The sequence below is a fragment of the Tachypleus tridentatus genome, chromosome 1, assembly GCF_004210375.1.
Source record: "Tachypleus tridentatus isolate NWPU-2018 chromosome 1, ASM421037v1, whole genome shotgun sequence".
NCBI lineage: Eukaryota > Metazoa > Arthropoda > Merostomata > Xiphosura > Limulidae > Tachypleus > Tachypleus tridentatus.
Genome location: NC_134825.1, coordinates 42,512,268 through 42,656,446, shown reverse-complemented (window position 1 = coordinate 42,656,446; position 144,179 = coordinate 42,512,268). Strand labels below are relative to the sequence as shown.

Genomic DNA, 144,179 nt, shown 5'->3' with positions numbered 1-144,179 from the left:
GAGACCACGTCATAATAGTTTGCTTGTAATTTCACAGCTACTCGAGCACTAACTACACTAACTGTCCCTATTTTAGAAATGGTAGAAAAGAGGGAAGGTAGCTAGTTATCATCCACTGCCAGCTCTTTTGAGCTACCATTTACTAACTTATAATGAAATTGACCGTAACATTATAATGCCCCCATGGCGGAAAGAACGAGTACGTTCAGGTACGGTATTCGAACATGTGACTTTCATGTTGCGTTAAGAGATGGAAAACGTATAAAAGGGTATTCATATGATAAAACCATATTCTTCTATTGCTCGTCGGTCCAATCTTTTTGTGTTTTTGACATAACTGTATTCTAGTTTTTGCATTTTATTTGTTATTAGAGGTTTCTGAATGGCATACCTACAAGGCAAACCCATCTTATAGAGTTGTGTCCCAGTTGTTTTGATAAAGACTGGTTGTTGTAGGCTATTATGAAGTTCGGTGCACACTTTTGATGTTGTAGTATTTTGTCGTTGTTTCAGTGATCGATTTATTGCTCATTTGACACGATCTATCAGCTTAGTGTTTCAGCCATTATTGTGTTGATATAATGTCTTAATTTTCGCATCCATGACAACATCTTTTTTAACTCTGTTCGCCTGGAAACACTTCTAACATTATATTCATGTCATTGAAAATCCAGCTAGATATTCATCTACAGCCACATCGTTTTGAAACTTTGACTGATCGTTTTACCTTGCCATTTTCTAGAACGATTATCTAAAGAAACATTAATATATTATTCTTTAAAAAGAAAAGTTCAGGTGTGTAAAATAATTTTAATACACAGTTAAATTACTACACGGCTATATTTTACCCTCACATTGAGTTGAAGTTAAAGGTTATTTCAATGATTATGTCCAAACCCCTGTATATTTATATGATATGTGAATATAGAATAGGCGAAATACGATATTTGTGGTGATAGTTTATTACAGTAATAGCATGTGCAAGCAATACTGTAAACACCATACAAGGGACAAGTAAACAACCATCTTCGTCAACGACCAATAAAGTCATATGTTTCCAAAAACAATTATGAGTAACATATAACTTGATCGAATTTACATGTTTTGGCTCATCCAACAGCATCTTTAAGTTACTAAGATAGTTTTTGCTCTGACACAGTATTACGGAGTTTGATTTTGACGAGCTTCAACAGAGAACGAGTGCTGACAAGAACAAGATGTGGTAGCAGGGTTAGAAACAAAGATCATTCAAGTTTGGATAGATCTCTGTGACTTTATCTTTTACCACGTGCAAGAAAAGCTGGTTAACGTCTTTAGATCAAGAAGCAGGATGGCTTCCGCAACTGAACTAACAAATAGCTTGTATTGAGAAACCAGAACCTCACATTTGACGTTACCTACATAAAACAACCTAGGTCCATATTACCTTTCTTTGATTAACTTGTGTTTAAGGTTACTGATGAGGAGTGGAATTCTCATACGACGCACGTTGATTAATGTGAAGATTGAACTGGACCTCCCTTGAACTTAGACTTCGAAATTAAACAATTTCAGAATATTGAATTTATCTTTTATATCTGCTATGGTGCAGCTATATAATGTGAAGAACTGAATAGTAGCCAATGATACTTTTACTTCACTTCACCTATCCAGTGTATAGGTTTTCCTCGTAGTGAGTACAAAGCACATTCACATCTACAATATGTTTGAGACATCAAGGGTGGCAAAGTTAATTCATAGAGCACTCAACATCAAATCCACTGCTTGTTTTGAAATAGAAAATGTGAGTTAACTCTGCTGATTAATTTGAATTCAGTTTCCAAACGTGGTTTCAACGTATAAATTATTTACAATATATTGTATCATTTAATATGGGAACAAGTTGATTAAACTGAACAGAATTCAAAATGCACGGGACCCGGCATGGCCAGGTGCTTAAGACACTCGACTTGTAATCTGAAGGTCGCGGGTTCGAATCCCCGTCGCACCAAACATGCTCGCCATTTCAGCCGTGGGAGCATTATAATGTGACGATCAATCCCACTATTCGCTGGTAAAAGAGTAGCGCAAGAGTTGGCGGTGAGTGGTGATGACTAGCTGGCTTCCCTCTAGCCTTGCACTGCTAAATTAGAGATGGCTAGCGCTGCTAGCTCTCTCAAAGATTTGCGCGAAACTCAAAAACAAACACAAGCAGTTTCATGGTAACTATTGTGAAGAATATTGTCCAGTTTTATATTTAGTTTGACCAAGGTATTGCACTTAGTGATTTCACGGTACAAACTGCTATCGATTACAGCTGCTGTTGAATTTTTGCTGTCTTCAGTAAGTGATAAGAGTTTTGGACAACTATACTAAATTTCATTGTAATTTTGTTTTTCGTTCACTTGTTTAAAATAATTAAATTTAGACGGTGTGCAAAGCAGGGCGCAGATTAAACACAGTAGACTAGCCATGAATCATTTTAGATGGTCAAATGGAAGAACATACTTTTCAAGAGGTTTTAAAAGTGGGTGAACTTTCCCACTCCTTTCGTATCAGAGAACAGTACTATCATACTAAGCTTCAATTACTTCTCCATTTTCACTGGATTATCTAACAACAAAATAAAACTTCCATTGTTTGTTCCAGGCAGAGAGATAAAACACTATTTTGCCTTTTTAATGCAACAATACTTTCAGCACTGATGAAAGTGAAGTGTAATCAGAGTATTCAGGGAAATGTTAGCTTTGGCTTTTTCTTGATTTTCAGCTAGTTTTGAATTATTCTTGAAACTAGAAATTACATCAATGAAAATTGGGCATGCGTGCATCCCTAATAGTTATATAGCTATTATAATGCTCATTGTTCTATATCTACTGTCCGAAAGGACTATATATTAACATAGTTGAATACACACACACACGCACATATGTTCAAGCAAATCAGATAGATTTTCACCTTATATAGTATTTATGTTGTTGTTTTTTAACCTCAGCTCTTCAAGTAGTCTGTTGATTTTGAGGCTGCTTTAAAAGGCTCAAACCTTAACCTTAACATTAAACTAACGATGTCTGATTTTTAATAACTCACGTATAAATATTTGTTATTGTCAAAGAGGACTTGTTAAGCTATATGGCCAGTAAGAAAGATTCTGGGATGGGTAGTTTCATATTGTGACTATTCGGGTAGAGCAAGAGCTGACATTGGGTGTTATTGACTGCCTGCTTTTCTCTGGCGTATTAGTTTCAAAGTAGACACGACTAGCAGGATAGCCCTTACCTAGCTTTGCGCGGATATCTAAGACATACATGTTAATGGGGTTTAAGAAATGGTTTTCAGTTTCTGGTACTTTCAGACGTATATTATCGCTTTTCTGGTACTTTTAAACGTATACTTTTAGTTTTTTAGTGTGTGGTGAAAAACGTCACTTCAAAACAGTTTATTGAAAGCTTGTATCCTAATGCTCTGTAGTGTTACAAGTAAAAATAAGTTACTTGTTGACCACATCCCAATTCATGTTATAATATTCTTTTAAATTTTTGTTCAACGTTACATGTTGCCTTTACAGTTTAATCTGCTTAGCAATACACACACACAACACTTTAATACTGTCTGTTATACATTTTTTTCCAAGTGCAATCGGTCAAGATGTAGAGATGAACTAATTTCCTCACAAAGTAGCAGTAGTTAATCAGATAAAATAAATTAAGTCAATGAAGATAGAAAGATTGACTCTCACGGTTTGCCGCTCTATCGGTAATCTATTCAATCGTCTCTTTCGATGTATTTATGTGACCGAGATAGGAAATAAAGTTTGTTAACGTCGTATAAATTCAGAAAAATAAAAGGGTTAGCACGGTAGAACAAAAGACAGCACTGCTCTTTGTTTAGAAACAAATAAGAATTTAGTAGCATTAACCCTGAATAATAACTATTAAACTACAACTCCAATCTGATCAACTTGTCAAGGTTTCAGGCGAGGTTAACTTGGCCATTTTTCTGCATTATTCTTATGGATATTTCAAGCTGTCAGTTATATAGACTGTAGACAATTTATTTCTTTAAAAAAATCAATACACTAAGATATGCACGTACTTCCTAATGAAAGTAAAGCAGCTTAAAATTCTATTTCTATTTATTTATTGGGATAATCTGAGATTAATTTTGACGGAGGACAGCTCCTCTTTCTTTATCGTGGATAATACTGATTCGAAGAAAGAGAACCTGTTTTCTTCCCTTTTTTACCATTTCTACTATCTTTAAGTTACAATGCTGTGTTTTTATCAATCTATCTAAAATCATTCACTGCATATATACTTTCACCTTATTTTTTATTAATCTTTTGTTAGTTATACATATTTGTCAGTGGCTATTTAACTATATTTGGAACAGTAAAACATATTCAACATTAGAAAAAAATATTTAACATATTTTGTAACTGAACAAAGAACAAATACTTAAGTAGGATTATTAATTATTGGAAAGTATACCAATGATAGTTAAATATTAAATATTGAAAAATGTTGTAATTTATCTTCAATGTTGCTTTATTACATTTTCCAAAATTAAACACGCACACACATAAAAATCATTACAAAAAACTGTTTTATTTTACTTGCTGCTAACTCAACTATTTACAGAAGAAATAAAAATACATAAATTGTGTGACTGTTAGATATTACCAATAAAACACATCATCTTTTGCATGTGTTTTCTTTATCTATCCTATTTGAGTAACGTGAACTTCACGTGTACTTAGACTCATGAAAATGAAATAAACTTGTGGCATTTTTAAAGGGTAAAGCAACGCTATCTCTAAGAAGTGATTTAACTCTGTTAGAATACCGCAAGTATTATGTTACTTAAAGAGAATCAGCAGGTATTACTGAAAAGAATTGTAACTCCTTATTTTCACATATAACACACTTGAATTACAGATATCAGTCTGTTTTGGTGCTAAGAATATACTACATCTAAAATGTCACTGTATTAATTAATATTACCTGTTAGTAAGTAACTGAATGAATCCAATAAACTTTAGACTGACTGCCCTTCCTTTATTAAAAAAAATCACATATTGGAAACGAGAAAAAAATAGATAATGTTAGGTAGCAACGCCGTGGCGTTAGTTTAATACGTTACCCTGACAGCAAGTATAAGTCTTGTATTGTGATGTTATTTGGCAGAGTTATATCGCGGTCGCAGAATGGAGAAATAAAACTGCAGAGGAAGAATAAAAACTAAAAAACGTAATTAGTGAAAAAAAGGGAGGATGAAAAATCTTTAAAGATATAGTTCTAACTGGCTCAGGAAAGAAGCAAAAATAGCTTATAGCTAAAACAACAACACTGTAAAGAATGGGTTTCCAAGACAAAGTATTTTGATATTAATGAAGATGTTTCTTTTTAGCTAGTTGTGTTAAGCCCACTACAGGTATCGAAACCCGGTTTTTAGCATTTTAGAATTACTATTAAACTGCCGGGGAGCAATATGCGTGAATAACAATTAGAAACATATAAAAATAAAATGAGAGCAGTATAGTTTGAAACTTAAAAATTAAAATACTAAAATGAGAAATTTCTTAAGATAAATTAGTGAAAAGCTCTAAACTAGTTACAAGCAAAGAAGTTAATACTTCAGTTTTCTTTAAAGATTGTATTATTAATTAGTTTTAATGTGTAGAATATTTTGAATATTATTATCATTCTCTTATTATTCATGTTTAAACATATAAAATTTATTTGGTGTTGTTTGTTTGCTAAGCTGTCCGAGCTTCGTGAAACATTGTCGGCATAATTTCCCAAAATGCATTTCAAAGTGAGGGCAAGCAAGTGGTCACTCACTGAATCGCTAAAAAGCATATGTTTTAGTTTTCTTGTGCTTTTATTTCTGATAGTTGGTAATTTTTGTCACAGATGGTTTGTTATTTGTGATCTATATAAGTTAGCTTACATTTAATGTGAAATAATTATCTATTAATTGATAATATTGTTTCAAATGGGAGATTAGTCTGATTTGGAATCCCGGTGTTAAAGACTTTACGACATGCATTTTACTAAACAAAGTGAATAAAACGAATGCTATAAACTTTAATGGCAAACTACTTTTATTCAGGTGTTTGAATGTGCCCCTTCCTTCAATTTATATACATACAGGGTGTTGAAAATGAGTATACAAAAAACAAAGCTGAATAACTTTATTGTTATTTGTGGTAACGACAAAAATTGAATAAAAAAGAGAAATTGTAGGCATTTAAGTTTTAGTTTTAATAGTTAATGGATTTTTACATGTTTTTCATCATTCGCTATAATGAATCTAATTCTGCGTTCAAATTCTGAAAACACATTTTCAAACATAACAAGATGGATGGATATGTTAGCATCACGTATGTTATGTTCTAGTTCTTCCAGGTCCTTTGGTTTGTTGTGTTAAACTTTTGTTTTCAAAAGCTCCAGAGTTGCAAATCTAAAGGTTTTAAATCCGGCGAAAGAGGGAAACATTTGATAAGTCTTCCCCTTCCAATCTGATGCCCTGGTAAAGATTGGTGCTCCATCTATTGGAAGACAGTTCTTGCAACAAGACAGGAGTTTCGTGATGACAAGAAACCCACTTGAAGTAAAAATGTATTTTCAAGATAGCTGGCATAGGTATTAGAACTTTAGAATAACCAGAAGATGACCTATAGAATATCGAAACGTTGTTATGTACTTTATTTTTATTAAAGTTCTAATACCCATTCCAGCTATTTTGAGCTTACAAGACAGGAGTTTCTATGAGTTGTGAATAAAAACTTTTGTGGCAGGTATAGATATGAATTTTCAGTAACAGTTAATTCATCAAAGAAAGAAGAATAAAACTAATATAAATGAAAAAAACAAAGTTACAAATAAGCCTACTACTTATATTCATATTCAATTTTTGTTGTTGTCTGAAACAACAGTAAAGTTATTCAACTTTATTTTTCGTATATTCATTTTTGGAAACCCTGTGTAATATCAATGAATCAAATAAATAAATAGATAAGACATAATTACATATTTTGTCACCATTTATACATACATTACAATACAAATTGTTCTATAAACTAGATGCACCTTCGCAATGTCTCCGAAAGTTTCAAGAGGAAATAGAATCAAACTGAAGAGTAACAAATATTTTTATTTCATACTTTTGAAGCTCATATACAATGCTACGCCGTAAACTAATTTGTCTCGTAATTCATGGCATACACATTTTTTTTTACTGACATGACGACAGTATAAGTTTAAATATTAAGTGTCCATTATGTGACGATGTGACGTCATTTTGGTGTTTACTGACTGACTGACAGACAAGACACTATTATACAGTGGTGCAAGTGGTTAAGACAGATGACCATTTTACGTGGCCTCCAGCCTCTTTTCGAGGAAATAAGTGCATATTTTAAATAAAAGTATTGTTTTTAATTATTTCTCAGTAATTTTATTTTGCTCTATTTTGGTTCCTAATTATATTTTTATGATTATATATTCATTCGTTACTGAATACTAACATTTCTGTGATATGTACCCTAGTTTGTTATGAAATTTAGGTTAGAAATTTCAGGGATAGTTTTGAACAGCTCTATTAGATTCTTTTTCGACTTCTTCTCCTTAGTGACTTATCATTTTGTTAACTTATATTGATCGCTTTTCCACTGTGTTGTTATATTATTATACAGGCTGGAGACAGTAATAGCTCAATGCTGATCTATAGTTTATGAATTAATAATATGCGGTATTCCTGGCAACAGAAACCTAAACTAGTACAAGACACAGGCCCTTTGTGATGTTTTTTGCTTGTTGTTTCGTTCTCACTTATGCCCCAAGCTCGTGTTTCTATATTTCATTACACTGACACTTTGGAGAAAGAGCTGTGCATATAAATATCAAATTAAATAGAAGATTACAGTTTGCGGAGTAAATGTTTTGTCTCTATTTTTAGTCGTAGAAATAATGCGTTATTTTTTGTGTAAAAACTCTCGACCCTTTCGAGATAGGTTTTTATATACATTTTTTTTTCTTTTCAGTTTCTGATAGCAAAAAACTAAGCTTTCCAAAATATTTGTTCACAAGAATGGCTCTTTGTATGTCACGATCGAACCCGAATATCGACACTGATACTTCTCGATTAGCGGCACCATTTATGTCTTGAACGTATTTTTTTAACTATCGTTTCCATTTTTTTTCAGACGGTCAGGAGTGGTTTAATTGTTAGCGACTATGAATCCGATAGTTTATGCGTCACGGCCTGTTGCTATAATAAACGTTCTTTGCGCTTTGAGGCTACAGGTGTATTCATAGAACATTAAACATATCTCATTAATCAATAATACAAGACTAGTTCCAAGAGTCTGTTGTGATTGCTGTTGTTTGGTTATCTTCCAGCGTTTTTAAAACTTTAGGCATTTGTGTACCGCATTTACGATATTTGCCATATCTCTCTTCCACCTGTACTGGCCCGGCATGTTAAGGCGTTCGACTCGTAATCTGACGGTCACTGGTTTGAATTCCCGTTGCACCAAACATGCTCGCCCTTTCAGCCGTGGGGGCGTTATAAAGTGACGGTCAATCTCACTATTCGTTGGTAAAAGAGTAACCCAAGAGTTGGCGGTGGGTGGTAATGACTAGTTGCCTTCCCTCCAGTCTTACACTGCTAAATTAGAGATGGCTAGCGCATATAGCCCTCGAGTAGCTTTGCGCGAAATTAAAAAAAAACAAAACAAACCACCTGTACTGTTATTTAGGTTTAACTTGAGATTTGTCTTTAAATAGACTTATTTTTTTATTTAAAAATATTTTACAAGGAAATCTCATAACACTAGAAAAAACAGCGGAAAACCAGTATCACTTACTAAAATAGGTATTTCAAAACATTATTTTTCTAATCTCAAAATAACATTCTTAAAACAAAGTGAAAAGAACTTCAGATTGTATGGCGGCTAATTGGTGAACGGACCAGATGAGGCGCACGCGCTCTTAATAGTAGTCAATGTTTAATTGTCGGGATATAATGTAATAACTGTATTAAAATTTATTTTTCTAATACACATTAAAATAAATATATAGCTGTTAAAACAAAACTTGTCGGCGTACCATCTAAAATCATCTCGTGTATCACCAGTTTGTTTGTTTGTTTTGAAATTTCGCACAAAGCTACTCGAGGGCTATCTGTGCTAGCCGTCCCTAATTTAGCAGTGTAAGACTAGAGGGAAGGCAGCTAGTCATCACCACCCACCGCCAACTCTTGGGCTACTCTTTTACCAACGAAAAGTGGGATTGACCGTTACTTTATAACGCCCCCACGGCTGAAAGGGCGAGCATGTTTGGCGCGATTCGGGCGCGAACCCGCGACCCTCAGATTACGAAGCGCACGCCTTAACGCGCTAGGCCATGCCAGGCCTATGTATCACCAGAGATACAAGTACCACACTTTGTGAAACACCGCGCTAGTCCATCACTTCATTATTTGTGCGGTCAATAAACGGTATTATTAGTAATTATGCTATATTCGGCTTATATGAATTCCGAACTCAGGTTGTAAATAATTTTGCGTCTGTATTTATTGACTAGAGTCAATGTTTAAAGAGTTACATGGTTATTATTTGACAAAATCTCCTCTCGTACATGTTTGCATCATTTTATTACTAGAAATAGAATTTAAGTACTCAGCAGTATTTAGTCTGAAAGGTATTTTTAGTTTTGTTACATGAATGAAAACAAAACATATTATTTGATAAGATTATCTATTAATTGTTTTGTTTAATTCTGGTAGAAAAAGAAGAAAAGCCGAACACACGGGTTTTGTCTCTCCAGGAATCGTAATACTAAAGTAAAAATTCTGCAACTAAAGACAGTAACTCAATTGTTAATATATTTATCACGAAACTGCACAATGGGGTATTTAGGTTTTGTTCCCCAAGAAGGATTAAATACTGGATCTTAGAGTTATAAATGCTCATATTAACATCAAGAAGATGCCACAATAGAGGGGAGGGGTTGATACCATCAAAGATGACAAGATCATAGATAAAAACAATTTCCACCAGAGGTGCCACACACACGTGTGCGTGTTTCTAGGAATGGGAGGGAGGTTTATTCATCTATGATGACAAGATCATAATATAAAGCTATACCAGCAGAGGTCATGCTAGCTATTAGGAACGAGTTGCAAGGCCGCCATGACAAGTGGCCATAATGGTTACTCTAACACTTTAACATTCCAAGAATGCTGCCACAGTGGGAAGAAGGTTGACATATCAACAAAGATGACAATTTCATAGTTTAACGTTTTGCCCCCAGAGGGCAGGACGTTAGGGAAGTGAAACCAGCCGCCATGATAGGCGATCATGACATCATATTTCAACAAAGTATCACTACAGAGTGCAACTAACTTATGGATGGCTGAAATTATGGCTCGATACTTGACAGGTGGTAATAATGAATGATTACATAATAGAACCATAAAAATTGAGAATGTATTTCTAGACTGCCATGACAGGTGGCCAGGAGACATATAATGTTTGTCTCGCTTTATTTGCTTCTTGAAATTGAATTTCTTAGTTGCATTTTGAAATCAACAATTAAAGTAGTATAATGTTTAAATTTAAAGAAATTGTTTGTTTTGAATTTCGCTCAAAGCTACTTGAGAGCTATCTACGCTAGCCGCCCCTAATTTAGCAGTGTAAGACTAAAGGGAAAGCAGCTAGTCGTCACCACCCATCGCTAACTCTTGGGCTACTCTGTTACCAACGAATAGTGGGATTGACCGTAACATAAAACACTCCCACGGCTGAAAGGACGATCATGATTGGCACAACCGGCATTCAAACCCACGACCCTCAAATTACGAGTCGAACGCCTTAACCAACCTGACCATGTCGGGCCTTTTAAAGAAATATAAGCCTTTTCTGGATAAAGGGCTGGATGTGGCCGAAAAGATAGATACCCTTCAGGATGCAGATCTCGAGACACAAGTTTCAAACTTTTGCGTCTTTATGATCGCTGAATACTCTCTGCACTTTCACCTGTGATATGACATTCGTTCTTGTTGTTCAGTTCAAAACTTACCAAAGTCCTCATAATGGTGGGTGTTTTACTCACTGATCGCTTTTTCTTTATTTATTAATTGTAAATTAAGTTTGTTAAGGATAACAATGCGAATACATAATTTCTGGTCAATAATAGTGCCAAGGCTCGTATTTTTATTCATTTATTTATTCACAATAACCGTTCACCAATATCATTCTAATATGCCTTGTGTATTAGAAAAATGATATGGACCTGAAAAAAAGTTGTTGTCTTTTCTGCAGTCTGCTTCAGACCGAAAAAAATAAATGATATATTTAGGCAGCTCTTTAAATTTTATACCTTACATTTCAGTTTTAACACACTGAAAGCAAGGAAAATCTTAAATTTCGTAAGAATGTTAAACACACCAGAATCTTACTATTGCGATTCAAAACATTTCTCTTGAAAAAACAACAAACAACCTGATACGAAGTTTTAATTCAAAAATAATGAAAGGACGACAAAGTTGTCCCCAGAACTGGTATCAAGTTTGTGAACTATCATTTGAAGTTTTGATATTTATCAGGTTCTAAGAAACAAGTATCAAGTATAATGATCACAACTATCGTGCTCCCGAGATAGCAACTGAAAATCATTATATTTCTAAACGATACATCCTTCTGTTACTCCTCACAATTTGTGCCAGATGACTGGAAGTAATTTTTCTAGGATATATAAGCAATCACCTTACAAAAAACAACGCAAAACAGTTCTTTAGTTTGTTTTCTTTCTCACACAGATAAGATGATCGTAGCAACAAGAATATCAATCTTGGTATAAAAAGAAATCAAAATATCTGAAAGAAAACAATTATATAGAAAACGATACTTTTGTGTATCCTGTTAAAACAGGATTACCGAAACGTTCAGCAGCGTTCCTTAACTCATAGGAGAGTTGCCATCTTTTCCTGAGTAAAGTGATATCAAAGGAAAATATCTTAAACTTTAAATATCGTATTCAACGTTTATAAATAATTGTAGAGAGTAGAACTTATGGGTATAAGAGTTCTTGAAGTTTTTAGTTAGGATACTTCAGTTTTCTAACAGCGTTAAGAAAGTTAGTTGCAACATATAAGTATGCTTGAAATCATAAACAACTTTACTACTGACTCGGAAAAGGGAGTGGCAATACATAATCACGATATATGATGTTTTATGTGCACTATACACATGTTACATATACAGTGTATACCGTGTGTTTGTGTTTTTCTTATAGCAAAGCCACATTGGGCTATCTGCTGAGCCCACCGACGGGAATCGAACCCCTGATTTTAGCGTTGTAAATCCATAGGCTTGCCGCTGTTCTAGCGGGGGCAGAGTGTATACCGTGATGACGAGAAAACCCACTTGTAGAGAAAAATGTATACGTAAAAACGGCTGGTATGTGTTGAGAAAATTTTTTATATAGAGAAGCGAACATCTTCAGGTTCACAGAGATGACCGAAGAAGGTCGAAACATTGTTCGCTCCTCTACATAAAAAATTTTCTCAACCCATACCAGCCGTTTTTACATATATAGAGTGTATATCGAAATTAAGCATTAAAAGATACTGATAATATTAAAATTGTTTAACTTATATTATTCTCGTTGTTTTTAACGCAAAGCTACACAATGGGCTATCCACGCTCTGCCCATTTTGAGGAATTGAAATCTTGATTTTAACATCGGAAGTCCGTCAACATTTACGAAATGTGAACAAAAGATCGCTACAAAAACGTTATAGTAGCTCACTGGGTTTTTATTTCTTTTGTCAGACTTTTCTTCTGTCAGACGTTCTGCTGTTCTTGATATTTGTTTTAATGCAATAGCTCTCCACGGAGAGGGATCGAATCCTGGATAGTTGCATAGTAAGTGTGAAGACATACCGGTAACACAAATTTACATTTTTAGCAAATATTGTATCGCTTGTTCAAGGTTAGTGATCGTTCATTTGCTTAGTTTTATCGTAATACTTTCAAAAGTATATAGATTTCACTTAGCGTCAGACTTAGTCAACGTAATTTTTCGTTGTCATTTTCATGTATAAAAAAACAGTGGCTGTAGAGCTACCAACGAACGTTAAAGCTTCGTATTATCACAGTCATGCTGAAATTTTACTGTTTTCAAAAATTAGAACCATGTAGAGCAATTTTTTGCACATATTTTCAAAACAAATTGTAAATGTGAAAGTTCGTAGTAACGACTTTACATTTTAGTAGAGGCCCTGCATGGCCAAGCGTGTTAAGGCGTTCGATTCGTAATCTGAGGGTCGCGGTTTCGAATCCCGGTCGTATCAATCTTGCTCGCCCTTTCAGCCGTGGGGGTGTTTTATGTTACGGTCGATCCCACTGTTCGTTGGTAAAAGAGTAAACCAAGAGTTGGCGGTGGGTGGTGATGACTAGCTGCCCTCCCTCTAGTCTTACACTGCTAAATTAGGGACGGCTAGCGCAGATAGCCCTCGAGTAGCTTTGCGCGAAATTCAAAACAAACAAACATTTTAGTTGTTTACGTTCTTTATCCAATCAAATGCGACATTTCTTTGAATACCTAGACACACACTTCACCTACCAACAAGTTCGACGGTGTATTTATATCAAATTAATTTTCTGACATAAGATATTTTAAATTATGCTAACTGCAGGTTCCCACAAGTATAAAAGATATTTTGAAGAAATTATTGAAGAAAAGAAATATTCTTTTATATTTTTCTCTTTGTATGATTGTTACACAGAGTTGGTTTGGTTTGTTTTGAATTTCGCGCAAAGCTACACTGGGGCTATTTGTGCTAGCCGTCCCTAATTTAGCAGTGTAAGACTAGAGGGAAAGCAGCTAGCCATCACCACGAACTCTTGGGCTACTCTCTTACCAATCAATAGTGGGATTGACCGCACATTATAACGCCCCCACGGCTGAAAGGGCGAACATGTTTGGAATGAAGGGAATTCGAACCCTCGACTCGGATTACGAGTCGAGTGCCATAACCACCTGGCCATGCCGGACCAAAACAGTTAGGACTTTTAGGTCTGTTTTTTGATAAATATGTGATACATAAAGCTGTGTACTAATAATGAAAGTTATATATGTATTCAGGAGAATTGTGGAATTCGTGTATGTGAAAGGTCTTTAAAGACTTATCATTATGACGCAAACCGAAACGTTCTTTTCCGATACCCCTGTGAGTGATCCATGAAATAACACGAAATCTTTTGGAATAATGGCATTTTACGTCGAATCGCAACCTCCAAAATTTGCCTCTACACAGAACAGTACGTAAGAACTTTAACGTATAAAATTATATTACGAGTCGAGTGCCTTAACCACCTGGCTATGCAGTGCCATTTTACACAGAGTCAACAGCATCAGAAAGGAGAGAAAGAAACATTATTGTTATCTTTCATTATCGAACACCGACTTTAGTCTTTGCTGTTTTCTTTTTTTTACATTTCAAACATACAATATCTAGCTTACAATAAGTTATGAAACATATTTTATCTCTTTCCAGGAATAAATCCATAACTTCGTAATCATTAATAAAAGCTAAATTACAAAGACGTAAACGTTTATTTTTCTTGCTGACCACTGGCGGGGTTTCTCAATAAAACAAATGTAAGGTTAAATTATAACTCGAAATTGATAGAGACTGACATATCCAAACCAGTATTAATGACCAGTTTCCAGTTTCATCTTTTTTTTTTTTTTGATCTCGTTAAGTTAATCTAAATAATATTAAAAACTGATAAAATACTAAAGTAAAGTCACAATTCTTTGATAAATTGTTTAGGCAGAGTATTCATAATGAAACTTTGTAGAATGGACGGCAACTGCTTGTTATGGAGACACAAGTGTGGTGGACGACGAAGACGAAAGGCGGAAGACTTTTGAAACGTCGTCCTCTACACTTGTGTCTCCACAACAGGCAGTTGCCGTCCATTTTTTCAAAGTTTTATAAAGTCAGTATTGTTCGCGAGCTTTGTTGTTTCCTGAATTATAAAATATAGGTATTTTCCCTCTGATTTTTCGATAAACTTTTAAGTTCTGTCTACAATGAAATTTCAAAAATTATGTAGATGTATATATACAGAGCTCAAAGTACGTGCATCTTAAAAATAACTCAAAAGCGTAGTTTTCACAGTTTGATTGTACAGACATCCACAGGTATTGTGTCCAGTAAATTTTCAGTAAATCTTCGTATGAAATATCATGGATAACCATTTCATTATCCAACTGTTGAAACATGCGACGGTTCAACGAAAGACATAATTGCAAACATTAAATTGTTGAGATCATATCCTGTTGGTTTCATTTCCAGGTGGGATTTTTTTTGATTATGTTATGTATTTTTGCCTGGGGATTTAGATCTGTAACTAGAAACCACATTTTACTTTCCACAGCTGAGGTTCGTTGCTACCAGTACCTTTCTAGATGGTTCTGGTGTCCCAACTTGACCTGATCTGTGTTTTGCAATGAATATCACAGTTTCAGGAATTCTAAATTTTCAATCTGAAAACCCTTTTATGATCTGAGTGTATGAATATTTTGTTTCGGACAAAGTTGTTATGTACTTTTCTCAAAAGTAATTTCAGACGTCAGACCATTTATATAACGCCAAACAATGTCAGAAAGCACATTTCTATGTTATATTGACTGTATTTGTATAATTAAAATAACTTAAATCTATACGATTTGCATTCCTTTAGGTTTTTTGTGATAGCAACATATTTTTTTATCAGTTCATTCAATTGGCAAAATGTGTTAGGCACAATACTCCAAATACGAAAAACATTGTAATTGTATGATTTCGTATTTTTTAAAACTAGTTGGCTTCAAAAAAAGTTAATGTTGGATTTATTTTACTAAACAACTGTTTTTTTTAAAGCAAACCACTACTTAAAATATATAAAGTTTATGGTTTGAATCCCATTTCTACCAACATATCCTGAAAACTCAATTGGAAGCACATATTAAATTCGAGGTATTAATACTAAAATAATCCAATAAAATATCAGTGTAAAGTAGTATTAAATTCTGGTATATAAAATAAAGCTTTAATTTGCGTTCATATAGATGTATTCCTAATTTGAAAGTATTGAGAACAAAAGGTTAAAGTTATTATAAGCAGATATATGCAATCACAATAAATTATCTAACACACATTTCTTACTTGGTTGTATCACACGTCAACAAGTTTATGTTCTTCATGACGGGATCAGAACCTAAATTCACTTGACACACACAGATATCAAAGCTAAATACGATCTCTCCATTTCAGTCTATTTTAGACGTAACAACGAGAGACAAAAACTTCTCTAGATCTTTCTGTAAATTGTCTTTTTATATTTATAGTCATTCAACTTGTCTGTCAACCGTGTTTAATTCATTAACTTAAATACTGTATATTCCATATAATATGGCCCGGCATGGCCAAGCGTGTTAAGGCGTGCAACTCGTAATCTGAGGGTCGCGGGTTCGCATCTCGGTCGCGCCAAACATGCTTGCCCTTTCAGCCGTGGGGGCGTTATAATGTGACTGTCAATTCCACTATTCGTTGGTAAAAGAGTAGCCTAAGAGTTGGCGGTGGGTGGTGATGACTAACTGCTTTCCCTCTAGTCTTACACTGCTAAATTAGGGACGGCTAGCACAGATAGCCCTCGAGTAGCTTTGTGCGAAATTCAAAAACAAACAAACAAATTCCATATAATTTAATTTAAATGAATATCTCACATCAGAATTGCAAACAATAAGTTAATATGAAATGATGAAGATTCTTATCAAATGCAAATTATTTATCGGGATTTAGATCAGTTTTGGGATCCGGAAAAAGTCAGGTTTGATGCTCCACCTATTCCACCCATCTCCACTTGTATTTTAGTAACAGTGTTAGATACTAAACATTATATAACTGAGTACGTTGTTGTCAGTGTCATGATTACAATACTCCTATTAGGGCCATGTCCGTTTATGTTCAACGTTTACCATTTGCTTCACATGGTATGTTATGAGTTTCACATATCATAAACAGTCCTACATAATCCAGTGCTTACTCATTTTGTAATACATCTGGTATGTATTGACATAAGTACCCTTTTTAGTACATAACATGCACACTACACAAATGATGTTAAGTAAGTCTAGTAGTAGATGGCTGATTGTTATGTTTACAGTACATATTTAATGTTAAGACTCATTTTTATCATATATGATACAGCGATCAAGTGAACATAAAAAATAATTTGTACGTAAGTTTTTTTCCAGAAGTAAGTGAATGATCTGTTTAGAAGTGTGTCATAGAGTGGTTGTATATTTGTGTAGTTATGTAAGACATGTGAGCTTGTTGTTTGTGAGACTTTATACGTACTGGTGAGAACTACATTTTGTAATGTTTATAGTTTAGTTTTGGTTTGTTCTTTGTGCTACGTTAATCCATGTCGAGTGGACATATTCGACTATCGGCCATTAATTCTGTTTGTAGATTTTTATTATGTTTTCGAGTGATGTACCTGTATTCTTTCCAGATAGACCTCAAACCTGATTCTCTCGTTTCAAACTTTAGTTTGTATTATTGTTTATGTGTGTTATCCATGTTGATTTTGTATCATAGGTGAACTCTAGAAATTTGGCTGATGTAGTAGTTTGGAAGAGAGTTCCATGTAGATGGATTTGGAATTATGTTTAAGATGTTTATTTATTTTTGTAGCCACTACATTTTTGTTTTTTGCAAAATTATCTGATCAAAAACATCTCAGATGTAAAAAAATGATGTGGCAAAAAAAAAAGAAGTGAGCATGTGACGTAAAGAAATGAAATCAAAACTGGTGGTAAAATTGGTAACTATTCTTATAGCATTGATAATTATTTTACAGCAAATATTCATTTATTAGTTAGTTAGGTCACGTTTTGTTTTTAGTTGTTGTTCAGCGTGGGACATGATGATGCGTAAAAGAAAACATTAGGCTTAGCTCACTAATATTCGGGTAGGGTATATTTGCTGAAGCGATGTGATAGTTTGGATTATCGCAGTACAAGCCTCATATAGTGGAAAGTTGCTAAACTATCCCCCCTATTAATAATATACAATGTGTCATGAAGGTTGTTTGGGCCGTCAGACCAACTGCCTTGTGTCTTGGCTTTATTTCTTTATTCTGTTTTAATATTTAATACAGATTACAAGTTTGTGGTTGCCATGGGTGGCGCGTGGAAACTATTCCAAATTTCTACATTATTCGCAAATTGTAAAACAAAAGAGGAACTTCAAACAATCAATGGCACGTGAGACAACCTCATCAGGAGTAGAAACTCTGAGTAGGTGAGAATGTCGGGTTAAACCTTATTTGGTTTGTACTGAATTTCGCTCAAAGCTACTCAAGGGCTATTTGCACCAGCTGTCTCTCATGTACAGTGTTAGACTAGAGAAGAGGCGGCTAGTCAGCATCACCAAGCACCAACTCCTTTACCAATGAATAGCAGGATTGATTGAAACATGTTCAGTGAGGGGATGAGAATCCGCTATCCTCAACTTGGTAGTCAAGCGCTTTAATCATGAGACCATGCGAGGTCGTAAACTTTGATTTAAAATATATTATTCAACTTGGATGCAAGTTTCCTAAATTTTAGTTTTTAAGGTTTTTTTAGGTGTTTAAGGTTGAAACTAAAATTTAAAGTTATAGAAATGCACATGGGAATTCTTAATTTACATTCTGCTGTCGTATAAATGTGTGTGTGTGGAAAACGTGTGAAATAAAAAAAACAACAACAACAAAACTTTTAAACACTAGTGTAGTAACATTTGCCTGCAAACACTTTTGAAGCTTCAAGTGTACAACTATTTCTGGAAAAGACGTCAAAATTGTTGACGTATAATGTCATGTCATGCCCTAAGGAATTCATGATAATTACTTTTGTTTGAAGCGTAAAGAGCGCTAATTGTTTTGCATTATAATTAAAGTCAAGAGAGGAATCGAAGCTTTTGTTTAATGTAGATAAGGAAGGAAATATAAAATTAAAGGTAAGACATGACTGTTTGAATAAATCATGTTGATTATCTGATTCTGTTGTCAGACCGCATTGTGAAACGTTTTGATTGACAATTCACTCCATAAGATGGGCGGAAAACTATTCGAAGGTACTAAAAACATTCCTTTTATACTGATGTAGAATATCAAAATAACAATCAACTGTGGAGTTGAATATCAGATTCTCATTTATGTTAGTTTTTAGAATGGGACGATACAACATAGCGGTTAAATCTCAGAGTTTATGGTTTGCAGCTCGTTGCTGTACAAATAAGTGATTCGGTTAGACAGGAGTAGCATAGCAGATTCTTTTGTCATTCCAATATAGGTTACGTATACACAGATAACCCTTTTTGTAATTGTGCATAAAAGTTTTAAAATAAACAAAATAATGTTAATATGTAATTAGTTAGTTAGTTATCACCATTAGATTCCACCTAGGAACATAGGGCCGCAATCGCTTGCGGATTTTTCAACAAGTATTAAGGTGAGTAGGTTGTTAGCCCACTGCACCGAGCCGTCCCTAATGTAGCAGTGTAAGACTAGAGGGAAGGCAGCTAGTCATCACCACCCACCGCCAACTCTTGGGCTACTCTTTTACCAACGAATAGTGGGATTCACCGTCACATTATAACGCCCCCACGGCTGGGAGGGCGAGCATGTTTGGCGCGACGCGGGCGCGAACCCGCGAATTACGAGTCGCACGCCTTACGCGCTTGGCCATGCCAGGTCTAATATATAATTACCACGTAAAAATACTAGTCTTAAATAGTTAGTTTATGTTATTTGACAATGCTAATGTTATAACAAGTGTTAAGCAAAACGCCTTTCTTTCTATATACGGCCCGACATGGCTAGGTGGGTTAAGACTCGTAATCTGACGATCACGGGTTCGAATCCCTGTCGCACCAAACATGCTCGCTTTTCAGCCGTGGGGTCGTTATAATATGACGTTCAATCCCACTATTCGTTAGTAAAAGAGTAGCCCAAGAGTTGGCGGTGGGTGGTGATGACTAGCTGCCTTCCCTCTAGTCTTACACTGCAAAATTAGGGACGGATAGCGCAGATAGCCCTCGCGTAGTTTTGCGCAATAATTAAAAACAAACAAACAATCCCTTCTGTATTTACGTTTTTAACGTATTTCTTGAAAATATTTTTTTTATAAATTTACTACTCATGCATTTTATAAGAAGAAATTATTTTAAAAAACCCAAAATTCAGAAGGTTACATAGTATGTATCAGTGTATATCTGACAATCATGCTCTGTAAGCTAAGATAAAGACGGTTATTTAAAAGTGACGATTGTATAAATGGGAAAGAGAATTTTTAAACACTAAAATCCAAACGATTCGGTTGCAGCATCCAACTTAACAAAGTTTTAACTGTAGCCAACTTGATTCAATGTTGCGAAAATCCAGTGTATAGTTTTACTATAGTGTGATCCTTTTCTTAAATAAGTTCGTCATATACTTTTATGAACGATAAATGAGTTACGATATGATTATTATATTAAATGAATCATTATCTACTTACACGTTACAGTGATACTGAAAATTAGATCTTTTTCAGACATGCAAGGTTTGTGGGTGAGTCTTTACCCTTCAACTTCCTATATTAAAAATAACCGACTGAAACATGTTGACTATGACATTTCAGATTATCAACCTAACGATAAGTAATTTAAGAGGGAAAATGTACCTAACAGATATGTATTAGGGTTAGGATTATTTTGTACTTCTTCTCGTAGTCTGAGGTATGTAACTAGTGCCATAATGTCACGTAATTATTAATATGAATTTGTTCGGCCAGACTATTCGGTCATATAAATAATGCCAGGAAACAATTTGGTATTTACCTCTGATATTTACTAGATTAATGAAAGGATGGTCAAATATAATAATAGGAGAATATGCAATTGTACTCATTGGGTGAACTGTTAAACATATCTTTCTATTGGTAATTGAGACTAATTAATAGTTTAGTTTGGAATTTCGCACAAAGCTACTCGAGGGCTATTTGTGCTAGCCGTCCCTAATTTAGCAGTGTAAGACTAGAGGGAGGGCAGCTAGTCATCACCACCCACCGTCAACTCTTGGGCTACTCTTTTACCAACGAATAGTGGGATTGGATGTCACATTATACACCCCCACGGCTGGGAGGGCGAGCATGTTTAGCGCGACGTGGGCGCGAACCCGCGACCCTCGGATTACGAGTCGCACGCTTTACGCGCTTGGCCATGCCAGGCCCAATCGTGAGACACTCAGTTCCATTACTGTTCGCTGAGTCACAAAAAAATCTGTTTATATTATTTAAATTTAAACAAACGACGAGGTATACAAACATCTGCTTATATCAAAGAATACGTCAATACGTAATACAGACAGTTCTTGCCCAAAATATTTTAAATAAAATTAATAAAACGAGACACCAACGTGTTGTATTTGCACAATTATTTATTTGTAAACTTTAAAAATGTAAGTGAAAAAACATTACAAATCTACAAGTTTTGGTGGAAACAATTCCATCATATTCAGGAGAATAAACCACGGTGTCTACATAAAGTTACTTATGTCATTTAACTTGGAGTAAACGTTCTCATCTGAGCACATAAACATCCGCTCGTATTATTTAAAATGAGGTGAACCTTATAATTTCTTTTTGGGCACATTGTGGTAATATATTAAAAGTAAAAACACAGTGAAAGGTAAAATATTTATTACAGGTTACAGAAGAATAGGTTTGATAACAGTAACTGTTTTGTCCAGTAATAGAACAACATTAGACATCAGTAATGTTAAAGTGAAGATTATTTGTAACAGTGCGCTGTCGATTTTTCTAAACATTTAACAAACTGTGTAAATCCTTCCAGTACGCTCTACAAATTTTGAAAGAGAACAAAACGTTTCTGATTTATATTAAGCCTATTAATCTTTTATAGCGCTGGTCTCGCCTATGAACAATTAATGGTATACATAGCATAAGATATATTGATTTACATATATATGTGCAAGTGTATGTGGAGAGTTTTCACGGAGCTTGTCACATTGTTAACGTTCATGAAGGTTTTTTTTTTTTTCAAAAAATGTTCTCTCTCAATCAGTGTACACGAATATTTTTCAGGTAGATGTTTTCTTATGTACTGTATTTAATTCAAACATGGAACGTATTTTCATATACGATACTTTATTTTACGTTTTACATTTAAACAGCAAAGTTAAATAAAAGAAAATCACAAAATTATTTATTTTACTTTTTAATGCTAGCTTCAATTTTCAAACTACATTAAAACATCTTTGTTAAGATGTGAAACTCTTTAGTTGGTTGTTTGAATAAGTATGCCACTTTTAATTCAAGACATCAGATGTACGTATCTATTACTTATTTATTTCGTTTTCTATATGTATGAGTGCACGTGTATCTAAGTTGATTTTCTTTACTTTGAAGTACTCTATATTTCCTTCTTCTCATATTAAACGTGAACTAGGAGTAAAAATGTAACCATACCAAGTGTGCTAATGTAGTATGATGTGAATGTCAATTACCTTTATTCAGTGTGAAGGGAAACATCTCAGCTTCAAAAACACCATCACGTTTTTGTCTTTTTTCACTAGTTTATTTTTGATTTAAAAAAATAATAATATGCTCATTTTTGTGGTTCAGCTGTGATGAAAATAGTGAATGTAAAGAATATATGTTTAATATTGTTACAGGAATATTTTATGAGCCATACCGCCTGATCATAACTTTAGAAAATTCAGTGTTTTTTAATTGGATTTCGGCTAAAACTACTCAATGGCTCGTTGCGCCACCCAACATCAACACGTGATATACGCTTGTCAGACCGATGTTTGGGATTTGATTGGTATTCATAACGTATTCACGGTCCCAAAAATCGAAGTGCATATTTTTGGTTTTAGTAACGAGACGCAAAAGACGTAATCTCAACGTCACAATTCCCGACGCTCCTATTTAAAGTAAATCTCTTAAATTGCTGGAACATCTTTTTAGTAACAGTTAAACTGTGAATCATTCAATTCATATATATATATATATATAATTATTTTACGTTGTAATAAAACGGAAATTGATAGTGATTCGTCATTTCTAAATTCAAATAAATTCTAACTTATATTGTGATTTTATGCACACACAACAAAATACATTACAAACATTTTGCAATAGGTTCGATCACATCGTATTATGCAATGTAGAACAAAATGTTTAATGTAAATATTTTATATGTTTTAAATTACAAAAATATCTAAATTCGAATTTATTAATATTTGTTACACAGATACTTTAATATTTTAACGTAACTACAGAAATATTTAAAGCAACAAAAGACGTGGTGTCGTTAGGGCAACGGTCGCTACAATATTAAGAATACAGTTAATAGAAAATAAAGTAAATAGTTATTACAAGAAATGGTTTCCTCGGAGTATTTCTGTAGCCTAATGTTAACTACCTCTTTATATACAAACAGGTTTTTTTCGTTCGAAATGATGCCACATGCAGTTTAAGCAGATTGCCGATAGGGGAAACTACAGTAAAAGCTGAGCGAGTGTATACCGTCTAAACCAAGTAGTACGAGACGTCGTTTGCTCATACAGCAAACAACAGAATAGTTAATTGAATACGATTGTTTTGACTTTTATAGGATGAAGAAAAGAAACCCTGTCCAGGAAAGAATAGCCAATGAGTTAACTTGAAAGTATATTACAATTTCTACTTGGCATTAAATTCGCTTAGGAATAAACTGACCTGTGGGAAGTACCAAACGCTTCTCCGACACAGGATACGAAAGCGACTTCTTCCAGTTTTTTTCCGATTCTGGCTATTTTGCGTGACACATAACATCGTGTGTGTGGTCAAAAAGGAAAAGGCATATCAAGCAGATTCGTAGGTTTTAGTTATTAGTTCATATCTACTTGCCAATCAACGTGCGAATAGAACTCCAGTTAGTAACATCTTAAAATCATAACAGTTTGTATCTGTTCCAAAAAAGATAAAATATTCTGGTCATTGTTTCTAATTACCGTTTAAAATATGATAAGATATGATCCAGTTAGTTCCTAGGCTGCTGGCTTTTTAACTTTGCACTAGTTTAAGAAAGTTTGACAGGTTCAACAGACCACTTCATACAGTTCATAGTTTGTTTAATGTAACGCGATAGTTTTAAATTACATCTTCTATTTTAAAGCAAAGTCATTATATTAGGTGTAATATTTTACGTTTGTTTAACATAACTAACGCATTCATCACCTGCTGTCTGGTATTTGAGAATGTTAAGTTTAAAGTAAGTGACACATATGTTATACCAGGTGTGGTGTTTATAGATCGTTTAACATAATTGATGCATTCATCACCTGCTGTCTGGTATTTGAGAATGTTAAGTTTAAAGTAAGTGACACATATGTTATACCAGGTGTGATGTTTTAAAGATTGTTTAACGTAATTGACGCATTAGTTACCTGCTGTCTGGTGTTTGAGAGTGTTAAGTTTAAACTAAGTGACACATATGTTACACAAGGCGTGGTGTTTATAGACCGTTTAACATAACTGACACATTCATCACCTGCTGTCTGGTGTTTGAGACTGTTAAGTTTAAAATAACAGACCTGATGTTTTATGGTATATGGTTTTCAAACATAGGTGACACATTCATTGTATCAGGTTTGTAGTTTTGTGGTTGCTTGCCTTCAAATTAAGGTATTTTATTATTGTTTAGCATAAAGTGACACCTTCGTCATATTATATCTGACGTTTTCTATTTCATTTGGCTGTTAACATAAAGTGACATATTACCTTTCGTAGATCTGGCGTTTCATAGTTATTTAAGAGTCACACTATGATACGTTCAGTGTGTCCGGTATTTTATTGTCTTTAAGTACACATTGATACACGCACTACGTTGTGTCTTACGATGTTTTAATATAAGGTAAAACTTTCACGTTACTACTATTTTTTCCTTTTGTTATCATAACACAGTAATCTTATGTGTTTTACAGTGACTTAACACCTGTTTAATTTTCCAGAAATACTCCTTATAGAGACAGTTTCTTAGAGGGACAGGACACATAATTCTGATTGCGTCAGTATGACGTTCTTGTGATATAGGAACCAAACCATGTCTTTATAATATCAAACTATCGTTCAGGTAGCTTTTCAGCATAAATTACAATATAACGTTGATTTTTAATGTGGAAATAAGCAAACATGACTGCAGACACTGAAACACTGAACACTAGTGTTTTCCATATCATCGGCAACTACACGGCCAGTCTAACGACCTTGGAGCCATTGGTAACCACTGACGTGGAAACTTTTATCATTCAAAGACTTGGACCAAAACGCTTACCTCTAAATTGGTTGATTCCACTAACGAGTGTCTACTGGGTGATATTCTTAACAGGAATAATAGGAAATTTGTGCACATGCCTGGTGATTGCACGAAATCAGTACATGCAAACGGCAACTAACTGTTACCTGTTCAACTTAGCAGTGGCAGATATGTTGACCTTAATTTTCGGTAAGTTTAAGTTTTTCCCACACGAGGTATTATTTTGAAAACAACAATAGAAACGAATGTTTAGTGTATGTTACCAACTTTTAATAGATCACAAATAAAGCATTTATTATTAAATCAATTAAAAGAAAAATACTGAGCATCATGAATTCTATAATGAGAAATGTTAAATCAGAAACTTTTGTTTATATTAAATAAATTAGTTTTAAAACCATCATTAGATATACTCACTATTTAATGTTTGTAGGACGACTGGTGTGTATAAGACATTTTGATACTTGATATGAACGACCATATAAAACCAAAATGTAGTTTTTCTTTAATTTTATTGTCAACGGTTCGCTTTACAGCTTCTACAGGAGCATTATACTAATATCACAAACCGTAACTGACAGTATAAAAGCTTTAAACGCAAGCTGAGTACCTTTAAAGCAAAACGTTGAATCTCCAGTTAAATAAAAACTACATTTCGGTTTTATAAGGTCGTTCATTTCAAGTATAAAATTATCTTTCGAACTAAACAGCATTATATTATATAACTTTTCATTTGTATAATCAACATTTCTTAATGGTTTTTCCTATAGACCAAGTTGTTCAAAGATGTAAGAGATATGTAAGGCTATCTCATGACTATAGCTTCCACCTACCTCTGGTAAACATTTAATTGGTATTTATAATCTTAGAAAAATACATCAGTTTCATCTGTATTTGCTTAATGAATGGATATTAACCTCCAGTTATTCCACGTAAATTTACTATGTTGTTTTTTTTTATTACCGTGTAATAATTCATCACACTTTCTTGGTAGTCCCTATTTCTTAGTCTTTGTAAATATGTTATACCACTATACTAAATAAAGCTTTTGACATATTTGACATGTTTGGAGTAATATTTTTGACAGAGGAGTCTGCATTTTCATGCTTTGTAAAAAAATATCTTCAAAATATGTATTGTTGTTTCGTTTACTCTTACAATAAGAGATATCTCCAACTCTCAGTGACACAGCAGCATGTCTGTGTACTTATAACGCTAGAAACCGGATTTCGATACCCGTGAAAGGCAGAATACAGATAGCTAATTATGTAGCTTAACTACAAACAAACAAATACAACAAGAAATATAAAAAAATGGCAGCTTGGGAAGAGGATTGACCTACTTTTAAGAATAACTTAGAGATACATATTACAGGTGACAAAACTCTCAATAAAGATCTTACCAATAATGGAGTTGAAACATCTGATCAATACAGGGCCAGTGTAGCTGAACGCTTCAGAATACAACTGTTGTCATTTGTAACTGGTTCAGTGACAGGCGTGATGTGTAAGACTATTATCTTTATCTGAACATAAGAACGTCTAAAAGCACTACGTGCTTTAACAAAGATAAAAGATGTGATAAATACCCAGCTTTGTTTCTTTATAACTGTTATAAGTTCTATATATATCTATTGCGTGATTATTTTAATGTTAAACATCTTGTGACTTAGATAACGGTTTTTAAAAGTTCGTCATTACATAAAGCTATTGCTTTTTAGGTCGAAGTTTGAGGCTCAGACATGGAGATCTTTGAATATACTAGAAATCAAACAGGATTATGAAAACCTGATAACTAAGCGCTTTGGGAAGATGATAACTCTCTTCTTCAAAATCTTCCTGACATTAAGGTCTTTCGTAAAAAATTGGTTTATTATTAAGCGTGCTTACAATATCGACTTAAGCAGTTAATCCATTATAAAGACCGTAATGGTGGCAGAACTACAGTTGTATCTAACTGAACTTAGTGAGGACTAACGTGCTTTTATAATTTATACGTTCGAACTCCAAAACATGTATATATTGTGAACAGTGGTGTTTGTTCACACATTCGTCTGTCTCCTATTTGAAAAGCTGTGCACGCAGACAAAGCTCAACATTCACTTTTGAAATGACGGGAGAACAGACATGAGTAATGTTGATGGCAATTTTGTTTTGCAAGCTGGATATTCTACATTTAATTCTTAGGAATAAATAACACTATCGTTTACATTTCATAATGTGATGTAACGTAAAGAATACAAATGTAGATTTACAGTATTTTATTGTTAACTGTCTGAAATACTCAACAATTACTTTTTGTAGTGGTCAGTATAAGTAGCTCAGAGTTTTGACTCTGAGTGAAACTAAGATGTAACATAATTAACCCTTTTAAAGTCAATAAAATTATTTAAATTGAGAGATTAACATAATTTTTTCCTGTCATTGGAGACGGGTACTTTTGCTTGTGCTGTTGTATTATGATTATTTTTAATTTACAGTAAACGCGTCGCTGTGAACACAACCAATTTAAAATCGCAGTGGAATGCATTATATCTGATACATCTTTCTTTACTTATGTGGTGTGATGTTACGGAAAACTAATCACTTTGGAGAAGTGTATGTTACAAATTTTTCTGATGCAAAATAGTTTTTACGCTCAAATTATAGATATGTGTTTTGATCGATGATTTATAATTTCCAAGATGGAATATCTCATGCATTCAATAATACTGGAAGCAAAGAAATATGGATCAGTTAGGGTTTCCAGAACCGCTCAGAAAGAATTCTTCAGCCATGGTAAGTGAAATGCGTTGTGTTGTGACAAATGAGAATCCACGAAAACAAAGGTATGTTATAAATGCTGTTCATGTGCCTTGCCAATAGAACACAACATAATAAAAAAAGTATCTCATTTAGAAATGAGACCAAACAGGTATAAGTTCACCAATATAAAGCTTACAATACTATATCACATTGAACCATTTCATAAATCAAGCAGCTAGAGATGGACTAGAGTATTTATGCTGTTCAGTACTAATTGTCAGGGTTTTAAATATGTGTGGGTTGGGATTATTTTACAGTAGGTGTCTTGACTTGTTCGCGATAAATTCAAACAATAAACGTACAAGAAACAATCTCCTTGTTTTAAAATAATATTTTCAAAACAAGTTACAGACATCTACCGTGAAAGAATCCGAGCCCAGTCATATTTGACGAGCCAACCAAGATTATACAGTGGTAAACAGTGGAAGAAGAAGATTTGAACGATAGCAGAACGAAGTTGGTCTATATACGCAGAACGGTAGTGTTGGCAAAAACTTTGTAGAGATTACAGTCATGCTATATAACCATGTTAACAGATTTTGATAAGTGCATTGACAGAGGTGAGTGTCTTGGGTTAAAATATAGTGAACTACAAGAGCTTCTTGAACAACAACAAAACCTAGAGAGAGAAGAGAAATAACAACAACACAAACTGAGGTCACTAAAAGCACCAAACAGAAAGAAGAAGTCTTCAAGAACGACATTTGGGTCAATTATAGGCAACCCAAGCTACCCACATCTAATGAACAAAAAGAGGATTGGATTATTTCTTAGAGAGATACGAAAGATTTGCCCAAAGTAAAAACTGAGACAAAGACTACTAAGCAGTCACTTCTCACAGAGAAGACCTACATATATATGCAGGCATAACATCAAAAAATGTCATGAGTTATGACAAGTTCAAAGTTACTTTGTTGAAATGCTATGAACTTCTGAAGAAGGTTTTAGTCAGAAATTTAGATTAGTCAAACCTGTCTCTGAAGAAACTGTTTTCAGTTTGTGGCACGTTTATGGTAGTACTTCCCTAGATGGACTAACATGAGCAAGTGTGATAACAGTTTCACGGGACTGGTAAATCAACTAATACGTTAACAGTTCATGATAACGTGCTCGATTGATATGTCACTGTTCTTAAAGAAGATAACACCAAGATAAGTGAAGGAGATGATCAAGTTCGCAGAACAGTATATGGAGGCCCATAGAGGAAGTATAATGGGAATTTCAAGCATATCCAGTTAAAATCGAAACCAGTGGTGGTTGGCTAAGAGCAAGAGTCTACCATTGATGTAAAGCGGTTAACAACCTAATGGGAGAAGAGATGCTATATTTGTTATAAAATGGGGCACATTGCAAAGGTGTGCAAGTCTTTTACCGACAAAAAAACAACAGAAATCTCAACATTATCAGTTGGAGTTGTTTACAAAGATAGTACTGGTAAAAAACAAGAAAGTTTCACCAAGGATGTTACTGCCAGAAGAAACCAAATCAAGAAAACACATCAGATTCATCACAAGAAGGCAGTGCCATTCCCATGATTAAGTAATGTGTGACAAATGCTCAGCTGAAATTACCAGATGGATCAACAGTGCCAGTAATGATTGGAGTGTGTTTCAAATATTGAAAGGTTCCAACACATCGCGATATACCAATAAGTGAAGGTTATATTGGAACAAAAAGTAAAGGTTCTACGAAACACTAGAAGCAGTAGTACAACAGTGAAATCTATTCTCTCATCTGTTAACCAGATCACAAGCAAAGCGCACTCGTGTTTGCTAACTGATGGCATAGAGAGAAAGAAGACTGATGTAGCATCTGCAGTCATTATTAGAGCTCAAGGAAAAAAGATAAAGCGAGTCATCCCGTCCTTACTAGTACCAAAGAATTAAATCCCAAATGTAAGTTTATCGGAATAAAATAAAGTTAAGAAGAAAGACTCTTCTTTGCAGAAACTTTGGGACAGTACCGGAGAGAAGATCGAGCACAAGAGAATTAAGAAGAAAGAGACTTACAAAACAGAGGAGTATTAAACTGGACCCGTCAAAGTAGTTCTACTGCTGAAGCTAAACAAATCAATGGCAATAAGAAGTACTTACATAAGAAGATGGTCAAAGATCGACATATCAAGGTCCAGTTGAAAATCTTAGTTCTGCTACTAACACCCATCAACAAATTTACCCAGCATTGGAAAGGACCTTTTGCAGCTTAGGAAGCAGTCAGTAGAATGCACTATAATATGAAAATGGATGGGGCAACCAAGGTCTACCATGCCAATATGTCGAAGTGGTTCTTCAAGAGGCAAAAAGACTTTAAGAATGCAGCTACTGAGGTACAGATGGACATGGCAGGTGTAGCTGTCATAGATACATAATCTGAAGATAGTGATTTAGTTATAGAAGATAAAGACCTACTATGCCTAAGACCACTGGGTAGAGATGAGACATACAAGGATGTGAACATAAGTGAAAGACTGACTAACAACAAGAAGAAAGAGGTGCAAGATATACTGTGACAATAGACTAGGAAAAACAGACCTTGGGAAACACGAGATCAAGACGAAGATAAAATATCTTTGAAGGTGAAGCCATGTTAGAAAACTCCAAATGTTGGTGCGGACTACATAAAGAGACTTAGTGTATTAACTGAGAACAGCATACAGTATAAAAAACCAAGAGGGCTTATTGTGGATATACAAGACTGGTTAGCTTACAAGTTATTATTTATTTTATTTGGCGATTTAATATATAATGAATATTAATTTTTCATAGCAAGATTGTTAAAAGCAATTATTTTAAAGGCAACAGTTTTGACAAGTTTGGCAACGTAACTCTATAAGATGCGTATGAGGTGTGTGTCTTTTAATTACTGTAGTTCTGTCAACGTCATCTTTTCTAAAAAAACATCGCTTTTTTGTTATGTGAGTATTGCTACATCATAACGTTTCTAGATTGTAGAAAGCTCGATGTCTCAGTTGAGCAAAGTATAGATATAGGTGATAAAGCAGCTCAATCAGAGAAAAGATAGAAAACATGAAGTTATCCGGCGTCTGTGTGGTTAACTTTAATAAGGGATTTATATACTGTGTTTCACAGTTTAACAGAGATAAGAGAAATAATTTGTCTAATCAAAGGGTGTTCTAAAGTAATTGAGCCCGCATGAGTGGACTTTAAGAAAAAGGAGACAAGTACTTAGAGTTCAAGATAACGCTGAGTAACTCACGAAATAACGTAAGTGAATTATTTACTGATACTATTGTGATAAAAGTATAGAAAAATAATTCATCTTGTCAACTGGATTTAAGGGTACTTGAAACAGCTTCCCTGAATCTTTTAAAAGACTATAGACTTGTTTAGAGTTTTAGATAAAACTGTGATTTTCTATAGTGTAAAGAATGTTTGCACTTACGTTTGACTTGTTTTGAATATATATTATTTCAAAACAAGTGGATTGCGTGCTGTCCGTTTATTGTTCAAATTTATCATCGACAAGTCACAGACACCTACGCAGAAGATTCCTGGTCCACTTACATACTTAAAACTATAACACCTGTCAAGTCGCCTACTGATTTCAGTGTGATCAGACTATAGAAATGGAAGTAAAATAGTCGTTCTCATACAATAGAAGGATTGTGTTGAAACATGCTGGGAGAAATGGTATGCTTTTAATATAACAACCTTACGATACATTATTTTGCAATGGAAACTGCACTACAACGCTATTGTCAAAAACACGGTCGCCAAATAGAGCATGACTGTACATGGCGACACAGTGAAGTTCCAAAATCCGTACTTTTGTTGTTCAATTTTACTATTTGTACTTTCTTGTCTAACCGCAAAAAATGTCTACTAAATCATGTTCTCCAACAAATGCTAACTGACTCAGTTAATTTGAAATATTAAGTGAAACAGTGAGTTTAGTTAAATAATGCTATTCTTATGGAGCAGCTTTGTAGGAAGCAATCAGCTAGTTTTATATGAAATGCTTTAATACACACAATCTGAATGTCACGGGTTCGAATCCCCTTTACACTAAACATGCCCGCTCTTTCAATCTTGAAGGCGTTATAAACTGACGGTCAATCCCACTATTCAATGGTAAAAGAGTAGCCCAAGAGTTGGTGATGGGAGGTGATGATTAGCTACCTTCCAGCGAGTCTTACACTTAAATTAGGAACGTCTAGCGCAGATAGTCCTCATGTTGCTTTGCTCAAAATTCAACACAAACAAACAAGCTTTAATATGTACGATTCCGCAAATACCTGATGGTAAACAGAAAATTACTGTTATAAGCATATTACTACAATGATTTTGACGTTGTTTATAAAACATTAGTTCGTCACGACTAGTTTCATATGTATGGTACGAGCTCAATCAAAGGAGAAAAATCAGTCTTGGCACACGTTTCAACAACAATAGTTATGGAGATAGAGAGACACAATCTTTACGTTTATTATCATGCTAACCAATGGAAGATTCATTCAAATTTTTCGTTACTTAGGGTAAACATAGTTAAACATTTTTAAATAATATAAAAGGAAAATCACCTTTTGTTACCCACGCAAAACAGCTAGTTTCTACATTAATATAATACACAATATAAGTATAATTTTAGTTCAGTCAGTATTCTATGGAGGCTTTCCTATAGGTGGATAAAATTCTATTATTTTTATGCGAGACAGAAAGAATCCACTACTTTATTTTGTATCTGGGTGGATCAGTTTCATTCTGTTTATTTTCGGATAAACGTGCAATATTTCGCAAAAATTATGTACGCTAGACAACTCTGATTTTGAATTGAAAGAACAAAAGTAAGACAGCTAGACGATATGGATTTGACTGTCTTTCGCATAACGTACGCACAACTCCGAAATGCACAGTGAACGTGATACGAACATTGCCCCTCAGATCTGTGTTCCAGAACGCTACCCAATAGACCACGCCCAATTTCTGTGCACACTAGATGTATAAATATCCTCTATAAATTAATGTTATATATTTAGGCACAGCCTTTAATTTTCATTACTTGTATTTTCCGAAGTTACATCTGGTTTTATTTAACTTTTGGCCTGGCTTCAAAATTAGATATTTCTCTGCGTGTATGTGTTTTCTTATAGCAAAGCCACATCGGATTATCTGCTGTGTCAACCGAGAGAAATCGAACTCCTTATTTTAGCGTCGTAACTCTGAAGACTTACAGTTATTCCAGCGAAGACGGATAATTTTGTACCATATTTTCCATTTTGTTTAATACCTATATACAGCCAAAACATCGGATACTTGACAAGTGGTACAAGAAATATTAACCTAATGTTCTATTAAAAATATTACATAACATAAAAATATAACATTTAAATGTGTAACAATAAAAATATAAATTTAACTAAAAATAAAAATTAAACTGGAAAATACAAAGCTTCAAATCTAAAAGACAATTTTGTAAGGTTGCAACACGATCAAAATGAAGAGAATGTTAGTGGTTTTTTTGTGTGAGCTTGAAAAACACGCATAAAAACGAGACTCTCATTGACAGAGAAAATGTTAAAGGTGAAGTATTATTAATCTCATAATTAAAGTTAATACTCTAAAGGCTGATAGTGCTTAGTTTGGTAATTCATTAAGTGGCACAGCGGCATGTCTGCGAACTCACATCTCTAGAAATCGGGTTTTCATGCCCTTGAGTGGATAGAGTAGAGATAGCCCATTGTGTAACTTCGTGTTTTAATTCAAAATAAACTCGTAAACCCTTTTGCTTTCAAACGACACTCTCTCTGATTAGATACATAAACATATCACGTCATTGATAGAATGGTTAAGCTGCTTGAAACAATAGAAACATTTCCAGCATCAAATTACGTTTTACGGCTGGTCAAACGTTTCTAAGGGTCCTGTAGGTCTTTTCAATACACTGATGTATATTTTTAACTACTATAAATATATGGTATCAGTGGCGAAACTAAGACTTTACTGGAGGGTGTCTAAGAAAAATTTACGAACATGTATAAATGATGCATTGCTTAAATTTTGTGAACATAATGTATATAAAGCTTAACTATTCCATCTGAATTTATAACTAAAGCAACAATGAATTATTTATTTAAAATACATAAACAAATTAAACATATTTAAACATTGTGATTATTTTCATTTTAAGATTAAAATATTTTTATGCTTCAAAAATTTTTCAAATTTCGTATGTCAAATCTCTAAAACTTCCATATAATTGCAAAACGCCTTAAAGAAAGCACTTTTTATTTTATGTTATTTTTATGTCGAGCTTCTGTACGGGTTCGGTAAATTTAACTAACTTCGTAACAACTATAATAAATTAATATAAACTATGTTTATTTTTCGTTCTAGAATGAATAAATATTACAGCACCATAGCATAACTCTTTAGTTTGAAAATTTCAAATTTTATAACATTATATATTTATATATATATCTATTAATTTTACAACCTTCACTTTTAAGTTGTGTGTAACTAAGATTATGTTATGAAAGAGCGCATGTGCACTCATCTTACGGTATCCAAGAGTATCAAAGCAGCCTTTACAAAATCTGTTTTAGTGGATTAGTATTAATTTGTAAAATACAGTCACGTTTCAGTGTTAATATGTTACGTATGTATATACATTATTACTGTTTAAAATAAGCTCTTAAATTTTAGTTATAGAAAAGAGGATAAAGTCGTTCATAGAACAGTAAAAAAATACTTATAGAAAATAATTATATCTTTTAGTTACGAACTGTGAACTCGTTTGCTGTACGTAGGTTGCTAAGCCTTATCAAATATCGCACTTGAAGGATGTGAAATGAAATCATCTCTTTAGGTTTTATGTATATGTTTTGGCATAATCAAAAATTGTAAATCACTGTATACTGTATCAGAACAATATAATTTCATTATAATTTATCAAATTTAACTTGCCCTTAAAAACACTAGAAATTGGGTTTCGATACCTGTGGTGGGCATAATATAGATTGCTCATTGTGTTACTTGATGCTTAACTTCAAAACAGACAAGCAAACGATAAAATATGAAAGTTCGAGCTCACTAAAATCTTACCTTTTGTTTGAAACATTCCATAGAAAGAAAAGGTTTTATGCGTTAATACTTTGCAAAGACTCAGAGAACTATGTGGGAGACATTTTGAGCTGTCAGTTGGTTATTCACACGCCTTGCTTTATAGATATTAATTAGCCAGCTCGCGAATTTTAAATATTTATGTAATCAATTATTAAGTAATCATTATATAACACATTTTCAAAAATCTAACATAATTTTTAAAACAATATAAAAAGGGGGTCAACCCCCTAAACTTGCCACTGAGATTTGAATGGGATAATTAAGCTGCATGGAAAATTTATGTTGTTATGAAACTTGTTTGTTTTGGATAAAGTATTAGTAATCTGTTAGTTTGCTTTATTATGTGGATGGGGACCATACTTTATTGTAATGTAATTAACTTAATATAGACTCGTTTATCTTTTGAGATTACTGTTGTTCCACGACGATGAGACAAGAATATCTTGAGTTTGTTTTGGATAATCACGCAAAGTTACACTAGTCATGGAATCAAGAAGTGTAAAAACCAACTGTCGTCATTTGTTTTAGCAATTTCTTAAATCAAATTTAAATACCATCTGTAACCTGTAATTATTTTGTTTCGAGCAATATGCTTGTTATAGAGCATCGAAAATGAATGAAGTTGTAGCAGCAAATATTGAGGTTAAGCGCTGTATATTATATAGCAGACAAATTCACTTGACTCTCCACTACCGGTCTGGCTTGTTTCTTTGTTTTGAATTTAGCGCAAAGCTACACGAGGGCTATCTGTGTTATCCGTACCTAGTTTAGCAGCGTAATACTAAAGAGAAGGTAGCTTGTCACATCACCCACTGCCAACTCTTTGGCTATCCTTTTACCAACGAATAGTGGGATTGACCTTCACATTATATCGCCTTCACTGCTGAAAGGGCGAGCATGTTTGGTGTGACGGGGATTCGAACACGCGACCCTCGGATTACTTGTCGAGTGCCTTAACCACCTGGCCATGCCGGGCTTCCACTACCGGAGAAGGTTTGAACTTAGTTGAAACAATGTAAGTTTAACAGGAATCACATATTTCAAAGTGAAATATTGGAACATAAACTTTATCTCAACGTTTTAAAATTATAATAAAGTTTCTTCATAAACAACATTTGTGGTTTGCTTTTCATCTACAAATAAACAAAGATTTTGCGGTGATTCTCCCTTGAACACCCTACATCTCATTGACCATGAGAAAAACATGTTTGTTTGAGAAACAATCCAGCAATTTACTTTGAACTTGAAACCCTTTAGAATATTTAACATTGTCTGAAACGTCAACCTGTAAAATTACTTGAGATTGTCTCAGTAAGCTGTTAGTAATTAACCAACAGGTTTTACAAAATAGAGATGTGCTTAAGATATTCTCCATGGTTCATAGTCTTTACATACAAATTTTGGTTGGAAGAGGTCCAATAGACTCGGAGGAGTTAGTGTGCAAACAAACACACATTCCGTCTTCATATATAGAGATAAACTAGTGCTTCGAGTACGAAGTGTATTTAAATTTATTTGACAATTTCTAAGGTCCTGTTGAATTTGTTTAAAAATACAATGGCATGATATTACATTATTTATGAGCTATAGAAAGGTAAGGAAATAACTTAATGTGTTTTTTTGGATGTTTTTACTGTTATTGAAGCAATTATCCTTAATGTTAATATTATGAACATCAGAGCTTTACATTCGTTTAAAACAATGCGTGCTTAATGTCATTCTCTTATGTACTTGTTTAAACATAAAAGTACCACTGTAGAATGAGCAAATAGCCCCTCGCTGGTACAGCGGTAAGACTACGGATTTACAACGCTAAAATCAGGAGCTAGATTCCCCTTGGTGGACTCAGCAGATAGCACGACGTGGTTTGCTACAAGAAAACACACACACGAGCAAACACAAATATTTCCTTTCTATATTAGCGAGGATACATACACTAAGTGACACATATTGTTCTTTTAATAACACAGATACCGTTATAGTCAGCGTGACGTGTTTTGCTCCATCACTCGTCTATCGCTATTAGAATTGCATCTTCAAGGACCTGCCGGCCTGTGCAAATGCATGTGCTGCAACCCTAGTCGTGCCATTTATTGCTACTGCACAGAACTCATTAAAAGTATATACTATAGCTTTAGAAAACAACTTTTAACGGAATTCCTTGTTTTAATAAGAAATTCAATCAAGAGAACTTTGAAATTAACATGACATTTTCAAGTGAATTTTAATTAAAGTTGACTTACTATCAAATCTAAGTTCAAACCTCAATAAATAACTAAACGTACAAGAGAGGTGACGTCAAAAAACATAAACTTCAATAATAGGCTCAAGTGTATCCCACAATTTTCTGCCAATAAAGAGGTTTTAATTATTTTTAAACGCTCTTGGAGTCTCATTACTTTCCTACAGTCCATGTCAACACCTTTGGTTATGTTCCACTGTAGTTCTTGAAAATAGCCATGCACCATTCTTTTCATTTCAAAACATAATGTCGTACAGTTGTTATGTCTGAAGCACACTACTTATTTGCTTTCAATAATCCAACTACTGTTCGAATACAATGGTTTATCAATGCCCGTTTCAACAGGCAAATTTCAAAGAAATCCACAGATACTGTAGTATCTTTTCATAAACAATACCATGGATATTCCTTTTATTATGGTTGCCAGAAGGTATAACTGGAAAGCTTTAGTTTGATGAACCGATATGTCCTATTGGCCTCATTTGCAGACAGAGACCTTTCTTTATTTGGTTGTGCACTATTGGTTGTTAGGAAACACTACATTTTTTTCCACCACTAAAACTTGTAGATTTTTGGGGTGATACTGGCACCCCAAATTGATCCATGTTTGTTTGTTTTCTGATACAATTTAATACAAGAAATATTCCCATGTTGGAAGCTCTAAAATTGTATGTCTGAAATATAAACACATATTTATGATTTCTGTGTATGAATATTTTGTATCTAAAAATGCTGTTATGAACCCTTTTAAAAGAGGATCAATATTTGGTGACATAACACTACCTAGGAAACGCCAAACAATGCAGCTCAATGTTTTAACCAACTATCAAATATGTTAACTAATTTAAAGAAATAAGATATTAATTGCTGTTTCAAAATAAATGCTAAAAATCTTTTCCGTTTCTCCATAAACCTCAACTTTAATGTAAATACTTCAGTTTACAGCGCGCAAACACAAGAATCGTCAGGCGTTAGTGTTATATGTACACTCTTGAGCATATATTTAACGCTCTTGAATGTTGGAGTACACATATGGTGTTGAAACTAAATATATATGTAGTTTTCATTTATTTTACGTATCTGTATGAATAGGCAAATGTACGTGTATGCCTATTAGTATACAAACGTACGTATTCTTACTAACGTATAAATATATGGTTTAGCAGTTTACAGCACTATATATTGGAATACAAATTTAATTTCTCACATATCGCCTTATTAACGTTATATGTTTCTGTAAGTAAACGAAACTTCATAAGTAATCAGTGAAAAACTGTCCAATTTTAGAGAACAGATTTGTTTTTTTCGTGTGTTAATTCTTGGCAGTAGTGCTTACGTTTTCACGACGTGAAAAGATTTGATAACGACCCGAGGTGCCTAATCAATTTTTCCAAAAATAGCTTGTTTCTTAGTCTAACTCGTGAAGCATTGACACTCGTACAGGCAAATATGGATCTGAACTACACTGTTTTGCTTTTAACTTCGCATGTCCACGATTTCTATGGGCATGACAAATTAAGTAAACCTGTTTATAGTATACTTAATGGTATCAGCAGAAAACTTTGTTCAACAACATGTATTGAAAATATTTCCGATCGTATTAAGCTAGGTAAACTATTTTATAATAGGTTATAAAACTTTGTCATTTGGCAAACATTTTGTCTAATTTCAGGTTAGACCTCGTGTGGCGGAGCAATAATGTCACTGGTACTTACAATAGTGTTGCTACAAGGTAAAACAATATGCACATTTAGTCTGGTCTGTATTCATGCCGAATTTATAATGGCGGAACAGTTAGGCCCCTCGTACGTAACTCGGAACACAGGTTAAATGAACTTGTATAAACCTTCAATGTTCAGACATAACCGTTTCTAACTTAGAACTGTTAAGAAGACGAAAGGTAATTAGTAAGAATAACCAATTGTCTCCACTGCTACTCTTAACTGAATAGCAGCATTAACTGTTCCTTTTATAACGCGCTCATAGATGAAAGTGCGAAACGTGTTCAGTGAAATATCACCTTGGACTTGTAACGTGCAGCCCGAAATACTAATCATTAATCCACGACCGGCCAACAAAGTAAAAACATCCGGATGCCAGCACTAGTTTGTCACAACAACGTAAAAACGTACCGTATGTTACAGTCATTCTCATATCAACATAAGAACACGCTACGTATTACCACCAGAGTTTCTAGTACAGCATCAAGATATGTTTTAGGACTTACATGAGAATGGGCAAACATAATTAAATGTTCCTAAAATTATATCTATTCTAATAAATCCGATCGTTTCATTGACTATAATGATTTTCAGGCTAACAGAGTTTCGGGTTTAGATTCTGCTAGGGCTCAAATTTTGATTCTTACAAATAAAATATAAATCTGCTGAACCTTGCTAATTAATTTTCGTGTTAAACAATATATTTTCCGAGAAGTAGCCTCTGTAAAACCATAGACTGGTCGGAAATTCTGTTTAAACACAACTTTAATTTGAAAGAAATGCGGCAAATGTATTTGTAGTATATGGAACGTAATGTTTGTTTTTGTTTTTTCTTACCTAAGCTTACTTATTTTGTATCCTTGTCCTTGGAACAGAAACGTGCAGAGTACTTGAAAAGGGTAGGATCTCATTGCCACAAAGAGCACTTTTCAAAAACCATAAAGCATGATTTTTTTGGGAGAGGGGGTGTTCGGAGAGACTGTGGTCTACCTATGGTACACATAGGGTATAAAGCTATGAAAGCGAACTTATTTTCTTTCATAAACGTTTTTAAAATCTAAAACTAAGCAATGATTCTTCTGTATTAACATTCAATAACATATCACAATTCAAATTCTTAAAGTATACTTTTAATGCTTGGTGAATTTTACGAAGAAGTATACAGATTTTTGTGTTTTCGGTAGCTTAAAACACAAACCCATAAACCTCCCTTCTACAGTCTTCTTGGTTTAATTAAACAGACGGTCCATAATGGCCAGGTGGGTTAAGGCGTTCGACTCGTAATCCGAGGGTCGCGGGTTCGAATCACCGTCGCACCAAACCTGCTCGCCCTTTTAGCCGTGGGGTTATTATAATGTAACAGTAAATCCCACTATTCGTTGATAAAAGAGTAACCTAAGAGTTGGCGGTGGGTGGTGATGACTAACTGCCTTTCCTTTAGCCTTACACTGCAAAATTAGGGACGCCTAGCGCAGATAGCCGTCGTGTAGCATTGCGCGAAATTCTAAAAACAAACAAACAATTAAACAGACACCAGAATGCTTCCCTTCACTTCGTATAAACGCCTTGTATACATTTAACTGCGCACTGTGTAGGCTGTGGAGAAAATCACCACATATCACAGTGTACCAAACAAAACCCTAAACCTAAATGCTGTAATTGTGGGGAAGAACACACGGCAAACTATAAAGGATGCCAAAAATACAAATCAGTTAAGGCACACTTATACGAATTTAAAAATCCAAACATGAACAATTCACAAACATCCAAGAACAATCAAAACCAACTATACTCAAACACCAGAAAACACAACAAACTTATATGCTGCAGTACTCAAGAAAAAATCATTCATGCAGGAGAAACCATCAACAAGTAATGAAGATTTACCTAAAACAACTGAAGACACACACAAAACCACATCTGTGAATATTGATAACACAGTAACCAATGTCATTACTTCCACCTTCTCTGAAATATTGACAGAATACACAAATCCAAATAATGAAAACAGTCTAACAGACATAATCATTAAAATAATTATGAAAAACATCAAAAAAATACCTACCACAAATGTTAACATACATCATGAACTCTGTTAAACATGGATAAATTCACAGTACTACACATCAATATCCAGGGTGCTATTGCTTCCAGCACCCCTGTAGTACAGCGGTAAGTCTCCGGATTTGCAACGTTAAAATCAGGGGATTCGATTCCCCTCGGTGGGCTCAACAGATAGCCTTATGTGGCTTTGCTGTAAGAAAACACACACAAACACACGCTATTGTTTCCAACATCTCTCCCCGTTCAACTTATACATCTGATCTTTAAGATTAAATCAAATTTAAAATAGTACTAAAATAAAACAGGCCACCTACGTTCTAGACATAATAAAAAAAATGAAAGAAAAAATACAAATGGACATTGTCCTGAAAAGGACCAGATTTAAAGTTATGCTATTACTTCAGCCATTTTGTATTTACTCAAATGTATTAATCAGTCCATTCCAACTAAGTAATGGAAGGAGGAAGAGGTCTAGTGTACCTGACCCTCCTGGATATACAAATATATACACCCAAACACCTGGAGATAGATAGACAGACACCAGATTGTTAAGTAATCTTATGGCGTCATGTTAACTAATGGATATTGATTTTTCCTTCGCATTCAAGATAAACAGTTTAAATAAGACAAGAATCGTTAGAAGCTAATAAAGTTTTTTCCTGGCTTTAGATTTCTGTGACAGTTGTTAGAGTGCGTTCAAAACAAAGGAAGCCCAACTATCACAGTTAACACATTTGTAAAAACACGTGGTGGACGAAGAGAGTTAATTAATTTGCTTACATTTATAAAATTAAAATACTGTGTACGAGGTAATGAAAGTATAGAATATCTTGTGCAGATTATAATTAATAAAATAATGAATAATTACACAAAGGTATTAGTTTCAAGGAACTTGAAAAGAATGTCACTTTTTGTTAGCGAATATTATAAAATTATAATAAAGTGTACTTGTCTTGTTTGATCACGCCTCATACAGGTTATCTGTTGTTGTGTTTGAAGGAAAGCGTTAGACAATGTCACATATGCCCACGTTATATCAAGGGTTCACACTCATATTTAGAGTCAATGGTAATGAAAAATAAATCTGTTTTAAGGAAAAAAAATGAAAGTAAAAATCATTACCATTTATATTGTTCGCCTGTGGTAGTTAACTTGTATTTACTGTTTGTAAATAATAATAAGTTAATTAAATAACTTTGTGTTGTGTCGTTGAAAGGAACTGTATAAAACATCATCTTCTCATTGTTTCTCGACAGACAAAATTAAACATTTAAGTAGGTCATCTCGTTTGAGAAGAAGGAGAGCTTGTCTATTTTCGTTTTGGATGACATAAACCTGTTAACATCAACTCTTATTATACATGTTATTAATGTTTAGTATATCCGGCTAGCCTCTCCGTTTATAATGTTCTTCTTTCATAAACTTTTGTAAAGTATTCATAATCGCAATTTTTGTTCTTTTAAGAGATATTTGACTTTCTTGAAACACACTTTTAGAAACGTATATTTAACATTTCTTTGTTATTTATTGAACTATTGTTGAAGGTTGTTTTTCTTTAGGTGTATTTAAAATGTCTACGCTACGTAGGCTTTGTGTGTATATTAACAGTGGATTGATAAATAATCAAATTAGTTCTTTAATAAATATTATTTCGCAGTAAACAAGTGTTTAAATACAATGAAAATATATAACTTTTAAGCACATGATAAAATATATGAGGTGTGATAGTACTCATTAAAATTGACTGATCAGTATTTATTCTATTTAATTTGCTGTTGTTGGTAACTTGTGTTTATGTATTTATATGTGTATTGTGAATATATTATATGCAATGTCTTACATTCAACAGTTAAGAACAATGTTTATTCATTCTGCACATAAATTTAAGGCTGCGTGAAAACCTGATTTAACTCAAACCTGCTTCGAATTTTGGTCACAATCAATTTATTATCCCACTGTACTTTGAAATAATTTTAGTCTTTTCCCTTCACTGGCAGGTCCTCCTGAAGAAAGGTTGTTTTTGTTTATTACTAAGCATCAAGCTGCATAAAGGGTTACCTGTGCACTGCCCACCACGGATATAGAAAACTGGTTTCTAGCAGACATACAACTGTGTTACTGAGGAGAGGGGGGAGCTACTAAAGAAAGGAATATGATCATCATAAGAATCCTTTCACTCTATTGGTGCAAAAATTAACCAGGGAAAAAGGGTAATTACCATTAATTATTTTACCTCCCAGTAAAGACGAAGGTAGTTTTATTTAATACTTTTATTTCTATGGGATAATTCTCTTTAATCCTTTAACGTTATTGGTGCAGGGTTTAATAGGGATAAAGAAGACAGGCCATTAATTGTTAATCATTTTAAATTTCTGGTTAAACTTGGGGAAAGGGAGTTACAATTATTTACTGTAGGAGTAATAATTTATCTTGATTACTGGAGTAGAAAAAACAATAAATGATATTACCAACTTGTTACCATTTTATGTATGATGTAAAAAAAATCATAATAAATTTATTTCTGTACAAAACTACTGGGCTGTACATCAGAGTCGTGGATTTTTCACAAGCAACTCAGGTTTCTCCAATAATATAAAGCATAAAGATGCATAATACTGTAAACTTAATATGTATTACTGTATTTCTATTAAGAACAATGGTAATACTTAGAGAAGTGTAAGTAGATCTTACAGATTTAATTTCTTTCTTCATAGTTATGCACGTAATTTGGGGAAAGATACTAATTTAAAATTGATAAACTCATCGTATGACATTCGATAAATTATGTTGTTATTTATAATTATATAGAATAATGGCAGTAGGATAGGGTTACCGTAAAGACAGCGATATAAAAGAAACATGACATTTACCCAAATTTTACAAACTTGTATAACATGCTGAAAGCATTGAACAAATATCTATGTCATTCTTATATCAACAACATCAAGGAGCGAGTTGTTAGGAGATATAATAGGTATTACATCAGGAAACTCATTGGTATGTTCATGTTGCTAGATGGTATTATAGGATTACATCAGCAACACTAGGAGCTCGTTGCTATGGGCACAATGCTAAGTGATATCCTATGAAAAGTCGTCACACCAGATGGCGCGTTTCTAACATTTTTTCATAGAATTTCATTCAATTTACATTTTTTGCTTTTATAATTAATTATCATGATAACTTTCTAGAGTGCTTTAGAGAAAGACGACTTTATCAGAATAATGTTTGAGAATCCTACCTTTGAAAATATGAAGGGTAAATGAAAGATGTAAAATAGCTGTGATAAAAATGAAACGTTCTTCACAAACATGCACCTTCCCTTTAATGACAGCTTTGTCTTGTACAGGTAACGGTGCCAATCGGGAAGTTTCATACATTTGTTTTTCTTTCGTGAGGTAGGTTACTTGTTTTCAGTATTCTCGCTCTCAGTTGTTAGTTTTAGTTCAGTTCTATTGGAAATGGAGACACCTTTTTAACATCACAGGGATGTTTTTGGTTACTTTTCTGAATAAAAGTTGGAGTGCTCAACCATTTAGATCACAACTTTCATTCTCAACTAGGAGGACATGTACAAGTGTAATTCGAAAGGTAAGATGTTTCTTATCAAAATATGTTTTGGAAATGACAGAAATGTTTAAAATGATTAAATAAGTCAGTTTGTAAGTCCAAACTTATTGGAAGTGTTAACTGAAGATAAAATTCTTGAAAACTGTGGTTAAAGGAATTTATAATAAATGCTAATAAAAGAAAGAATGAAAGCTATTACATAGAAATAAATTGGCATATTAATACTAACACCTATGATTTTAAAACCATTTTAGCTCAAACTTACTTCGTGAACTACCATGTAAAAAGAAAATGATAGCTAATAATATCACTTACGAAATGCAAGTTGTGTATCGCCATATATGTATTACAAAGAGCGATGGTACGATTCAGTTTGCAAAGTGTAGAATCGTTCACACTATGACAAAACGATTTATTTAAAATCTATTATTAGCTATAGTACTAGTTGTAACGAAACTTACCATTGGAAATGCGGTCATGATGAGAGAGGTATTCGAGAGTGGAAAAATAGAGATTTCTATTCTGTTTATGCAACAAGGCAGGGACTTGTGAACATATGCGAAAAAGTACTAGACAATTCAGATATTTTATAATTTCATACATTTTCACTTTGTATTATTTGAAAATATCCAATGTTATTGAATTGTCCACATGTAAAAAAATTCCCTCAGATAAATTTGTAGAGCACTGCCTAAATTGTAAGATGATAGACAATACCTTTATTTCTTTGTGTCTAAACCATTACATTTTTAAGAAGTTAAACCTTTGTATGGATCTTGGTGAGTTATATTTTTAAAGTTATATTCAAACGACAAATTGTGAGTTCTAGATTAAAAACCGAAATTAGTAACTTAAAAGCAGAAAATAATCCTAGAGTATCATTAAAAATTGAGAATTTCATGAAAGTACATTTAGTTTTTTGTATCATTATGTAAAGTGAAGATTAGAGATAAATCTAATTTTGTTGGTGATGCCTGACACTGTTTTTATGTGAATTTATAGAAATACTTTTATAAACTGATTTTATGTAAGGTATAGTTACATCTTTTTTGTACCTTTCGTCGTGAGATCTCAAAATCTTGAAGTATATCACATACTGAAAAAAAATGGTCACCTTAATATTCATGTTACTTATTTTTAGAATAACAGAATGATGTAGTTATGTAAAGTGCATGAATAGATAAATTTGTTTTACTGACTATTAACTTCAGTGACCAACAAAATCTGTTCTTTATTGTCAAACCAAATAAAACAAACAGAACCAGAAACTACATCTAACTGCATCAATGATAACGTTAAACATTTTTAAATTCAAGATATGTATTGAACGTGTATCCCCTGCAATATAAAAGCTTAGAGAGTAAAATTTCTGTGCTTGTGACATCTATGATTCCAGTCAAGCTGCTACTACATTCACAAAATTGGATCATGATAAAGGTATCTGGCTATACCTGAGGTTGCTTTGACTTAAGTACACAAAAACATTATATTTGATGTGTTTCATGATTTTAAGAATTTAAATCAAATTGATCTTGTGGAAAATGATGATTTCTTCAAGATGTCTTTTATCATAAGAAAAATAAGTTTATGTCACAGTTATTTTATAGATTTCGCTTGTTCTTCAAACCTTCATAGGTAGGATACACGCATTTTATTCTAATAAAGTTGTTTTTCTCTACAATGTTCCAGAACGATACATTGATAATAATCTTCTTGGCCCAATAGTAAGACGATATTTTTTTTATTTGTAATTAGACTGTAAAATTGATATTCACTTTTAATCGCGGCCGACTACAGGACATTAATGTTGATTATTGCGCACATCCTAACGTCTAACTTTCACCTCGGTAGGTTAAAGTACTAAAATACTTCATTAAAAGAATCTGGTTTTTTGTGTGCGATGTTTATTAAGTCTACCAAATTTTGTGGAGATACACTTAATATATTAACATTTATAAGTATGTAAACTGTAACGAGTACAAATGGTTATGAAGTTTGTCTGTATCTTATGACAATTCAATTTTATTACAGAGAATCTTTAAAGTAAAAAAAAAATTAACTTTACTTCTTGCTAGCTCTGTTCGGGAATTTACCGACTAAATGGGAATTAGCATAAAAAGAGATCATAATACCCAGTAATAGAAAGCGATCTTTTATATCAACTAATCGGGTATTAGCATGAGCTGTTCTGTGCCTCAGTACGGATGTACAGAAGTCATTGGAAGAAGTTTAAGAAGTAAACGTGGTTTACGTCTATTTTCTAGTATTTAAAGTCAGATTGTTCTGTGTTTTGCAGAATTTTAGGTAAGTTTAATTTCAATAGATTTAAAAGTTTAGTAAGGCTGAGATTTTGATTTCTTCACACCTTTTTTTCTGAAGTCCCTCGATGGTATAACTCTAAGTCTTCAGATTTACAATGCTAAAATCAGGGGCTCAATTCCCTTCGGTTGACATAATAGGTAGCGCTTTTCAAAGGAAAAAAAAACACTTTTCCTATGATTTATATTTTGCTAAACTTGAATTAATTTTAGTAGTACATTTTGCATCTTGGTTTTGTTTTATTTCAAATTTGGGGTTATTTTGATATTATAGCTGTGGTTCAACTTACATGGGAGAAGGCACACATTGGACTGTTGAGAGAGAACTCACAAATATTTCATTATCGTCAGTCCAACACGTTTACCACAGACCCACTTGCTCTCATTCTGTCTTACGATAGTATCTGGGGTTGTTATATGGTTTCATATTAATAAAACATATTACTCTTCATATTCCGTGCCAACCCATGGCACAGTGATGTGTCTGTGGACTCGCACTGCTAGAAAATGGGTTTCTATACCAGTGGTGGGCAGAGCACAGATATTCCATCTTGAAGCTTTGTGCTTAATTCCAAACAATCAATCATATTCCGTGATTCTAATTTTCCTTCTCGACGACTTCGGTTAGGGGTCAGAGGGATACACTGAGTAATCATGTATTCTACGAATCCAACTGACTGCTCAGCGGGAAAGATGTATAACAGGGACTACAACACACTCATGTACCTGAATCAGTGTTATTACTCATAAGGCTTTAAACAGTTAGTCTCTGTATAATAATCCGTATTTAACTCAACTTAATAAATGTGGTGTTTGTGTCTTTGCAGTTACACACTTAAATATATAGTAAGTAAAAGAACTAAAGCGCCTTTATGTTGACTACATGAAAGACCTAAAATTTATCAACCTTTATATAAGTCCCCAAACTCGCTATTGTAATTTATCTAGTCTTTTGTTAAAAATACTTTTATAACATTCGCTTTAAATCTTTTTAAAGAAAATTTGACTAGCAACGTAAACTCTTGATAACCTAATAATTATCCATATTTCGAATTCTGTAAGTAAATCTACCGACGAACATAAATGTATAAGCTATCTTTTCCATTGAATTAGTTAAGTTGGAATTCACTGCTGCAGTAACCGCACGTAACAATTAAGTACCTGAAATCTCATTAGATAGGCTTGTGTGAAAGCCATTAGCCAGCTGAATATTCAATTGTAACAGTCTTTTAATTATTAATGAAGAATTGTGCAACGTTGATTCTCCTTATTTCGGGTTTAAATCGTCACCTATTCTTCATATAAAGTTTTAGATGTGTGAAAGTCCCAACTTTGAAAGCTTAATAAAGTTTGTTTGTTTTGAATTTCGCGTAAAGCTACTCAAGGGCTATCTGCGCTAGCCGTCCCTAATTTAGCAGTGTAAGACCAGAGGGAAAGCAGCTAGTCATCAATACTCACTGCCAACTCTTGGGTTATTCTTTTACCAATGAATAGTGGGATTGACCGTCACATTATAACGCTCCCGCGGCTGAAAGGGCGAGCATGTTTGGTGCGACGGGAATTCGAACACGCGATCCTCAGATGACGAGTCGAACGCCTTAACCCACCTGGCCATGCTGGGCCTTAATAAAGTTATTTGAAATAACAGTCTTGATTTATACTTACTTTAGCTTGTGCGTTTACTATTTACTATATATCAAACCGTAATAAAGTTTAATAAATATTTTCATAGTAAATAATTTATATATTAATAATAATGTTAATTATATTGACACACCTAATTATTCAAGGTTTTTTCACTGCTCAGTTTATTCATCAAATGTAACAGATGCTCAGTAGTAATTGTAAAGCTTGAATTACTGAATGTTATGTCGCTATTACAACACTATGCAAAGCACAAATTGTCCATTGTGAAACTAGGCGTTTAACAACAAATCTCCCGTGGAAAACAGTTCTCTTTACTTGAGGCTAGATATAAAATCATTTCACGAAACTTTCAATTTTAACATTTAAGCAAAAAAGTTTCGAAGTTGTAAGCTTTCTATCAACACACACACAAACTTATATATATATATAAGTGCATTAAAAACAAGGTTTTACTGCTCGTGTTTTGAGCACCAAGTGACTAAAAACTCGTGGAGTTTTAAAGTTTTAAAATATCGTTAAGTTTTAGGTGATTATAATTACGAAGTTTAATAAGAGGAAGCAGTGAATAATTTAAACATACTGTCTTACTTTAGATAATACTAGATACAAAATCTGTAGCACATCTTACGTTATATATTCATAATTATTTCAATTACACAAGCTACATTAAATTATAATAGTGTTAAGTACTATTGGCGTCGCGACTATTTTACGGTTGGAGGATGCGAACTAGAGATTTTACAGCATGACAACAAAAGAATAATTCAATGAAAGAGACAGTGAAAAAAATGTTTAGTCGCAACTCGCACGTTTCTACATAACAGAAGATTGTGGCATAAAAACAATGAAAACATAATCGCAAAGTTATACCTCTACAGATGCTTGCAAACCGAAACAGATATTCAGGTCTCACGAATATCTGCTGAATTATGTTTATAACTTTTTCTAAAGACGTTATTCCACAAAATATGCAACAATCAATAGCGAAACTTGTGTTTAATGACAAGTCATGAAACCTCGTGGTAAAAATCATATAGATGTTCTAGGTGGTTGTACACATGTTCTTAGCTTGCAAAAACCTAATAGTTAAGTCTGATGGCCGAAGTTAACCGAATAACTAATTGAATGCGTGTGTATGTGCGCACATGGGGTGGGGCTTCACACCCACTACCAAGAAATCACGAGGCACGATGTTCGCCAGTTGTTGTCGCTTTAAAATTCAATAATTTCATGTCATTTTATGGACAAGTTTGAAAAGGATTATTTTCCTTATTCCAGTCGGTTTCTCATTAAAATGATACTAAATATGTCAGAAGTGTAAGCGCTAGCTCTTGTTCTTTATTTGAAGTTCTGAAATAGTTCATGGTTCTCTTAGCTTACATAACATAATCGACAATATTATACAGACAACTTGTTATCATATTGGATTTACTTTCTATTATAATCTTCTGTGTAGACCAACCATACTGGTCCGGCATGGCCAAGCGTGTTAAGGCGTGCGACTCGTAATCTGAGGGTCGCGGGTTCGCATTCCTGTCGCGCCAAAAATGCTCGCCCTTTCAGCCGTGGTGGCGTTATAATGTGACGGTCAATCTCACTATTCGTTGATAAAAGAGTAGCCCAAGAGTTGGCGGTGGGTGGTAATGACTAGCTGCCTTCCCTCTAGTCTTACACTGCTAAATTAGGGACGGCTAGCACAGATAGCCCTCGAGTAGCTTTGTGCGAAATTCAAAAACAAACAAACAAACAAACGATACGTGTTGCAAGTCTTAAAACATTAGTAGTCTTGTTTTCATTATGCTTACAGTAAATTGAATCACAAATGTTTGCTAGAATTCATTTATTTTTTTTTACTCTAGTTTATTCATTGGGTAGCCGTGCAGTAGGGTCTGAATGGTCACTTGCTGTAGAGAATCAAAAAACCGATACTTAACTTAGGAAAAGACATTATGGCTTGTAAGGTCTTATCGCCACATTTTATTTGATCCTGTAATAGTCACTAGTGTAATGTTGTTTAGTTTGCTGTATGAAAATCGCAAAAACGTTGAAAAGAATATTAATTTTAGTGGCAGCAAGTAAAACCACGTTTTTTCAAATTCATCTCATTGTTGCCAAATGTTTCACAAATGGACAACTCAAACACACATGCTAACACAGTACATGTGCTTCATACAAACCCATTATACACTTCATTAATAAACTAACGAGTGGTTGAAAGCCATCGAAGTTTTGCTAAACAAATTGGTGAACCATAACTTTAGATGAAGTTTGTTTTATAATTCGTTGACATATTCTTTTAAATTATTTCTCCTCACTTATTAATGTATATTGTGATAAATATAACACAAGTAAGCGTTTGATGTGTATCATTACGACTGTTGCCATCATCCCGCGTTGACTTTTTGTTCTAAATAAGTTTCTAAGACTTTTGGAAAGATAGTATTTTGACTTAAAGATTGTATTTAACAGAGAAATACACCATGTTTCGCACGAGTAAGAACAAATATTAAAAGTTTTTTGTACAACATACAATCACATGTGAACCACGAAAATGCCCAGTTTGTATTTAAACTCTTGCTTAGTTTTTCAAATAGTAGAAATAACATTTGTGAAGAATTTTTGGATACGTTGGTGTAATTCAATTTTACTTACAATCTGATTAGCGTAAAACATGTCTTTTATGAAGCAATTCCTTCCCATTCCCAACATATAGAACATAGACGTAGCGTCCGGAGAATATGGTGGGGGGGACATCTGATAGGTCCTCCCTATCCAATTCTTTAACTGAGAAATGTGTCATTTCGTGTAGAAAATTTCCTGTCGTCTTAAAACAACCTCTTGACAATCGCCTTACATGTAGGTTAATCTAATTAACAACATCATCTGAATTCCCTGTATAAGAGATTCGAACTTCACAATTTATAATACACATTTCCTTTTTTACCTCGTTTGTTTGTTTTTGAAATTCGCTCAAAGCTACATAAGGGCTGTCTGCGTTGGCCGTTCTTAATTTAGCAGTGTAAAACTATAGTCAAGGTAGCTAATCATCACCAACCACCGCCAACCATTAAGCTACTCTTTTACCAACGAATAGTGGGTTTGTCCTTCACATTATAATGCCCCCACGGCTGAAAGGGCGAGCGTGTTTGGTGTAACGGGGATTCGAACCTGCGACTCTCGGATTACGAGTCGAGTGTCTTAACCACTTGGTTGTGATGTTGTTTTTTTTCCCTCGTAGTCGTTATTTTTACTCAAAATGAAATTCCCCATTTATCGGACACCTAATGCTTATATATTTCTCTTATTATTTCGGTATCACTTTTATTTCTTTTACGAAAAAAAACCCCACATACATTCTACATAACGGATGAAATAGTTTTAATAGTTTTCTTTGTTTCTGTTTAAACGAACATTTCTAACAAGACAAGTAATTAGACCTTGACAGTTTTGAAGATTCACATACATACTGGAAAACTTTACTTATGTGTTAATTAAAAGTTTTCTCATCAACAAATATTTTACTGGTTTCTATCAAGTGGTCTCAAAAAATAGCATATTTTAATAGGTAAACTCAAATATTTGTTATCATCTGTATAAATCTTAATATAATTTATAATAATTAAATGTTGATATGAATAAAACGCTAAAGTACCCTGTTCGTGTTTTGTAGTAGATTTCTTATGAATCAACAGCCAGCGATAGACTTTCTACGTCATCATAGACATTATTTTCTTTTGTTTTATGTTAACTGATCTTCTATATACGAACTGATGTTAATGTAACCATCTATAAATATTATACTAGATGGAGTTTCTGACATTACATCTTTTATTCACCTGCACTTTTATCCTAATAATGTAATTGTCGTTCCTTTCATTGGTCGTGTTTCAAAGATATGCTTCTATCATAAGCTTACAGTTGTTTCTATAATTCTTCTCAACACAATAAATCAAAGCAATAGATTTTAGTTAAAGCTCGAACGTTTTATGTACTATGTCAATGGTCAAGAGTGTGCGTGATCTGTCTTACAAAATGTGTAAATATAATAATAATAAAAAGAAACATTCGAAATTTCGAAAACAAAGTGTACTCGGTACACATCAACATTTGGGTTTGTATTCCTAACTACTTATACTTTGTAAACTATCGTATAATCCTTTCTGTCATTCTTTTACATCTTAAAAGTGATTAGTGATATTTTATAACTATGCTATAAATCAGTGTTCCAAACTTGGTAGTTCTAAACTCGCGTCGGTAATATAATAACTAAGAGGCCATATGAATTGTTTGTTTGTTTTTAATTTCGCGGAGACCTACACGAGAGCTATCTGCGCTTGCCGTCCCTAATTTAGCAGTTTAAGATTAGAGGGAAGGCAGCTGGTCATCACCGCCCACCGTTAACTCTTGGGCTACTCTTTTTCTAACGAATAGTAGGATTGACCATCACATTATGAAGCCCTCACGGCTGAAAGAGCGAGCATGTTTGGTGCAAAGTGGGATTCGAACACATGACCCTCAGATTACGAGTCGAATGCCTTAACCCACCTGGCCATACTGGGCCTAGGAAAACCCACTGGCAATTGGATTAAGAAAATAGAACGCTTACATTGTAAAAGTGTATTTAAAAGTAATTTTATAGATAATTTTCTCTGCACGTAAAGAAATATTTCGAAATCTTATCACATGCATTTAGTTTAAAGTGGTTCCTAGAAAACAAATATATTCCTTGTATAAAATTGTGATGCGTGGCCTCTTTGAGATAACATTACGTCCGTGATGTTTAAGGTTTTCATAATCGAAGTTACACGTTACTTCGCAACTATCTACTGTGTGATTTAGAACAGTATAGAGAGAAACTAGAAGACAGTGTAGATGCTCGTGCTTGATAACATTCCTCAAACCTATTTTAAACAAACTTTGGTCGAAAGTTTTTACATTGGACATTTTAAGAGAAGTTGAAAAGTTGTATAACTCACTGATAGCACTGAAATAAAAGGAAAAGTGGGTGTATACGTATTCAACATTTCCAGGAATAATATTTCCTAGTGGTTCAACGACATTTTTGAAGGCTTAAAACACTAAAATTCATTGTTTTACCTTATTCTAACGGATATGTCGTGGAATCGAGACATGTATATTTTACTTTTGTCATTTTGTGAAATAGACATTGTTCTTAATGATGTCGTGTACTGTTTCCTAGGTAACGGTGAACGGCTTTTGTCACTGATATTTGTTTTGTGGATGCTCATCTATTACAATACTTGCTTATCACAGCTGGGGAACGACTTGATGTAAGTCTCTTCAATGGTAATTCTTTTACCTCATGTCGATCCATAATTCTTTGTTTTCAAATGTCAATTAATTCATGGAATATGTCATCTTGAAAACTTTAAATTTCCGCTCTCAACAAATATTTATAATCTAATGGTATGAATATTTTTCATTGAACAGACTCTCGGTGGCTAAAGCAGTAAGCCTGAGGGCTTATGATGATAAAAGTTGAGTTTCCATGTATGAGGTGGGCAGAGCTCAGATAGCTGTTTGTGCAGCTTCGTGCTGAACAACAAATAAACCAAGTAAGCATTGGAATGATCTGTTGCATACCCTTCCCAAAAGCAATAAATCTTCTGCGACATCACACTAACCATGAAGCCAAACATACGGATTTTAAGTGTGGTTATATTGGTTCAAATAAAATAGAGCTAGAAAGAGAAATACGCAGAAGTTGGTCCCGTTTGCTATAGCATGTTAACCTATCCTTATTTCTCAAATATTTTTGTATACTGATATAAATGTGCAAGACGATTGTCAGCTAGAGATTTATCTTTTTTATTTGGAATTTTTTATGTCATTTCTTCCAAATGTCCTAATTAACCTTTAGGTTTTTCAGCTGAATAAGTTGCATTCACTAACAGTTTTCCTCAGACATATTTTTTAATATCTTAGATGAAAGTAATACAAATCTTTTTAGAACATTTTCCTGAAATTCTCGTCGTTCTATTCCGGAAGAACAAAAATTCAACAAGTTATCATTGTTTGTACTTAAGTTAATTACACTTCGCCAGAGAATAGTTGTTAACCTTATAACAGAACTAGTTGTCAGGACCTGCAAGCTCAGCCAAGCTACTAACATTTTTCAAAAACCGTGATCACGAATACTTCTAAATTGTTAACGAAATGACTTGCACAAAGCACAAACTACCAAATTCGAAGTAATCGTTTCCATGACCATAAATCTTCTATCAATGTGAAAAATACCTTTTTTTTTCCCTAACATTTCGACCAAATTGACCGTTCTATCGGTGGCATAATTTTTGAGGTAAAGTAGATAACAATAGATGCCAAAAAATCCTCCTACATAGGCCATTTATAATACTTCTTATTTGTGGGGAAACTGTTTTTTGAATTTCCCTCAAGGCTACACGAGGGCTATCTGCGCTAGCCGTCTCTAATTTAGCAATGCAAGACTGGAGGGAAGGCAGCAGATCATCACCTCCCACAACCAACTCTTGAGCTGCTCTTTTACCAACGAATAGTGAGATTGATTGTCACATTATAAAGCACCCACGACTGAAAGGGCAAATATATTTGGTGCGACGGAGGGTTCGAACTCGTGACCCTCATATTACGAGTCGAGTGCCTTAACCACTTGGCCATCCCGGGAAATAATCTCAATCCTGAAATATCGTATATATATATTTATATTTATATTTCATAGTTTTTATTGATATTAAAGGTTAATAGGCTTGTTTTGTTATCATTAATTCATTTACTTACATTTTTACATGTGTGATGTCTGTTTTTGTAACTTTTTATTTAATTTAATAGTTATTTTTCTAACATTTTACTGATAATATACTTTAGTATTTGCTTTGTTTTATTTCATCCTAATTAGCAAAATTTGTATTTCTTACTGATATTTTTCTTAACTCTATACATGGTCGGTATTCGTTTTCTGATTATTACTTTAATATATTCGTTTCTCTCCCCCACCGCAACATTATTAATTATTTTGTGCTACGCACTCTCCCCTTGATTTTGTACACAGCTCCCATTAGTGGGTCGGTAGTAAGTTTTAGGGCTTATGACACTGAACATTGATGGTCGACACGTGTTGTGGACATAGCGCAGAAAGCTTATTCTGTAGTTTAGCGTTTAGAAGCAAACAAGTGACATACTGAAATCCACTGTCATACTTGCAATATATTAAGACAAACTTCAACTCATCCATGCTGTCATTTCATTAACTTTCACGCTTTACATGGACATGGCATGGACTGGTGATTAGGGCGCTTGACTCGCAATTAATGGTACGCGCGTTCAAGTCTCCGTCACCAAATATGCTTATCCTTTCAGCTGTGGAGGCGTTATAATGCACAGCCAGTCCAAACGTTGGCGGTGGGTAACGTTACCTAGTTGCCTTCCTTTCAGTCTACAGCTGCTACATTTGGTATGGCTAGTACAGATAGCCCTCGAGCAGCTTTGCACGAAATTTAAACCAAACCACACCACACACGTTTTGAGTAAGTTTATCCCAAATAAAGAGGGATGTTTACCTTCCAAGACCCTTGGGTTATCGGGTTTCTTGTATTGCGAATCTTTTAAGTAGGTTAAACAAGGTTTGGTTTACTTAGTAGTTTGGTGTTTCAATTCTGAACGGCACTTCATGCGACACATGGCTAAACTGTCAGATCAGAAACCATAATGTTGAGACATAGACTCCCCTGTTTTAGAGCTGTTGATCACAGGCAAAGCAAACAGTCAGCAGCACCCGCTGTATTTACAGCCACTCATAACTGAATGGTGGAAACGACTGCCGTAATTATTGCATTATAACAGTTGGAAATTATTCAGTGACATGTTTGGGCTCAAACTTTGGACCTTTAAGAATTATTGACTACCACTAATTGGTTTACAAGTCAAATGATATTTTTTAAATAAAAACTCATTCAGCAAAATGTGAAATTCTTGACATTTTTATCGTTTTGATTATTTGTTGAAGTGTTTACAGTATGTAAAATTTGTTCATGTATTGTCTTATAACTTTTTCTATCCAAGTTTTGCAGTTGACGAGATACAGATATCGTTGATATCGCATACCAATAAATAGTAACTTGTTGTTGTCTTGAATTAAACACAAAGCTACACAATGGACTATCTGTGCTCTGCCCACCACAAGTATCAAAACCCGGTTTTTAGTGTTGTAAGTCCGCAGACATACCGCTGAGCCACTGGGGGGCAAATAGTAACTTGATCGAATGTGCTTTCATAGTCTATGAAAACGCATAACTTTTATGCGTTTTTAAAGTTTTCAGTCAGTTTCATACACGTATTAAATTTAGGTGTATGTCGTTAGTGGATAAAACAAACATTCTGATCACCACAATGTCCCAGATCTAACGTTAATGTAATGAGCACCCAAGCCTACTAAACCAGATGAATATGTCATTCAGTTACGTATATGCCAACTTCCTAAAGCAAAGAGTGCTGTGGTCCTAAGTCTCATACTTGCTACCAAACGTACTTGCCACTAGTCCTGCAATGTTTGAATCAACTTTTGTCTGTTCTGTAGTCTAGAGTAACTTCTAGAGACATTTTACTTAGCTCATCCCACAAATATTCAATGAAGTTGAGGTCAGGTGAGTATGTTGGCTATGGCATTACGTTAACTTATTCTGCCTGGAGATAGTCCGTGGCGACACTTGCAGAATGCGGATGAACATCTTCCCGCTGCTAAACAGTGTCGTTATAGTGGTCTCTGACAAAGAAAATCACACATAGCCTTAAGACGCTGGTGACATTGCGTTGTACATTCAAGTTGCCCATAACTACCAGAAGTGTTTTGCGGTTGCCTGAAATTCCTCCCCATACCATGACACTAGAGCTACCCCAGCGATTGGTCTTTCTTTTGCAACAGTCGGCATATCGTACATCTTGTCCGGAAGCTCCGTCAGACTGAACGTGATTTGCCAGGACTACTTGACCACAGTATAAGTAGTTTGACTGTACGTTGCCACCTATGTCACGAGGGGCTTGACGCACCTAGACCTGTCACTGACACAGGCCTATCTTCGGTACATCTCGCAGTCAGGCTGTAGTGGTTCAGTCAGCATGAAGGATATGGACTCAGAGAGACTGTAACATCGTTTTCTTCACAGATGAGTGACGTTTTTATACTGACGGGGTTTCCGGACGAGGTGTACGTTATGCCGACTGTTGCAAAAGAAAGACCAATCGCTGCAAACAGTTGAACTTTATAAGGATAGTCATCAACTGACCATGTCAAACTGTGTCGATGATCCACCCTTATAAAGGTCAACTGTTTGCAACTTCTTGCTGGCTCGCACCCCTCGAACATGTTGACAACATTGTATTCTGAAGAAACTATGTCAAACCGTACTCAGAATGCGTAATATACAGTGCCTGTTTGTCTCCCTCACTCCGCATGGAAACGCCACAGAAAAGAGCTGATTGAGATATGGTGATCAGAACTCAATGAAGCACGTCACAAATGTAATGGTGTGGCCATTTCACATTGGATGGACTTCAAGAGTTCACATGGGGAATGGAGAATTCATATTTTCAACCTTGAAGAAAATTATTTAAAACAAAGCATTATGCATTTCCATTGACTGTCAGTGTAACAAATCACTTCTTGTAGTTCACCGATGCAATAACTAAATAGTATAAAACAACAATAAAATAGATAATACTGTAACTGCCTTGTTTTTTGCTCTCTGATGACTTAGCAGTAAGTTTTGGACTTATAACAATAAAATTCTAGTTTCGATATTCGCTACAGACAGAGCGCAATTAGTCCATTTATTAGCTTTGTACTTAATAACAAACAAACAGTTTTTGCTTTTATTTGAAAGTTTCTTTGTGGTATATATTATATATAAGTTAAATTTATATTGTTTCTATATTTAAAAAATCAAATATTTTATTGAAATGAATATTTGTATTTGTTTTTAAGTCCTCTATAGATGGTTTCTGCGATATCCATTTGTTATTGTCATCCTTTGTTGTTAGGGTTGGTAATGTATATATGACAAAAACGTTTATTCATGATACTGTACATAAAATACTCGACATCATGATCACCATTTTCCATATGTTGTAGCAATGTTTATCTCCTGACAACAATAGGTAGGTGAATCAACTATGATTTTAAACAATATAATTTTTGTTTCATTAACAAGGTGTAGTTTGAATATGATATATTTCTCCTTTCATTAGAATAGCGTAGGCACGTCAAGAAAAAAATGTTTTAATAAAAGTGTGTAAATATATTGTAACAAAGTTCGGTTTTCGACTAAAGCAATTTTCGGAAAATTATAATAAAAATAATAACAATTATTACATTTTACGCTGCGAAAGATGGCGTTTTTAACAATTGAGACAAAAATATTTTCATAAAGCGAGAACGAAGTCGAAACTATTTTTACTTAGTTTTGTTTATTGTTAAGATCAAAGCTACACAATGGGTTATTTGTGCTTTACCCACTACGGTATCGAAACCCGTTATTTAGTGTCATATCACCAGAAATTTCCCGCTGAGCATTGTCAATTACTCAGTGAAGACAATAAAATATGAACTTTTTATGAGAAGAACATTTATGAATAACTAAACTGATGTTATTTCAAACAGTTCCAGGATAGTTGGATTTGCATTTTCTTAGTCTGAAGGACTTTTTTGTTAGACGGAGAAATATTTAATGTACTGTTCCGCGGGAAGCTTCACTTTACGTTTCCGAAGCTATACTGTTTCAGTTCATTTGTAGATCGAGGAACTGTATAGTTTTGTTCAGTCCTTTTATGTTTTTTTTTTTTCTGTATAACTCTTTTAAACTTATGCAATTTTTAGTACACAACTTTTCTCCTATAGAAAGCATTACTTCAAACGTTAAAAAAACCGTTTCTTTCGAACTGTAAATATATTTCAAAGGAATACTCGCTTACACATTTTATTAAATCACATCAAAATGTTTATACGTATATAAATTTATAAAATCATTAGACACAAGAAAAACCAGACGTCATAACTGGTGTATGGTTCCGTTTAAAAAAAAAAAGATAATCCATCATTTTAGAAAATTTAGAATTTTTTGAAAGAGTGAAAGCTGAAATTGTCAACCACGATTCTGAACTGATAGACAAAGGAGGCGGTTCTTAAATGTGGACCACATGATTTTTGTTTTATCTCAGTAGACTATATAAGGTTCTTTATTCTGTGTTGCCGCTGAAGAGAGATAGCTACTAAATTACACCCATCACGCATTCGTGTGTTATGAATGTCTGAGCAGGTAATGGGATTTGCTCATCGTTCTTATAGCACATCCACAATCCAAAGGTGTGAAACCCGTTTTGTGGGCTACAGGACGCAAACAGTGAATCCTAGAAATTCCAAACTATACAGGTTAGCAAGTTATCCATATAAAACCAAAATATTTTCAAAAAGAAAGAAATGCAGAATTTAAAGTAAATGTGTATATAGCCAGCTTTATATTTGAGTCGGAGTTATTTATACTGTAACATTTCGTCACAAGATACTTTGGTCTTGTGTATATATACTTTACAACTAAGGAATTACACTTTGCGTTCAGTAGAACCATTCACGATCAAGTTGATGGTGTTAGTATGTGATCAAATCATGTACCTGTTATGGCTACTTTAGTTTTGATGATGTTAGTATGTGATAAAAAACATGGATCTGTCATGGCTACTTTGGTTTTAATGGTGTTAGTATGGAATCTAATCACGTACTTGTTATGGCTACTTTAGTTTTGATGATGTTAGTATGTGATAAAAAACATGGATCTGTCATGGCTACTTTAGTTTTAATGGTGTTAGTATGGAATCTAATCACGTACTTGTTATGGCTACTTTAGTTTTGAGTTTAACGAATTACGATGGTGAAAATAGTGTTCCATAAGATTTAAAAACTTGTAACGAATTTACTGTTGTACATTTTAGTGCCTGCATTTGTTTTTATATATAGTTTTCTTTTTTTTGCATGTGACGTATATTCTTGAGTGTGTGTTGTGCAAGTCCCACCTGTTCTCGAAATTTGTAGAACGTTTTTGTGCGTAAGGATCAACAATGTACTAGGTATGTATATAATACTAGTGTTTGATAGCATTGTCGCAAACGAATTTTGGTGAAGGTTCTAGATTCTAGCTTAAATGATATATAAAAAGCGACGCACCGAATGATAAGAGATTAATATTGTTGGTCATGTTGCTACATTTAATGTTCTATAGGCCTAGAAATCTATAATTGTGATTGACGCCTATTAGTAGGAAACTACAAAATTGGACCAGGAACGTTTATAGATTTTAAACATTATAAACTGTCTCCAACTTCAGTGAATTGCTTCGGACGTTATTATTTCTACGAGAACTTTAAATATCTCCCTCGGTAAGAAGTAAGTGTGAGGCCAACCAAGCTAGCTAGCTTACGTGAGGTGCGACAATATCAACTCAGAATTAATTTGCTTGTCCTGGACCTGGATTGTCGATAAAATATTCAGTTCTAGACCGGATATGAGACTCAGTATTGTCTGAAATTTTGTAAAACTGCTGTACATAAACCAACATTTGTAATAAATATTAGTAATAAATGTTATTATAAAATGTATTGTTTTTTGTTTGTATATTAAGATATCTTCATGTTAAAAATAGAAAATTGTGTGTATCAGTCTTGTGTGCAACTATCGTAAATTTAATACATATTAGCATATAATTAATTTCTAAATTCAAATTTAAATTTCCGGTTATGCGAAATAGTAATACGTAACGTGCGTAACATAATAAATCGGAGACTCGTCCGAAATAACCCGACATGGCCAGGTGGATTCAGGCGTTCGACTCGTAATCTGAGGTTCGCGGTTTGAATCCCCGTCGCACCAAACATGCTTGCCTTTTCAGCCGTGGGGGCGGTGGGTGATGATGACTAACTGCCTTACACTACTAAATTAGGGACGGCTAGCACAGATAGCCCTCAAGTAGTTTTGCGCAAAATTAAAAAAAAACAAAAAACAAACAAACGTCCGAAATAAATGATAATACGTAACAAACTTTACTACAGAATGTATATATTAATGATACGTTTACTTTCTTGTGAGATATTTCAACAGCAAACATCAAGATAAAATATTTAATGATGAATCTGAATAAGAAATCAGGTTCCATTATTCGTATTCTCTTGTTCATAATCGATAAGGCACTATTGAAGTAGGTGCGCACTATAAACTGACCTTTTCAGGATTTTGTGCTTATTTGAAGTGTTTTATAATAAAGGCAGTTAAGGTAAATTTAATGTTTAGTTAAAATAGTTATTAACCATGCTTACAAGATCATTCGTAGTATGAAATAAACTACATCGAGAAATTTTTGAAAAGCAACGAGTTTTGTAGTATCATCTAAATATGCTGTCCACCCCTACAGTCTAAAGTTTGAAAAAGTTTGATGTACCACTTAAAACAAAAAATTATAACATACTGAAACTTAGCTAAAGATTACTTTATTCAATGTTACTTTCACTTAAATTAAACAATAAAATCCGGTATTCAATTTCCTGCAGCGGACAGATTGAGGATAATTTGTTGTATGACTTCGCATTAAGAAAGCAACAACAGTAGCAAAGATATGATTAATAAAATATTAGAACTTCTTTGTTATCTACAGATTTGTATGCCCTTTTCGTGCGGAGGAATATGTAGGTTCTATGTAAGACAGTATATTCCTGGTAAAATCCATAACTGACTAATAATTGGAAGACAGGTTTTGAAGTTTAATTTCTCTTTCACTAATGGGAATTTTGTGAGAGCGAATTCAGCTGATTACAAAAATGATAGAGCTTGATAATTGTTAACCTGAGGCTTAGTTTAAATCAAAAGAATTCAGCAATGTCGTTCTTCTTAAAAGCGCACGTTGATATTTTTATATTTGTTTTGTATTTCATGTGACTTTTTTGAAGTGCGATAGTAATGTGATTAAGTGTAGATGTCAAATGCCTGATTGTCTTAGAAATCATGTGAATATTGCTCAATTATGAAGACTGCAACGGTATGAATCAGTAAGGTTGTGATGATTCGATATTAATTTTTTTTAATACGATCATCAACTCAAGTAAGTGGAAGTAATAATTATGAGTTAATTAATATCCTACGTTTCAGCCGTTGATCTTTGATAAGGATTATATGCAGAGGAAGACATCTATATAAAAAAGTAAGTGAAGTGTATTGGATATCCAATGAAGAACGAGTTTTGCGCATGCGTAATGGGCCTGTAGACCAAGGGCAGTGATATTTTGAGGTTATACGCCAAAGTTTACAAAATTGGCAGTGTCGATGCTGTACAATTCCATATCTTAAAAAAAAAAAAATGAAACGGTCTACAAATTCAACTTGGAACCAAGAAGAACGGCATATTGTTAGTTTGATGGAAAATGTTGTCTTAATTTAACTTACAATTTATTATATAAGTATTAGAAGTGAGTTTCAGGCTAGTGATGATCGTCACGAAGATAATCAATGTGATAATTAATAATGGAACACTGAACTGAAAAAATCTGCTGTTATTTTATAACGACAGGCGTGTATTTAACGTGTTTTTTTAAGGGCTGATATTGAACAACTTTTTTATCACATGCTTTAATTCAAGTATTTTTAGCAAACAAGTGTCATGTCAAATCGAGTTCCAGATGTTACTTGTCAGTTTCAGTACGAGACCCGAGTTGCCAATAATTTAGCCATAGAGCTCTGCAACGTCAATCTGACATCCGTGTAGAGACAATCAAAGAAAAAAGTGCGTTGAGAACATAATTCTGTTTGTTTGTTTGTTTTGGAATTTCGCACAAAGCTACTCGAGGGCTATCTGTGCTAGCCGTCCCTAATTTAGCAGTATAAGACTAGAGGGAAGGCAGCTAGTCATCACCACTCACCGCCAACTCTTGGGCTATTCTTTTACCAACGAAAAGTGGGATTGACCGTCACATTATAACGCCCCCACGGCTGGGAGGGCGAGCATGTTTTGGCGCGACTCGGGCGCGAACCCGCGACCCTCAGGTTACGAAGTGCACGCCTTAACGCGCTAGGCCATGCCAGGCGAACATAATTCTACAAGGATTCTGGAGAAACTACTTTTCAAAATAATATTGCAGTTGCGACTGTGAAACACTGCTTTTCCCAAAATTTGCAAGTGGACCGTGTCTACTTTAGTCCAACACGGACTGTATATATTGGCAAAAGTCCTCGTCCTAAAGCATGACAAAATATTAATCTTAAACGTAGCTACAGCCATAGAAAGCACGACTTGCAACATCTCATAATATTCAAGAAATTCAGAATCAACAAATAGACAAGAAATAACGGTACTAATGGTGAAACAGAAATATATTATAAAAGTTTCAAACTCTAGTTCAGAAAGGTCTCTTTACAACGAAATAGTCCAATTAAGTGCAAATCAATGTCAGAAAAAGCTTGAAACAGAAAAGCAATTAATAGTGTATCACAACACCATCACCAAACACTTGTGGTTTACCTTGCGGGTACCCTCTCCTTTCCAAGGGTCCTCCAATGGCACAGCGGTATGTCTACAAATTCACAATTATAGAAACTGGGTTTCGATACCTGTGTTGGGCAGAGAGCAAATAGCCCATTGTTTAGCACTGTGCGTAATTATAAACAAACAAAACCCTCCCACAGTTAACTGCTGAGGTTTACCATGTCAGCCATTAGCTGGATTTATTTCACATATTATATTACTATTATAAAAAAGTAAAACATTGTTACATATTAAGAACTAGCTGGAGTACACGACCCCTGGATGAAGTTATGTAAATTCATTATTAATGAAAAGTTATCTTCATATATGAAAAGCTGCTTCCCTTATATGCAATTGTGAAAAAAGAAACGTTCACAAAAACCGCAAAACTGAAAATTTGTATGTATGCCCGCATGGGCCTAATGAACTTCCAACCCAGTTTTGATAAAGATTTGTTCACACCCTGCGAAGTAGTTAAACAGACATTACTATATAGATTTCACCCATTTTTCTATTAATATGAAAGTATCCAGCCTAGGCTTCCGCTAGCCATTAGCTACATCACCATTGGCGAAAAGAAACAGCCTGTGGCTAAAAAATCTAGTGTTGGTTTCGCCACAGCGGCGAAAGATTATAATTTTTCGGTCTTGAATGATTTTCCTTTATTTGTTCTGCTCAAGTTTCGGTCTTAACAACTTTCGTGGTTTTTATCGCCATCTACGCCATTAATGATGACAAATGACCAGAGGCGCCCCCCAGCGAGTTGAAGAAACAAGAAACGTCTTTAAAAACTACCACTGACTGTAATCTATATTTTCTTTATATATGTATTTTTATGATTTCAGGGATATAACAACTAACAAATTAAATTAAAAAAAATTACTCAGCTGTGCTAATGATTTATTTTATTTTCATTTCTTATGCTACATGTTTGATTCTGCCCGTGGTACAGTAATAAGAGAAAACCTGACTTTCGTCAAACCAACATATGGTCTGTATCAAAGTGGAAATCACAAGTTTTGTTTGACATGTGTTTGAATTGAGATCATGATAACTCCTAGATCAGATAAAAAGACGTCTAAACAGTTAGATATATAAAGTTGTTTTTTTCAAAAGAAGGTCGAAGCAACAACATCAACTGATGGTGGGAAATCCACTTCCAAAATAAAAGACAGCTCTGAAGAAACGGAAGCTTGCAGCAGTGATCAGACTGTCGGTGTGAAAAAAAAATATACCCGCAATTTTCACAGAGTTGTTAAAGAAACTTGGTTTTCACAGTTTCCTTGGCTGAAACATGTTTCCCAACAAAATACATTTCATTGCAAATTACGCAGGGACAACAAGAAGACAAATATTTATGCTATGACTGGAAAAACTGCTACTAAGCCTAAAAAAGACAACTTGATGAAGCATGCACGGTCAGAAGATCATTGCAGTGCAGTAGCATCACAAGTTTTGAAGAAGGACATGTCAACTGCTGCTGTGAATGTGTATGTGGGGTGTAAAGGTAGCATTCAAGCGCAAATGGCCACATTACTTTTGCAAGCAAAAGAAGCCATCCCAACTGTGAAGTTTCATTCCCTCCTTTCACTGCAAGTATTCAATGTAAGAATATTCTTCATTCTAGTATTAATAAGATACTTTCTGTTTTCTACAGCATTTTCTTAAAACAAAAGGCAATTTGACAATTTTCTAAAAGTGAAACTTTTGAAAATATCTGTCAAAAATTAAGTAGCTAGCCAACTCTTCCAAATATCTTTGTTTATTACTTTAACTGGTGGTCTTATTTCAAAACACTAGTTCTTATATATTTTTTAACAGGGAGTGACATCTCTAAAGAAACTACAGACTCAGTCACAAAGTGGAACAGAGAGCTTCATATACACCCACGGCCAGTCTCTGGATGATATGTACAATGCCCTAAATCATGTAGTTCAGGATGAAATGCAGGCAGACTTTCGGGCATCGCCTTTCCCATTTTTTGCTATTGAAGCAGGAAACACCTCTATACTGATAATTTATGTCAGGTATCTTTCATCATTAGGTGAGGTTACAAGTTGAGTCCTTGCTGTGCGTGAGCTGACCAACACTGGGGCTAATTCTATCTACAACACAATGCGTTCAGTCATGACAGATCAAGGATTGTTTGATGGTGACTTGGTTGGACTTGCAACTGATGGTGCAAATGTCATGGTGGGAATAAAAACAGGTGTTGCTACAAAATTTAAAGATGAATGCCCCTGGATAATAACAAGTCATTGTTTGGCACACAGATTACAGTTGGCAGCTGAAAAGGCAGCAAATCAGGTGCCATATCTTGTGAAGTATATTTCAGTTTTGAACCAGTTTGTAAAAAGCCTGAAAAAATATTTTCCCAAGTTGTGTCGGGTTCTGGAAGAGAACAAAGCATTGCATGGATAGAAAAGCAACAAAATCAAGCAAGTGTTCTTCACATGATGGCTCTCTTTTAATGATTCCGTCCAAGCACTAGTCAACTGTATTGCATTTGTGATAAGCTGCCTGCAGGTCTTAGCAACGGAACGTGGTACTCCAGGCCGAGCTTGCTGCATGGTGCATGGTTTAGTCCAGCAAATGTCATGTTACAGCTTTGTCATGATGACACATTTTTTGGCTGATGCTGTTGGCATTCTTGGACTTTTGTCAAGATCTCTACAGTGAGCTGATTTATCTTATAATCAGGCTAAAGAAAATATTGATGGGTCAATTCTGTCAATTCAGTCGCTGGCACACATCCCTGCTCCTTACACACAGACTGCACTGAAGGAACTCCCACAAGCTCCTGATGCCAGTGGTTACACTTTTTACAGAGGCCATGACATCAAAGATATTGATAAACAACATTAAAAGTGCAAATTAGCTGCTGAGTCATTTGTTGAAGAGGTGGTCACAAAACTACAAGTAGCATTCCCAGACACTAACATCATGTCATTTTTTTCAATATTTAGCCCATGTCACAGCAGAGCAGTATCTGATGAGAATGATTTGAAGAAACTCATCCAGCACTTCTCTTCTTTTGTCAATGAGGATGAGGCACTGACCGAGTGGCTACTACTAAGGAACATAATGGAACAGGATGCTCATAAAAACAGAAACATGAAGAGCTTCTATAAGGAAAACATCCATCAGACCCGTCAAACTTTTACAAATCTGTCTCAGCTTGCAGCAATTGGATTAATAATTCCAGTTATATCTGTTGACTGTGAGCGGGGAATTAGGAGGTACAACAGGATCAAAACAGATGCCAGGAACAGTCTGTCTGTGGCCAAGACAGAAATGTTACTGAACTTATCCATGAAGTCCAAACCTTTAGATCATTTTAACTTCGACTCTGCATTCAGATACTGGGTCACTCACAAAGACAGACGTGGGTACCATTCCTTGTTGAAGAAATGTGCGTCGAAATCTCAGGTGTCAACTTCTACCACATTTTCTGTTGAGAATGATTTGGCTAAAGAGCTGCCATTGGATTTATCTACTTACCAGTCATGCTACCGTATTCTAGTTTTAAGTCATTTTTTTGTTTCTGTGTTATTTTGAGAGATGTATCTCTTTATTTTCCTCTTTATCATGTTTATTTTGTTTTTTGGCGGGGAAGATTGCTGGGGAATAAAAAATAGTACAAAACTTAATGTTTTGTTGATTTTCACAGAATTACAACTATTTTTTACTGGATGGAATTGATGCATATTAAAAATCACGCACCCCACAATTTTCGGCAACCTAAAATTGTGGCTAAACAACTGTCACTGTGGCTAAAAGAAAATTACTTTGTTTAACTACAGTGGTTAAGAGAGTTATTTTTCTAGTGGAAGCCCAGTCAGGATAACCTCACAAGACACAATGATAAGCTTCGATATATCCATCTTATTCATTAACGTACTAACCCTTGAAATATTGCATATACTCTGCCAATAGTCTTGAAATGATAGAACTACCAGAGAACGCACCCAACTGGCAATCTCTACAATAATAGAACTCACAACCTTCCGTGTTAACACAATCTATCTCTAATATGAAGATAAATACAAAAGGGCTTAACTTTGGGCTCACCACTATAACCAGTACTCTGTGATCTATACATGAAACACTTCGAAGATAACACCTTTAAGTAGGTCTGATTTATATCCTAGGACTTGGGTATGCTGAAGGTGTATACGTAATATGGCCACATATAGCTGGCAAGACTCCAAACTTCATAAACTACCAAAAGAATCGACATCTCACGATACTGTGATAGCAAACTCTCGTTTTGAGACATGGTGGCTTCCGTGATATACAATTGGTATATCCAAGTAATCCCACAGATAGAAGTAAATACATTGACTATAGATTAAACCATCCCATCTGTGTAACTTTAGATGAGTGTCTTTAGAATGAATAAGATTTGTAACACAAAATATTTGTAAAAGGAGGAAGAAAAATGAATCAATGCAACAGGTATTTGAACATCTGATAAGAAAGAACTTAAAAATAAACAACAAATATGAACAGAAAGTAGAGTAGAAATAGAATAATATCCCCCAAAACAAAACAAAAACAACATGTAAATATATTGAAGACATGCACAATAAAGTCAAAACATTTGTTCAGAAGCTATGAGACAATACAATCGCAGTGTTACACACCAAACTACCTAAAGACCAAATCGAGAGAAAAAACAACACTTATAGAATTCCTTGCGTATGTGTTCTACAATACACTAAACAACAAAAGTCCAACTAGAGTCAAAATATATATGAACATAAAATAGATATAAGATATTGTAGTGCTGAGATATCCCGTAATGTCATAGAAGAGCACGCAATAATATATAAGGATATTAAAACAACAGGACAGGCGTCAAGCACGACAAAACTAATTAAAAAAAAACCTGTACATCCAGCTAACTTACAACACATTCAATCAACTTTAGTATGAAGAAAGCAAAATCCGAATAACTATCTTAAAAGTAATGAAATCTAATACTGAATTCTGGTTTCCGTTAACACACATCAGTATTTCTCAGATCCTTCACGAAAACAACAGTATATTAGCAGCATAAACGTAGGATATAAACTAATTAGTAATTATAAACTACAAATAAAGTAACTAACTAATGATCAGGCTTGGATAGTCGTATACGATCAGCAACCTCAAACTGAAGTATTTTAGGTAGTTAGAAGTAGTTTACAAATTACTAAGAACTATTTACATCACAAAGTATATTTATGTTGACGAAATAATCGTAGTTGTTGTTCTAGTTTACTACACTCAATGTACACAAACTGGTTCTTAACAGAATTTTTAAAATAGTATGACCTGAAAGGTGTTTTCGTGAGGTTCAATATTCTGGTTTTAAATTATAGTTAAAAAACATGGATTCTTTCCGGAAGTAGTAAAAAAAGAAGTAGACATTTTCCGGAAGTTGTTAAAAACCATAGGTACCCAAAGCACAAGTTGTGATAACGCTGGAGAATATATCTAACAACACAGCCAATTCTCACATAAAATACTATCATGCAGATTCATTGGAACTAAAGTACAACCTAATAGATCTCTACTACTTGCCCTGTCAAATTAATGTACTACTGCGACACTTCATGATCAAGTGAATTAGCACGCAAGTATTGGTGAGAGAATCTTTTTCTTCACAAACATTTGTAGCACGTAACAATGAAGTATCTTCCCGCGTCTGACATTTATTTACCCATTTCGTGGAATTTACACCAATGACAAGCTCAGGCTAAAGAATTTCAGTACCGTTTTCACGACCATAAAATTCCTAAATTACCTTCACAAATATTCATTTGTCTTCTGTCCAAGTGCGTTACAGAGATCTATTATAGTGAATAATTAAATGATACATTTATATACAAGTCTCATCAGTTTTTGTTTTCATAATTGTCTATCTTATTACTATTATTATTTTGAATATGAACTCTATGTTATGTAAACTATTCCTGATGTTAAACGTTCAGAAACAAATAACGCTGAGTGACCAAAATATATAAATATACAGAACTCCCAGAAACGGTAGTCACGCGAACTCTTAATATCACGAAAGTATTATGAAGTTGTTCAGTACATTTAGTCAATCACCCCAAACCATTCGTATTTTGACGTCATGTTTATAAATTGTTTCCCCTTCTGCATAATAAATTAATCTTTTTATTTCATATGTGTAAAGACAGAACTGTAGCATGCTACAAACTTCCAAAACTAACAGGTACACATATATAATATTTATTGCACCACCGTTTTTCCACCTGCGTTTCTTCTCACAACGTTTCCACATTGAAATAATTTTAACTTTTAATTTAAGTAAATATGGTCAAAAACAAAAATAACTGTAAGTGCGTAAGGCTTAACCTTATTTGAAATCACAAAATCAAAATATAAGTACAACATATTATGCAGATTTGTTAATTCAGGTAATATTTATTACACCAGTCTTCTTAAAACTCCAACGTCAACGTACCCATCGTAATCTTTTATATTTTAACACATCAGTACAATCGTTTGTTAGATATTGGTTTGTTTGTTTGTTTGTTGTTGAATTTCACACAAAGCTATTCGAGGGCTATCTGTGCTAGCTAGCCGTCCTTAATTTAGTAGTGTAAGATTAGAGGGAAGGCAACTAGTTATCACCACCCACCGTCAACTCTTGGGCTACTCTTTTAATAATGAATAGTGGGATTGTCCATCACCTTATAACGCCCCCACGGTTAAAAGGGCGAGCATGTTTGGGTGCGACGGGGATGCGAACCCGCGACCCTCAGATTACGAGTCGCACGCCTTAATCTATCTGGCCATGCCGGGCCCTGTTAGATATTGGAAGATTGAAATCGCGTAATGGACAACACATGCGACGCCTACTTATATAATATGAAAACCTGGGATGAACTGGGAAATTATGTAGAATATTACTACTTTGGTTGACAAATGCAATTACTGGATGTGCTCTAAACATTGGAGCAAATTTTGTTTTTTTCCCTAAAGATATTACTAATAATTGTGAATTGTTAAATTCCTTTAACACATTGAATTTTATATTACTATTAGATCAATATATACGAGTCTCAGTTATTAAAATAGATCACATTTCTTAAATTAAAAGTCTGTTAAAAAAGTAATAAGTAATATACTGAATCAAAAATGATATGCATATGCATTGCGAATGTCTTATAATTGAGAATGATAATGGGCAAAATATTGAAAGCTCCAGTATTGACATAATAATTATAGTAATTAGTCGTTATAGATGCAATAACATTCCGGCAAACTTAATTTAGAACAAATGAAATATTTAACATTCAGGTTTTGGGGTTCTCTAAAGAGGGTGAATAGTTGTAAGTCTTCAGATTTATTATCCTAAAACAAGGAGTTCGATTCCCCTCGGTGGACACAACAGATACCTTGAAGTAACTTTGCCACAAGAATACTTATCCTTATTTGAGTTTTCGGGATATTATAAGGGCTAGTTAACAAATATCACAAATATATTAGTTTTGAAACGTTTTATTTACTTATAGGAAGAAAAAATAATCTAAACAGAAATCATAAATACTCAATCATGTTTAAATAAAATTTAAGCATTCACATTTTCCTAGACGAGTATAAGACTTTTGTGTCAGTTAAATATGTTTGCCTTTTACGTGCAACAAAAGAATTTTTGTAAATTGAGTACTGTATTGTATGGAAGTTTATATGTTATTTCTGCTATTTTTTACGGCCCGACATGGCCAGGTGGTTAAGGCATTCGACTCGTAATCTGGGCATCGCGGGATCGAATCCTCGTCACACCACAGATGCTCGCCATTTCAGTCGTGGGGGCGTTAAAAGTGACGGTCAATCCCACGTTTATTAAAGAGTAGTCCAAGAGTTGGCGGTGGGTGGTGATAACTAGCTACCTTCCCTCTAGTCTTACACTGCTAAATTAGGGATAGCTAGCATAGACAACTCTCGTGCAGCTTGGCACGAAATTCAAAACAAACCGTGTATATACATTTGTTTTTATCTAACAGCTACAATAAAGTTTTCTCCAAATTTTTCTTTCACCAAAATATTATAATTTCATGATACAAAATGTGAAAAATAATTATAAATAAGTTTGTACTAGTTGAATGAGCTGGACTGGTTTGGTGAATTTTTTACTTTTCGATAGTAGTTTGATCGAAAACGAAGTTCTGTAAAGGTGAACAACCTTTCGCATGTAAGAATCCCATTAACTACATGGAAATACACAAGTTAATGTATGTGTTTTAAATATGTTATCAATAAATTCTTGTAAATTTTATTATGGATTTTTTGACACTGTTATGTTTACGAATATTTAATAGGTTTATCCTACTTTAGTCATTTTATTTGTTATGACCAGTAGAACGTGGTGTTTCACTCAATACGGCCCCCAGCATGGCCAGGTGGCTAAGGCATTCGACTCGTAATGGGCAAAATATTGAAGGCTCCAGTATTGACATAATCATAATAATTAGTCGTTACTCGCGGGTTCGAATAACTGTCACACCAAATATGCTCGCCCTTTCAGCCACGGAAATGTTATAATGTAACGCTTAGTCCCACTATTCGTTAGTAAAAGAGTAGCCTAAGAGTTAACGGTGGGTGGTGATGATTAGCTGCCTTCCCTTTAGTCTTACACTGCAAAATTAGGGACGGCTAGCGCAGATAACCCTCGTGTAACTTCAAATTCAACAAACCAAACTAAACTGTATAATTTTGTGATGGATTTTATATAGAGAAGCATAATATATTACTGTTATTAAACACAAAGATACACAATGAGCTATCTGTGCTCTACCCAGCACAAGTAACGAAACCCGGATTTTAGCAGTGTAAGCCCTCAGACTTACCGTTGAGTCAGTGGAGACCGTGTCTGGGATTAAAATTAAAAAACCAAGCAAAATTTGTGCACACTTTGTTTTAGAAGTCTGAAAACATCTCCCAACTTTAAGCAGCAGATGTTAAACATTAAGCCCAACTTTTAGTTTTTCGTTAATGTTATTCATATTTCTTGTTTAAACATTTTGTCAAACATTCTACATTAGCGGATATACGTGTAAAGGTTTTGGTTTATTGTTTGAACAATAAAGATTAAGAATGTTAAGAGATTTTCTACAATAAACAAAAGGGGATTCTCAATATTTGCGGCTCTAATTATATGTCAAATCATTCAAGAGATGGAAATATGAGTTAAGTGTTTGTACTTGAAGAAACAAACAAACGAAAACAAACATTTTATGAGCCGCTGTGTCACGTCGATAAAGTACAGTTAAACAACGAATATGCTTAGCGCAAATTGTAACGTATTTATCGTTATACATTTATTTTGATACCTATACTTGTTTCAGTGTAGTTTTCTTTTTTGCACATGACGTATGTCTGCGTACTGCGCAAGTCCCACCTGTTCTCGAAATTTCTAAAAGATTCTTGAGAGTAAGAATAAACAATATTTGATTTACGAAAACACTAGCGTGTTCGAATATTGTTGAAACTTTTACAAACTCGCGTGATTCATATAAAATCAGCTTAGTAGCCGTGAGGCTGTATAAAAAAAAAATTAATAGTCAGCTACAATCAGTGTGATATATGTCTCGGAAGCTACAATTGTGATTAACGCTTATTAATTGGAAAACTACAGAAAATATGACAAGGAACGTTTATAGATTTCGAACGTTACAAACCGTTCAACTTCAGTGAAGTAATTTCGGACGCTAGTATTCCTACAAGGACATTAAATATATTTGTTGGAAAAAGTTAACTTGTAAGCATGTGAGGCTAATCAAGCTAGATAGCTTAAGCGAAGTGTGACAATATCAATTCAGAATTGATTTGTTGTCGAAGACCTGGATTTTAGACCGAATATAAGACTTAGTATTTTTTGTAAGTTTGTAAAACTATGGTATATGAATTGTATATAACTAGTAGTAACAACCGTTATTATAAATTGTACTTTTTGTATATTAAAAAATATTTGTGTTAAAAAAGAAAATTGTGTGTTTCAATCTTATTAGCAAATATCATAAACTTAATACATATTAACATTTAATTAACTCCTAAATTCAAATTCAAATTTTCAATTATTTGAAATATTAAAACGTAACGTTAGTAACTTAATAAATCGGAGACTCGTCCTAAATAAAGTATAATACGTAACAAGATTGAAGGATGAAAATTTCTATATAGATGCCAGTATAAATATGTTTTGAGGCCGAATCTAAACTATATTTGCTTCATGTTAACTGCACATATTTCGTTGATAATGAAGTAATTCGACTTTCGGTTGTTTCTTTACTTTATTAGGGATCCTATAGTTTGAGTATGACGCCTGTGCTTACTTTGTTTTTATTCTAAATGTAAATATTAAAAGAAAAAACCAGATATGAAATAGTACTTTTTCTAGCCTATGTGCTAATACGTGGGAATAATTTCATGGAATTTATCATCGAAACAAAAAATAAAAGCAAATAAAGAGGTAGTAACAAAAAGAAATGCGCGAGCTGTTTGAGAAAAAAACTTATACGGAAAACTTATAAAGCTGTACCTAGAATTCCGAATGATATATTTCTTGATGGAAGTTTCCTCGAGAGAACTAGTAGATGAATATGAAAAGAATAGGGCGTGCCACGGATTATTGATTTCCAATTTGTTTACGTACGGAATGTTTCTAGTGTGTACACGAAACATTCTGTAACAATCACATTGGTATTTTCAGTTATAAATGCTCAAATTCATAGTAGTATATTTAATCGCAAAGGGTTACATACGCAATAGTTTTGTAAAGGGGAAATGGTCTTGCACGCTGTAGTATTGTTAATGTGAAACTGTCACACTTATAATAGTATCTTTAATGATATACTGTTATAATAATAATATTGTTAGCGGTTAATTGGTCACACTAAAAATAGTATTGATCGTGTGAAATAGGCTTGCTTACGCTAGTTTTGTTAGTGAGAAACTATTATTACAATAGTATTGTTAGTGTTAACCATTCACACTGGCAATAATGCTGTTATTAGCAAACCATCATGCTCACCATAATATTGTTAGTAAGACTTCGTTATTATAATAGTGCTATCAATAGTTAGATGTTCATACTAACAATAGTATGTTTAGTAGGAAATGGTGATATGCTCACAGTACAATGGTTTTTTTTTTTGTTTAGTGATAGCTCAATGTCAACACACATATTAGTATTATGTAGATATTAATACTTTCCGATTACAAAATGTATACTCCAATTCTTATAAAGTTATCCGTCATGACTTTTCATCTGTAATGATAAGGGGCAGTTAAACGACTATATAAATAGACTTGCCAAAGTTTACTTCGGCTAAGAAAACTGTATTTTTCTAAATAGGTTTTCAAAGAAAAAAACTTGTATTTTCGAACTCGATAATGAATGTTTGAAGCAAGGTCTTGTTTCAATTTTCCTAACATTTCAGTACTAATTTTTTAATTCTAAATATTAACCTGTTGGTTTCAAACACTGAATGTTTCAGTCTATGTGAAATGTTTAGTATAATTACTATAATTTTGTTCATATAAACTGATAGTTTTATTTTTGTACATATCAAATGAATAAATATCTTCATTTTTTCATTTGTGAAATAGTGATGGTGCTAATTATGTTAATAATTAAACCGATGAAAATCCAGTGTCATGTCACGTCACACCATGCTTGCTTTCTTTAAATAGAATGAATCACAAAAGTCAAAATGCATTTCTCCAGGTAGGATAGTTCTATTACTGGCTAAATTCTGATTAAGAATTTAGTTACAGGAGTACAAGAAGGCCTTGAAACCTTATATGTGTAGTGAGAATTGGTAAGTAAGCCTAAAGACCTAGTGTGGAATCACCTTGCACAGGGTCAAATACATAAATTTTATCACAAAAGTAAAAGTATCTATTCAATTTAAAACATAAATCGTTTCTGAATTAAGCTATTTTCAGTTGTATAACCAATGTTTTTAATTAAAAAATAATCGTCTCTACTCAAAGAAAACTCTAAATTAAGAAATCAAAATCAAATATTTTTCCAGTTTTGTTGTCTATAAATTTTGTTTTATACTTTCAGTACAGACTAACAACTATATTAAGTTATATTTTTGTTGCTAGCAACATGAAATAAAAACCATTGTTGGAATGTAATTTTACCAAAATAGTGTATTTCATATATGTTAGAAGTTGTTAGTCAGAGTTGATTTTTAACAATAATTATTCTACGATTACGCTACAATTCATTTCATGAATGATCTTAATTTTAATTTTTACAGATTCCACTTTTCTTCCTCTGGTTGGTCAGGTATAATTTCGTAAAAATTATTTATTCTGGTTAGCTATAATTGTTTGTTTGTTTTTGAGTTTCGCACAAAGCTACTCGACGGCTATCTGCGTTAGCAGTCCTAATTTAGCAGTATAAGACTAGAGGGAAGACAGCTAGTCATGAACACCCACCGTCAAATCTTGGGCTACTCTTTTACCAACGAATAGTGGGATTGACCGTCACATTATAACGCCTCCACGACTGAAAGAGTAAGCATGTTTAATATGACAGGGAACCCAAACCCTCAGATTACTAGTCGAATGACTTAACTACCTGGCCATGCCAGGCCTGGTTAAGTATAAAATGTGAGGTTAAGGTGTACTATGTAGCAGGCACGAAAGTACTATTCCCGTCATATATGAAGGATTATATACTAGTTTGTGATAAATGACACATGCTTTAGAAGTTACAGTCGATAAGGTGTAGACATGAACTAAGGAATATCAAAACATTTGAAAAGATTTATATGAGGTTTTACTGAGTACTTAAAGTGTCAATATTTTACACGTGCTGTTATTTGTTATTTGTATCGAAATGCTAGAAAAGGTTTTCATTTCGATTTTACTAGTTAACTTGTATAGATTTCCTTACATATGTAATGTTTTGATGTTGCGTTAATAAAAACTGTTGTGATAATTTTAATTTAATCAAAAATAGCTTAAGTGTGAAAAAAGGCGTCGTATTTAGTGTGCAACTCAAAGAAATGAAATGAGAATTGGTTACCGAATTATTAGCTACATTCATAGCATTCATAAGAATAAATGTTCAGTTATTAGTTAGTTAGGCCGTGTTTTTGTTCAACTTGGGGCATGATGGTTAGTAAAGCAACATAAACAAACTAGATAGCAAATGAATAAATATTTACTGTAAAATTCTTATGAATTCTGTAAATGTAGCTACCAGTTTTATCGCCATTTTGATTTCATTTCTTTAACCCTACACTAAATCACTAAATCCTTTGTTGGCCGCACATTTTCTCACACCTGAAACGTTGGGAATGAATAATCAATAATAACTATATACCCATATGATTATTTTAGAAACTTGAGCTAAAAACTGCTAAACTGGTTTGCTTGGCTTCGCAAATACTTATTTATCTGCACGTTCTTCCACCTTATAAGTTTGCTGCTCTAAATAAGTCACCTTTAATCACAATGACAAAAAATAAAATTTTCCACTTTTACTTTTAGATAAAGCTGTAGTGAAAATAATATATCGTTAAATAACGTGACCTTTTATGTAGGCGTGTGCAAAAGTTGTTTTCAAATTTTAATGGTTTATCTTGAACAGGTTTAATATATATGCAAAAACGGCTCCACAAGTGGGTTTTCCCGACATCACTGATTAAACAGGTTTGTACATGTGACTTATATTTACACAAAATGAGACTCCTAATTGTACATTGGAAAGATCTATTGAAATTTTAAAAAAATCTATAAAAGGTAAGTATGCTTTTTTATTAAATATAAAGTTTTTGTACTTTAGGTATGAAGAAAAAATGGCAAGAAACTCAATCATAATTGGAAATCTTATATTTTAGGTATTTCTCAGTGAATTTGCTTGACATTTGAAGTAAGGGTCTAGTAGAGCATATGCACTGAAAATATATGATGGTATGGATTACCATCGTCTGAGATACAGAAGGTGGAATATTTCTTAACTATCGCTCCTGTTAACAGCACATAATGTGTTCTGCAGCAGGTTGATTTGTCTGCATGACACCCTACAGCGTGTCTTGAATACTGTTTTCTAAGTAAGGTGTCGTTCTTTAACATCCTAGTACTAGTTATATAAGCTTACGATAGTTTTATTGTCTTACTTTTTACATGTTCTACACTAATTCCTTTATTTTGAATCCACAATGATATCAACACTCACGTACAGATCTTTGGCAAAACATTGTACAATAATGTACATACTTTCACATCAGTGAATCATTTCTATTGAAATCGGGTCATATTTTGTTACGCTTAAAATGTTGACAACCACTGGCTACAGATTGCTCTAGACTAATCGTGACGTGTGAGTCTCATCGATTGTTCTAGAACCCATGAGAAACACACTGATGGTACATAAATGATTAAAACTGCGTAGCCTGTCATTTTCTGGGTGCAATTTATTTAGGCGTACACTTTGACATAGTTTTTCTTTTCAATATTACTTATTCGTTACTATGGTAACAAGAAGTTGTGTAAATTTTCTAAGCATATTCTGCTATATTTATGATAAATTTATTCTAAGTAAGAATTTACTTTCTTCGCGACCTATAAAAAATCCTTACGGGATAGAAAAAAATATTATTTTCGAAATTTATGTCGCTATATTATGAATAATACATTATTAAAACCAAATAAACTTGAGTAAATTTTAAATTCGCAGGTTTGTGTTATCTTTAATTATATATTCGCAACTCCAAGCTATAGTTAAATAGATCAATGGATTTATCTCATGCAATGCTTTATTCTACCATCGGGTTTGAATCCCCGTCACACCAAACATGCTCTTTCTTTTAGCCATGGGGGCGTTATAATGTTACGGTTAGTCTAACTATTCGTTGGTAAAAGAGTAGCCCAAGACTTGGCGGTGAATGGTGATGACTATTTGCCTTCCCTCTAGTCTTACACTGCTAAATTAGGGACGGGTAGCAAAGATAGCCCTTGCGTAGTTTTGCGCGAAATTCAACAAACAAACATTCTATGATGCTTATTACGGCGTTTATTATTGATTTTAGGTGTTGTATCTATTTTCTAGTGCTATTACATACTTGCATCTTACTGGTTTGGTTTGTTTTGAATCTGCGATAGCCGCCCCTAATTTGACAGTGTAACATTAGAGGGAAGGCAGCTAGTCACCATCTCCCATCGCCAATTCTTGGGCTCTCTTTTACTAACGAACAGTGGGATTTACTGTCACATTATAACGCCCCCACGACTGAAAGTGCGAGCATGTTTGGTGTGATGAGGATTCGAACCCGCGACCCTCGGATTAAGAGTCGAGTGCCTTAATCATCTGGCCATGCATTTTTCTTCTTTTAATCTTGTGTTTGTAACTTGTTCATGAAACAGGCGGTTGAAACATGTTAGTGACTCAGCCTCGAACTAGATGGTTGAGATCTGTTAGTGACTCAGCCTCGAACTAGATGGTTGAGATCTGTTAGTGACTCCCTCAGGGCTACGTGGTTGAGACCTAACGTATTACTGGCGCTCAATTTGAGTGTTATTTGCTATTACGAACACACTCCTAAAAGACTCGTGTTAAGTCTTAATACTTTTATAAAAAAATAAGTTTTTAGTATTATTATGTAAATATTTATTCTAAATTAGATCTTGCAGTGTTTATACAAAAGAAGAACTGTGAATTTTGTATGTTATGTGTTAAGAAATTTTGTTACCTGCCAATTATTCATCATTAGTATGAAAGTGAAATTCTAAGTATTTTAATGACTTTTATACTTAATTAGTTAATTGTCTTGTTCCTAAGATAATTTAATAACAGAAATTCTTAATAGTGTCCTAGTGATTCTGTACTAAATTAACTACTAAAATATTGGTAATATTGTGTTGTTTTTAAAATAATGTTAATCATAGGAACTGTTACAACTTTCTTCTAAATCTTCGTAATTTTGAATAACTAGAGTCTTTAGAGTATTTCTTTTATTGCGTGAAGTTATTCGTAATATTATGAATTCTGTATGGTGACGTTCTTATGTCAGAATAAAGTTTTGCAACTTAGTATTAAAAGTGTAGGTATTGATTTATTCTAATATAAGAAGAAACTACTTGGAGGTGTTTTATGGTAGACACAACGTTTATATCCCATTTTAATTAAAGAGCTAACATTAATCAATAAAGATGTTTTCTAGTGATGAAAGATCCAAAGTATTTTTTTTATTTTACTAACCTCTTCAAAGTGTAATGTTCCAATAATGAGATTAACATTGAGAGTTCCCCCGTTGTATGTTAGTAGAATTACAACGTTAAAATCTGAAGTTTCATTCTGGCAGCTTTAACCTAAAACCAACCAAACAACGAGTTATTAAAAGTACTAAATAATTTTGAATGATAGATTTCCATAAATTTATTACTTCAAAGAAACTGTAATGAAGAAGAGATTAGCTAACACCAAGCCATTTGTTAGCTTGTATGACAAAATCTTTCTACGTTAAGTAAAGGTTCAACGAGTAGAAAACAGAGATCTTATGAACATGAATGAAAACGATGTGTAGTACCAGCTTTTGTTGCTCAATGAATAGACTCAATAACATAATTTGGAACTAATGTATTAGAAAGATAGTTCTTTTGTTCATTGAGCTGAATACCATCTTTTTTTTAATACATTCTTGCTCATTAAATAGCCCAAAACGTTCTGTTAGCTGTTATCACTGTCGCGTTTGGTTGTTATTATTTGGTTATTTTGAAGCACTTTGTTACTGTGGTTTACCTTAGTTTTTGAGTATACATTTCAATGTAAACTTAAAAATAGTTTACCAGGTTGAAGCTTCAGCGATGTCATCTAGGGCTGGTTTTGTATATATTTCAATTTAAGTTCTTAAAAACACATTTATTTATTTGCTTTCGTGATTATAAACTGCATTGAAATTGATAATCTTGAATTAATTAAACAACATGTTTTATCAATATTCTTGCACAGCTATGCCCTTTGAACTTTATACATTATGGCACCAGTACCCGTGGGGCTTAGGAACTATCATCTGCGAGCTTCGAGCCATAATCCCAGAAACCGCGGCCGACGCTTCTATTCTCACGATTGTAACATTCAGTGTGGAGCGTTACATCGCCATTTGTCATCCCATCCGTCAACAGACTAAATCCAAGTTATCTCATGCCATTCGTAATATCATAATTATATGGATCTTTTCCTTGGCCGGAGCAGCTCCATACGGACTCTTTAATCGAATCAATTATCTGAAGGACGATAATAAGAACATTTTACTCGAATCAGCATGGTGTGGATTTCCTTTTCATGAACCTGATAAGAGCTGGGAGACGCTAATGATTTGTTCGACATTTTTATTTTTTGTTGTTCCACTAACGCTGATCATTGTGCTCTATATTAGGATAACAATAACTCTTCACCGGTCTCGCAAGATACACAGATGCACGTCAGAGGGCAGCACCAAATGCCAGGGAGAAGGACAGCGCACAAAACTACAATCTCAAAGAATAGCAATAAGGCTTTTAGGTGAGTACGACGAGATAAATTGATGTATATATATATATATTACATCTTGTACTCAGTTAAAATTGGGTAATCACAAGGTATTCTATAAATCCATGTTTCTGTTGTTTTTTTAAATGTTTAAAAGTGTTATATTAAAAATAAAACTCAGATATAAACTGGCGTACAAGTGAAGATTATATTTACATGGAATTGCTAATCATTGCGAAAAACACAAATTTAACGAGATTTGTACTCAATTGTTAATTTTTGCATAAAACGGAACTTCTTGATAAAACTACGAAATAATTTAAGAACACCAGTAAATAAATAGGTTATCTTTGATCAGAAATTGTTGTATTCGTAATCTAATGTAAAGATATAGTTTTAATGTGAGACGAATATTGATTATCAAGCTGCACATTTTCCGGACTTACAAGAAAACAATAAGGAATGTGAAATACAATTTAAATAGACATTTTTCACTGTAATAACGCCTTTGCTTCTCCTGTTTTTATTGAAATTTCATCCCATTTCAACTTTACTGAATCTCAGGTTTTGGTCTCAAAATGAAAAAGGTTGAAAGTTTGATCCAATAATATCAGTAAATAAAGAAATTAACAAGTTATGAAACATTTTGTTTTGTAATAATTTTACCTGATTCATACCTGCCTTTAACAAGGCGACTTTAGAAATTAATTACTGAAGAAAATTTATTGTTCAGAAGTTTTTCAAAATGAACAACTTTAAGTACTTGATATAAAAAGAAAAATCGAAGGCTATTGCAATTCATTTGTTACTAATTTTGAGGTTTAAGGCTGTTCTCTTACGTTTGTTGATAATAAAAACGTTCAAGATTACTGTGATACACCTCACTTTGTTTTTCAGAGTAATTTCTAAAAATGATATGATCATCGTTTTATTGTGGTTTTGAAAGTTACTAGATATAATAGAAGAATCTGTTACATAAATTTTTATATCATCGTATTTACTTTCTGTGTTTTAATTGTTATAACCTAACAAAGAGAAACAAACAATACATAACCTATGTAGAGAGGCAGGAAAATCGATCACTTTGGAAGTTTTTATTTCTAGCTGCTGTGGTGGTCGCCTTCTTTGTTTGCTGGGCACCGTTTCACGCTCAGAGACTTCTTTTCGTATTTGTATCCCTTTATTCAGAATGGACAGACACCTTAAGGAAAGTCAATCACTACCTGTTTACTTTGGCAGGTAAGACATGTGTAACCATCAAATATGTGGCGTTTTTAATTTTGGTTGGTAATATTTGTGTGACAAATAAACTCTTCCAACATCAAATATTAGAGTTTTTGCTTTGGCGAGTACTACTTGTGTGGCAAATAAAACGTACACCAACATTAACTAATTACTGATTTATTTTGGCAGGTAACACTTGTGTGATTAATTCATCTGTAGCAACATTAAATACTAGCATGTTTTACTTTAGCGTGTGGGTGTTTTCTTATAGCAAAGCCACATCGAGCTATCTGCTGAGTCCACCGAGGGGAATCGAACCCCCTGATTTTAGCGTTGTAAATTCGTAGACATAACGCTGTACCAGCGGGGTACATTTTTTTTTTCACTTTGACAGGTGCTACTTGTGTTACCCAAAAAGCGTATAACAGTACTAAATAATTATATTTTGCTTTAGCAGGTAACACTTGAGTGACCAATAACTATGTAGCAATATTAAATACTAGCGTATTTTACTTGGTCATGTAATAATTCTTATTCTCCCAGCGTGATAGTGGTAAGTTTACGGACTTACAGATCTAATATCCAAGACTCGATTTCCGCAGTGGGTAAAGAAGGTAGCCTTTCGTGGCTTTGCTACTAAATAAACAACATCAAAATAAAACTCGTTTCAACAGTGAATATGTGGAAATATTAATGAATAAGTCATTATTTTTTGTAAGTAAGTTTTGTATCAGTAGTGAATATTTAGAAATATTACTAAGGCATTATTTTTGGTAAGTAAGTCTTGTTTCGGGAGTGAACACGTTGAATTTTAATTAGTAGGCCTTTATTTTTGGTAGTTTAATTTGTTTTGGCAGTGCACATGTTGCAACATTTACTTTAGCTGGTATGTTTTATTTTGTTATCAAGCATTTTACGATGCTAAATACTACAGATCTTACTTATGAAACTAACCCTGATGTGATCAACCTATTTTTTCGAATGTGGTTTGAAAAATAATGACGGATTTTTATACTAAAAGTGTAGTAATTTATAGGGACAAGAAACTTGCCTTTTTTACGACTTCATATATACCATTGAAAAACTAAAGCGTTCCTCTATTCATTGATGATTTTATTATGTACCAAAACTTTATTTAGAATATTTTTGATCCTTACAATTAATGATGGAAAAAAAAACACGTTGCGCATCATTTTTTGCAATGATTCAAATTTGGTCATAATACATCACAAACAGCTCGTAAAATCAACCAAGTATGGGGCAAATGAATCACCTCTGAACGTACAGTACAGCATTGGTTTCAAACGTTTCATAATGTAGATGCAAGTCTTGAAGATAAGGAGAGCAGAGGACTTCCTTCTACTGTTTAAAATGACCAACTGAGAGTATTTGCGGAAAGAAATCCGCAACAAACTGTTCTAGAAATGTTACAGAGATTGAATACTGACAATTCTACAATTCTGGACCATCTCGAACAAACTGAAAAAAGGGAAAAGCTCGACAAATGAGTTCCACACAAACTTAGTGGAAAAAAAAAATTGTCGTTTTGAACTATGCTCTATGCTAATTTTGCGCAACAGATATGACCCATTTCTTGATCGAATTGTCACTTGTGGCAAAGAGTGGATCCTTTACAACAACAGAAGGCAATCTTTACAATGGCGTAATCATGACAAGGCTCTAAAACACTCCTGAAAGTGAGAGTTGCACCAACAGAAGATTATTGTTACTGCATGGTGATTTGTGGCTTCTATTATCCATTACATCTTGCTCAACCAGGGCAAGAATGTCACGCGAAGGTTTACTGTTAAGAATTGGAAGAAATTCATAAAAAATGCGTGAAAAAGATGCCAACAATAGTCAATCGAAGAAGACCAATCCTGTTTCATGATAATACTCGGCCACACATTGCACAAATGATGATCCAGAAGCTCAGTTAAATGGGCTACAAAACATTTCTTCATCCTCCTTACTTCCCAGACCTGTCATCCACCGACTACCACTTTTTTCAAGCATTTGGAAAACTTTTTTACAGGACAAAAGATTGAGCAACAGAGCAGCAGAAGAAAATGGCTTTAAAGAGTTTTTGAGTTCTAGGACTTCAGAGTTTAATCATCATTGCATAAATAATCTTGTTTCATGTTGGTAAAAGTGTATAGATTCACTAGGTTTCGATTTTGATTAATAAAATTGCATTTGAATGTTGTTATTTCTTATTAAAGTTAAAATTTTAAATCCACCATTATTATTCGAATAACCTAATAAAAATTATATCGTTAGTCTAGGGTGATTTTTTATTACTGCTATATTACAGCAAAATTAATGACTAATAACCAGTTAAGTTTGTTTTTGATAACTACATAATAAGAAAAATAGTCAGAGTTCAACAAGCTAGTTATGTTTTATACGATCAGTAAAATAACAAGATAAATACATCTTAGGAATATGTTTGTTACTAATATCGATAGAGAACGTAAAAGTATTGAATTTTATTGGTAGGTTTTGTTCTTTATCCTCAAAAGGTTTTCTGTTCTCTAAGTATTTTAAGGCTATTTACACGTAAGCTTGAGCTCCGGTGACACAATGAAATGTCTTCGGATTTACGACTCGTGGTGGGCAAAGCACAGACAGCCCATTGTGTAGCTTTGTGCTTTATAAAAAAAACAAATATCAACTTGAGAAAATATTAAATTCAAATATATTTTTGATGTGAGCTCTCAAAACATAACTGTCTATGCCCATAAATTGGAGAGTAGCGTAAAATGTGTTTTGGAACATCGTACCTCATTTTAAAACGTTGTTGAACAATGATAGATGAAACCTAACCCTAACAAAACATTTATCACTTTTTCTATTGCTTTATAAAAATACTGATCTCCACTCGCAATGATAAGCTAAAAAAACAAGATATATATATATATCAATTTGACCTTATACCTCACGGGTATGAAACTGTCAACATGACTCCAAGGTTGTTTACGTTGATTTATAACACGTCCCTATTTACAAATTATCAGCAAAACTGTTGACAAAAAAGATAGAAGAGATAGATGTGCGTTTTCTTTTTGCTTCAGCTTTAAACGTGATACAAGGATAATGTTTATTTGAATATCTTTAAAAAAGTACTTTCATAAAATTAACAAAGATGCCATTAACACATCTGTAGTATCTAGCAGGTTTAAAATTCTCTGGACATTTATTCAACCACTGTTTTATGATAAAATAAAAATTTTTGCTAGCGTATGTGATACTTTTGAGCCAACAGAAACACCCACTATTCGATCACAAATACTGTGGTCAAATCTGAAGTCTCCCAGTGGCACAGCTGTAAGTTTGCGGATTCACACCGCTAGAAACTGTTTCGTTATCCATGGTGGACAGAGCACAGATAACCTTTTTGTGGAGCTTTGTTAAGATGTGATAAATAAGTTTATTCTACACAGTTTGATTTTGATTCAATGTAAACCAGTATTCCCTGTAGTAAGTAATTCAAACAGCAGCAGTTGTGATAATTCAACATAATACAAGAGTTAACAAAATTAGTTTTTTTAGTGGAAGAATTGAATGTGCCGCAGATTCAAATAATTTTGAATAACTTGTTGTTCCAACAACGAACAAGAATCAAAGAAATCTTAGCCATCAAGAAAGAGTAAAAGAGAGAAAATATGTCATCTTTAACAAACCACTTACAGAAGTATTTATTGACCTAAGTAATTTTTTTATGATTAGAAGACAACAAGAAAAAAAATACTAGTGTCTCTTGACACAGTTCAGTTTTATATGAGTATTAGATAAAAAGAAAAATTATATTAGTGTATCATGACGTAGCTAATTTTGTATGATTAGTAAACCAGAAAAATTACACTAGTGTTTCATGACATCGTAAAGTTTCATATAATTAGCAGACTAAAACAAAATAAACAAGCAATGAGACAAACTTGTCTTATCATTCTAAAAATGTTATTATTGTTATGTTTGAATCAGTTATTTTTAGTCGGTCATATTTATGAATGTTGTTTAAACACAACCGAGCTCAATTGTATAAAGGATATTATATAACTGAAACATTACTTTTAACGTACACACTTATATATGTGTATGTGTGAGACACTTTCCTAAACTTAGGCTAAATATAAGTTAATCGAACTGTTAAACCTTACATTTACCCTAAATACTTCTTTTAATTATTGTAATAATAAAACCTGTAGTTTAAACATGTTAATAATATTATTATACTTAGACTGCTTTAATACATCTGTTACCCTTGGAGTGCGGATGGGCCCTATGTTAGAGCTTTCGGTTTTGAAGTTGGTAAGCTGTGTTCGAATTCACAGGATATCACAAAAAATTTATCCCTCACATTAAACTGTGGTGAGGTCAAACAAGCGCCAGTTTTTGAAAGGGCACATTACGGTGCTGTTAATTGCTCTAAATTAAGGACTGTGGCACATTTTGTTAGTAGATATGTCATAAATACAAATTCTACAAATACTTTAGCGTTAACAGGTTCAGTCATTTTAACTCGGCTTGGTTTAGACTTAAATCGATATATAAAGTGGTAATCCAAAATTATTTAAATATTTATAAGCCACTGAATTATTTAGGAAGTGTAAATATAAACTATAAATGCAAAAGAGGATTCATCAAAAAATACACCGAAAGAACTGATTGTTATTTACAAAGTTCATAACTTATTCTGTATGTTCATACATATATAACATACTGAATCTTGAAACGTTGATAGAGAAAAAGAATGAAAAAAACACGATGAAAACAAACTTTCACGTCAGCACTCTGAATCAGCCTAAGAGTTTCCAGAAAAACTTCTGATCACGCCGTATCGCCGAAAATATTAACATTTTTTTTCCTTTTTGATAACCACGCTGCATGAGTAAATTTAAAACACATAATGAATATAACAGTTTTACTCTTAAGTTTCATGATTGTTTTAGCTTAAATGTCTTAGCGTTTTTGAAGTTATATCATTAGCTTTAAGTGTGTTGCTATTCCAGGAAAACCGTAACTCTGAAAAACACAGTTTATGAATTATATGGTTACACTCTTTCTGAATGTTATGAATCGTGTACGGGCAGAAAGTGCGTTGGTGTGTTTTATAATTACAAGCTATTACAATTACACGCTTAATACACTGTAGTGAGGCGATAAAATATATTTGTGTTTTAAATATTCCAGTATATTTAATAGCATGTGTTGTTTTTTTTGTGACTTCCATTTGAAGATATACTAATGTACCGGACTAAGAAATCAGGCCATGAAATACGACTAGCTGTTTTTTTTTATTTTATTTTATTTTTTTTTCAAAATTAATACTTTTAAACAAATCTTAATATCCAGGATTATAAGTTATTGCGCCATTAAAGTGATTTTTATCAATAAATATTTGAAACGAAAATAGGTATTCATAAATGTAACATGGTAACATATTTCATTGTTACTGAAAAACGAGACTTTTCAAAACCGTGAATCAAAGTCAATCGTTTAGTTTAAAAGCTTTACGTCACACAATTCTCCTTACGTTTGGTTTTGTTTTGTTTTGAATTTCTCGCAAAGCTACACAAGGGGTATTTGCGCTAGCCGTCTCTACTTTAGTAGTGTAAGACTAGAGGGAAGGCAACTAGTCATCATCACCCACCGCCAACTCTTGGGTTACTCTTTTACCAACGAATAGTGGTATTGATCGTCACATTATAAGCCCCCACAGCTGAAAGGGTGAGCATGTTTGGTGTGATGGGATTCGAACCCGCGACCCTAGATTGTGAGTGGAGTGCCTTAACCACCTGGCCATGTCGTGCCTTCTTACGATAGAAGATAGATAGATAGATAGAGCGGTATAAAATTTTGTCATTTAATGCAAAGCTACAAATCCAGGATTTTTTCATTGTTAGTCTGTAAACTTAACCTCTGACCAAACGGACTACAGAGCGTCTAAACTAAGACATTAATGTCTTTTAGTTCTCAAGGTGTAAGGTACATACTAATACTTTATTTATTTATGTGCATGGTATAGGCCCCCCTTATATATATATATGATAATGTCCTTATATAATTTTTAATTTGCTTTATCAACATCTCGAATTCCATCCATTGGTACAGGTGGATTTTGTAGGTATATTTGAAGAGTTTTTTTATCAGTCTTAGCTAATATTTCTAAAAAGTAGGAATGTATTGTCTTTAACGTTCTAAATTGTTGTCTGCTAGTGAGCCAGCAGCGGGTTTCCTGACCTAAAATATTAAATTCGGGGTCCAATTCCTAACGCTGGACGAAGCACAGATAGGCCATTGTGTAGCTTTGCTCTGAAAAGAAACACTTAAATCTGAACTATTTTTTCTAAAAGTAAAAGGTAATATTAATCTTCTGATAATACAGTATGACAGCATCAATGTGACGTTCGTGTTTTTCTTTTTAAGAAACCTTATTTTGAAATTTTAAACTTATTATGAATGTTGCTTGCTTGTTTAAGAGCAAAAGAACATTTGGCTCTCTGCTGTTTCCACAGTGTGGAATTAAACCCCGAATTTAACGCTGTAAGTCCATAAACTTACCGTTGTACCCCCAGGAGACATTTATAAACATCTCTAAGCTCGTGACATATATTTCTACGCATTAATTTTGTTTATATTGAAGGCAAATTCAGAATTATCGATTCATTTTGATTCATTTTTATCAGTGGTTATGAGCAATGTGTGGAAAATCACTACCACTACTGTTCTATAATTTCTTTATCTTCATGTAGGTTGTTTCTACTATTTTAACTCGACAATAAACCCAATATTGTACAGTGTGATGTCGAATCGATTTCGAGTGGCTTTTAGAGAGAAGTTATGTATCGGCCGATCAAATGCTTTGTCTCTTTGTTGTTGCTGTCACAACAGGCTGGAGAGGGGAGGAGTCCAGAAAACTGGTGCGAACCAAAACTCCAGTTACAAAGGTTCAGGTCGTTCTTCTTTTAATAATCCTGAAAGCGAACTAAGGGCTAAGAAAAGGAGTCGACTTGGACATGTAGAGCTACAGACCCCTGTCGAACTGCTTCCAGCCACACTGCCGTGGACAAAGAATTCCATATACGATTTCAATGATGTTGGCGAACACCAGCAACTGCAAGGCGCACTTCAAACTACCTCACCTTCTGATCCATTATCTCTCTGTCCAGGCAATGATAAAACAGACGAAATCTTAGAGGACTGCATGAAAACGATATTTCTTGGAAGAAGAGACTCGGTGATCGCTGTTGGGGAGCAAGATGCGGCTCTATGGCCTAGACTTCTGGTCGAAGACAAAGGTTGTATCAATTGCTCAGGCTGTAATAAACTGTTAACACCAAAGATGACTAATTCAGTTATGAACACTTCTACAATAAACGAAACCAACACTGCTGAAGTCTATTCGTGTATGCCGCCATTACTAACTGAATCTGTAGTCTAACTCATTTAATCTAAAATGGATATGGTATATTGTTTCAACATGTACGTTGCAAAATGTTGGTATGTTTATAAAATCCTATTGTTTAAGTATTTCCATTCAAATACTTTTATTTTTTGTCGGTTTCATAAATTTCGTTTCAGTGAGTGAAGTAAATAAATAATAAATGAAGTATTTTAGTGTGGATTTGTGTTAAGCAACTCAGTACTATATAACCTTTAAACAGATAATCAAGTGCAGCAAACAAACATGTTCAAGTCATGTGAAAGGACTATAAATAAGACGTTCAACTCGTAATCCGAGGGCTGCGGGTTCGAATCCACGTCGCACCAAACATACTAGGCTTATCAGCCGTGGGGGCGTTATAATGTAACGGTCAATCCCATTATTCGTAAAAGACTAGACCAAAAGTTGGCGGTGGGTGGTGAGGACTAGCTACCTTCCCTCTAGTCTTACACTGCAAAATTAAGGGCGGTTAGCGCAGATAGTTCTCGTGTAGCTTTGCGCGAAATTCAAAAACAAACTTACTAACAAACATCAAACATAGGACATACATTATAACATTCGCATTGAGTAGTCTCACAATCCAAATTTGAAATTTACAGATGCCATGAGACAATATAATCACATAATAGAAAAACATGGCGAATATTCTTCACTACCTTTGCATGCAAAAAGAAAAGGTTAACTTCTTATTTTCATTTGGGGGGAGGGCGTCGAACTTTGATAAACATTGCCATGAGAGTCTCAAAGAAATCTATTTATGTATATCAATTGATAATCTAAAACTGTGTTTGAAAAATATCCAAAATAATGTTTGGGTTATTAAGAAATGAGATTAAAGAAAATAATGTTAAGTATTCGTTTATGAAATTGCCATATCATATACGTTATGTAACACATTTATTACTATGAAGCTTGTATAAACATTCCATTCACTTTCAATCATACTGGCTCAGTGATAACTCCTAGAGTTTACGACACTAAAATTCTGGGTTCGATTCCTATTGTAGAGGCAGCACATATAGACCATTCAATAACTTCCTGCTTATCAAAAACAACCGAAACAAAAGTATATAGAAGGTAGTAAAGTGTGTTCTAATGAAAACAACTTATTAAATAAACTTGTTTATCACACTGTCTGTCGATGAAACTGAGTAGGTGGACAACAGATCGACGTCACTTTTCAGGTATCCAAATTCAAGCTAGAAAATAAAATTGGACTCCATTAACTGGCTCAGTCTGTTAACGTCAAAACCACACTTTACTTTCAACAAGTACTTTACCTCTCACGGCCACGAAGGTAGAGAGTTTTAGTGGACTGACAAGACTGTGTTGCTATTGCACTAAACAGTTCAAGTGTTCATGTTAGTGTAACATGATTGGTCGAATAAAAAGCGCTTAGGCATATCAGATACTGATAGGTCTAAAAACAGAGATAAAACAATTGGTTGGCCTATATACCCTAACGTGTCGTTCCAGTGGACTGCTACTGCTATTGTTATTGCCACTACTAATCCTGCTGTTATGCTACAACTGCTATGTCATCTTTTACACAGCAGACTAACTCCTGCACTCGACATGGCGAATATTTGTCTACGGGTCCGAGCAGAAACTATCACAAAAAACAATCATAACTGGATATGCCACATTACTGTTTTTGACGTGTCGGTGGTATACACATTGCTTATTTACATTATTTCGAGTAATCTGAGGAAAATACGCAAAACGCACTTTTTTCGCTCAAGTTTCTTCCCAATAGAAACTCCATCATGACCATAATCACACCCAGCACACTTTAGGCAAGTACCGCACTTAGCCACGTTAATCTTCTTTGAAACATTCTCAGCTATCTGTATCGTCAAAATTCGCGATAACCACGCACTGAACGGCTTCATGGAACTGAGAAAGCAGAAATTATATTGCGCAACGTGTGCCGCTCGCTACTACCGTGTTTTGTGTTGGATTTAAGGTGGGGCTATGAATATTATTTCTTTAAAGTTGTGCTTTTCAGTCATGTGTGTGGGCAATTCGGAATCCAGATAGTGCAAGGATATCACACCTCTATTCAGGGACAGGTAAGATTTGTTTGGATATCAACCACCATAAATGTCTCTCTAACACGTAGACTGGATAAAAAAAGATATTAACTGGTTATGGAAACCAATATCCAAATTAAAGTAGCTTTTACAAAAAGTAGCGAATCATTCATAAATAATTTTAAAAGCAAATGTAGACAGGATACAATTAGAATAACAAATATTTGTTTATTTTCATCTAGAAAAGTGTCAATATACATAAAAGTCGAGTGACGGTCAGTCTCGCTCGATTTCTTTGAATTTCGTGAGTTGCACGAATCCAGTTTTTTTCCTATAATACTTTTTATTTTGATTGCCTGTTCCAATTTTAGTTGAATTTAATCGCTAACATAGGCATAAATACCTCCTAAATGTCGGTACTTTTTTGTTATATCAAATCCTGTTAAGGGGATAGTTCACTGAACAAGATCAGACATGGCGTTATGTGTGTGACACTACATCATCCACATCATTTTAACGTCAAGATAGGAATGATCCGAACAGGAAATCCAGAAAGACTTCTGTAAAAAATAAATAAAGTATTATCGCAAAGCTATTCTTGGGAATTGTTACGAAAAATACCTGTCTTGAAACAGATTGAAGATACCATTTGGTTCTAAGAAAGTGGACGACTTTTCCTCAAGAGAAGAACAGTCATCTTATATTTGAATCTATTATCCAAAGGCATCAATATGTAGAATCTTTGCTCAGTTATTTGTAACGAGTTAAGACGCAATATATAGCATGTTTCTGGGAAAGGAACTTATATATTTCTCCTTTTTTATACGGAATAGTTTTGTTTTCCTTTGGTTTCTTATCTGTTTTAACGGACTTCTACGCTAGTAGCTTAATAAATAAGAAGTTAATAAGGATTATTTGTTTATATTTGATTTCTGCTAAATTTGTCATAGTGTACGAACGGCTATAAGATCTTAAAGATAAGATATTTCGGTTTTAAAACATATTAAAAGTTAAGCAGTTTGGTTGAAAAGCACACTACACGTAAAAAGGTTTTCATATAGAGCCTTAGTATGTTTTAAATTACATTTTAAATTCTTGTTGATTACGTATCTGTCCCATCTGTGAGCTGAACTACTTCCATGTCAACGATGTAACCTTTATAGGTAAAGTATATAAAACCCCAAGAAGATTAGAATGAACCAGGACTCTTTCCTTCCCTTCACGTGTCGCCACGCATGCCAAACACATAGGTGTATGGTCAGATCCCAGAAGAAGAGGAAAGCTAAAAATACAGAACCTCCTCTCACCACATACAAGCATCCACATCGAAGGGTGATTTATTAGTCAAGTCTTTCAATCAAAGAATATCAGTATTTTGTGATACAATAGGTTTGACAAGTTCTCCTAATTGACTACAATTTTTTATTTCCTCATTGAAATAGGGTTGAATATCACACCTGCTGTAATGGTGCAACACGCGATACTTGAATTTTTGTAAACAGGTGGCCTTGGGGTAACCCTAGGGTCAACTGGCTGGTCCTGTTGGGCTAGGGTCGATTGAGTATTAGTGTTTGGCATTCTCAACAGGTGTTTTGGACATTATATCTGATGCTGATATTTGGGTATAGTGCTCACGAAACCCAGCTGCTGTTGCAGTGTCCTTGTTTGACATGATAGTGCATCCCCTCACAGGACTCCATAGTGGATTTGGTCAGTGGGCACTGAATCTTTCTTCTTTCATTATGGATTTCACAAATACAAACCTAAATATAATAATAAGAAAAACAGCTAATCGGACCACATCTTGAAGACTTTGAACATCAATCTTCATCTACTTCTACACCTGTACCTCGTTTTATCATAATACATTCTTTGTCAGACAAACCTTTAGGGCAATTATCTCTTTTTTATTCAGAAGGGATTAGAGAAACTTTCTGACTCTCCTACGTCAGTCAATAAACTATGTTCTTAGGATATTTTCGTGGAAATATCTACCCCAAAACACTGTGAACTCCTCTTGAACTTGAAAGCCATTGGGGATATACTCACTGAGTTTACTCCTCATGCTACTTTGAATTCTTCATGAGGAGTTATTGTTATTGTTGAGAGGATCTGAAGAACATTTCGGAGTCAAAATCCTCGTTGGTTTCTCCATCCAAGGAGTTTCTGTAGTGAGATATATCTCCACTTGTAAGGACGGAATTATGCTGCCTACCAATGTTCTAATTTTGACGTTTACATAACCACGTCCATCCGCTGCTGTCAGGGTAGATTATCTGAACTATAATGTTCGGCCATATATCCCCAACCCTTCCAGATATTTCCAGTGTCAGTGGTTTGGGCACTCAAAGGCATCATGTAGTGGTTCTTTGACGTGTGCTCGTTGCAGTGGTAAAGACCATGACGTCTACATCTGTAAACTGAACCCCTCACTGTGTTAACTCTAGTGGCTCTTACCCCACTTACTTTTGTTCTTGCCCTAAGTGGGTGGAGAAGGAAGAGGCACAGCGTTGGAAAATGACTGACAATATTTCTTATCCCAAGACTCGGAAGTTATTGTCCTCAAATCCATCTCAGACATTTGCTGCTGTACTACGTTCCACTGCTACTGTAGGAATGCAAACAAATTTTTCCATGCCTCTAACAGAGTTATTCTCAAACCATGTGAGGAGTCTTTTGCCCTCTATGAATAAGGAACTTGACAAGTTAACGTATACTCCTGTTTCTGCTCCTCCATCCCTTCCAATGACTACCGGGGTACACTTTCTTCGGCCCTGGCTTCTGGCGTTGGCTCGAGTCCACCTTCTTAGGTCCCGAGATGTAGATCGATTGATCGTTCACACCCTCAGTCACTGGAATCTCCGTCTATTGACAGAGACCTGCTCACTGGATCCAGTGAAGAATCCATACAAGTCAGCAGACCTTCTTCTAATAAAGACAAATGACGTGGTCGTAAACTGGAAGATCCTCCATCCAGTTCCCGCACCTAGATAAAGATGGCCACTTTGATGCAGTGAAAATGTCGAGGCTTTCATTCTAATCTAGATTACATTAAGGCTTTGAGTGATTCATATCATCCTGTGTGTCTTTTCTTACACCAAACAATTCTAAAATATACAGATACAGTCGCCTTTCAGTAGTTTTCTTTATACAGGTATGATAGTTTGTGTGATAGGCGAGTGCATGAAGGGGTCGCATTACTGGTTGACTAACATGTTAACTTGAAGATTATCTAAGGAGGTCAAAACATTGTTCTCTACTTTATTTTAATAAAAGTTTTAATACCCATACCAACCGTCTTGAAATACGTTTTTACTTCGAGTGGGTTTCTCGTCTTTGCAGCTCGATACACACTTAGAGGTTGTCACCAGTCGTATTTTCTTGGATTTTTACCATCACCGTTTTTTTTTTTTACCTGGCTCCTGAAGAGACCCATAATTAGTCAGACCGTGATGCTCTCATTGAACAGTTGCCGTCTCCCTTTCCAACACTGGGATACTTTAATAAGGTTTGTATGCTCGATATTCTTGGGAATTCTATACTTTGATTTTAAAATAACCAAATATTATCTAAGTATGATTGAAAAGGAAAGAAATATGTATTGATAAGATTTTTAAAAATTAGAATGATGAGTGTTTTAGTTCGAGAGTATAGGAGTTTTTTTATAACTAGTCCAATGTGTTTATTTATTTGTTGTTAAACACAAAGCTGCACAATAGGCTCTCCGTTTTATGGCTAACAGGGATATCGAAACATGATTTTAGTGTTGCAAACAAGAATTCAGATATGCCGCTGAGTCTTGAGATGGTGTGAGGAGCGTACGTTTAACATTAACACAGATAAGAGTAAGTTCTTATTAATTTTGAATAACAAAACTCTTTTTAAACTTAAATGTTGCAATCTTAAAAGTCATTCATAAAGTAAACAAGAATTTTGAAGAAGCCAGTAGAGTTTGTAAATGTTAGTTACAAAGTATTATAAAATATCATCCAAATTTAAAGTTTTGTTCTCGATTGTAAAACGACATCCTATTCCGTGTGTTGTGTTTTTATTGACTGTTACTATTGAACATTTGTCAGGTGAACATTGATCTTAACAAAATGAAAAACCTGTGTGAGCTCAACGTGTTTTCCAAGTTGACTTCCTTTATGTTAATCACTTCTTGACTGAAATCTCTGTGACTCGTGCTGTGTATTTTCTGTCCACCAATTGATTTTGGTTTATCATCCATGGATAAGTTCTTTTAGTGTTCTTTTCAATGTCGTATTCAATTATTCACCAATTTAGGAATCTACAATGTAAACTGAAGTATACATGGGAGGAAGTACATATCAGTATTTGATATGTTAAGTATGGTGTGTAAGAGTTGTGTTATCAACTGTTGATGGCCGCTGGAAAAAAAAAATTGTTCAGATTATACCTTACTTTCTAGTTATAAATCTTTTACTATTTAACGTTTCCATATGGTAACCTGTAAACTTTGGCGATAAAATAAAACTTGCTTTATTTTATAAAACATTTTTATCACATACAGAAGAGTTAAGAAACCTGAAAATCAAGTGTAGCTAAGATTTAGTTAAATATAGTTCGAAGTTGTTTCGAGTTTTGATATTGCTCACCATACAGAATTAAATGTTAACTCTTATCCAAATGAAACATTTGCAAGTAACGTTTTCTAGTGGCAAACGTTCATAATGAGTAATTTCATGTCATCAATATGAACAAATCTAAATTTAGGTAGATTCGTTATTGTGTTGTGGTATTCGAAATGCAAAGTTCCTTTTTAGGGACATCTATCTAACTTAAAAATAATTTTTTTTCGAGACTCTAAATTACTACAAGGATGTACCTGATTTTTGTTATTCTAGCTATCTGATTTTTAAAAATTAAGCTTGCTAAGCGATTGTTATCTATAATTTCAAATGAAATTACATTAAAATAATCTCTCGGTATGACAACGATAAGTCTACGGACTTTTAACGCTATAATCCAGGGTTCGATTTTCCAAGGTGCGCAGATTGGATATTATAGTGCAGTGTATATATAGCAAACTCACAAAAACGCATAAAACTGTCACTTATTCGTTAAACGTGAGTTATATCAAGCATATAAATAACAATGAGAAATTATTAATAAATACGAATTATAAATCATACAAATAGCATTGTTTAATATTGTCTAATGTATGCTTTGTAACTTAGAGATTTCACTTTGTGAACGACTTTAATGTCGACACTGAATAGGAATTGCAGTTACTTACATAAACAAGCAACAATACATTTCACCTGAAAAGCAGTTAACTTAATTAACTGCATATCTATTGTATTCAATTTGTATTATAACGATCCAAAATCTTGGAGGAGCAGTAGAATTTATAAGAGTGTATTTGGATAACGTGTGATGATGAAAAGCAGACGATGACAGATGATCCGGAACCTAAACTTCATTCTTCTTAATGCTTCTCAGCAAATAGTATAAAAATTATACAGAAAAAATAACGTGTTAGAGGCTCATTATATAATCGTACTTGTGGCAGAAGGGCTGGAAAACGCATCTCTGCTCTCTTTGTATCCATTGAGACACGAACCATTCTATTTCAAACAGTGCAGTTCAGTGTACAACCTTAGTTTTCTGTTAATGGAAATTAAAAAAGACTATTATCATACATCATTATTGAAAATTATATTGATCAAAACACTTATTCGTAATGTGTATATAAAAATATACAAATGATGTCTAATAAAATATTAAGTTTTTCGATAATTTGCGATCTAGAGCAGATACCTAGAAATGTTGATAAACTTGCTTAAAACTATTCCATTTAAAAACAAATTAATTAAGCATTATTCAATATATTATTAGGAAAACTCATGCTATAGTGATATGTGTATATAAGGTTTATGGCTCACGTACTAGGAAATAAATCTATTTTTTCACCTTTCCACCGACGTGGAGAGAAAATGTATGATTTCCCTACAGGTAATCCTGAAATCCCATATACACACTACTAAGATAAAATTGTCATTAATTTCATGGATAAAAAGATGGACAATCAATAACTTCATCATCAAAATTGAAAATCATTGAAAACTGGCTCCATTTACCATCCTATTTTTACTCCAACATAGAATACAGACAAAATGTAAATAATAAAAAAATATTTATTTGTTTTGAAGACGATGATATTTATACAATCTTTAGTGATTTTATGAAAAAAAGGAAAGGAATATCTTATTTCATTCAAACCTTCAATATTTTTCTTAGTTAATTTCTTTTGCAAATAGATCAGGTAAAAATATTTGGAATTCGTTTATTAACATAACTAAAATTTTATTGTTAAACCAAGCTCTACTTTTTTTTAGTTTTGAGACAGAGGATATATCTTTTGGTTATGATTTACTCGCTTTATGAATTTCAATATTAAATTGACCAACAACGTTTAAATTTTAGTGCTCCTATTTATTTATAATAAATCTTTAATAATATAGCAATAAATATTTATAGTTCAGTTTAAAACATCGTGATTTTCTAAATAAGGAATTTGTTCTGGATTATTTTAAACTTATTTATTAACTTTAGTTTACTCTTTCGAATGAATTAGAAGTTTTGTCGAATTCTAATTCTTTATTTTACCTTAAACTTTTTTGTTTACTAACGGAAGACAGTAAGAATTGCTTATTGGATATATATATTTTAACCATAACTTTTTAATCCATAAACAAACCATATTAACATGAAATAAAGTACGCTGCATATTTTAAAAAAGAATCCTAGGGTACAAGCTACAACGTGGGATTATAAAATGTATTTTAGGTTTTGGAGGTGACTGAAAAAGTAGCACCCACATTGCGGTGGAGATACACCGTCTATCAGTATTAATCTCCAATTCACTCGTCTCACATAAGCAAATTAGAAATTAGGAGAGCAAGATGTGGGTGCTCAAGCCCACAACATCCTCCATTCCTCCATTTATATCATTGCCTGCAGACAATTGTGGGAATGTGACTGCTCTCCCATAATAAAATAAGAATAAGAAAAATAAAAAAATAAATATAAAAATATAAAAACAAAATAAATAAATAAATGAAATGAAAATAAGGTAATACCTTTTGGGGGTAAGTAAGATAAAACTTACCTCTTGAAGTTAGCATTTCTTCCCCAATTTTGAATTTATTATACACAATAACAGAACAAGAAACAAAACACTAATTATACACAAAAATGTACAACAAAGATATGGAATGAAATAGCAAAAACAATTAAATGTACAATATATACAACTTTGGAGATGGTCATGAGAACTACAAAAGGAGAAAGTGAAAAAAACAATTGTATATATATATACACACACACACACACACATACATACATACACACACACATCATATATTAAATTTAAAAAATGAACCGGTACATAAAAGAACAATATATACAATTATGTCCAAGTAATTAAATAAAAACAAACAACTACAAAAATGAAAGTAGAAAATTGCGAATGTTTAAAGAGAATTACAAAAAGAAATAAAATACGAAGATTACAGAAAAATTTAAAAACCCCAAAAATTATCTAAGATTTAATTACGAAAAAAACAACCAAAACAACCATAGAAATGAACATTACACGTGATATACAATATGTAAAAAAAATTAAAATATAAATTATATGATATAAAAAAAATAAATATTACAAACAAAGTAAATAAACTACAACAACAAAAAATGAAAATACAAATAAACAATAATTACATAGAATACAGACAGTCTAAAATATTATACTGATCCTGCTATCCTCAAGCGAGACGGCCAGGCGCCAACAGTAATAAAAGTCCCTATGACTCAATAACCGATAGTCCGCCTCAAGGTAGAGTAACACTTTGTACCTGGCCTTAAATAGTATTTTAAAGTACGACACTGGAGCCCGCTCAAAAATGAATTGATTACGGTTAAGCCAGATGACGTACTTAAACAGCGATAGGGTGTAGTGAAACGTAAAGATCAGATGACTGGGAACGGGCACCAGCACATGATACAAAATGGTCTCAACCGAGATCAATGGGACAAAGGACCAACATGTGAAAAAGAGACTGTACCCGAGTATGACACAATGGACATGACTCGGTAACACTGATACTGGAGAGATATAATCGTTCTCTCATCGGTAGGATATTATGGACGATGCGCCAGTTGAAAACCTGAGGGTAACTATCAACACTTCGCATCACTAACCGACCCCAAACAACGTCCTATGGAAGAGCGGGTTGGTGTTGCTCTATCCTGTAAGTGCAGTGCGGGTCAAGCAGACGGTAGAGAGAATTGGAAATATGTGGTGGACTCGATCAAAGGCTTTACTCTAATCGAGCGACACAAAAATTGCAGGGATGTTCCTGTCCGTGATGTAACGAAATGAGTCACGTAGAAGCATATGGTTTTGTTGGATGTTTCTACCCAGCACACAACACGTTTGAGTGTCAAGAATAAGATCTGTCAAACGGGCACACAGAACCTTAGAAACAATCTTTGCGTCCGTATTCAGGAACAATATGAGACACCACGAGGAAAGATCTTCGGACTGGGTAGGATCTTTACAAATTAGCGTAATTAGCCCATCCAGAGTACCCAGAGGCATGGACCCACTGGTCAGAAAGTCGTTAAAATGTATAATGAAGAAGGGTCCTATAACATGTCATATATGGCAATAGAATTTTACTGGCAGACTATTCGGTCCCAGACACTTACCAAGTGCCATGGAATGAATAGCTGCCCAGCATTCGCCCAGTATTATGGACTTCAAAAGGTCGTCATACTATGATGGATCGAGGGTTGGCAAGAGCTGAGTGGTGTTTCGCCAAATATACTGATCGACGGGTGAAGCAGAATGTAGTCGGCTATAATAGTTAAGGCACATGTTGAGAATGTCAGTAATGTCCGAGGACACCTGACCATATTCCCTCAACAGAGTGAAGATGTTCTGATATTTAGACATCTCCCGGCCTTACACAGAGGAACCATAGTAGCATTTCTGGAAACGTTCGCTGCTCGGAATAATTTGGCATATACCAAGTCTATGTCTTTTATGAGCCTGTCAACGTCTTGCCCTACGACCTTGCTTACTACGTAGATTACAGAAAAATTTGAAAACCCCCAAAAATTATCTAAGATTTAATTACTTAGTTACTACGTAGGGCAAGACTCGGGTTCGCGACTGTCGCATGCCAGCCTGCCTCAGCAAGGAAGCACAAGCTTCCTTGAAACCCATCCATCCGGTCTTATTAATAACGTCAATGGAACAGAGGCCCATAACAAAGGTTATCAGTTCAACCCCGCCTAGTTCTCAGATAGGAGAAAGACACTAAGCCTCCACAGTTCAGGACCCCGAAAAACAGGGGTAAAATCCTAGAATGTGGTAAAAAGACTCGATGGTCAGACACGTGAAACGAAACATAACATATCCGATATACCACAGCGCTAGCTAGATACTGCTTCTAGCTGGCTGTTACATAAAAGAGGTCCAGGCGACAAGATACGCCATGACCAGCCCAAGTGGCAACAAAAGCATCTCCGTAAAGTGCACGCCAGACATTGTGGAAGTCGAAGTATGACAGCACTGAACACAAAGGATGCGCATGCTGATCACCAGAAAGCGGAACTCACCCAACCTTATCAAGGTGGGGATCCAACAAGTCCCCACCAAGGACAATATCGGTTTGCGTTATTAAAAACCTGTCCAAAGAAGAAGAAAACATCTTCAATTTCCTCCCCTGGATAGGTGCATAGACATTAGCAAGCCGGAGTTTACGACCTTGAATGATGGCATTAACTAACACAATCCGCCCTTCAGCATCACTGTGTGATGCGAGGATACTTTCTGAGAGTTTTGAGTTGAAGAAAATTCCCACATCTTGTACAAGTGTTGAACCAAAGGACCAGAAAGTGGGAACAGGAAAACGATTCACAAAGGAGAATTGATCCCTCCTAGAGGCGAAATTAGTCTCCTACAAAAATATCCCATCAATCCGAAGGCGATTGAAGAGAGAAAATGTGTAAAACTGTTTTCCCTGGATATTAACAGTGAGGCAGGATAAACCCATCAACGACTCTGGAGGGATCGATTTACTTCCGCTGCTGCTTTGGTGTTATGTCTGTTTCTATTTCTATTTTTGAATATTCTCATTTTTATATAAACTTTTCTAATGTACTGATGAGCTTTTAAAGATGGTTTGTAGTTTGTTTTTTACATTCAACGCATTTTATTTGTTTCTGTCTTGATTTCTTCGGATAGCAATTGATCCTTTATGCATACTGTCGATATAAACTTTATTAGATCATTTTCTCTACGTTTAGAGTCTCCACTATGCCCTTTTCTTTGAGAAAATTTTCAACCATATTATAGTTTGAGATTAAAGAGAAAAGCATGTTATTAATATAGTACTAATTTTTTATCTGTTACTTTTATACGCACAGAATGTTCTTTAAAATGTGTTTAACAACTCTCAACCAGCATTTATATTCTGTTTTTCGTATCTTTTATTTTTATTATAATAATTACTGACACACTTTTTATATTCAAAATTGTAAGCATCATTTTTATATTTGTTTTTATTAAAATCGCCCCCAGGTGACACAGTGGTATGTTTGCGAACTAACACCGCTAAAATTCGGGTTTCCATACCCGTAGTGGGCAGAGCACAGATAACCTTTTGAGTAGCTTTGTGCTTATTTTCAAACAAACAAACTTTATTGAAATCATCAAGTGGTTTTTCTTCCTTTTTGGTTTTATTAAATCTTCTCCTAGATAGAGAACTTTCCTTACGTTTTCCTCAATGTATTTTAACCATTTTCAATACACTTTGCAATTTACTTTTTCACGCCTTTAGCTGCGTGTTTATTATCACTCACTAACATATTTTTTTCCATCAAGAAATGAGATCCTCTATAGTTTGCTTATTTTCATCAAATACTTTGATAGGTTTTTTATCTTTACAGACAGTAAACCTTTACATTCCTCCATACATATTTGTTTGTTTTGAAATTCGCGAAGAGCTACATAAAGGCTGACTGCGCTAGCCGTCCTAATTTAGGAGTGTAAGACCAGAGGGAAGGGTAGCTAATCATCACCAACCACCGCCAACTCTTGAACTACTTTTTTACCAACGAATAGTGGGTTTGACCGTCACATTATAATGTCTCCACGATTGAAAGTGAGAACATATTTGGGGTGGACCTCAGATTACGAGCTAAGAATGCAGCTGAAGTCTTGAGTTATCAGAAAACGCTAATTGCAATTAGTGATTATGTTCACACTAAAGATAAGTTTTCCTCTCAAGATTGTAAGAACCGTCTTGAAATAAACCTCTTGGATAATTTACAACCGTATAAAAATTTAGCAATAAATTTGGATTATGATCATTCACATTGAATTCTAAATTAGCCTAAGCTTACGTTTTAAAATGAGTAGCGTCAGAAGTTTTTCTACGAACTAGAAAAACTGGTGAATATAAATTATAACAAAAATATGACATTGAACATCTAAATAAGCAACTAAAAATTAACATTAACAGCATGAGATAGTAATTGCTTAATGTTTAATACAGTAAAAGAAATTATTAACGAACAAAAACCGAAATAGATAATATGTAGCGCCATCTAGTAGTTGTACCATGTAATGTAAGTAACTTACACGGGATATTTTTAATTTAAAATAATAATTTGTGGGAATAGAACTGAAAAACGTAATGTTAATCAAGAGTAAAAATTATTAGAAGATTGTAAACCTAATATGGAAACCATTTTAATAAAACCCAATGAACCTCATATGCCATCAATCTATACAATAGAATAAAAGACGTGCAAAATGTCAAGGAAACCACTTTAAAACTGATTTAAGAAAATAATAATTAATTATACAAGTAATAGAAGTAAAAATAAACCATGCGAAATTATATTTACAACCAAATAATTAAATTTATCAGGACATGCTAACCACTTTACAAATGCATTAGTACTCTTTTTTGTATTTATTTTTTCAATCTTATAAACTTCATATTTCTTATTGTATTTGACTAATTATGGTTTATACAGGCTTTATTTAAATTTCTTCATTGTTTAGATATGTAAGTTTATAGGTTATAGGATCTGTTTATATCTAGAAATAGAAATGTTTTATATTAAATAGTATATACACTACTTTTATTTTATTCTTTAATTACTTCTACTGGAACCATTTTAATTGATCTATGATAATAATTATTATACTTTTTATTAATTTATCTAAAACATCAATTAATTTCCTTACATTTTAAGCGGTAAAACATTCCCACATTTTAGTTGTCGAAATTATATTGAAGCATTCAACAATCTGAGCTATAAACTCGCTTTCAGATGTAAACCGATGAATATTTTGTTCATTAACTAATTTTTGAATTTGATTATTAATGAATTAGGTTCTTTTATCAGTTTGAGGGTTTTTCTTTATTTTCTCTGTTTAAATTTTTTTAAAATTCTTTCTTTATTTCTTCTCCCGTTTTAACTTTGATTGAAGCAGCCCGAGTATATTTAATAAAAGTATCTATAACTGTTAAAATATAATTTATGTGATTACTGTAAGGTTTAAATTGTTTCATATCAACTAAATCTGCTGGGCATCGATTACACTATGTAACAAAATTTTTATTTTTTCTTGTTCCTGGGCAGAAAGTGTTATTTCCCAATTGCTTATGCCTAAAGTAAATGGAAAAGACCTATTTTTCTCTTCAAACGTTGCTTTTGTGACCTGAGAACATATAACGAAAACATTATGGGAGAATATATTTGGGGATGATACGTGAAAGTGATTTACGTTACAGTAGCAAATCTCGAAAAACTACTCACTTTTAAACATTTCTGTTCATTTTTGTATACCTTTAGTATAAATGCAGGTAAATCATGATTCATATGTTGTTTTATTCGGACTTTATGTAAATGAAAATGTGCAAGTTTGCCCGTTTTTACGTAAAAATAGGTTAATTTCTAAATTTTATTATCCAGGTCATAAAAGCAAAGTTTCAAGGGAATAATGGCTTTTTCTGTACTTTTATAACATAAATAATTAAGAAATAACACATTCTATCCATAAACAAAATTCGTGTTACATAGTGTTATCAGTATGAGTTATGAAAACCCTTCTTCTTTTAAATCTATATCTAATTGGTTTGTGTTTTGTATATTCTTTTTTCTGATGTAAAAATTATATTATTCCTTTTTAAGGCAGTTGCATTTTCTTTTTATTACTTGTATACTACTGGAACCTTTTTTCTGGATAATAGTAGAGAGATTTCAACTTTTGTAATTGATACGTTTTTGCACCACAAATGTTACATATGCTTTTAACAATAGGTCTTTCATTTTTGTGATGGATTCTTGAATGTTAGTTGTTTCAGATTTTTTTTACACTTTAAACAGTACATAAACAGATCATGGCCTAATATTTTCTTAGCTTTAATACCTGGGTTTATTACTCCTCTTGCAACTCTCATTAAAGTTAGTTCATTCATATTCTTGATCAGCTTTATATCTATCAGCTGTAGCTTTATGTTTACTATGAGTAATATTATGTTCTTTACATACTTTATTCACTATTTAGTACTAGAATCACTAGACGTTTTTGAAGTTTCATAAAGGGTCCACGGTATTAAAATCCAGGTAAGAGTATTTCAGTTCACCTTTCTCATTTATGTCCGTTTACCTTTGCATGTTTAACATACTCATATCTTGAAATATATTTAAACTAATTTCTTTTTTGATAATATTTACATCTAACTAAACTAAGCATTTATTTTAAAACCTATAAAACAGTTTATATTCTTCTTTTCTAACAGATATATTTAGGTATTTATCAAGAACTTCAGTTATACCACCTAATAAAATTAATGCTGTTAAAGGAACAAAAGCAAATGCTGCTAAACTAGAAGCGTCGAAAAAAATTAGTATCTATAATAACTATATTAATATCAGAATAGAACTTTTAACGTTTCCGGTATAAAACCTTTTTTCTCTTCCCGGTTAAAATTCCTTCTTTATTTCATTTTACAATCTAATAAAAAATTAATATTTTTATTTGGTAGGTTTTATGTATTTGTTTCTTTTTTAAAACTCTTGGATTAAATTCCTCTAATGATCTGTTTTTCTTTATACAGAAGTTTGAAAGAGAAGAAATTATGACAGTTTCTTCTGATGTCAGTTAGAGTTGAATAATAAGTCTGTGTTAAAAGAATAATTCATGTGTTTTTCTTTTTTCTCTGATAAAAAAGACAACCTTTTTTCAATTGTACAATAATCAGAAATAACAAGAGTTTTATTCACTGGACCTAAGTTACCAACGTTTATCATACCTTCTAAATTATTAAATAATAATGTTTCTTTCCTTAATTTTTCTATGCTTCTATAGTATTTTGCTGCTAATAGATTATAGGGCATCCTCATCTACATCATCAAAGATTTTAAAGTCCTTTTGTAATTTAACGTGTCCAGGTACACGTATATCTCTTGCATTTAGGAATAAATTATCGTAGTCTAATTGATCTTATATTAGATTTAACAATAGGTTTGTTTTTCTGCAACCAGATGGGCCAATAATTAAAAGTATAAAAGGATATTTAAGTAGTAAAGAATTTTGGTTTGGATCATCGAACTATTTAATCCTATAATTTTTAATATTTATCATTTATTTAAATATAAGTTGGATAATGATAAGTTCAACATAAGTAAATGATTGATGAGAAAGATAAATAATACATCAGTACATTGAAACGACTATCGATACAAAACAAAGAAATGAGAAAAATGAAGCAGAAGAACATTAACATATAGAGAATCAATAACAAGTTTCATAAACCAATAATTTAAGAAAGTGGAATCTCAAGCTTTTCTACAGAAAAACCAAAATTAGTTATTCAAGAAGAGCTGAGAAAAAGGTTTGATTTAAATGTTTCGTATTTGGAGCAACATTGATTAATGGTTTGGACTTAAGCAGAAAGATACAAAATGGGTTGTCTGTGCCTCCCAAGTGGATCGAAACGCGATTTGTAGCGGTGTAAGTTAGCAACAATCACTTATATTACCATCTAAATTAATTAATAAATCCGATTTAATTTGATAAATGATTTTAAAAGCAGAAAGATTAAAATCTTTGGGTAGTAAAAAAGCTACAACAAACACAAAAATTTAAAAACTTTGAAAATATAGATATCCAACAATAAAATAATCATTTGTAGAACAGGTAAATAAAATAGAAAAGTGTAAAAAATGAAATAAAGAGACAATGGATTTTATCTAATTATATATATAGATAAATTAAAAGTCTTGAGAGGTACATCTAATTACTAGAATAAGTGACGAAAGGTTAATCAATGAATTATACAAACTAACGGATAAGTTAATAGCATGAACTATTAATAAATAGTCATATAATAAGATCGTTTATTTATTACACGTATTACTCAAAAAAGAAGTGATAACAAATGACTCTTTCATAGAATATTACAGTAAATGGTTAATTCAATTCATTATAATATATGAGCTGTATTAAAGCAAACATTTATTTAAGTGATGGCCAGAAAGATAAATCCAAACCAGGATACAAAAATAAGCTCTTTCAATTTGAATAGATGAATGCAAAATATATAATAATCAAATGTTTTAACAAAAACATAAATTAAACAGGTAAAAGATGGAAAGAGGATTACAATGTGGAAAACATATTTAAAACAAAATGAAAGTTTTGACGATTTTTTTAATTATTTATTATCATTGATTGCTGGTGGAGCGGTTTGTAAGCTAGTTGCTAGGGGTACAAAAAGATAATAGATAAAGTTAGTGAATCTGGTTGTAAAACCATTCAGGAAAGAAATAATTCAAAATTGGGAAATACTGTTTTAAAGATAGAAAACTATGAAAGATGAGAAATATTTATAGGTATTTATCCTATTAAGCTATTACCTAAAAAGATAAAATAATTTGAAAGTAGAATTATTATCTTAGATAAAGGTACAGGAATCGATAGTCATTAGATTCGCCATTACAATGATACAAAATATAAGTTTATTGACCATTTCAATTCTTATGGTTCTAAAATACCGAAAGAAGGAGAGACATATTTAAGACCAAGTGAAAAAAAATGAAATATAATTCGAGTTCTTTACAAAAATTGTTTCAGTAAAATATGGATATTATTGTACAAAATACACAAACGACAGAAATACCAGACGAGATCCCTAAGAAATATCATATGCATTTACTGAAACACCTAATGATTTCAATGATAATTATATTTTAAATAAACTTGTGTTTGAAGTTAGTACAATGCAACACAATGAGCTTTCTGTGCTCTGCCTACCACTGGTATTAACAACCTGTTTTTAGCGTTGCGAGTCCGCAGACATATTGTTATGCAACTGGGAAAAGGAATAAATGAATGAAAAGAGATGTTAAAAAGTCAACAGACTTTAGAATACAATTTAAAACTCCTTTCGATATAAGCAATAAAAATTATTTTTTAGCATTAAAAGCTAAGTCACTGTAGATAGCAAAGAAACTATCGATGAAAGTTTCAATAATGTCTTAAATATTATGATGAAAATAACTAGAAAAGAGTAACATTTAAAAATGGTAATTATACTGTATGCGAGATAAATAATTTTAGTTAAATTATTTAATAATCTTCCTTCTATAAAATTTGATATTTATTTTGCAACTTCAAGGTTTACAATTAAATTAACTCCAAAATATCAGATTGACTTATCCAAAGGAAAGTTGTATGAATTATTAGGATTTGAACAAATTTTTTTTTTCTGATCAAAAACAGAGAAGAAAAGATGTTGCTAATATATCTAGAGGTATTGATGACATACACATTATGTTAATATTATTGATGGAGTGTTATACGTTTGTGAGTCTAGCAATATTTTAACTTCATTTATTCCTTTTAATCGACCTGGAAGTTTAATTAACATTCTAATAAATCCAATATATGCAAATATTAAAAGATCAAGTTTTACTGGTAGAGTAAGGATGAAAATTATAGATAAAAACAATAATTCAGTTGACTTGAAGAAAGAGAAAATTGTTTATAAGCTACTATTAGGTGATAATAAATGGATTAATTATAATAAACAACGATTATTTTTGAAAAAAAGAAAAATATTATGGGAGAGGTAATGTTTTAAATTAGGATAAAAACAGCGTTTAGACAAAGCTTTAGAAGTATTAGCTAGAAAGTTGAGATTAGCATAGAAGGTAAATTGAGAAAGATTCTTGATAAAACCCATCAAATATATATAATCAATTTTAGATAAAAAGCTTCAATTTTAATATGGAACAGGACTAAAAAGATTTTACTTATAATAAATGGAAAAAAATTATTTGGAATATAATGAGTGTTTCTAATTATTATAAAAATGACATAGAAAGTTTGAATATAAACAATATCGTGAAATGAAGTAGTTATCAATAAAAATGAAGAGGCTGATTATGTATTAAACGTTAAATATAAAAATAATAATATATTAGATTATCGTAACTCTGTTTGTCCAGAATTAAGAAGTACTAAAGAAGATGGAAATACACTTGGTACTAATAATGTAACGTTATTTAATACAGGGTGTACACAAATGAATTGTAGTTTTGTATTAACGAAAATGGTTTTACTAATGAGTTACTTTTTATTACAAAAAAATTAAGACTGAAGCGAATATTGTGAAACATTTGTATCGTCTAATCTCACAAGTGTGTCTTTAATATTAGTTGCTTGGTTTTTTTTCACTATAATGGCAGAATTAATTTCATTAGCTTAGGTATTTATTCAAAATACTGAATAGTTGCAAAATATTTTGATAGTTGGTGAATAGAAAAGCCACTTGATAATTGGTCAGAAAGAAAGTTCATTAATTTGATTTCGATCATGGGTTACATTTGTCAATTAATTTGCTATTGGTTCCTTTGAGCTTGTCAGTTGGATCCTTTTCTACAGGTCTTTGTTGGATGATGGCTTGGAATTGTTCGTGATATTTGTTTTTAGTAAAATAGTTTTGTTTTCTTTACTAGATGGAAGAATGAGTTTTTAAGGCTGATTTTTCTTGGTTTGTTATATTTTACTGAATTTTGTTCTGTTGTTTTACGTTACAGAGCTTGGAAGGTATTCTTAAGGGTTACGATAAAGTCAAAGATTGGGATTTCTTCTGTGTTTGAGAAAGAGGAGAAACAAAACTTTCTTTTCATTAGATTTTAGTGAACAATAGTAGACTGGAAAGTCTGTACATTTATTTTTCTATTTTATTTTGGTGAACAATAGTAGACTGGAAAGTCTGTACATTTCTTTTTCTATTTTATTTTAGTGAACTGTAGATGGAAAGTCTGTACATGTTCTGTTGTTTTACTGTTACAGTAGACTTGGAAGGTATTCTTAATTTTTTTTAGTGAACAATAATACTGTCAAAGATTGGGATTTCTTCTGTGTTTGAGACAATTTTATTTTAGGACTGGAAAGAAAGTGAACAAAACTTTGTACATTTTCATTTTATTTTAGTGAACAATAGTAGACTGGAAAGTCTGTACATTTCTTTTTCTATTTTATTTTAGTGAACAATAGTAGACTGGAAAGTCTGTACATTTCTTTTTCTATTTTATTTTAGTGAACAATAGTAGACTGGAAAGTCTGTACATTTCTTTTTCTATTTTATTTTGAGATGAATTTAAAAAGTTTCTGAATATGTCTTTTCTTTGATGTCCATAACAAAGTGGATGTTTCGATCTATAGCTGAGGTTAATTATTTCATAACAAATTTAACACTTTAATTTGGACACCATCAATCAGGATGAATTTAAAAGTCTAAATGTCTTTTCTTTGATTGTGGAGTTTCGATTATAGCTGAGGTTAGGTTGTTTTAACACCTTAATTTGGACACCATCAATCAGGGTTTTCTAAAATTGTAAGTTAAGAGGTTGTTTGCTCTTGGAAAGTTTTTTCTTATTCTTACTTTAACTTTAGTTCCTAAGTCACTAAGCTCACAACTACAGCCCATAAAACCCGAACAGCATAGACAATATGACCTGATGAAGAGCAGGAGCTAGAAACCTTGTCCAGTACCTTCCAGAGAGATGAAGCTCATTAACAAACTCTTTCAAGAACACAAGCTTTCATCCTTTAAGGAGCGTTTTGTTACTCAATATCAATATTTTTGCATCAGTCAAAGTACTACTGGTTCAATTCCTTTATAGCTGTGAGGTTATTTCATATCTTCTTATATAAAAAGTTAGTGTTTTCTTGTGATAGCAAAGATACAAAAGAACCTGTGTTAACAATGAACTTTCTTTGGTTAAAACGGTGAATTGTAATTGATTGCCAACTTCTGTATGAATAATTTGAACACGTACGAGAATTAAACATTAAAAAAAATATTGTCTTGGTCAGTAGTTTATACAATCATCAAAGTGTAATTAGTAATTGATTTCCAGATTCATTTTTATCATTTAGTCTTAATTGCCAACTATTTTATATCCTGTCTTTCAGTAACTAACCTGCTACCGTCATCACCATTAAAAGTAATGAAAAGTGGTTTCCAACTCCAGATTAAAATGAAAAATTATCCCACTATAGTGAAAGACATAAGATATGCTTGTGACATGTATTATTTTACTTCATAATTCACAAGAAGGTGGCTACTAACGTTTGAAGATCTATTGGTTATGTTAATCACAATGGCTGTATTTTCTGTGTTAATTACTTCTAAAATACCTTCAGAAGAAAAGTTACAGGTTTAATACTCCAATCAACTCGTGCTGAATGATGAATCGAGGTATTTCATATGGCGAGTGAGAAAATGGGATGTAAAGTATCATCAGACTTACCACAGAATCCGAGACCTGATCATCAGCGTCAACTACAAGTTGCTCTCTTCGAGATAACACGTGTTATTGTAATGGTATCAAAGCATAGATGCACAGCGATCCGAAGTACTGAACTCTTAATAACATTGCTAACACTATTACCAAACTGGGTGACCAACTGATACTATGTTATAAGAGATCTTAAAATAATAAACTTTCCATGTTTTAGGACACCATGTTTTCCGTGGAGCACAAAATTAAGGCTTACCGTAAACTAACATGCCTATACGCACAATATACCTTGTAAATATCAGCTCCATACTACAGAGAGACACATTTCAAATCATATTATATCGTTTCTACTACACTTATTATATTAAAGCACAACGTGGCTTGGAGAACGTGGCATTTTTGTCATTGTTATGGTGTGAGCGCCTTCTTTCTAGCTGGCGAAGTACGATTATAATTAATTATAGTTGTCACCAAACACTAGTAGTAAGCCTATTATATTTTTAACAGTGCATTTTGTACCTAGTTCTTGAGGGATTTTCAAGAAGTCGAAGACCTTATAATGATCGTATGGATACGGCGAAACTGTGGAAGGAGTTCGTAGATAGATAAACCAGTCCAAGCACAACGTGAAATAATATAAGATGTTTCATAGATACTTAAAATTTATTAACCTTCACCGATAATCATGTATTGTCGATAACTGTATGAATTACGTACTGCGTTGTGTGAGATGCTTCCAAGATTTTGTTTGGTGTGTGAAATTAAATAATCTTTAAACAATTCAAGATCGTGCGTAATTTCAAAATCATATCAAGTGTTAAGAACACTTCATCACTTGCACCTACTGGGTCACGATTTGATACATTATTATCATTACTCATTCTGTTCAGTCTTCATTACACCGCTATCATCACATTATATATGTGTTACAAATCAAAATTGTCTTCATTCATTTAGGGTTCAGTTCATTAGATTTCCATGATATCCACCCTAATCATGACAGACATACAGGAATTTCGATTTCACAACAACCTGATAATAGTTATTTCTGTGAGGTGCTGTTCCATGATATTCAAAATCGATAGGCCTGGCATGGCCGAGCGCGTAAGGCGTGCGACTCGTAATCCGAGGGTCGCGGGTTCGCGCCCGCGTCGCGCTAAACATGCTGGTTAACTTTCGTTGGTAAAATAAAATATCAGTTTTTTTAAACTGCCTAAATTATTCTTGACTACTTACTGTAAATATTTTTATTCTACACGTAAAAGTATGGCCTATAAAATTAGGTATAAAATTATTCATGAATTCTTCGTCTCTTAACTTATTTGTTTGTTCCAGGGCAAATCCAAAGTGTACAATGTGTTAAGTCCACAGCGGAGAATCGAACGTCGGATTTTAGCTATGTACATCCGCTAACCTATCGCTGACCCTCTGAGAGACTACTCACTCTTTGTTTTAATGTATTTTACGTTAGACGTTTGAAGCTTACACAAAAAATGACAGCCAACCCTCAGTGAGCTTTGATTATATGTTCATAATTTATTGATAGTTCCCAGATTACAAGTTCATATTCCACATGTTTAAAATTCTGAAATATCTTTTGCTTTTTTCCCTAACGAAATATAAATATATTTATCTTATTTTATTTTAAATGGGAAGATGAGTGAGGTCGAGATAAAGGCTTCTCAAATATGTTTGACAATTATTTTTCAGGATAAAAGTTCTAATTAACAAATATAGAATTGACGGAAAACTTCAGCAACTACAAATTATGAGTTTCACTTTGATAAACATATTTTATATTTAATCTATTACAAATATTATGATAGGTCTTTAGGAGACGTGTGAAGGCTTTGTGAAGATACACACACACACAAATCACTGATTGCACAGCCAGCTTCTTCTACACGTGTCCTGAAACTTTATACGAAATTTAGTTTTTTAGCAGCATCTGTGGGTGAGCACTGAACTATTAAAATCACTTTATTTTTAGACAAAAAGAAAAAGAAACCAAAACAGATTCAGCGAACTGAATGTGATACAGTATTTATTATAAAAAGAAAATCTTATTATAAAACACGACACGTGAATAAACAAACACGAAAACGATAAAAAAATTGAGTTAGTTATCACTGTGAACCATTGCTGGATAAGACACAGTTCTTTCCATATCATCACCGAAATCTCAGTGAGAACTATCTTTGCTTAGAATTAACTTGAAAGTTAATTTCTACCAGAACCCTCATTGTTAAATAAGGGAAACCAGGGATTCCAATAGATTTATTTTCACACGTAATCATTATTCCAAATAGTCGTTCATAAGTAATAAATGACTCATCAACCATGTTACCCAGTATTAAAAAATATATTTCAGGTTTAATTATTCTAACCATATAAGACTTCTTAAAAGCAAGATTAAAACAGTTTAAGGTCGGATAGGTTTAGCAATTAAATACAGAAACTGATTTTTTAAATGACTAAAACAGGCATATTAACATATTATGTTAAAATTTAGTTTTAATACATACACATCAGAGCCATAAGATTAATCTAAATCAAGTATTAGAGATGATAAAATATATCTTTCTATCCATTATGTTGATAAACAAGAAATATTCATATTTTATTCAGTAGTTAGTCTTAATTTTCTACTGTCGTTCATATGTTTGTTTACAACGAAACGTATTTTCACCAACACTTCCTTATCATGAAATTTGAAGGAAAGTAACTCTGTATCTTTAGTTAACTAGTTATGCTTTCCAAGTTATTTTATGGTAAAACAACATAATTGAAACATTCGTTAAATTCCAGATAACCCCAAGTAAAACAGTGGCATATCTGTGGATGTATAACGCTAGAAATCTGGTTTCTATACCCGTGGTTGGCAGAGCACAAATAACTTCGTGTTTAACTACAAACAAATATATTCCAGATTAACTAAAACCTTTTAAAGCAAAACATTTTATGAATTCATCATATTTACCATTATTTAAAAGTAAAAGTTACCAAAGCTAGAATGATTTTCATATGTAAACTGCCAAGGCAGTAGTCCTCTGATGTTACAGTTGGCCCGGCATGGCCAGGAGGGTTAAGGCGTTCGACGCGTAATCTTGAGCGTCACCGGTTCGAATCCCGGTCGCACCTTTCAGCCATGGGGGCGTTATAATAAAATGATCAACCCCATTATTCGTTGGTAAAAGAGTAGCCCATGAGTTGGTGGTAGGTGATGATGACTAACTGCCTCCCCTCTAATCTTGCACTGCAAACTTTGCACAAAATTAGAAAAATAAACTAACAAACAATGTTACAGTTTCTTATAATAAATTATTGTATAAACCGATAACAATAGATGGCAGTAAAAGCAGCAAAGATATTCAAAATAAAAATGTAATTCAATATTGAACCATGATAGTGAATATTTAACAGTAAAAAAAACTATTTAAAGAAAACGACATAAGAATAATTAATAATGTGTAAAAACAAATACATGTTTATAAAAATATCAAGTAGTTTTGTTTATTTCTTAATGACTTAAGAAGGTTGAAAAGTAGTTCTGTATTTTACTTTAATTAAAGTGTTAATATTCATACCAGCCGTCTTGAGAATATATTTTTACTTCAGGTTGGTTTCTCGTCATGCTTGGACTAAGTGTTAGTTACTGTTTATTGTGTATATTTTTACAGTTTAGTGATATAGCCCTTTAAACTTACTTTGAGCTACATGTAGATGAAATAAGTAATGAAAGGAATAGCCGTTTTAATCAGTTGTGGATACTGGTAATCGATTTACAAGGAATACAACAAATCAATATTTTGAACAGACCACGAGATGGTTATTTAGATATTATATTTGTGGGTATTCCGTTAATAACTTATTATCTTTCTAAGTAAATTTATAAGACACAGTTTTTTTATGTATATGGCATGCTTTTCTTTCACTGAATGGGTGAACCGAAGTAATCTTAATGTAAAGGGAATGCCTACGGCACAATCTATCTTTTTATCTTTATTATTCACAGACATATTTATGTTAAAATGAAAAATTACTACACAGAAGTTGAAGAAATAAAATAAAACCTTAGGTTAACCGCTATCTATTTAAATAAGTAACTGTAAAAATACATTTTTGTTCTCTCAGAATCAACAACAACAAAAAAAAAAAGATCGTCAGAAGTATGCCATCTATCGACAAGATCTGGTAATGTGATCCTCCACTTATTTTCCGAATTTAGACATTTTCACAAATTTCGCGGATATAGAAAAGGGTTAAGCTTTCTCAGATCAAGTTGTCACACATATTGCCGTGTGCTGACACTATCTGGCGATGTGATCGACTAATTTGCCTAATTTTTGTGGAACATGCATGATCTGTGGGTATCGAAAGGGTTAAATTTATTTGGTCAAATCTTCGTAAAAAAAAGCATTTTGTGTTTTAGAATAGTGTTTTTTTTTTTTTGGTAGTCCTGACCGCAGGCATATACTGTACTTTTATTTTCATTATGGAGATGTTTTAGAATCAATTTGAAATTATAATCTTTTGAACGACATTGCCCTCTTCTGGTTGTTTTCTTAAACATACATTCCTCTAACCACAATGAATTACATCTTTCGGAGTCTAATAGCTGCTGAATTTGTTTCCCAAGATGTAAGGGATAGTTTTTTTAACGTTTTTGCCGTTTATCTGTGGATTAGTTTTTTTAGAAATCCGGAAGAAAAAACTTACTTAGAATACATTATTATTTCGTTTAAAATAATGAACATTATTATTATTATGTTTGGGTTCTAGAATGATCATTAAGACTCTGATATCGCGATTGGTCTAGAGAAATCTAAAGCCAGTGGTTTCAACATTTTAAGCACAACAAAATGTGACCTGCCTTCAATGGACATGACTCACTTATGTCAAACCACATATGATGTTTTGTAAAAAATCTGTACGTGCTGCACAAAAAATGGATATCATTTTCAGATTCAACACATTGGAATTACTGCACAACATGTAAAATTTCAAGACTGTGAAAGTATCACACTCCTGTGTTTTTGTTAAAAATTAGTTACAAAAGCCAATGCGTTTTGGTAACACTTGGTTCCAACTGTGATTTTTATGCCATGTTGCTTAGCAACAGAGTATAATATAATATCGTTGTTAGTTTGTGTGCTGAAAGTATCAAATAAGATGTATAGACAACAAAACTGGAAAATATTTGTTGATTTCTTAATTTAGGATCCTCTTTAATTAAAGAGATTTGTTTTTCATTAAAAATGTTGATAATATAATTGAAAATAGCTTAATTCAGGAACAATTTAAGTTTAAAATTGAAAATTCAGGAACAATTTAAGTTTAAAATTGAAAATTCAGAAACAATTTAAGTTTAAAATTGAATCGATCTTTTTACCTTCAAGATAAATTTTATGCACTTGGCTCTTGGTTAGGTGATCTCAAACTACGTATCTATTTTAAACTTATTATACCAACACTCACTACACTTATAAGGTTTCACGGCACCAACACCACATCCCCTCACGGTTCCCTTGTACACCTGTAACTGAAGTCGTAATGGGTAGACAGTAATAGAACTGTTCTATCTGGATAAATACACTTTGGCTTTTATGACTTCTATTTCATGAAATCAAGCGTGACATGACGCTCACCGGCTTTTATATAGGTTAGCTATCTTTTTTGTATATATATCTATATATATGCCTACGTTATTGTTAAATAAGAAATGGCAGTATTATCATATGGAATGTTTGGATTTACTTTTTTAATTAAATAAAACGTTTGACTGTATCTGTATAAATATAATAGTATTGTCTGTTGTTTGTTGTGTGTCTACGTAACTAGTTTGCATTATTTGGATGAATCTTCACCAAAATTGGTATGGTGGTTTCTTAGGTTTATGCGGGGAATATATATAAATTATCTGCTTCGAATTTTGCGTTTTTCGGGTTTTTTATGAGCGTTTTTGTGTTTTTACCACTACTTCACCTCCTCTAGATGGCTCTTCACCGAAGTTGGTATGAAGGATTGTTGGGCCTCTGGAGAGATACATACAAATCTGCGGTTTGGCATTTTGCGTTTTTCAGTGAGCATGGGCGTTTTTGTTGTTATTGCTTTTGAATTACATATAATAGAAGCAGCTTTCGATGTCTTAAAACAATTTTTCATTAAACACGAATTAACAGAAATTCCGTTCAGAGAACAGGTACTCCAGTTAGTACATGAATATTTCTATTACTTTTAACAAAACACAATATAATAAAGTATTTTCTTACCTGCGCTTGTTTTTAATTACAATGTTGCACGATGAGTTCTGTTCTGTGTACTCCTCCATGGGTACCAACACTCTATTTTAGTCTTAACAGACTCCTCAGACTTATCAGAACATCCTCTGGTAAGCGAGTAAAATATTACACACTGTCTAATTTATTGATACCAAACACATCGTCTAATAAGAGAATCTGGTTTTAAATTTCACGCAAAGCTAGAAAATAATCTTATAATACACAATTTGTCAAACATTAAATCGTTGTCATATAACACTGTCACAGAAAAACGGTTATTATAGTAATTTAACACATTCACTCTCTCTCTCTATTTCCTTCGTTGGTAAAAGAGTATCCCAAGAGTTGGCGGTGGGTGATGATAACTAGCTGCCTTCCCTCTAGTCTTACACTTCTAAATTAGGAACGGTTTGCGCAGATAGACCTCGTGTAGTTCGTGATGACAAAAAAACTCATCTTAAGTAAAAATGTTTTCACAAGACGGCTAATTTGCAAACTCTCTCCTTGTTAACCTGAAGATGATCTAAGAAGGTAGAAACATTGCTCTGTTCTTTATTTAAATTAAAGTGTTAATACCCATACCAGCCGTCCTTAAAAATACATTAGTCCTCGTATATCTTTGCGCGAAATTAAAACAAACAAACAAAACCTCTCTACCTCCTTCTGATAAATGTAGGAAACTTGTAAAGTATTTTGTTTGTTTGTATTTTAACAAAAATAAAAATATGCTAACAATATTAGTATAAGATAGTAAAGAATAGGAAACGGGCGCAGAAATCACATTAATACTTAAAGAGTTGCAAACCTTTTTAAATTGAGTTTCTCCCATAGCACGAGCTAAAAGAACACACACACACAATAAAATTTGTCAAAGTGGAAAAGTATACAAAAGTTAGTTGAGTTAGAACGTTACCTACCTAGCTATCTATGTGTCTCTGGAAAACTTTATAATACAACTGTTTCACTGCGCGAGTTACTATGGTAAATATAAAATAAAACAATAAAGTATGGTTATCAAAGTACACACACGTTAGCAACTTGTATGTGCGCTTGCTAATATCACCTAATAACACGTAAATATGCAAAGAAGCTATTAGATAATAGTTAATAATTAATACTTGCATAATGGGCTCGTAACGAGTACTTGTGAATTTATTTAGGGCTGATTCTATCCGTTTCTACAGCAAAATGAGAGTATTATAGCTTCTTGATTGTTTGTTTTTTTTTAATTTCGCGCAAAGCTACTCGAGGGATATCTGCGCTAGCCGTCTCTAATTTTGTAGTGTAAGACTAGAGGGAAGGCAGCTAGTCATTACCATCCACCGCCAACTCTCGGGCTACTCTTTTACCAAAGAATAGTAGAATTGACCGTAACATTATAACGCCCCCACGGCTGAAAGAGCGAGCATGTTTGGTGCGACTGGGATTCGAGCCCGTGACCTTCAGATTACGAGTCGGATTACCTGGCCATGCCGGGCCCCCATAGCTCTTTGAATGTATCAACTGGTTATGTGCCCTTGGCAAATGAACCGTTCAAGTAGATTCAGTAACTATTTCGTCAGTAAACTAATATTGGGAGAACAAGTAATTTGTATCAAGTTCTTGAATTTGAAATAATTTTCTTCTACGACAGTATAATGTTATAAGAAACATTGTTGAAGTAGTTCTATTAACAATTAAAAACGGAAACAAGTATTAAAGTGGTAGAAACTGAGTTTCAGAAATTAAAAGGAAACAGAAAAGTAATGAACAAAAACTCGAAAACTTATAAAATGGCAAGTTAAAATGATAATAATCAAGGAAATACGTGTAAACGGTGTCAGGTTAACAAATAAATATAGACAGAAGCTTGTAATCACTAGCAAGTCAAACGTGTATTAATTCCGTGTGATGTAAAATAATGTAGTTTAAATATAAGTTTGTGTTCTAAGCCTTCACGATCGCAAAGAGCATTTACTAAAACAAATAAACTCATGTTGTCAATCCTGTTGCGATTTGAGGAGTTAAAATGTTTGGAACTGGATGGTCGAGGGTGACATTGTGTACAAGTCGGAGATTTATGGAATTAATCACCTAATCTATGTATAGATAGTTTCATAATACTTAGCTTACTCACAGTCCTTTCTATATATAATAAATGAGTTTGATAAATCCACTTATTCGGTTCCTTGTGGCAGCTGGCAGGTTAGCTTTAAAGTTAGAAACTCTATAGGTGAGAGCCAGAGCGGAGGTCGGATCTTTGATCTGGTCATTTAGTCTGAATGTGGATTAGGTTCCGATCCATTGTCAGGAAAAATTCTAACCTATTTGTTAAGCTGTGGTAAGAATAAGTTTACGTAAGGCTTATTTCTTTCTTTAATTTTTTTCCTAATAATTTTATTGCATGCTAGAGTTATTACATTTGGATTACATAAATATATACTCGGTTGCTTTCTAGAGGCCTTTCAAAACTTAATATTCATATACCGTAAAATGTCAAACTGTCGCTAAAATACAAATATAAGAATGATGGACTTACCTCTGTAAAGATTAAATGTAAATGTTATACAATTGTAGATGGCCTTTCGTAAGTTGGAATTAAGACTTTGAAAACATTTTAGCCAAACATACCCACTGTCTGATTTGAATACGTAGAACGTCATATTTTCCCAAAAGGAATGTCATATTACTACTAATGCCCCTAGAATAAACCTTGTGAACTACACTTTTATAATTGATCGACATTCATGTAAATATTAACTTTTACTATAGCAGTTTTATATACATTTTGTTTAAATAACAAAAATAATTTATTAACTTTGCATGATAGTGGCGTATGGCGGCTTATTTACAGAGTAAGATATAAGACAGTGATCTAACTATTGTCTATTCTTTATTAATTAAATCATGAAACGAAAGCTAAATGTATGCTTTGTTTTCCTATTTTTTACAACCAGCTTTCAAATGTATCTCTTGTTTTGGTAAAAATACACTGTACGAGGAGATCTCTCCTCCTGCTATAGTTTTACCATCTGTGCACACATAAGATGTTTACTAATGTTACATCATGATGAAGAAAGAAAATAGAGAGACACGCAAGTTTAGATGGCCAAGTGGGTTTCTTGTCGATTAAAGAGTTTACCTGTGTTTACACAAGTAAGTATGTCAGCTGAAGATATAGAAAAGAAACTGTTTTATTTTGAATCGAAACAAAAAATGTTGAATTAGAATCTTGTCATAATAATACAAATATAGATTTCAAATTTGTTTTTTGAGCAAATACAAATTAATATATATATTAAAACATAATGCCCAACACTAATAAAAATAAGATTTAACTTGGGTTTTATTTAACTATCCCTCCCCACTTTAGTAATAAAAAAAACACAAGCATACATATTAATGAAACTGTAAAATCCAGTAGATTTTACTTGTTTTGAATTTCGCGCGATGCTACTCGAGGGCTATCTGCGCTAGCCGTCCCTACTTTAGCAGTATAAGACTAGAGGGAAGGCAGCTAGTCATTACCACCCACCGCCAACTCTTGGGCTACTCTTTTACCAAAGAATAGTGGAATTGACCGTAACATTATAACGCCCCCACGGTTGAAAGGGCGAGGATGTTCGGTGCGAGAGGGATTCGAACCCGCAACCCTCACATTACGAGTCGAGTACCTTAACCATCTGGCCATGCCGGGCCAGATTTTACTTATCTCAGTAACAGGAGCTGAAATACAAATGTCAAATGTTCCTCATTGCTGTGAATATAATGTTTTCATTCCTTCCTCATTTCAATGCAGCTACAATAGCAGAACTATCACAGACGGTGAATGATAGTTTTAAATGTGTAATGTTAGGAACTTAACGATATTATCCCATTTTCAGGGCAGGTATTATCAAGTTGACAAAGCATTTAAGATTTATCGCGGGTTAATACAAATAATAATTTTTTCGATAAACTGTATGTCTACATCAGTGGTGTATAATATCACGACTTCAGTGGCCCCGGCATGGCCATGTGGTTAAAGTGCTCGACTCGCAGTCTAAAGGGCGCGGGTTCGAATCCTCCTTCACCCAAATATGCTCGCCCTTTCAGCCATGTGAGCGTTAAAATGTGTTGGTCAATCCCACTATTTTTTGATGCAAGAGTAGCTCAAGTGTTCGCGGTGTCTGGTGATGACTAGCGGCTTTCCCTTTAGTCTTACACTGTTAAATTAGGGACGGCTAGCGTAGATAGCCGTCAAGTAGCTTTGCGCGAAATTCAAAACAAACTAACACTCCGGTTCTTTGAATCAAGTGCAAACGTTTCATATCGAACAATTGGTTTATTTACAGTTAACATTCCATTCTTTACACTTGAAATACTTCAAACTGAGCTGTCGACTCTTCTAGTGAACTTAAAAGTATTAAGATATTTTTCTAGTTTTTTATTTTGTTTGACGAAGCAAAACATTAGCTATATGCAACATTTTCTGGCAAAAGCAAAAATTTGAAAAACACTTAATAGAATATTAAATCCACTTTTTCAGTACTTCTCCTTTGACTGTCGCCATCTGAATAGCTTGTCGTGAGTTTCCTTATGTCTTTGTGAAATTCAAATACCTACAGCTGTATTGGACCTACTTTGACTAATAACTGACTCGTCTTTAAGCTGATTTTAATAATTTAGTTGAATCACTCTAATCAGTTCCATCTATTAATTTCAATTTATGTTTCCTTTTCCTCTTTAATATTATTTTCTGAGAGAATATATGGTTTCTTCACTTTTTGAGACAGTACATCAGGGAGATGTTTTAATACTGTTAGTTACATTGGATTAATCTAGAGTATTTTCTTAACTCGTTATTGTGGCTGTCTTCGCTCTTTTTTTTTTTGTAAACGTAAAGAGCAACCTTTCCTTTTTTTTCAATTCTTCCAATTTTTTCTGCTTTCATTTTTCGATAACGAATACCAGATAACGCCCCCATTCCGGAACAATTGTTTTTCATAAGTTCACTATTTAAAAACTCTTTAGTTTTCAGTGTTGTGATTTACATTTTGTTCACTTATCTTACATATTTTGCGATCTTTTATGGGCTTAGAAATTATTTCATAGGTTTCTTTCTTTATTCTTGTGCTTTCAGAAAAAAAAACAAAAAAACTTTGTAGTCTATCGAGCCTGTGCCTCACATTGAGATCACAGTACCCTAGTTTCCATAAAACTCCTAGTTGTAAATTTTATAAACGTTTTTCTTCTGTACTCTTTCCGATAGAATATTTTAAAAAAATCAACCGAGTATAAAAGAAAACTAAACTGTTTGTTTCCACTTCCCGCCTAGAACAGCAGAATTGCTCAGCTAGAAAATACGTAGCCAAACACACTTTGCTAACGCTCCAGTGTTTGCTTGTTTTTAATTTCGCGCAAAGCTACACGAGGGCTATTTACGCTAGCCGTCTCTAATTTAACAGTGTAAGACTAAAGGGAAGGCAGTTAGTCATCACCACCCACTGCCAACTCTTGAGCTACTCTTTTACCAACGAATAGTGGGATTGACCGTAACATTATAACGCCCCCACGGCTGAAAGGGCGAGCATGTTTGGTGCGACCGCCGGAGTGTTAGAAAAGTGTGTTTGCTAGACTTATTACCTTGATAAAAATTCATGGAACTCAAATTATTTCATTTCGTGAAAATCATGCGAAGTTTTCTCACACCAGGAATTAAAAAAGTTCCTAAATTTGTTATGTATTTGACTACGTTTGATCATGCCAAGAATAAAAAGAATACTTTGTAAATATTGCCACACAATAAATCAATAAATTATTTGGAGAAAACACAGATTGCTGCAGTTAAAGTTGTTTTTGTTTGTTTGTTTTTGAATTTCGCACAAAGCTACTCGAGGGCTATCTGTGCGAGCCGTCCCTAATTTAGCAGTGTAAGACTAGAGGGAAGGCAGCTAGTCATCACCACCCACCGCCAACTCTTGGGTTACTCTTTTACCAACGAATAGTGGGATTGACCGTCACATTATAACGCCCCCACGGCTGGGAGGGCGAGCATGTTTGGCGCGACGCGGGCGCGAACCCGCGACCAACGGATTACGAGTTGCACGCCTTACGCGCTAGGCGTTAAAGTTGTTCATATTAAAGTTCACTAACGTTGACTTGTGTTTACAAACGTTTTTATTATAGAAATAATAATAAATTAGCACACGAGTTTGACCAACACGGATAAAGAACGCCTACGCACTTATATTTTGCGAGATGTAGAATTTAATTTCCTTTAATAAGGTTAAAGTCATTACAAACGAAATATATAAAACAGTTCAAGCTAGCTAGGCCTTACGTAGTTGCTTGGATCTGTAGAGAATGTGTATAATATGAAATAAATTTCATTTTTTAAAGGTTAAAACATTAATGAACAAATAAAACAGTATTATCGGTTTAATGATCTAGGCTAAGTATTTGTTTGAGTGTGTTCAGAGCATTACAATATGGCTGATGGTATGTGTTCAAAGTTGTTTATCTGTTTAATTAAATTTCGCGCAAAACTACTCGAGGGCTATCTGCGCTAGCTTTTCCTAATTTTAAAGTGATAAACTGGAAGAATAGTAGCTTCATCACCATCACGTGTCAGCTCTTGGTTACTCTTTACCGAAGTATGATTATTCGTCACCATTACGTTACTTTCATACGGCTGAAAGGACGAGCATTTTCGTCGACGGGCTTCTGATGGAGTGTTCTAACCACTAAGCCACGGTAGACCCCAAACGGAGAACGTAGGTTAAGTTTACCGCTATATAAATAACATAAATAATGCATAGACATGGCTCATGTTCCATATATTTTCCTGAATAACTTAAATCGCTTGTTACCACAAATAAGCCAAGATGTAATAAAACGGTATCTGTGAAAACAAGATTATTAATCACATGTCCAGGTGTGTCATTTTTACTGAGTTCATTTCACTATGTAGTTTTGCAGGGTTATTCAAATGGACAATGTAGGAATATTAATTTGAATGAAAATTTCGGTTGAGGTAGATGTCGAATTGATTTTTGTTGTGGACTTCATGCAAGATTTGAGCTTTTTATATGATTTCATTATATTACAGACCAGGGGTGGTCAAACTTGCTCAACGTAAGATAAACTTCAAATGTTTGGGACCCGCAAGTCATGAACAAATATTACACACACGTTTTTATTGTTACATGCACATTTTGTTACACAAATTTTATATAAATATTAAGAAATACATGAACGTAATAATATTTATTCATGTATGTAGTTTTCAAACTGTTAATTATTATTAGTTTCAATAATCACAAAGTACACATATATAACAAATGCTTTCAAAATTCTGGCTGATTATTGTTTTAACTATATTGAACGTATTTAATACGGTAATGAACTATGGAATCATTTAAGAAAAATATGCAAATTTACATCTCATTAACACTAAATAAGACTGAATAAAAGGGGTAAAAACAGATATTTTTAATGATATTTGTCTTAGTAAATATCTGGTCAAAACACGAAGGTAAGTATGTAAAACAATAAAATTATTTTAATCAGATACCACCTTACAAAATTTTAGTCTTATCATAATATTCTTCTGACACAAACAGACATTGATACAATTATCAGACTATTTACTGTTTGTAGAGGCCTTGTCAGGTTCCGTGTTGGTTGGGAGTCGTTGAAATTCTAGCTGATATGTTGTCAAGGCTGTACGAATTAGTTCAGGTGTTGATTTGTAAGGATTGCACGATGCTTCGATTTCACAAATTTCATCACAGGGTGCAGGGATTCACAGCAGTATGTTCACAAGCCACGCCCACTAAACCAATATTGTCAGCACCAGTTTGTACGATTACTGATTGTTCAGCACAATTCCTCTGTAATCTTTGCTTGTATGATTACTGATTGTTCAGCACAATTCCTCTGTAATCCTTGCTTGTATTATTACTGATTGTTCAGCACAATTCCTCTGTAATCCTTGCTTGTATTATTACTGATTGTTCAGCACAATTCCTCTGTAATCCTTGCTTGTATGATTATTGATTCTCCAGTGAAATTCTTCCGTAATCCTTGTTGATCCGAAATTTCTTTAATCCCTGACTCAAATCTTATATTAAAATTATTTACTCACCATGAACATTAACTTCATGCAAAAACATCACATTTCCGCGAGCATTATTTGTCAAAGAGCCTCGGTTTGACCACTTTTGTTATAGACCCATCATAGTAACTAATCACGAGAGCAATCTGCACGAGAGCAATCTGCACCAGCCGTCCGCAATTTAGCAGCGTAAGACTCTTGGAGCACTCTATTACCAACGAATAGTGGGATTGACCGTCCGTCACGTTATAACGCCCCACGGATGAAATGGCAAGCATGTTTGGTGTGACAGAGATTCGAACCTGCGACCCTCAGATTACGAGTCGAGTGCCTTAACCACCTGGCCGATACATTTTAATACCATTAGACCTGACAGTACTAATTTTTCACTTCTGAGTATTTATTGAAATTTTCTGGAGGGTATGAAGAATCAATACTAACATGGAAATGAAAACTGATTTTGATACAAATTCCAAAGTAGTTTTCACAGTTTTGTGAAGGATTTATTGCTATATTCAGGAAGTTGATTATTTCACTTCAAATATTAACCAGATGAATTTATAAAATAGCAATAAAAGATAAAGTTTACAAATAGTTCACGAATAGTGAAATTAACCGTAACATTATAACGTCCCTGTGGTTAAAGGAGCTAGTATGTTCGGCGACAAGTTTCCAACTCGCAATCTACGAGACCATGCCAGACCCTCATATAGAAATATAGGTGAGTAAAGTTTAATAGAAAAAATTGTATTTTGGTATAGCATAACTGTCTAATTTTTTCCATAAGTCTAGTACACATAGCCCATTGTATAGCTCTGTGCTTGATTCCAAGCAAATCCATGTGGAAAATATATTATTCCGTTATATTACAATAGTCTGATTGCTATTAAGAACAAAAATACATCACAGGCATCAAAACCCGATTTTTAGGGACCTAAACCACTGGGAACATATTATAACAATATATATACATATATACATTATTTATATAGCAACAACAGTAAACCATAAAAAAATCATTTGTTCCATTTACTTAGTTTTCCTTTGTTTTGCGTGTGTGGACTTAGCAGTCTGTACAATGACCAAAGAGAAATGCATTTTACATGTTCCTTTCTATGACATATTACAAAAGTGGTTTGATTCGTGAAAACTATTTTAATATCGAAATACAGGTGCTCATATTGAGGGAAATAATCTCATTTTCCACAGACCATTTGTTTAATTGGAGATTGTAAAGTCTATATTTTATGCTTTTTACCTAATGTGTTCTTACAAGACATCACTACTTAAATATTAGTACTATTTTTTACTCTTTGACTACTGATATAACTGACAGGTTTATATATATATATTATGGTTAAGTTAGATTCATGAAAAAACCAAGATATTGTTTTAATCGACAAGCATCCCTTGCTAATTATCACTACATACTGAGAAGCTCTATAAGCATCTCCCAATGGCTCAGAGGCAAGTCTGAAGGCTTATAACAATAAAGCTAACTTTTGATAGTTCGTTGTATAGCTTTGTGAATAACAATAAATAAAGTATTACAAAACAATGTTCATAATATGACCGTAATTTTGCGTCTCATATAGTTAGGATTTCCACTATAATGTCGTATTACTTATGCCTCATATGACGTCCCTTTTCAAGCACATGAAGACCTTCGTCACATAACATTCTGTTACTACAAGTGATATAATAAGTCCGTTCATTCAGTTAAAGAAATGTACAATAACATTCATTATATATCAGCCTTTTCAATAGCAGATAATAATATTGTTTGCTTCATAAAACGCAAAACATGCTTGCCCACTCAACCTGAATGGAATTTAAGTACTTGTCTACGAAACAAACGGGTCCGTGTAGACGTGGTCAAGTAACTTTGTAATAAAGCAAATTTTCCTGACATACCGTAGATGTTTCCTTGATGGTGAAACATAAACAATAGTTGGGAAAGATTGGTTGCTAAGAGAACCAACCACAATAACACCTGTAGCCTGAGTTAAAGAAGATTATATATATATTTATTAAACAGCATTAACACCACAATTCTCTCTACAATATATATTTTAACCGCGGCATAACGGCTCATAGAATGTCTAAACACTTTTTCAGGCGCAGTAACTTGGCAGTTCACAGAATGTCTTTGAGTTTATTTGTGTTTTTTCTGAAGCATAAACTTTTAGCTCATAGTTCCGTCATCTCTTGACCAATGACTCAGAAGGTCAAATCCTATTCTTTGATGCATTTGACTATGCCCAAGGTTTCATAAATTAATTTACTCTATTCCTGCTTAAAATAAATTAAATCTGAAGGTTGGCTGGAAGAGTACCTGATGAGTAATACAATCGAATTGGGTGTACACGTGCCCCACGCTTGGTATTGGTGGCGCACTAAAATATAGCCAATAGAAAAAGAGGGACAAAAGTCTCACAGACTAAACTACTTTAATCCTGCTTAAAATAATTTTAAATGCCGGGGTTATTAAAGATTTTCTTTTGTTTCATATATAGAAATAAGTTGGTGTTACTCGAATCCTGCTGTACTTGTTCAGGGTCGTTTTAATTTTTCAAATAAAATTATTTCTAAAAATATATTTCCGTTTTTCAGACTTTAGATTATTATCATAAAAAGAGAATAAATTAATCTGTTTCAAGTTAAAATTTACAGCAAAGCACTAATGAACTGAAATAGAAAGTACATAAATTGTAGAACATACCGAAACTTTAACTCATTGCAAAAAAAAAAAATCTTGTAAAACAATGCTTAAACATGAAAAGTACTTAATTAACTTTTCAAAACTCAGTTGAGTACTTTTCATGGTTAAGCATTGCCAACAAAAGTTAATTACACAAATAATTAGTATGTGGGTTCTCACCAAGAGTGATTTGTTTAAACGAAGTAACCCGAAATATTAAATTTTAGGAGTAAAAATAAAACCTATGTTATTAAATAAGTCCTCCCTCACTTACGCCTTATGCAAAGTAACCATAATGATTATCTAATATGTGGCTTGAAATACAATCTGTTGGCCATTTAACGTAAGCCGCTAAATTAATGTTTAGTAGACGTGTCTTTTACACTTTTGTCGTTCGTGATAATTAATATCAATATGCAACACGATTACCAAGAAGAGGAAGGGTAAACTGATAGTGTTTTTTCATATTTATAATCAAAGTGTTAATAAGGTCCTTGCTTATTCTCGTTTTCTACTTCAGGTTTGGAGTCTCCCATGTTTTTATCAGTCGTAAGGTATGTAACCAGTTCGTCATTCCATTCGACCAATCCCCTTTGCTTTGAGGAACGTGTAGGACTGCTTAACATGATGATTGTGGGCGTAGTGAACTATTAGGCTGAAGCCGGGGCCAATTGCACAAGTACTTTTGTTGATGATGGTATGATTCCGAGATGCATATGGTGGATACGTCTACACGTGTTTGTTTTTTTGTCCTGAAGATACTACACTTACATTATTTCCAAATAAAATGACGTTGGATCTGATTCTAGATTCACTCAATCCATGAGAATATACATTTCTTATCTACCTGAAAGGTAACTCATCTAAACAAACAATATTATTCAAAAAGAGATTTAAAGTCTCTCCAGTTTCGCTACAAATGAATAATAAGGGTCGTGTATAAAATCAATATACCACATCGTGTCCCTCATTAAAAGACACATGAAGCCTATTTTAATAATCTACTTTGTCATTGAGCTAGCGTGGCAGAAGAGAACTAATATAACTCGAAATAAACTATAGCACTCAACTGAACATGATATTATAATCTTTCTACAACTGAAATACGTAGAAAATAAATGAGCAACATTTTGCTGTTGTTGTTCCTCTATTTTATATGTGTATTATATGAGGTTTACTAACATGAATAGGTATATATCATGTTTAGCGAATTGTTTATCTATTTTGTTATGCATTATGATTTACCCCGGACGAGTCTCTGATTTTTTGTGTTTCGAACGTTACGTATTAACTCACAATTCAAATTAGAATTTTCAATTATTTGAATGTCGATATGTAGCATATTCATGGTATTTACCAACAAAATTGATACAATTTTGTTCTTTCTTAACACAAATATATTTTAATATACAAACAACAATACTATTTATAATAACGGTTATTACAAATAATGATTTATATAGAACAGTTTTATAAACATACAAACAATACCGAGTCTTCAATGTAGCCTGGAACTAGACTTTTTATCGACAGTTCATGGAAAGAGAATTACTTCTATGTTAAAATACAGATATGTTCTCGGCGGTTAAGAAACCAGCTTCTTCATACGTAAGTTTTTTCCGAACGAAAATATCTATTGTTCTCATATAAATACTAACATCAGAAGTTAATTTTCTGAAGTTGAACGATTTATAATGTTCGAATTCTATAAAAACTTCTGTTCAAATATCTGTAGTTTTGATTGCCTTTATCACAGTTATAGGTTTACAGCTTCCGGGATTCATAGTATACTAACTGTAGCAAACCAACAACAATATTAAGCTGTCTCTCATGGTGTTGATTTATGTATGTATGTGTTTTCTTAGAGCAAGCCACATCAAGGTATCTGCTGAGTCCACCGAATGGAATCGAACCCTTGATTTTAGCGTTGTAAATCCATAGACTTACCGCTGTACCAGCGGGTGACCTGGAGGAGATTTTCTAAATATTTTAGCGAAAGCAACAATACTTGTATTTTACATCCATACATCGTACTGTATTGATTCTTACGCTCGAGAATTCTACATATTTAGAGAACAGGCGGGACTTCCGTAAATATACTTTTCAACACATAAGTTAGATACATTTCTAAATATGTTTTGAACTGAAACAAACATCAATATTAAATTAAATATACATTGGAAAATCCATTACAGCTTCATGACTGATATTTGCCTTAATTATATTTTAAGAATCGATATTTTGTACAACGGTTCTTAATATGACTGTTAATGTTTAGTAAATATCTGTATCTCTGTAATGGTTTTATATGTATATGTATAGATCACAGGATGAAGACGTTTACATTTGGTAAACATTGTTATTTATCTGCTACGAAAAGCAGTAGTGTTGAAATAGAATATTTTCACTATGCTTTGTATTGTTTCATAAACACATGTAATCATTCTTGACACATGAAATAAATGTCGTTTGTGTAATATCTCCAACTAAGAGGTTATTTTTTGGCTATTACTAGAATACATGTAATGGGTTTGATATACAGATTTTGTTGGCTGTTGCTATAGTGCATATAATAACTGTTAAAATATTTAATTTTCCGACAGTTGTCAGTATACATGTGAGGATTGTTGGTATACTTCTTATTGGACATACAAGACCGAATCTGCAGACATAGGAAGTGTAAGAATACTAAAAGCGTGTTCAGTGAAATAAAGATCTAGTGTAAGAATACTAATGGCATGTTCAGTGAAGTAATGATCTAGTGTAAGAATACTAGTAGCATGTTCTGTGAAGTAATGACGAGTATAAGAATTCTACAAGTATGTTTAGTGAAGTAATTATCTAGTGTAAAAATACTAAAAAGCATGTTCAGTGCAGTAATGATCTAGTGTAAGAATACTAAAAGCATGTTCAGTGAAGTAATGATCTAGTGTAAGAATACTAAAAGCATGTTCAGTGAAGTAATGATGTAGTGTAAGAATACTAATGGCATGTTGAGTGAAGTAATGATCTAGTATAAGAATACTAAAAGCATGTTGAGTGAAGTAATGATCTAGTGTAAGAATTCTACAAGCATATTTAGTGAAGTGATGATCTAGTGTACGAATACTAAAAGCATGTTCAGTGAAGTAATTATCTAGTATGAAAATTCTACAAGCATGTTCAGTGAAGTAATGATCTGGTGTACGAATACTAAAAGCATGTTTATAAAAGTAATGATCTAGTATAAAAATTCTACAAGTATGTTCAGTGAAGTAATGATCTGGTGTACGAATACTAAAAGCATGTTTATAAAAGTAATAATCTAGTATAAAAATTCTACAAGTATGTTCAGTGAAGTAATGATCTAGTGTGAGAATACTAAAAGCATGTTCACTGAAGTTATGATCTAGCAATAAGTTTCTCTTCCTATATCCTCTGCCAACTACGATGATACGTATAACTCTGAAGATATATTATTTAATTACATATTTTGTTGCTCACCTCAAAACTCTTGTCACCTGGCTCGTGACTTCGCTATGATGGGATGGGTAGAAGTTTTAACACTCATATTGGGGCTCATTTCTTTGGAGGTCAGCATAATCAGTGAAACTAAACATAGAGGTGATAAAGATAAATTAGTCAATTGTTTGTATGCTTCTGATAGAAGATTATGAGAACTTAATCAATTCCAGGGCCTCAAAGGAGGAAATATAAACTTGTAGGTAGAATAGTGATAATATTTTTTAGTTTTGATGTGTTTCAGAGCAAGTTGTACTGCACATATTTCTGCAGTATGAAAAACATCGGAATAAAAAATCTATGGCAGCTCATATAGCGCCACCTGATTTTCAGTTATCAATTATAGGTGATATATAAAATTTAGTGAACAGAATTCAGCTAGTCCACTTAGAACTGTCTCATTTCTTGAAGAAAGTCAACAAAAGAATACACCAGAGAATGGTAACAAGGCATTTTGATCAAAGGATTCAGGAACTTCACCAATAGTTGATCATCCGCGTTATCAAGTTAATTTTTTATAGTGAATGATCAAATTAAGAGATGAACTATATTGTTCTGGACAGTTTTGGTACATAATGAGCTAAATAAATTTTTCTTAGACCTTGTTAAAGATATACACAAAATTATGATAGTTTTAACCTACAAAATACGTTGAAACATACATTTCGTTGTATATTAAAATTAAATTGTAAATAACATATGTAACTTATGTGATGATACTCTGGATGTATAGTACAACTGCTATTATTTTTAGACATAAAGTAAAAAAAAATATGACTGGTTTAGCATTCGTAAGTGTCATTGTTGTTCATCATGTGCCAATTAAAGTTGATTCTTATTCTCAAGAATCTTTTACAAATTTAGAGACTTCCACGATACACATTTAAACTTGGTTGTAGCAGAAGAATTTCATCTTCCCCATCTTTCAGTATTAAAAATTAACAGATTTAGATTTTGAAAGTCAATATTCAAATTCGATCATAAATAATATATAAAGCAAAATATATTTCACTTTTGGGCTATAATTATGGCAAGATGAACTGATAACTTGTTGTTTCAGCGGGATAACGAAATTATTATTTTGAACATTTGATGACCAGCTTGAGTGGACGGTCTTTGTTATTGTTCTAAAATACGAGAGGTGATTAGTGTGAAACATTACATTATGTAACACAAATTTTGTTCTTGGATAGTATGCGTTATTTCATTATTGCTTATGTTGTAAAAGTAGAGGAAATGGTCATTATTCCCTTGAAACTTTACTTTTATGATTTGGATAATGAAATTTAGAAATTAACCTATTTTTATGTAAAAACGGGCAAATTTGCATATTTTCATTTACATAAGGTATGAATAAAACAACATAAAAATCCATATTTACATGTATTTATACTAAAGGTATACAAAAATTAATAAAAATGTTTAAAAGTGAGTGGTTTTTCAAGATTTACGACTGTATTGTAAATCAATTTCATGTATCAACCCCAAATATAGTCTCTCATCATGTTTTCATTATACGCTCCTTGGTAGCGGCGTACAAAGTCCAGTGTATCTTGGTTGAAGAGCTCGTCTTGCTCCTCTGAATATGCTACCATGTTCTCCTTGAATTTATCAAGATGAGCGTCAAGGATATGGACATTCAGGGACATCCTACAGCCCATTTTGCCATAGTTCTTCACCAGAATTCTATGCACGCCAGGATCTTCTTTATTTATGGTCCAACGAAGACACCAGCTTTGACGTTTGCCTCAGACATCTTAAGGAAGAAGTCTCGAAGGTACTTGAAAGCTGCAGACTCCTTATTAAGAGCTGAGAAAAATTGTTTTATAAGACACAATTTTGTGTACAATGGTGAGAACAACACCTTCTGGAGGTCCACTAGTGGCTCACACTTGACACTGTGCTTCCCACAGAAAACTCGGTCCGTTGCGGCCAGTGCTTCCTGTTGTAGTGCGCTACGGTGTCCCTGCTGTCCCAAAGGCAAAGATAACAGAGAAATTTGGTATAGCATCCTTGGAGACCCATCAAGAATGCCACCATTTTGAAGTCTCAGATAACCTCCCAACCATACTCATCATACTTCAAGGCTTCTAGCAAGGTCTTGACGCTGTTGTATTCCTCTTTGAGGTGTACCGAATGAGCCAGGGGAAGAAACGGATACTTATTCCCGTTAAGAATAAGGAAAAGTAAAAGTTGTTACATGGTGTTTCAGGACATACTATAATATCTTAGTATTTTTGTTACTACAATAAACATCACCAATTTGTTACACCCTATAACAGTTTCATTTTCGTTTAAGTTACCTAAAGTTAATCTCTATTCTTGTATGAGGATAATCTATTACAAACCAGAAATTTAGCCTGATAATTCTATTTCGAAATGTAAAGCCGAAACATTTTGAAAAGTTCAAGAGTTGGGTCACTGGTAAGTTTACAGACTTATGACATTAAGACTTGAGGTTCGATTTTTCACCATTTACAAAGCGCAGATAACCGATTTTGTAGCTTTATGTTAAAACAGCAACAACAACAAAAAACAGTCATTTGTCGTACAAGTTTAATATAATCTCTGCCTTTAACGGACAATGTTTAACGTGAAAGAACTATCGTTTCACTAAAGAGTATGTTAGTAATGTTATTACAGTACATGTGCTTAAAGTATAAGTACTCTAATTCTTGGTTTCTAATGTGGGTTGTGTCACGTATATTTATAAATACATTCTGGACTCGTGTGGACTAACACACCAATGCATCTGTCTGTTGTATGGACGAAACATAGAAAAGTCGTATGAAGACCACTAAAATAAAGTTGACTTTTAGAGAAAAAAATCACCTTTAAAATTAAAGTAATAATTAACTAAATTAGTGAAGTTGAAAGCAAACGTTTTTTTCAAGTCAGAAAGAAAAACTATCGGATAATGATAGTTATAGGAACATTTTGAAATGAAACAATACGCGAAAACAGAATGTAACACGAGATAGAATTACGTGAATTAAACAATATAGTAAAAATAATACACTAAAGCTGGTGAATAAAAACCAGTTTAAAAATTGTTGGAAAAATAGAACAATTTTGCATAGCAAAGAAAGAAATGACTTAAACATTTTAAGGCGATAACAGAAGGGTATTAAAAATATTGTAAGACCCTGAACTGTTCTTTAATACCCAAAAAACTTAATCCAATTTAAAAATTACGTGTTTTTCGATGCTGGTTCTTTTATTGGTGTTAGAGGTGGGATGACGTAAGGCAAATACTTTAAAGTGCTCAAGAAAATAATTATCTGTGTTGAAGTGCTTGCTACAGGTATATTTTGATCTTTAATCAAAATGATACGTAAGTGTTCTCGTGTACGTTCATTGAGAATATGGTTGGTTTCTCCTACATAACTTTGGCCAAAATTGTTACAAAGAATACAATAAATTACACATTTATATGTGCAGGTGAAATGGCTATTCACAGAATACGTTGATTTAGGGCCTCTGACAGATGTTCCATGATCAATGTGAGGGCAAATGTTGCATCTGCTCCTCTGACAACTGACGCACCAACTTGAGTAGCAGACGATAGTTGAATATTGTTTAGAAGCTCACTATGCAAAGTAAATCTTTACCATTACTGTCTCATTTATAAAAAAATAAAAGGTTTATTAAAGAACAAGTGAATGACGATAGTTTCCTATATTATGATGGGAAAGTTATCAAACAAAATACATGTTATTTGTGTGTTGAAAGTGTAAGGTGACTGTGTGGACGATCAGTGGAAGTAGAAATGTGTTGGTTAAAGTGCGGTTGGACTCACATAGTTGAAAGTTTAGAATTGTCTAAAGTGTAAGTTTTATAATTACTGTTACGATTTAAACTAAGCAAATTCTGGAAAGCTAAATTCGGGTGTTTATCGTTAGTATGTAGATTATCTTTAGTGTGATGAATAAGAGAAGTATGGTAGCCATTCTTATTATTAGTATGTAGATTATCCTTAGTGTGATGAATAAGAGAAGTGTGGTAGCCATGTTTGATGTTACTGTGTAGGTGATCTTTAGTGTGATGAACAACAGAAGTATGGTAGCCATGTTTATTGTTACTGTGTATGTTGTATTTGTGTGATAAACAGTAGAAGTAGGTTAGACATATGTATTGCTTGTATGTAGGTTATCTTTAGCGTGAAGGAGTAGGATAGTTGTGTATTTAGAAAAAGTGGATCATGTTGATAGGTTTTTTATTATAATCTTTGCCATTACGGCAGAACCTACGTAATGTGATGAATTGTCATTTGGGAATAGCTGGAGTGAAGAGGTAAGTAGCTATGTGCGTTTGTAATGTACAGATTTCCACCATCAGTCACGGTAATATTTATATTAAAGAATGGTTTGGTGAGAAACCTAAGACGTGTATCGAGTAATGGGTGAGAGATTGAATTGAAAGAACTTGTATTTCAAAACACAATAGTTTTAATGTTCTATCCGTTGATGATTTTTGACAAAACATAACATGGGAAGAGAAGACATTTGTTTCACTTCGTCTATTCTATTTAAAAAAATGAAATCTTTTATTGAAAGCTTACTATATTCATGGATTTGTTCTACTGTTGTCGTTCATTTACAAAAACACTTGCCAAAGCATAATATGAACGTTACGTATTTCATTATACTTAATTAGAGCAAAATGTTAATATCGAGTTTAATAACTTGTCGATAAATCAAAGGTAATAGAATTTAATTATAAAAACAAAGACATACAACTTTGATTATTGTTTTATATGATATATATATATATATATATATGGGGGTGTAGCTTGAATGGCTTTTGTCACATGAAAAACAATTCTCTACGTGTATTGAAAGTTAAGGTAGTACACGACTAATGATGAAATATGCTGTGTAACTGTAATAAATGAAGCGTAAACTTTAATATTTCGTATCCAAATTTTATGTTTATTTATTCGTTTAGCTTTTATTGAGCATATAGGTACACAACGTGCTATATATGCCCTGTCCACAGTGTCCTGATATACAGAATCTGAATTTTCGTGGTGCCGCTATTCGTGAATAAAAAAAAACACTCTCATTGTGATATGTGATTCACGTCGTACCATTTGAATAACTTTTCTACATAGTGTTAGTCTAATGAGAGGCAGTGCCTTATTCCTGTGTTTTTTAGTACTTTGTATAGTAGAAAAAATCTCTTTTGAAAGTTACTTATGTAATTGGATTTGTTCTATTCTACCATAAGACAATCGTACAAAGCATAATTTCGGTATTAAGTACTTCACTATATTTACTCAGAGCAAAATGTTCATGTGAAGTTTGATGGTTATAATCAGTGGGTAAAATAAAATGTAAGAGGACATAATGATAATAATAATAATATATATATATATACATATCGTAAGACTTGGAACATTTGTCAGCTCTCGAACAGGTGGAATCAAATATTGTACAGTAGCCTTTAGTTGTCATTGAGCCGATCTATGTATGTAGCAAAGGTTAGCTAATTCTTAAGGTAGCGCCCTATAAAATATCTAATCCACATCAGGAACATGAACACCTACAAAATAAAACTCAGTTTAAGGAACAATTGTGCAAGTGGTTTAAGATGATGAAAATTTGAAAAGTTGGCAGTTGCCCATTCAGATTGTTTTTGATGCTAAAAGTGGTAACATTACAAATATAGGCCTGGTAAAGGGATGGAAGGACAGCGATCCCACATGACTTGAAATTAGCAATCTGGAAAATATAAATAAAAAATGAGAATTGTTTGTTTGTTTGTAATTAAGTAAAAAGCTACAAAATGGGCTATCTGTGGTCTGTATCGAAACTCGGTTTCTAGCGTTGTAAGTTTGTAGACATCCCGCTGTGCCACTGGAAGGGGCGCAAAAATGAGAATGATTTTTCTGGTTTGACATTTCAAATCAAATCAAGAGGCTCACATTGTATTTCATTCTATCAAAACCATACTAAGTGTTGGAGAAGATTTTGTTTTGTTTTCGAAATCTTTCTTTCCATACCTGTTAAAGCAACAGAACTAGAACTGGAAAGGGTTTTGGTATCCTTTCCATGTTTTAAAAATGTGCTATGAATAGCTCAGTGCTATTATGTAAGAAGTCTTTTTTCACTAGATCTGAGTATATAAAACCAAAATATGTCTCAAAGAAGCACCCAAGATGTCACTAAGCATTTCATAATCAATATACTCCAGTGTAATACAGCTATTCTGGAGTGAATGATATATTACAGTTTAGAAGATAATCAGTCAAAAAGAAAACAGAAAATAAAATTCCTTCATTATGTATAATCTGTGTCTTGACAGTCAAACGTGCAGGGGAAGGAACATGCGTAGCTGCTGAAACGATAAGGAAACACTTTGCAACGTTTCGAAATGTGTATTTTAAAACAGAACTTGAACTATCATTCTTGGCGTAGTGACCCAATGCATCCCTTAATTGGTTATACTATCTGCTGTGGACTGGAGTTTCTCTTATTCAAAGCTCATGTTTCATAATCAGATATGAATATCATTGACAGCGTTATTGCAATAAAAATAATGATTGTTTATTCTCCAAATTGTATGCAATTCATGTTCGAAGACAGGGCCCAAATGTGCTCTCTAGGGATTTATCTATTCTAATCGGCAATTAAGTTTTAATTATAAAAGTGGCACACAAAACAGCACAAATATTTCTCTTCTAGTCTTACCATTTAAGATCATAAATCATTGTAACAGTTCCGAAAACATTTTTACTTCCCTTACTCTAAAGGCTTCGAAGACAAGTCGTAATGCACAAAACATAAACTTGACTAAAATTTTATTATCTACTATTATTTTTCAGCATTTTTGTACATTTTTGAGCTCCGGGAAATGTTTAAAGCTTCTGATATCACTATAGTTTGTTTTACGTTGCTGTTTTTAATCTTCATAAATTACCCTGGTGGGAAGTACTTTCTCTATACTTTCTATATATTTCTAATGATATATGCTAGCATATGTTTAATACTGCAAAATAAGGGAGAAAAAACCTTGTTATATTTCATGAAAAACCTAGACTGCTAGAAACCGGGTTTTGATCCCTATGGTGGGTAGAGCACAAATACCCCTTTGTGCAGCTTTGTACTTAACTGCAGACAAATAATTCATAAATAAGTTTTTATTTTAAATGACAAGTTATTCATTCTTAAGGGAAACACAGCTCTTTGTATCACCTGACATATACTGGATTAAACACATTATAAATTATAAAGAAATTCTTAAAGTATCACGACAAACTTTGTTATCAATCTAAAGATAAAGAACGAATAACTCAACTACGTTAACCTAATTCTAATAGCATCGTGAACAAGTAGTTGTACGCTGTACTATATGAGTAGGGATGTGTATCTCATCATAGTATTCAATGTGATATGTATCTGTATACAGAAGTTTTACCAATGGTTTGTCTGTAATTTATTATCTATATTGCTAACATTGTCTCATTCAAATACTTCACACTTCACAGTGTGTTTTTTTTTTCAAATTCTCAGGTTTGATCAACTAAATAGCAACTGACAAGAAAAGTAAAATAAAAATGTTAATATCTATCTATCTCTTTTGTTATTGTTAATTAGTTACTTTGTATATGATATTTCTGATAAAGAAATGACAACAACACGTAACACTCAATACTCATCTTAATGAATCGTTAATTTTTAGCAAAAATACTTTATTAAAAATTCTGATTTTTTCCGTACAAAAGACTTATAATATTTACTAAAAGCTTGCTAAATTTGGTGAAAATGCATAAATCCTATCTGACGATGTATCGATACAATCGTATTATGGCTTCACGATATGATACGAGAATCACCCCATCTTTAGATATCTCACATATATTATATTTCCTACTTATTAAAATAACCTGGACAATAAGTAGTAGCAACTATTTACAAATTGTTGTAGTTACGTTAATCAAATGAATAGATTAGTATAATTCCCAGCATGTTTTGTGGTTTAGTATTTCTTATTTACCTGTACAACTTGACCTCATATGTCGAGTGTGGTTTTAGGTTCTACCACTATTTTTTATACTTGGTACAAACACTAACACCAGTAAGCTGTGTAGCTCTGCGTCGTTAAAATAATTACGTCACATTAGTCACATTTAATATTTCTACCAATTATTACATAATCGTACACGTAAATTTAAATTAGTTTTGAAACTTTTAAAGGATTTTCATTTGTAGAAGAGGTCCAGAATGACCAAATGGCTAGGGTACTTTTCTCGCGACCTGCGGGTTTGAGGGTTTCAATTTCCTTCCTACTAAACATTATCGTTCTTTCAGCTGTGGGGACGTTATAATGTTACAGTCAATCTCACTATTTGTTGGTAAAAGAGTAACCTAAGATTTGGCGGTGATGACTAGTTGCTTTCCCTCTAGTCATACACTGTTAAATTAGGGACGACTAAAGCAGATAGCCCTCGTGTAGCTTTGCGCGAAATTCAAACCAAGCAAAACCTTCACTCTAGTCTTATGTTGCTAAATTAGGGACGGCTAACGCAGACAACTCTCGTGTAAGTTTGTTCGAAATTCAAAAACAAAGAAACAGAAAGTGGGTAATCTTCAACGTGAAGCTAAGGAAAGCTATACTGTTGATATATAATGAAGTGTGTTTCAGTGAATGAGTTCGTTATCAAGAATTCTTCAAATATAAATATTGAATAATTAGGTGAATCTAAATAATAGGCACTATTTTAGGTACTAAAAACTTCGCTTATTTCTTACATTGTTTGATTTAATAAAATGTTTACTAAAATGTTAATGCTCTTAAGCTTGAACTTTTGAAGTCTACAAATATTAACTTGAATTGTCAGCTGAGCACATACATATAACCCTAAGCTACTACATATAAGCCAACCGAAGTTTGTGAGGTATTATTAAAATAATTGACAAAATTAGCAGTTCCCATCGGTAAGTATAGCTCTGAACTCACAATCTGTGAGTCGCGGATTCAAATCATGTCACCGAACCGGCTTGTCTCTCAGCAGCGGGGCGTTATAATGTTTCAAAGAATTCTACTAGTTATTGGTAAAAAGGAGTTCAAGAATTAATGGTGTAAGTGAAGTTAACTAGCTGACTTTCATCTTGTCTATCGATCACTTTAAAATGATGGAGAAGTAGCGAGTAGCGATGTATGATATTCAATAAACAAGCAAAAAACACATCGAATTATTTAATAAAGTCCAGGCAATAAGCTTATGTAAGTTCAAGTATGTATTAAATTTCAATATATTGGGCCTTCTAGCACTAACGAACTATTGATATTTTATAAAAGTTTATTTTGGTTCAAATTAGTTTATTATTAGGTACAGTTTTGGTTTCGCTACATAGAATTTAGCAAGCAGAATTTGTGAGACAAAAATAAACTACTGAAGTGGAAATAGCACAACGCCAGTTCTGAAATAGGCGTAACTTAGGCGTAACCACCACAATCTTAGTGGTGCATTAATCTTGCTTGATGACATTACAATGAAGCCATACTAGACAATCCTGTATTATAGTATAAACAAAAGCACCAGTTCCCAGTGATGGGAAAAATTTAAATTATTTCGTGGACTTTTAAAAGGTTAATTGTTTCAAGCACTGAGCTACTTACACTGCTAACTGTGAAACGTGTTAAGAGCCACTCAATAATAACATACAGTAAATCTACATTTGTATTCTCAAAGTTACGTCACATGATGAAATGTGAATGATAGTATAATTAGCTTCTAACATTTTACTGTACAGTATCCTGCTTGAGAAATAAAATTTGGCACAAACATTATTCATTTTTTGTCCTCCCGCCATTTCAAAAGTGAATGTTGCGCTTTGCGTGCAGAGCTTTTTAAGTGGTTGTTATTATGAACAAAGATACTCGAAGGGCTGTCTGTGCCACTGGGGATCGTTTTTAACTGAGAAGAAGACGAACGCTCTGACAAACATTGCGGATCGCAGTATATGTAATATTAAACTACACAGTATGACGTTTAGTGTCTAAAAGTTCTACGATCATAAAATAAATTAGTTATAGTTAGAAACAGAACGTGAAATTCAGTGATTCTAATTAATCTGTCTAAAGTACTTATTTACCAGAAGATGTTAACACCTACATATATATATGTTACCAATAAATTATTTTGTAGTTTAATATTAATTGATATTTTTCGTAACTTTTCACTTTCAACGTCAGGATGTTTAGGATAACTTACTCAAGAAAGAGAAACAGGTTTTAATCATTGAACTCTGTATGCACATATAGGAGATTTTGTTTTTGGAATTTCGCACAAAGCTACTCGAGGGCTATTCTGTGCTAGCCGTCCCTAATTTAGCAGTGTAAGACTAGAGGGAAGGCAGCTAGTCATCACCACCCACCGCCAACTCTTGGGCTACTCTTTTACCAACGAATAGTGGGATTGACCGTCACATTATACACCCCCACGGCTCGGAGGGCGAGCATGTTTAGCGCGACGCGGGCGCGAACCCGCGACCCTCGGATTACGAGTCGCACGTTAGGCCATGCCAGGCCTCATATAGGAGATGACATATTTTGACTTTCTATGTATTAAAGGTAAACATTAACGTTTATTTCGAAAAAAAAAGGTAAGGTTCTGGTAAGTTCAATTTTTAACATTAAAAGTACCTAATTGTATATTTTAATAAAAAAGAAGTGTAATTTTAGAAAATTTATTTCATATACATATTGAAGTGCAGAATACAAAATATAATGCAACTGAGTGTGCAATGATATAAACGTACAAAACTCGTCTATAACTATTTCATGATTTTGAAATGAATACATATTTCAGTCACTCCATAAAGATGCTCATGTATTAATGATGGATATATTTATCCTTAGTGATACTTTGAAAACAGTACGTTATGTTCATACGAACCCGGCATGGCCTGATGATTAAGGCACTCGCCTCCTAATCTGAGGGTCGCAGGTTCGAATCCTCCTCCTACCAAACATTTTGCCCGGCATGGCCAAGCGTGTTAAGGCGTGCGACTCGTAATCTGAGGGTCACAGGTTCGCATCCCCGTCGCGCCAAACGTGCTTGCCCTTTCAGCCGTGGGGGGCGTTATAATGTGATGGTCAATTCCATTATTCGTTGGTAAAAGAGTAGCCCAAGAGTTGG

General features: G+C 33.4%; 2 protein-coding genes across 4 annotated transcripts; both read left to right on the top strand.

Moving 5' to 3' along the window:
• Window positions 1-23,652: 23,652 nt before the first annotated feature.
• Window positions 23,653-90,693, top strand: LOC143247061 (neuromedin-U receptor 2-like). Of its 3 annotated transcripts, XM_076494448.1 has the most exons (5): window positions 23,653-23,954; window positions 25,091-25,584; window positions 81,382-81,933; window positions 83,005-83,139; window positions 89,880-90,693. In XM_076494448.1, exons 2-5 carry the CDS (start codon window positions 25,272-25,274, stop codon window positions 90,566-90,568), a joined length of 1,689 nt encoding a protein of 562 aa, XP_076350563.1. In that variant the 5' UTR covers window positions 23,653-23,954; window positions 25,091-25,271; the 3' UTR covers window positions 90,569-90,693. The 3 variants fall into 3 exon arrangements, with proteins under 3 accessions (XP_076350563.1, XP_076350553.1, XP_076350574.1); XM_076494438.1 differs by lacking the exon at window positions 23,653-23,954 and having other exon boundaries at window positions 24,245-25,584; XM_076494459.1 differs by lacking the exons at window positions 23,653-23,954; window positions 25,091-25,584 and adding an exon at window positions 59,878-60,954.
• On the top strand, window positions 66,251-67,949 carry LOC143222034 (uncharacterized). The gene is made up of 2 exons (XM_076447888.1): window positions 66,251-66,797; window positions 67,278-67,949. Exons 1-2 carry the CDS (start codon window positions 66,507-66,509, stop codon window positions 67,947-67,949), a joined length of 963 nt encoding a protein of 320 aa, XP_076304003.1. The 5' UTR covers window positions 66,251-66,506.
• Window positions 90,694-144,179: the final 53,486 nt, after the last annotated feature.

Excerpts from the sequence above, each read along its gene's own strand:
- LOC143247061 (XM_076494448.1), top strand. The coding sequence starts at position 25,272 with ATGACTGCAGACACTGAAACACTGAACACTAGTGTTTTCCATATCATC. Across the intron at positions 25,585-81,381 it reads TATGTTGACCTTAATTTTCG|CTATGCCCTTTGAACTTTAT; the intron begins GTAAGTTTAAGT and ends ATTCTTGCACAG. Across the intron at positions 83,140-89,879 it reads CTACCTGTTTACTTTGGCAG|GTTGTTTCTACTATTTTAAC; the intron begins GTAAGACATGTG and ends ATCTTCATGTAG.
- LOC143222034 (XM_076447888.1), top strand. The coding sequence starts at position 66,507 with ATGCGTTCAGTCATGACAGATCAAGGATTGTTTGATGGTGACTTGGTT. Across the intron at positions 66,798-67,277 it reads GGGTTCTGGAAGAGAACAAA|TCATTTGTTGAAGAGGTGGT; the intron begins GCATTGCATGGA and ends TTAGCTGCTGAG.